The following is a 125124-nucleotide window of genomic DNA, read 5'->3' on the forward strand; positions in this document are numbered from 1 at the left end:
TCAGTTGATGCCGGCCATCCAAGCGGTCCCCCTCTTTGTCGTCCATTCCCTCCTTGGGGCTGCCAGTTCTGTTGTCTGGATGAGAGAGGGACATACCTGTTCTTCCCAGCCGCCGCACCTTGGGCCTTTTGTTGTTGGGAGGGGCCTGGAAACTCACCCCCCCTGCGGCTGTCATCATTCCCTCGCTGCTCCGCTCCCTGTTCAGGTAACAGGGCAGGTGACTTTTCTTGTTCACTGAGTCCTTGTTCTGCAGTACGAAACATGATTTCCAAAATTACATCACTCCTGATCACAGTCTGTTTCGCCAGCTCTTGTTCTAGCACCTCCCTCTCGCGTGTGACTTGGTCAACCGCCAGCTGCTTCTCCACCAGTTTTCTACGGACTGTCTCATGTCTTTCGGACGCTTCCGTGAATGCTCTTTGTCTTTCTGGAGAGAGGCACGTCATCCTCTCTACCTCCCCCCTGGCCCCCGCTGGCTGGCTCCTCGTCACCGGCCCACGCCTCTCATCCCGGCTTTGGTCTCGAGGGACGACTGGACATGGGAAACAGGTGGGCTGTAGAAACTGTTCATGTATAGTTCCATACCTGCTGTTGGTCTCTGTACCAGCCGTACGACCAGAATAGACTTCGTGGGACTGCTGTAACAATGCCGCTCTTCTCAGTCTCTTTCTCTGTCCCTTGGTTAAACTGCAGTCGCCTGCAATGGACACCCCAGTGTGGCTCGGTTCTGGTTGGAGTAAAACCGTTGTCTCTGGTTCTCTCTCCTGTAAGACCTCCTGTATTGGAATCAAAGTCATTATTTCCAGTCCCTCTGTCGTACTGGTCACCTGAGGAAATTCCATCACATCCCACTCAATCAGATTAACTTCAGATATCAATCTTTCTACGGGAGTGTCTGCAAAGGTTGTCAGCCTATTGCTATTGTCGGCATTACTTCTTTTCATCGCTTTTCGTGCTCTCCTTTTCTGTTTTTTATTTTTGTTTCTCAATCTATAACAGCCTCCTTTTTTATACTTAAATACAAGGTTTTGTAAAGGCCTGAATCTCTTTGGCCATGGCTTCTTCACTTCTATTGTGATATTTCCAGTCTTTGACATAGACAGAGTGTCTACTTTTGCTATTGTTATTGCTTCTAAACCTTCAGTTGTTCCTATCAATGTTCCACTAAGGTGAACTTCCTGTGTACCCGACATTCATTCCACTTTCAACACTCTCTTGTAATCACCGTTTGAAAAAACAAATTTCTCCGTCTTACACTATTTTCTACTTACTTGAGTTAAAACACTCACACTGTCAAAATTTTACTGTGCAGACAAGGATTGATAATTGGCTTATCATTCATACTTATACCAAGGCCTTTAAAACCGTTTTCCCTAGATGGTTGTGGAAGTCGTTAGAGCACCTGTCCGGCCGAGCACCTGTACAGAAAGAAAGCAGAAATCCAGACTTAATACAGTGGCATTTCCCTTATTATTTCCACTCTTCGTTACGCATTGGAAATGTCGGGCAACACTATACTAATATTTTAAAGAGACACAGTGTGATTTGCTTGAAAAAATAACGATACAGCTTATCTTGTTTTTTGTCCGTTCCTTCAACAGGAACACTGGAGTTTTCCAATCCCCTGTGTGCTCTCTCCTCCTAGTTTCCTGGGAAATATAATCATTAATCCCCTTCCTATCCATTTGTCTAATAATCCTTTGTAAACCTGGTCCTTCATCTGATTCTTATCTCTCTTTGCTTGATGAATCTGTTCATCCTAACCTTATTTCTTACTTTTTAAATGCCCGATTAGCGTATCGACTAAATGTATTATTCGCTTTTGCTTCACACACTCCTCACACCACATCTATTTCATTCATCCTTACACACAACCATACCCCCCACAACACTTAATAAAAATTAATCAGTGTTGCTACCGCTACCAACCACCTAATCAGGGAAAACAATAAACTTTTAGCAACTTAGATCACTAAAACCCTGACCGACACATAGTACAGCTGGCCACGTTAATAAATCCACGGACACCCGCACTATGCCACCGCAATATCCTCCCAGTTCTCTGAATACACAAAGAACCGTCAACTCACAGCCCAAAGCGTCCTCCCTCCAGTTTCGAACCTGAACGGAAACACCCCAAGCTTTACCACACCAAGAATATTACAAATTATCCTACCACCACCTGCACCTAGACAGTCCAACGCCCATCCGGTACCTACTTCACATACATAATACCAACGCAGTACAAATAAACCTACAACCAAATGCCCACAACACACGCCGCAATCCAGGGATGGCGAAATACAAGGATAGACAGAGGGGGGGCGAAGGGAAAAGAAAAAAGGAGGGAGGGATACAGGGATCCAGGGACTAAGGGGAGGAAAGGGGGGGGGGGGGGGGGGGCACACAATGCAACATTAACTACTACCAAATCCGTCTAAATCAACCTTAACTTTAATCAGACCAAAAAAATGATCATGAATATTCTATCTATCCTTATGTAATCCTATTTTAGCAAGTAACACTATATTAATATAACCAATACTCCACGCCCATGATGAATTGAAAATGGGGGACCCTGATGTAAACAAGACGAAAGTCTTTCTCTGGTCTGCATCCCCCCAACAATTGTGTGTATTGAGCTGTACCATAATGTACCCATTCTACAATCTGTTAATAAAATTCTTCAATCAATCAATCAATCAGGCAATCTATACTAAACAAAAACTCCCTTTGTGCACCTGTCCCCTCACAAAGTTAAGCCGGGAGACAGGGATGGAGCGGAGGGGGGCGGGGGTGGAGGGGGGGGGGGAGGGAGGGAGAGAGGGAGAGAGGGAGGGAGGGAGGGAGGGAGGGAGGGAGGGAGGGAGGGAGGGAGGGAGGGAGGGACAGGGAGGGGAGAGAGGGAGGGAGGGAGGGAGGGACAGGGAGGGGAGAGTGTGAACGAGGGAGGAAGAGACAGAGGAAAAAACGCAACCAAAGTCACAAACAAACTCACACATCTATCCCATACTATCCCACCAGCGCCATTACCCCTGGCCCATAACAAATACAGACCTATAATCAAACCAGTAAACACACCCACCATCAACAACAGAAAAAACCGATAAAAAGAACCCACAAATTCCCACAGATTGCTGCGCTTCAAAACCTATAATAATCACAACTGATCTCTATTGTTTACTGCACCCCGTTCCACCCTTAAAGGTGAAACCATAAAAGAGGCAACAGCGCCCTCCGCTGGAACGTCTTGTCCATCACCAACGCACTACAGCACTCACCACTTCCTGTAGGAGGCGCCCACGCCCTCCCCCGCAAGTGCGTCATTACGTAAACCACCCCAAGACGGGAACTCGACGTTCCACCTCAACCATAAAACTACAATTCCCAGAACCCTCTACACCGGAAGCCCCTGTCCTACGCCCCTCCAAGATCCCGCGCTAGCAAAGAGTAGCAACACGCGAGATTCCCCGAGAGTCCAACCATGCTACATAGTTAGCACAGGTAGCTTAGCATCTTAGCTTCGTTAGCTCAGCGCCGCCAGCTCCTATTAGCTTAGCTTAGCATCCAACACCACTCCTCCTAAACGGCCCAGTCCTGTTGACTCGAGCGGCACAACACATCGCAACTTTTACACAACCCCTGCTTTCCCCCATAACATAACTTTAATCCTATTAAGCCCCCGTTCACAGAACATATATTATTATCTTTATCTTAGTACGCTCGCCCGATTGGCCCCGCCTGACCCCGTATTTTAAATCTAACGCCCCCGATCTAGCCCCGTTACTCCAAATCTAACGCACCCCAAGCTCCGACGCTCCCTATGACGTCACCAGCTCTAAAATCCCCGTTTTCTTTGATCTTTACTACATTACTTTTAAACTTCTACAGCCCCGATTTGAAAAATTTCAACGCACATTCCACATCTCCTAGGTTCCATCTCACATGTCATTCATTCAATTCACTCGAAAACGCAACACCGCGTCCACACGCTAGTCCCGTCGCGCTCAGCTAATGCTGGCAGGACAGGGGTGTGGTTTCTCCGTTGCAGCCTTGGCCACCAGCTGGTTCATAATAATACAAAAAATACCTTGACATTTACTCAGAGCTCCTAACATTCATCCATTTAAACACATATACTTAGCAAAACAATGTCTCATTCACAAGCATACTATTCATTTGTACACAATCATTCCAAACGCATCCCCTTGCTTTTTCTCACACAATATCCTCCTATTCTCTAATCCCCCGTGCAGTATTTAATTCCAAAGTGCTTCATATATCTACTGAGTCCGACTTGCTATACCCCTGAGAAACCCACTCCATTCATGTATTGTAGCCCGTGAAAGTTTCAGCAGCGCCCTATGTTGGCTTGTATCGGAGTTTATGTGGCCAAATCGTGTGTTCGACCGGTACTCCCCGCCACCCGTAGAGCCCCTTGCATTCATCCACGCGGCTTGATGTTCTCCAGATATCGACCTTAGCCAATCTGAGCCTAAATGACGTCGGATTAGAAGTGGTAATTCGCTTATGGAACGTCTTCCAAAGTCTATTACTCCGTCGCACCGATTCTAAGTGTGGTTTCTACAGTATTCTAGCCCGAACCCTTAACCTCTTCTCATCTCCCTGTTCTCTGTCTCTCTTTTCTCTTCGTGGAACCAGGCTACCCCGTACTTCACCACGGTTTATCTCTTCGTGGAACCAGGCTGCCCTGTACTACCACGGTTTATCTCTTCGTGGAACCAGGCTGCCCTGTACTACCACGGTTTTCTCATTAAACTCTTTACCTTACCCTCTACTGAACCACTCCGTCACGCACAGTCCCACTTCCCGCTATCTGTGACTAATCTCCGTTCCACTGCTCCCACGCCGGTCCCCTCAAATATTTTTCCTAATCCCTAGCCTATCCCCTAAACTGATATAACTAAATACAGACATCTATTTCCTCTCCTCACTTGGCCTTGTACCCACTATAGGTATCTTATCTGAACATCCCTAAGTGCAGCGCCGGTGTGTGGCTGAGACCAGAGCCAGGTTGTGAAACCTGGACCCCGGTACCCCTCCAACACCAACATTATCCTGGTCCATTTACAACTCATTTCTACCTAATGCAATAGCAACCCCAAAATGCGAGACTGCTTCGACCATTTACCAATTTTAAACACATTAGTACTACTTACCTATTCCCACTGGCCTCGGTCGCAACGGTGACGATCCTCCGTCCTCAGTCGTAGAGAGCATCGATGAGGGGGAGAGAACCTCTCCGTGTCCTTGAGAAGTGGCTGCTGTCGTTTTTCAACCGGTACTGGCCAAATGCAGGACGGGTCATGGCACCAATTGAAGTGTCTTTTCTTCATTCATGTATCTCTGTCTAAGTTCATTGATCGTATAGTGTTCTATTTCACCCTTTCCTCTGCATGGTTTTAGGTATTTTCAGATGTTCGGTTTCAAGTAAGAGGAGACTGACGATATGGTCAAAATCAACGGGCGGCGGTTGTTTATTAATAAAACAGCTTTAGGAATTAAAACAGTACATCGTCTCTTTGGTTTGGCTGTTGTCGTCTCTCGGTGCTGTTCGCTGTCTCAGGTTGTCCATGGCCAACACCGAGTCCTCTCTTGTGGTTCGCTGGTCTGGTTGTCAAGACAACCTGGTCTCCTCGCCGATCAGGCCGGGAGTGCTTGATTTCGTATCGGCGGAGTCCGCTATGAACCTCGGCTCGGTCATCTGGTCTCAATGGCTCTCTGAGTCATCGGCTCTTCAGTAGCCTGAGTGGCGAGTCTCCCTGTGTCGGTGGAGGTTTTTCAGCGCTCCAGTTGCGATACGATCTCTGTCATCGTCTGTCCCCATGTCTCTGGGTCTTCAGGTCCGTTCTGGTGTGTCAGCGCTTCTCCTGATGCGAAGCGATTTCGTCTGTCATCGGGTCTCAGTCCCTCTGTGTCACTGCTTGGCTCTGCAGGGATCCTTCTCCGTCTCCTCTGAGTGTCACCGGGTGTGTGTCACCGGGTGTGTGTCTGTTTCTGTCCGTCGCCATTCGCCCTTTTTATCAGGGGGAGAGAGAGAGGGGGAGGGGGAGACAGAGAGCGAGAGGGAGGGGGGAGACCCTGCCTGCCTGTTCACGTCCACTTATTTTTGGTCACATTCCAGCAGAAACATGTCTGAGGGTGTCCTGTGACCACATGTTACACAATTTCTTCTGCTGACACAACCGTTTTCATAGTTTGAATCTGCTGACACTTTAATCATTACTTAATGAGAGGGTAGTTTTTCACTGAGTAATACAACATCATGCTTGTGACTAAAAGGTTTACATAGTCTAGATAAGAACCAGACTACTTTTTCAGACAGTGCCCAGATAACAAACCCTATATATCCGTTCTTTAATAGAACACTTTATTTTCCTGATGAACATTTGACCAATACGGTATAGTTTTACCTTCTAGCTTTAAGAGTTTCTTTTCTTTATTGTGACTAAGTTATTCTAATAGTTTCTAAGAGTTTATGCCTACATGTAACTTATGAAATTGCTAAATCTTTTAGTATATCATTGCTTTGCATTGTTTTCTCAACTAGTGGCAGTTCTCTGTGTAAGGAGAGATTTCCAAATAGCCTGTGTCACTTTTCTGACCTCTGGGTTAGTCAGCAGCTGCCGTGTTGTAACTTGAAAGTATTGTCGGTGCATTGGCTGAGTGCGGGGTGATCTCCCTCTCAAGCTTCACTATAGCCAATTTTATCTTTCTAATCATTACCTTGTACATTTTACTTGCATTTATTCATGTTTTCATTTAGAAATATACGACACGAACCTTCACATTCCAACATTAAAAGACCCAAGCGAGCAGAAGTAAACTTCCTACCCAACTATCCCCAAGGAGAGGATTCCTTGAGGCTTGAGCAGTTGAGGCAGACAATTGCTGAAGAAGTCAAGAAGACTGAGAAGAACCTGCCCCTCATTAGAAAGCTGATGCAGACCACATTTGCCCTGCGCCGACAGACCATAGTGAAGTCCAGCCCACCAGTGAAAGAGCTCATGGACCTCTGGCCTGCTCTCAAAATGGAGTCTGAGGTAATATAGATCAGCTCTCTCTTTCCTGTGTTAACATTTGGCACATTCTGTGTGTTTTAAAGTGAAACTTGTGATTCTTAAGCCTGGTTTATATACTCTAGCGGCGCATCTGCGTGTGTGTTCTGTGCGCCCCCGCGAGCTAGTCATCAGCGACCGATTCCGCAAAGCATGTAATGACATGGTTGACCAGAAATCCCGCCGTCATGCTCTGAAGCCCAAACCAAACAAAGTAAGAGATCCACCAAGTTGAAGTGACTAATTGATGTTGATATACTATATTGTCCTGCTGTTTTTAAATATAGGTGTATGCAGAGTTCCAGCTGATTACCAACCAGAACCTGCCCAACACATTCTACGCTGAGCTTGACCGCCATCTTCCTCGACTGATGACGTTATTCAGACAGAAGGCGTCCAAAACTGGGAACACAGCAGATGCTTTGGCTCACATTTTAAAAATCCACGATGAACAGGTGAATAGATTATTATACATGTCATAGGTCGAACCTCTGTAACATTGAACAGGTTCAATGATTCAAATGAGCTTTTGAATTTTACAATTAGTCCACCATTGTGTTTGCCATTTTTCTGATTGCATTAAAGATGTGAACATGTTATTTGTGGACATATCTGATTGGACTGTTTAAAATCCGCTTTGTTCAGTAAACATTTCCATATAATACAATTCTTTTTCTTCTTCTTAATCTTACATCTTAATAGGAAATCCATGATGTTCACACCAGGCGTACCACTGTTCTCCATGCCCTGCCTGTGTATCTGCATGAGGAAGTCGCTGGATTTTTCAAAACCTGCACAGTGAGTCAGAGTAAAAATAATTTACAGTACAACTGTATATTAAGTGAACAGTTAATCAAAATGCTAAGTATCAGTCTTCCTTCCTTCCAGGTCTCCCTTGTGAAAGAGATATTTGATCTCGACGGGACTAACCTGGTTAAATAAAAATAACCTTCTCACCAAAAAAATTGTTCTAACTAAAATATAAACAACTTACAAACACAACTCCATATACTTAGCTTTGTGCTGCACTTTGTAGAAACCATGGATTTATTTGTGATTATTATGTCTCTTTCATTCCTTCAGGACACGTCTGATGAGCCAGAGCTTCAGGGTGTTGCAGTGGCCCTCCTTACTGTCATCAGTGACGAGTCCGACCATGACACAAGTCCAGTTCACTACCAGCCTGTGACAATCTCTGTTGTCATTGAAAGTCACATCATGATCAGCCTCCCCAGATTTGGTGATTCCTTCCTGGTAATGTTTGGACTAATCTATGCACTACCCCAAAGCACTTACCAACACCTCAAAAGTGTGTCTATAGAAACTCATCTGAAATGTCTTGTCATGTCAAAATAATACCTTCAAAAGTTGCTGTACTACTTTGCAGATGTTCAGCCAATAGGTCCAAACTACTCAATGTACCTTGTTCTTTATTTTTTATGTAATATGTTTACATTTGAGAGTTTTACAGTTCGAATTTTCTTAACCGTCTATAGCTGGCATTATTGTAATTTCATCCAAGTAAGTTTTAGAGTTGAAAGAGTTTATCAGAATCTCAAAGGCAACATCCAAGTCCCAAACGTTTGTTTCTCGAGGAACAATAGGAGGCAATGGGCATAAATGCCACTCTGCTCTGACTGCTTCCATTGCTTGTAGGCAGTGGTAGAGTTAGTGTTCTCAGTACAGAGTACAAGGCGATATACCAGGAGCCATAAACGCAACACAGAAGCGTTATTATTAACATATACAGAATATGAACTTATACAGAATATGAACTGGTCAATTACACAACTAGAGTGAATAAAGACACAATAATTGATTAATAAAATAACTATTCACCATTAGCTGGACTCAGTTCCGTTTCACTTGAATGAATCGCTTGGGAGTCAGCAGCAGCAGACCATCGATCTTGTATGCTGAGAGTGGGACTGTATCCTTGAGACCTTGTAGGCAGTAGTATACTGCCCTGTCAAGGGCTAACCGCAGTAACTTGAAAAAAGTAAAAATTTAGTTATGAGTGAAATTGACCTTGTCAATAAATGTTTTATCTTGTGACCAAGTTTCAGATGTTAATGTCGCTCAGTTTTGGAGATATGGGGTTTTAAAAACTGCAGTAACTACAAAATCACACTCAAAACCCAGGCAGACCGCAGTAACTTCCAAACAGTGAAAAATGGCTTTAAAGTGTTTTGACTTGCCATCCAAAATGTGTTATAGGTAAATAGATGATAGTACCCAGATTTAACATGTATTAATGACGTAATCTTTAGGCATACAAAAATATGACATAATTATTTTAATTAACCCCAAAAAAGCAGATATTGCACTCTGCTGCACGATTTCCTTAAATAATTATACAGGTAATGTACAGGCAAAGTGCAGTAACTTCAAATACAATGTTGTTTTCCCTCCAGCTTTCATAACTTAACCTAGCCATTTTGAAAATGAAATTTAATACCTGAATATATTGGAATGATGATGATCCAAATAAAATGGCTAGGTGAAGTTATGAAAGCTGGAGGGAAAACAACATTGCATTTGAAGTTACTGCACTTTGCCTGTACATTACCTGTATAATTATTTAAGGAAATCGTGCAGCAGAGTGCAGTATCTGCTTTTTTGGGGTTAATTAAAATAACTACGTCATATTTTTGTATGCCTAAAGATTACTTCATTAATACATGTTAAATCTGGGTACTATCATCTATCTACCTATAACACATTTTGGATGGCAAGTCAAAAAACTTTAAAGCCATTTTTCTCAGTTTCACTGTTTGGAAGTTACTGCGGTCTACCTTGACAGGGCAGTATAGTTAGTGTACTGTATAGTGTTCTTAGTACAGAGTACTGTAGTGTTCTAGTTATCATTCTGCAAACATAGCCTGCTCTAAATGACGGATGGTGCCTCTGACATTCAGACTAACTCTTTCAATGAAAACACCATCTTGTTCCATGATACATCATGGAGAAAATACATGCAGCTGCATTTCCATATGTAGGTATGTGCACTATTAACAGTATTGCCAGCTGTATAGCATGTAATGTGGATTGGTATTTTGGTTCCACATTGGCAGGACCCAATATACAGCACAACGTTTGTGAATTTTACATGTGCCAAGCGGATTGACAATTTTCAGATAATCTATACATTTTATTCTGTACTGTACATAGATACACTGTGTTATCCCAACGGTCACAATAGTTGCCGTCAACATGTTTGCTCATTCTATGACCACACTATACAAATTTGAGTAATTCAGCCAGGATGTAAACGGCTCTGGTCATGTGCACTGCACATATTGAGACTGTTGTGAAGGGCCAGATTAAACCGAATATATATATTTATTTATATATATATATTTAATTGTATTTGTATATTCTCTAATATTCCCTGATATCCCTTGTATATTCCTTGTACAATATGCATTGAATATCCATTCTAGCCTACTGAACATCCCATAATAGTCTCCATTCTACTATTGGTCGAGACCTTGGTGCCAGGCTGCCATACCCCCCAGACCCAGTTCAAACGTACCGCTCAACATGTACGAACAAGTCCTAGTTCCGCGTAGGAATCTGGCTACCGCACCACTAATGGGACTATTTGTTCATAGTGCGTATATATACTGCGCTACTAAAGTAGGACTTCCTTTTCAGTCCAGTTTCTTACCCTCCAATAGAGTCACAGACGTAAAGCCTCCCCGCGACGCCACGTGTGGGAGTAAGGCCAAGTTCGCCTACCATCGGTATTGAGACATCGTGTATAGTAATATTTGAATAGTCATATTTGGCACTATATCGTCGAGTTGGACGTAGTCTATTAAGCTAATAATAGTCTGTTAATATATAGTGCTTCGTGCGGTGAGAATACTACCGTAGTCAGTACCCCATCGTTTCGGGCAGAGAACTGGCTGCTTATCCAGGGTGGTTGACCCCACGTGAAGCTGCACCCGAGGAGCCCCAGAGCCGACGAGCGAGTGGACCTGTATACCGGATTATTCTACCGACGACAGCCCGCCTTCCCCGGCACGGATTATGTGTTGGATCCGTTTCATCTACGTGACAGTGTTCATCATAATATATTTATGCCGAGTACTGGGTGGCCGAATATTAAGTACAAAGGTAGTGGTAGTAAGTATCATATCTAGTAATACAGTCAGGGAATTGTACCCCTCAGTTACAATTGGTCCTTCGAGCCGGATGGTAATTAGTGTAATATTAATATAGTGTTATTAATATTGAAATGGCCTATGATGAACACTCCACGAAACGATCCTCCTAACCAACGCCCGCAGCGCGAACGACGGCTCCCTCAGTACTTAGAGGCTTACGCTGTCAGTCAACAACCTAGTCTTCTGTCTAACCCCAACGCCCAGACTACCCCGACCATAGAGGCCCCTACGGGTTCTAATGTAACTGACCAAGTTCACGGTGGGGACCAGTGGGAACCAGACATGACTTCACACCCCGCCAGTACTGAAGAAGTAGTCCCCGATGAGTCCCGGGAGGAATACAACGCTACCGAGAGAGAACTCGGCACGGAAGAAGACGGGGAGAGCACCGTGGAGATAGAGCTCCAAGGCTCCGCAAGGAGTACCCCGAGGGAAGGCTCCCCTATACAACCGCCTTCTCCCAGCGAGGCAGAGAGGACCCTACAGCAGGCCTTCCTCATCAGCCTGAACGCCGCTGCTGAACGCGACCGACTGCAGATCCAGCAGCGGAGCGAAGAAGAGCATATACGTCTAGAAATAAGACGCATTCAGAGGGAAGAGAATGTGGCCCGAGACCGAGCAGACAGCCAGCGAGCAGCTGCTGGTGCTCTACGGGACGCAGAGCGCGACAGACAGCAAGCGCAACTAATAGAACAGCTGATCAGACGGACAACACCCTCTCCCTCCGCCAGAGGCTCCAGGAACTCGTCTAGACACACCTCCAGGGCGGCATCCCCTAGCCGAGTAAACAACCCTGAACTTGACCAACAGACGAGGTCTATACCCCCCACAGACCACCTCCCCCCACCGGTCCAAGCGAGACCTAGCAACCGGGAAGGAGCAGCATATCCTGTGGAGAGGCTAAACCAGAGACTACAAGCACTGGATGACCTAACTGAAGACGAAGAGGAAGAGGAGGAGAACCACGCCCGACGACAGCACAGTACTCTACCGGACCAGGAGGTCCGGTACAGCCCAGGCTATACTCCCGCGGAGCTGCGCTACAGACCCCCGACTCTATACACGGGTGAGCACGACGCACGACCCGCACCGAGGAACAGCACCTGGACAAGCGGGCCATGGTACACTGCCGGTACCAGCCCATACCAAGGAGCGGGAGGAGACTCGCCTAGGAGGCCTCTCCCGCAACGCTCGCCGATGTATCCACAGTCAGCGTCATACATTGGCACGCCTATGGTACCCGACTTCACCCAAGAGAACCGGGCCCAGTATACAGAACTCTGCATGTGTCTGGAGACCATGTTGGTGGATGTATTGGATGAACGCCATAAATACGCCATCCTACTGAAGCACTTAAAGGTACCCCGCGCACATAATATAGCGCTCGCCTACGCGACTTCCACCACCCCATACACAGCAGCGCTGGTAGCATTGGACCAGAGGTATGGGCGCATATGGGATTACGTGATCCAGGAGATCCGACACGTCGACCGCTTACCCCCAGCAATAGACAATCGAGCACTGGACGACCTGTCCATCAGAGTGCAGTCCCTGGTAGGGATGTTGGGAGCGCAGAGAGAGAAGGGGAGGCATGAACTTTACGCCAACTCAAATGTGGAAAGGATCTTGGAGAAGCTGCCGCCCGCTCGACAGGAGCGTTTTAGGCGGCAGAGAGACCACCGAGACCCGAATGGCCCCGAACCGAACCTCCTCGATCTAGCGGACTTCCTGGCGAGAGAAGTCAGCAGCCTACGGCTAGATACATTCGGACGGAGCACCCCTGGCTCCAGAGAAGGAACCAGACGACTAAATGATGGAAGAAGATCGGTGACTGTGATGCACCAATCGGAGTCAGTACCGAGCAGCAGGAGCCACAGTACCCCCTCCAGAACGGAGAAGTGGAAGATAGTGTGCCCCTACTGTGAGAAAGAACACTGGCTAGCGCAATGTGACTCCTTCCCCAAGCTGAACGCGGAGGAAGCAAGTCAATGGATAAAGTCCAACAAGCGCTGTTTTCGCTGTGCGCGCTCACACATGGCAGCCGAATGCCGCTTAAAGAAAAGGTGCACCAAGTGCGATGGAGCCCATCTGGACATACTTCACGACAGTAACAGACGGCGCCCTTCACCCGCACCATCCAGCAGCAAAGCGAGCGTCATGTACATCGATCCCGCCAGCAGCAGTGGAGCCCGAGTACTCCTAAAAGTAGTGCGTGTGACACTAAGCTACCAGAATAAAGTCCTAGACACTTACGCCGTCCTCGATGACGGGTCCGAGAAGACCCTTCTGCTCGCCTCCGCTGCGGCCCAGCTAGGGCTGCGGGGAAGCGAAACCCAAATGACAATTCGGACAATAAGACGAGATTTGAAGACGATAAAGGGCGAGAATGTCTCATTCTCTATCGCAGCAAGCGGCCAGCCTAAGCGACGGTACCAGATTACAGACGCTTTCACCAGCCAAGAAATAGGACTGTCGCGGCACACATACCCCGTCGCCAAGCTGATGGAGAAATATGTACATCTGCGCAAGCTACCGATCCCGCTCATAGACAATGCTATGCCGACCCTGTTGATAGGCTCCGACCATGCAGACCTCATTGTCCCGATAGACCGGGTTCATACCGGACCCCGAGGCTATCCTGCAGCAGTCGAGACCCGTTTGGGATGGACTCTCCAAGACCCGCTCGCCAAATCTCTCAACCGAAGTACAGCCACTAGATGTCTCCACTCCCGAGTCATAGAGGGAGAAACCGCACTCCTTAAACACGTAGAGCGGCTATGGACCTTGGAACAAATGCCCTTTAAGAACGGAAAGAAAGACATTCGCTCTAAAGATGACATTTACGCCATTCACCTCCTCGAGACAGGGACCAAGAGAGTCCCGGTCAACGGCGTGTTGAGATACGCCACGCCACTCCTGCGGCGAGAAGGAATGCCTACTTTCCACGCCAAGACAGACGCCACAGAACGGTACCTGCTGAACACGGAGCGGCGCTTAGCCAAGAACCCCGCCCAAGAGAGTGTATACCGCGCTGAGATTGAGAAGCTCATCACAGCGGGACACGTCACAAAGATGGACATAAAAGAGGCTGACCAGACCACTGAATCGTGGTACGTGCCTCACCACAAGGTCCATCACAACGGTAAAGACCGCATAGTATTTAACTGCAGCTACCAGATCGGATCCCAAAATCTGAATAAAGAGTTACTGCCCGGTCCCACACTCGGCCCCTCCCTACTCGGCGTTCTACTCCGCTTCCGCCAGGAAAAGGTGGCCATCAGCGGGGACATTAAAGGAATGTTCCTGCAGGTGAGATTAGTAGAGGAGGACAAGCCCCTGTTACGGTTCCTATGGAGAGAGAAGCCAGGAGATGAGCACCCAGCCATCTACCAATGGGAAGTCCTCCCCTTCGGAACGACGTGCAGCCCCTGCTGTGCTACATTTGCACTACAGAAACATGTAGCAGAGGACCCAGCAGCGGACGAAGAGGTCCGACACAGCGTAAAGAACAGCTTCTACGTAGACAACTGTCTACAAAGCCTTTCAACCCAGGAAGAAGCCGAGGCTCTCCTGATTAAACTCCGCGCCTCATTGATCAAAGGCGGCTTTGATCTCAGGCAGTGGGCCAGCAGCGATCCGCAAGTACTGCGCAGCCTCTCCTCCGAGGACAAGGCAGCCAGCAGCGAGACCTGGATGGCTACAATCCCGGGAGAAGCCCAGGAGATGACCCTGGGATTGGTGTGGCGATTCAAAACAGATTCGCTTCACTACAGACACAAGCCCCTGACTACGGAGCAGGGAAGGCCGGCGGCGGCGCCGACCACCAGACGGAGTGTGTACACAACACTCGCCCGACAATATGACCCGCTAGGATGTATTCTACCGTACACCACCAGGGCAAAAATGATTGTACGAGCATTGTGGGACAAGGACCAGGGCTGGGACGACCCCATTCCCGCACACCTTGCATCCACCTGGAGAGAGTGGGAGATGGAGCTCCACTCACTCCCAGGCGTTAATATGCGCCGAAGCTACTTCCCACCCACGGTGAGGCCAGAGACATGTAAAATGGACTTACACGTCTTCAGTGACGCCTCAGAGGTCGCATACGGATCAGTAGCCTACTTGCGGGCCCAAGAAAGGGGGGGAGAGATCTACACAGCATTTGTCCTCGCCCGCTCGAGAATAGCCCCACGCAAGCAACAATCTATCCCACGCCTAGAGCTCTGCGCAGCCCTAGCCGGAGCGCACCTAGCCACGCTCATCCAACGTGAGCTCACCATACCGGTGTCTAGAACAATCCTGTGGTCAGATTCCACGACAGTACTCGCCTGGATCAAATCGGACTCATGCAAGTACAAAGTCTTCGTGGGAGTCAGAGTCACCGAGATTCAAGACTTAACCGAAGAGTTAACCGGAGAAACAGAGTGGCGCTACGTTGATACAAAACAGAACCCAGCTGACGTCATCACCCGGGGGATGCCCCTGGATGACCTCACCCGTCGCAATGTCTACAGTGACGGCCCCGCATTCCTAAGACTCCCGGAAGGACAGTGGCCCAGGCCTATCCCGAGGGAAGCAAGTCCAGAGGAGGTGGAAAATAAGAAGTCTGTGTTCTGTGGATTGAGCACCGTAGCCTCCACCGACCCTAACATAGACGATTGCACGTCCATAGAGAGTGCACAACAAAGAACATTCCTGCGGTACCACCCGGAGTGCAAGTCCCCCGCTGATATGTCAGCAGCTAACTACGAGGAGGCAGAATTGCTTCTACTGCAGCGAGCCCAGAGAGACTCGTTCCCCGATGAATTGGCCTGTCTACAGGGAGGAAAGCCCGTCCCATCCGACAGCAGATTAATTCATCTGGCCCCCGAGAGCGACGCTCATACCCTCATCAGAGTGGGTGGTCGCCTACGCAGAGCCCCCAATCTACCGGATGACATTAAATACCCGATCGTATTGAACAGCCGACACAAGGTCACAGAGCTGATTATAAAGAAATACGATGAGGATGTACATCACGCAGGAGCAGAAAGAGTCTTCGCGGAAATCAGACGTCGTTACTGGATCCTACAAGGAAGAGAGGCGGTACGACGCTTCCAGCGAACATGTCTAGACTGCCGCAAGTGGCGCGCGCAGCCCAGCATACCAAGGATGGCTGACCTTCCTCCATGTCGCCTCCGAATCGGTGACAAGCCATTCCACTCAACGGGTATGGACTGCTTTGGCCCGCTGCACATAAAGAAAGGAAGAGGAACCGAGAAGCGGTGGGGTATTGTATTCAAATGCATGACCACCAGAGCGATACACATCGAGCTTCTCCCGACCATGAGCACAGACTCATTCCTTATGGCCTTCCGTAGATTCACATCACGGAAAGGAAGACCGTCTACCCTATTGTCCGATCATGGGACAAACTTCAAAGGCGGCGAAAGAGAGCTGAGAGAGAGCTTCCAAGCTATGGGCCCAGAACTTAAGACCCACCTCGCTCCAGCACAGGTTGATTTCCAATTCAACCCCCCAAACGCACCCCACTTCGGTGGTACTTGGGAACGGGAAGTGCGTTCCATAAAGACAGCCCTGTACGCCGTACTTGGGGCCCAGACTGTGGCGGAAGAAGTCCTAATGACAGTCCTCACGGAGATTGAGGGAGTATTGAACTCTAAGCCCCTCGGCTACGTCTCCAGCGATGTGGCGGATATCGACCCAGTTACCCCCAACACACTCCTGATGGGGCGGCTAGATCCCGCGTTACCCCAGACAATGTACCGGCCTGAAGAAGCGAACGGCCGACGAATGTGGAGGTACAGCCAAGTATTAGCCGACAAGTTTTGGAACAGTTTCCTACTGCACTACCTACCGTCTCTACAGACCCGCCAGAAGTGGGTAAAGGAGAGAGACAGTTTGACAGAAGGAACAGTCGTCATGATTATTGATCAATCACTGCCCAGAGCTATGTGGCCGGCCGGCCGCGTAAGCAAAGTGATCACCGGTGCCGACGGCAAGGTCCGAGCAGCTGAAGTGCTCGTCCAGGGTCGCACTTACACCCGTCCCGTGGCGAGGCTCATAGAACTGCCCCGACTCCCAGACACAATCGATGATGACCATGACCCTATAACCCTATGACTTTGTGAAGTTGACTGACCCCTACAGCAAACCCTTATGTGTAAATAGACAACGCGATTAATCTGTCTCTGTTTAACTGATTAGGTCTGGGACCAATCAGGGGGTGGCTGTTGTGAAGGGCCAGATTAAACCGAATATATATATTTATTTATATATATATATTTAATTGTATTTGTATATTCTCTAATATTCCCTGATATCCCTTGTATATTCCTTGTACAATATGCATTGAATATCCATTCTAGCCTACTGAACATCCCATAATAGTCTCCATTCTACTATTGGTCGAGACCTTGGTGCCAGGCTGCCATACCCCCCAGACCCAGTTCAAACGTACCGCTCAACATGTACGAACAAGTCCTAGTTCCGCGTAGGAATCTGGCTACCGCACCACTAATGGGACTATTTGTTCATAGTGCGTATATATACTGCGCTACTAAAGTAGGACTTCCTTTTCAGTCCAGTTTCTTACCCTCCAATAGAGTCACAGACGTAAAGCCTCCCCGCGACGCCACGTGTGGGAGTAAGGCCAAGTTCGCCTACCATCGGTATTGAGACATCGTGTATAGTAATATTTGAATAGTCATATTTGGCACTATATCGTCGAGTTGGACGTAGTCTATTAAGCTAATAATAGTCTGTTAATATATAGTGCTTCGTGCGGTGAGAATACTACCGTAGTCAGTACCCCATCGTTTCGGGCAGAGAACTGGCTGCTTATCCAGGGTGGTTGACCCCACGTGAAGCTGCACCCGAGGAGCCCCAGAGCCGACGAGCGAGTGGACCTGTATACCGGATTATTCTACCGACGACAGCCCGCCTTCCCCGGCACGGATTATGCTTTGTATACGTTGATTATTCCATGGATAAAGACCCCCGACACTGCCGTGTGTTGGAACCCCCCCCCCTGGAGAGGACGCAAGGTGAGGAGACGCTCTGCAAGACGAGGTCGCTTCACGTCTCTCCTCCGTGGACCGGAGGACGCCGGCCCACAAAGAGTCCATCTGCTTTCATCTGTGGTCCAAGGATCGCCGGCGCATTGAACGGCACTACAGTGGGTTCACCTGGGATACCCTTGGCCGGATGAGGCAGCCGGATTCTACCCCCCCCCCCTTCCTACTCCTGTCGGCTTACAAGCGACCGGATTAACCCCCCCCTAGTGTATCCAGACTATAATCATTAAAGTATCATTGCTGTTATTTCCTTAACTATTCCAGGTCGTATATGTACCACCTGCGCCTTCAGAGATTGGACATTCTCTATTGATATACCGACGAATACTCTTGCCATAAAAGTGCATACTAATTCCCATTCATAAATGTGATTGATTTGATTAAGTGCTTGCTCTACACACCATCGCTGTGTAGAAATAAAGACCTATTTCTAATTCGTACATTTGTGTTGGATCCGTTTCATCTACGTGACAGTGTTCATCATAATATATTTATGCCGAGTACTGGGTGGCCGAATATTAAGTACAAAGGTAGTGGTAGTAAGTATCATATCTAGTAATACAGTCAGGGAATTGTACCCCTCAGTTACAGAGACCCTTTATTATTTCAATATTTGCTGGAAATACATTGATACATCATTCAGTAAAATTTTCAGAGCCTTATAACAAACATTATTACACTATTGTGACCAGAGGGATTAAATGTGTAATATACATTACATTGTATGTACATGTTATAACATGCATGTATTTATTTTCTATATATATTTTCTATATATATATATTTTCAATTTTAACATTGCCATAATGTTGGAGAGGGCAACACAATGTTTTTGTAAGATAAATAGATGTATACTCTTTGAATAGAAATAAATATAAAGAGTTTGAAGTTGTAACACAATGTTTTTGTAAGATAAATAGTTTCGATGAAGAACAAAACCTCCTAAATGCATACAAAAAAAGGGGAAAACTTCATATCTGCACTTTGCAAGGCACTAATACCTGGTCGGTATTGTTAACATATATAGTCCAAAAACAGTGTACGGTGTTTACAGTGTTATTGTACATTGCTAACATACAGATTATATATGTATACTCTTTTATACTCTTTGAATAGAAAAAAATAAAAGAGTTGTTTGAAGTTGATATAATGTGCTTGTGTAGTTATTTTTCTGTTAACTTTTTCACATGGATTTTAAAACTGAACCTTAAGTTATAGTAACTGCAAATATTTGAGTTGATTAACTTAAAAATTTGAGTTGATTAACTTCAAAGAAATGAGGCATGGGATGGCCTCAATGTCTTTGAGTTCTGTTAACTTAATCACATGGATTTAAGGTTGAACCTTAAGTCACAGTAACTGAACATATTTGAGTTGCCTCCACTTGAGAACCTTAAGTCACAGTAACTGAACATATTTGAACTGCCTTAACTGAGAACTGTAAGTCACAGTAACTGAACATATTTGAGTTGACACCACTTGAGAACCTTAAGTCACAGTAACTGAACATATTTGAACTGCCTTAACTGAGAACTGTAAGTCACAGTAACTGAACATATTTGAGTTGACACCACTTGAGAACCTTAAGTCACAGTAACTGAATATATTTGCATTGCCTTAACTGAGAACTGTAAGTCACAGTAACTGAACATATTTGAGTTGACACCACTTGAGAACCTTAAGTCACAGTAACTGAACATATTTGAACTGCCTTAACTGAGAACTGTAAGTCACAGCAGGCACGTGCATACATAGGGGTGAAGGGGTGCCCGGGCACCTGCCTTTTTCATTTCTCATTCGAAAGTGCCCTTTTTATGCCACCCACTTTTTTTTTTTTTTACTGTTGCACATATATATATATATATATATATATATATATATATATATATATATATATATATATATACTGCCCTGCCCTTCCAAATGAAAGATGTCACGATAGAATCTAAATATTAGGTAAAGAAAGAGAGAGAAATGCCACCCCTCTTGTAAATAATAGGTCCTTCCAGCCTTACGCATATGCATAGCACGTGGGTGGGTGTTGATCAATGAGACATGTAAACCGCGCAGGGCCAGCAGTGCACTGAACAGGAAATTGATATCCAGCTGTTGTTGAGCTCACAGTGCCCTCACACTCGAGTCGAGACCTCTTTTTTTACAGTTACTATTTCAACTAAAACAAAGCAAGAGTACACATCAGGTAAGGTATTTGCCCAACAAAATAAAATGTCGGGTTTGCAGTGCACTGTATATTTTCGTGAAACACGTCGCCAGATCAGCCCTCCCCAGTCCCCAGCCCCTCCCTCCCTGCTGCTAGTGCAGGAAAACACGCAGCATACTCTCTCTCTCTCTCTCTCTCTCTCTCTCTCTCTCTCTCTCTCTCTCTCTCTCTCTCTCTCTCTCTCTCTCTCTCTCTCTCTCTCTCTCTCTCTCCCTCCCTCCCGTAGCTGTTGGTCTGGAGCGCATATTGTGTTATTAAAGGGACACTATGTAGTTTTGGTGACATCTATCGGTGAAACTGAATGTACCATGATAGACTTGTATTAACCCCAAAAATCGCGCTCGCGCGCTGCGCGCGCTCGCATTACATTTAATAATTAATGCCCTTTTATGATTACAGGCACCTGCCTTTCTAAAGTCCTGTGCACGTCCCTGAGTCACAGTAACTGAACATATTTGAGTTGACACCACTTGAGAACCTTAAGTCACAGTAACTGAATATATTTGAATTGCCTTAACTGAGAACTGTAAGTCACAGTAACTGAACATATTTGAGTTGACACCACTTGAGAACCTTAAGTCACAGTAACTGAATATATTTGAATTGCCTTAACTGAGAACTGTAAGTCACAGTAACTGAACATATTTGAGTTGACTCCACTTGAGAACTGTAAGTCAGAGTAACTGACCATATTTGATTTGACTTAACTGAGAACCTTAAGTCACAGTAACAGACCATATTTGAGTTGCCTTAACTGATAATTGTAAGTCTTAGCCAACTGAAAACATTTGAGTTTATCAACTTAAAAAAATTGAGGCATGGGATGGCCTCAATTTTTTTAAGTTCTGGAAACTTATTCGGGTTTACAGTGAATCTGTTAATAAAGTTTTCAATCAATTCCAGGCCGCGACCCTCTCTCCAACCGTATTGTACCCATTCTGCAATCTGTTAATAAAGTTTTCAATCAATCACTCTCTACAACCGCACGTCTCAATTCCAGGCCGCGACCTATGGGGGTAGATTTCTATCAAAAATAAACAAACGCAAAAGTAGAATCCACAATCGTAAAAACTGTTTATTTTTGATAGAAATCGCGTTTGTTTATTTTTGATAGAAATCTACCCCCATAGCGACCCTCTCTCCAACCGTATTGTACCCATTCTGCAATCTGTTAATAAAGTTTTCAATCAATCACTCTCTACAACCGCTAGGGTGACCAGGTGTCCCCCTTTTGGTTGTACTGTCCCACCATTTGACCAAATGCCCCGCGTCCCTCATATTGAGAGGATGTCCCTCTTTTCGAAGCCAAAAAAAAACATGCGTCTAAAAACCCCTTCCTACAGACAGTAAACGTAGCAACCCGCCTCTTGTCCACACACATTGCTCTGATTGGTTATAGTACTTTAGCGCGCTGCTTGCCTGCTTGTGACGTGACTGAGACTGAGTCGTGACGCTACCTCATATCGCAGATCTGATTGGTTATAGTAATTTAGCGCGCTGCTTGCCTGCTTGTGACGTGACTGAGACTGAGTCGTGACGCTACCTCATATCGCAGATCTGATTGGTTATAGTAATTTAGCGCACTGCTCTGCTCGTGAGAGTTGAACTTGTGACGCTACCTCATATCGCAAATCTGATTGGTCAAAAAAAACACAACAACATTACAAGCGAACTAGTTCAAGATGGAAAGCAGTAAAAAAGAAACGGACCTGCAGTTACAACCAAGACTGGCAAACGACACATGACTGGGTGAGGCAGATGGCAGGCAATCCGCAGCAGGCTTTCTGTGGTTTGTGTCATAGTTCGTTTTCAATTGCGCATGGAGGAGAATACGACTTGAAGCGCCACAGTGGACGTGAGTCTCACTTGAAAGTGTCTCACCAAAAAGAAACATCCAGATCTATGGATACGTTTCTTTTTAAACCAAACAATGATAGCCAGACGGACAAGGTCACTGCAGCTGAGATAACAAGTGTCTATCACACAGTACAACACTCCCATTCATACAGGTCAGCCGACTGTGGTATGAAACTAGCTCCTGTCATTTTGCCAGACTCAGATATTGCAAAAAGAATATTGTGTGGTCGTACAAAAGCTACATCCAAAAACATGCATAGATTATGGCTAGTTTGAATATAATGGTATGGAACACCGGTGGGATAAACAAACAACACAAACGCAAAAGCGTGCTCACACTGATGAAAAAAGAACATGTGGACGTGGCTCTATTAAGCGAAACGCACATTTTAGAGGAAGACATAAATACGTTAGCGGATAACATATACCATAATATTAGTCACTCTTCTTTTGGTACGAGAACTAGAGGTGTAGCCATAGTCGTCAGACGTAAATTAAATATCGAATTGAAAGGGGTATGGTCGGATGCTGAGGGGCGTATAACTATAGCTAGGATTGTACATAATAACAGGAAAATTGCGTTGGCAGCGGTATATGCCCCAAATTTGTACGAAGTAGGTTTCTTCACTTCACTAACCGGAGAAATGTTAAACCATCCCGAGTACTCATATATAATAGGTGCGGATTTTAATGCCATTTGGAATCCAAGGATGGACAAATCTTACCTTGCCTTTTCCAGCGAACAAAAAAATTCATCTAAAGCATTAAAAGATTGGTCAAAGTCTACAGGGGTAATTGATTTATGGCGTTCACTTAATCCCATGACCCGTAAGTACTCCTGTCGTTCGGCGAGACACAACACATTATCCAGAATTGATTACGTCTTTGCATCCCCGAGAATATTTGATAAATATGAAGTGGAAATGATACCCAATGCGCTATCAGATCACTGTTACTTAATCCTGAAAGCAACATTTGGTACACTATCTTCCCGGGCCCCAAGATGGCGTTTTAATACTATGCTGCTTAACAACAAGGAATTCATTACACAAATTAAAGAAGCTCTCACAGTATTCCTACGGGATAATGCAAACGCGGAGCAAGACCCCAGAATATTATGGATGTCGGTAAAGGGTATGATCAAGGATTTCACGGATAGATTTTCCTCCATATTGCGCAAAAATCAATGCACAAAACTGTCTGAAATGGAAACGCTTTACTCAACGCTTTTTAATTCTTTAAAATACAACAACTCTACTAGACTAGAAAACCAAGTTAACATTCTAAAGACAGAGATCAAAGCAATATACAGACAAAAATCGGAAATGCAAATACGCAGCACAAGACAACAGCAGTATTTCCAAGGTTCTAAACCTAGTCACCTATTAGCCATGCGATTAAGAATTAATGCAAAATTTGCAGATATAACTGCCATTAGAAAACAACAAGTACTTGTAACAGACCCCAAAATAATAAACGATACATTCAAAGAATTCTACTCCGACTTGTATAATTCAGAAACGACCTTTGATCAAAACAAATTAGACACATATCTTAATCAAATTACTCTCCCTAAACTTTCGGAGGACGACGCTAAACAGTTAGAAGCACCGATCACATTAGAAGAACTCAAGAAGGCCATATCCGGAATGAAAAACGGTAAGGCTCCGGGGAAAGACGGTATCCCATCAGAAATGTACCTTTCTTGCTGGGACATATTTGGACCCTTATTACTAAATATGATCTTATACTCAGTCAAGGAGGGGAGCTTCCATAAACACCACAATATCGCACTCATTTCAGTCTTTCTCAAAAAAGACAAAGACCCCACTGAGTGCGGTAGTTACCGACCTTTAAGCCTCCTCGGAACCGATGTCAAACTGTACTCTAAGATATTAGCCATCAGATTGCAAAAGCATATGACGTCTTTAGTTCATCCGGACCAAACTGGCTTCATAAGAGGTCGCCTGATCAATGATAACATAAGGCGAATACTGCACGTACTAGATGCAGACAAAGAGGACACCACACCTAAGGCGATGCTATCCCTGGATGCTATGAAAGCATTTGACAGGCTGGAATGGTCGTTTCTATGGGCAGTATTAGAAAGGATGGGGTTAGGAAAAGGTTTCATTGATATGATTAAAGTACTATACAAGGACCCATCGGCCATGATTACAACAGGCACATTCATCTCCGAAATCTTTCCGGTATCACGCTCAGCCAGACAGGGTTGCCCTCTTAGTCCCGGACTATTCGATCTATCATTAGAGCCTTTAGCACAATTTATAAGACAATCCCAACACATAGAACCAATCGTAATCAAGGGCACACAACATAAAATTAGTTTATATGCGGACGACGTAATATTGTTCATGCAAAACCCCAACACCACATTGCCGCATCTACTCAAGTTGATCGAGAACTTTGGTGATTTATCGGGATTTAAAATAAATTGGCCGAAGTCGGCTTTCCTTCCTCTTAACATCCGTGCAAAAAAAGACACAACCCTCCCAGGCGCGATACCCATGGTTAAACATTTTAGATGCTTGGGTGTGGAAATATATCCCACCATAAGACAAACGGTGAAGCACAATTACACAATAATACAGAACAAAATCAAAGACGACCTGGACAGGTGGGCAAAACTTAAAAACTCAGTACAGGCAAGGGTATCAATAGTTAAGATGGATGTATTACCAAGAATCAATTTCATCAGCTCAATGCTACCGTTACCTCCTCCAGAGGGCTACTGGAAAAGATTACAATCCTCCACATACAAATTTATTTGGAATAACAAACCACCTCGCATAAAAAGATCCACCGCACAGAGAAATAAAGCAGACGGTGGCATGGCAGTTCCAGATTTTTTACAATATTTTAAGGCTTTCACATTAAGACCATTGAAAATATGGTTTGATCCCCAGGCTTTGGTATGTTGGAGAGAATTGGAATAAAAGATAGTAGCCCCACAGAGACTGAAAGACATAGCACACACTAAACTTTCAATCAAGCATTGTGAGCGGGAATTTGGCCCCATAATTACCCATGCAATCAGAACATGGCGGGAAACACAAAAGAAATATCCTAACCCTCAAAAATGGCATAATCACACTCCCATATTCAATAACAATGCACTCTTAATGGGAAAAAAAGATTCCCTATATGGGAAGAGCAAGGCATACACTCATTAGGGGATATTTTTAATAACCAGGGCTTCTGTAGTTATGGCGAAATATGCACAAAGTTTAACCTCACCGAGTCCACATGGCTTTTTTACATACAGTTACGACTATGTCTGAGGTCTCACGGTGTTCCATTACTCATACCAATTGAACACCACAGATACCACAAATGTTTCTATGAAAGAGAAACATTGGGAGGTTTTGTATCAGGTTTTTATTATCAATTACTAACGTCCTCGTATGAAACCCTTCAACTAGACACTGTCTGGAGGAGGGATATACCAGACCTGGAAAATGACTTTGATTGGCAAGGAGCCTGGGCAAATGTCCGACTTACATCAAGGAACCCGGATCATCAACAAATCAATCTGAACTATATTCACAGGACATACTTGACTCCTATAAGACTGTGCAGAATGGGGCTTAAACAAGACTCCAAATGCTCCCAATGTACAAATGGGGACGAAGGAACATTTATGCACATGTATTGGGACTGCCCACCAGTTAAGGCATTCTGGAAAGATGTGTCCCAACAATTATCAAAACTCGTATCTTGGAATATACCTGTACACCCCTCGGTATTACTATTGAATGATGTTTTTGAGTTTGCAGTGAATCCACAGCTAAAGAGATTGGTTTTATCGGGTATCACAGTAGCTAAAAAGCTGATCGCATCACGCTGGTTTCAACCGGAAAAAATTTGCCGGAAAGTTTGGTTTCTTACATATCTCGATGTGATATATCAAGAAATATCTACAGCAAGAATTCTGGGTCTCAATGAATCCAAAATGTCAATGTGGGTAGAAGTGGTGGAGAGAATAAAAGCTAGCTTATAATGGTAGTGTCTGGTTAGGAGTGAGGGATAATGGAGGTACTATCCAAGGGGGGGGTCCGGGAGGGGGGGGTTCGAGCTGGAGCATATGTGTGTAGGGTTTTAGAAAATAGGTATTAGGGGTATATTCTATACTAACATTTATATAATTGTAATTTCGCTGGATATACACTGTATACGGTTAAAATGTTATTATAGACTATTTTTGTTTTATCTTGTTTCTGTACTTGCATGTAATTTTAACCACCTTGACTGAAAGTTTCATTATGCATTATGTGTTGAGTACTGACTTTTAATAATTTTTGTTTTGCAATAATAAAAAAAAAAAGAAAAAAAAGCTACATCCATAGTTATGGATGTACTGGCACCTTCCTCAGTGGAGAGTTGTTTGATTGAATTAAAAACCCCAATGGTCCCAGATGACCAAAACACACCATTCTTTTCGGTCGCTTCTGATGCTTCCAATCATGGCACCATAAAACTTTTCCCTCTGTCACTGAGATATTGGACACCCGAGCTAGGTTTGAAGAGCCAAATCCTTGATTTTTATGAGGATAGTGACGAATCGTCTGCTGCCATACACTGCCAGATTATGAAAAAACTGACAGAAAATGATCTCAATCCGGATAGGATTTCAGCGTACACTGCCGACAACGCAAGCGTAAATTACGGCAAACATAATTCTGTTTTTCAGAAGCTAAAGGCAGATAACAGTGGCATCATAAAGGCAAACTGTGTTGCTCACATAGTGCACAACTGTGCGAAACATGCTGGAGACAAGCTGGACATCGACATAGAATCCACAATCAACAAAATATTCAGCCACTTTTCATCATCAGCAAAACGCACAGAGGAATTGAAAGCAGTGTTTGCATTTGTGGAAGAGGACTATTATGACTGTGCTGAGGCACGTACCCACAAGATGGCTAAGCATATGGCCAGCTGTGAAAAGACTACATGACAGCTGGCCAGCTATCAAAAGCTACTTCTTGTCACTGGGAGAGGACCAATGCCCAAGTTACTGTGGCGGTTATTTGAAAAGGATCAGGACGGAGATGGACAACCCCTTGAGCTACAGGCCTATCTGTCCTTCCTCCAGAATGGGCTGAAGACATTCCATGATGTTGTGCTGCTATTGGAGGGAGATGGTGTGACTGTCTGTGAGCTATATGAGATCATGTCCACTCTCAGGACCAAGCTCCAGCAGCGACAGGTGGATGCATTCTTTGGAGTGGAGACCAGTGCCACTCTCCAAAGATTTCCGACCACAAAGGCAGCAGCAATCAAGCAGGATTTTTTAAAGTTCTACAAGTCTGCACTCACCTACCTCGAAAAGTGGTACGACTTATCTGACGACAACTACCAAAAGCATGTGGCAGGTATGGCACTGAAGAGGGAGGTCACATTCTCCCATCTGTGTGATGCTGCGGAGGCCCTCCAGATCAAACAAAAACTGGACATGGACGAACTCTTCGAAGAGTATTGTCTGACACTGCCATGACAGCGAGAAATTGTGGAGAGAAGAGACAGTGTTGGAGTGAAGTGGTCCACCATGCTTAAAGGCACAAAGACCCCAAATATGACTGCCCTTGCATCCTTTCTCCTCAGCATCCCCGTTACTAACGCGTTTGTTGAGAGGGTGTTTTCCCTGATGGTAATGGCGTGGACCGACCAACGAAACCGGTGCAGTGTGGCGCTAATTAAGGCTGAAATCCAAATCAAGACCCACTTCGGATACAGTTGTATTGAATTCTACAGATGCATACTGAAGAATAAGGCTCTACTGGAAGCTGCACGCTCAAACAAAAAATATAAATTGAAGAACAATTAAGGTAAGATCAAACTTTGTTTAGATTAGAACAACTAGATTGTATCATAATATATTGTATTACCAATGCAATGCCATGATGCTATAATAATGACTCTGCCGGTGTGTGTTTCAGCCAGGTGCTTTCCATGGTTCAAGCCGGCTGCCAGTACCAAGACTAATGTGGAGGGACCAGTTATTCTAATATAGAAACACAATTTATTTGTATTATTATTTTTGTATTATACTACACTGTTTTAACAGGGAATATCAAGCACAAGACATTCCTGTCAAGTGATGACGTTTGAATATTTAAAACAGATGTTAGGTGGTATTTAATTTGTATTTATTTTTATTTAACCTTTAACCTTTGATTTAAATCTATTCAGTGAAGACCATGGCAGTTATTCTAATAGAGAAACACAATTTATTTGTATTATTATTTTTGTATTATACTACACTGTTTTCCCTAGTTCTGTGTTAACAGGGAATATCAAACACAAGACATTCCTGTCAAGTGATGACATTTGAATATTTAAAACAGATGTTAGGTGGTATTTAATTTGTATTTATTTTGAATTAACCTTTAACCTTTGATTTAAATCTATTCAGTGAAGACCATGGCAGTTATTCTAATAAAAAAAATGACATTATCTATCTGTCCCACCAAAATCTTACTGTTGTCCCACTTTGTCCCACCAAAATCTTACTGTTGTCCCACTTTTGGACTTTTTGCATCTGGTCACCCTAACAACCGCACGTCTCAACCGCATAGATATATATAGAACACTAGATAGCTAGTTAAGGCGGAGTCACCAGCGTCACTGAACCGCCGCCATCTTGCTCGAGTCAGCCTTGAGTGAGAGTGAGTGAGCTGCACAGACAAAAATACTCATAACTCGCTGAAATATTGACGGATTTACAAACGATTTGGTTTATTACAAGCATTATTAACGTGGCTATGATTCAAGCGGTTTGTAAAAAAAACATCTTTATAAGTATGCAGTATCACAACTACATCTTTGATGTTTATAGGAATTGCCGTTTGTAAATCCGTCAATATTTCAGCGAGTTATGAGTATTTTTGTCTGTGCAGATCACTCACCCTCACTCAAGGCTGACTCGAGCAAGATGGCGGCCCTACGACCAGGGGTGCAGTGCTGGGCAAACGCGGTCAAACGGCGTTTGGCCTTCGTCACTGAGGCCGAAGTGCGCGCATCCTATTATTATGCAAAGTCTAGGTGATAAAATGACTCGCGTATAAATTGCGTATAAATTGAGGAAGCGAGCGAGTCCGCGGCAGCGCTGGATAGGGGGGCGGGTCACGTGGTGGTCGCGGCCAATCAGAGGAACCCGGAAACCGAATTCCGTTGTGGAAGGTATAAACGCGTCCTGGTCAACGGCACCAATGTAGCTGGAAAATATGTCACACAGTCAGGTCGAGGCCTACACAACTCTCAGACCATACTACTAGCCTAATCAACATGTGTCATACACAAAAGATCGTCACCACTGCTAAATAGCTTTACAAAAAGTGCACAACTGCTCATCTTTAACATAGCTACTATTATATACAAATGGTTCATTGCCCGAAACCTTATTTACAACATTTAAACCATCATAACGTTCTTTTAGACCAGAAATATATTTACAGATGATGAGTGACCATCTTACCTCTTCAAACACCCAGTATAGACTGGCGTGAAGAGAGACGTGCAAGAGGAAATACGTCACTTCGGGAGGAAGTGACAATTTCAAAATAAAAGACTTTGAGAATAAAATAATAATAATTGAATTAAAATAAAACGTGAGGGAGCGATTATTTGTGGAATACATAACAGTATATTATATATACCTGCTACATAAAGATACAACATATTCCAGTTAACGGTATATTTTTTTAATGATTCGTTACGGCGAAATCAATACTCCCATTTGTATAAATTGCGTTAAGCGGAGCTGAGTATTCCTGCCTGGCTGAAGGAGTAGCGTCCAGCTGCATCCCCGGAGAATCCGCTCACTGGCAACTTGGCAGCCACAGGACGTGCGCTGATTCGCGGAAAGTACGGAAATATCGAATAGCAGGCAATTCATCTTCAGGCCTGCATCCGAATCCAAAGCTATGGCTAATGTATGGCTTTTTGTTGCCATCAATGATCCATTACGTGCAGATGTGCAGCCTACAGGGTGACAGATGCAACATAAAACCTCCATCATCAGCATGAACTGGTCGATGAGCCCCGACAAGCCCTTCAGCCCAATAGCGTCCAGCTGCATCCCCGGAGAATCCGCTCACTGGCAACTTGGCAGCCACAGGACGTGCGCTGATTCGCGGAAAGTACGGAAGTATCTCGAAGTACGCCCCTCCCCCTTGAACAAGCACGGTTGAACATAGATATATATAGAACACTAGATAGCTTACCTGCGCTGCCGGCCAATGGAGAGCGACGGCGTCGTAGGCAGGGGTGCAGTCGTAATATGGGCGAAGGCCAAACGCCCGCGCAAACGCGCTCCCGCGGTGCACGCGCACGTGCATACATGTTCCCTCTGTTGCGCACAAAACAGATGATACACCTTGTCTCATCCTTCCAGTGAAGTCGGGAGATCAAGCAACCCCCCACCACACCTACAGGGCTTGTATTTGGTTGTCGGTATCCTATTATTTTTTTTTTTAAACTTTGACCAGTCAGCTGGTTCTTTTTAGCGTTTATCGCTTTTTCGTCGCATTCATACTTGGTCAAGTTCGACCGACAGAAGCAGGCTGAAAGGGTTCAGATGGGGGGAAAGACACTCTGGGAAAGGCACGGCTGCCGTCCGGGATTCGAACGCGCTCAGCCCCAGATCCGCGCGAGCGCGGTTGTCCACGGCGCTGAAATAGCACTCGCGGTACGTGGTGAGCTACTGGAGCTCCCCTTCGGTATCCTATTATTATGCAAAGTCTAGGTGATAAGTGGCGCGACGAGTCATTTTATCACCTAGACTTTGCATAATAATAGGATGCGCGCACTTCGGCCTCAGTGACGAAGGCCAAACGCTGTTTGACCGCGTTTGCCCAGCACTGCACCCCTGGTCGTAGGGCCGCCATCTTGCTCGAGTCAGCCTTGAGTGAGGGTGAGTGATCTGCACAGACAAAAATACTCATAACTCGCTGAAATATTGACGGATTTACAAACGGGTTGGTTTCATATAAACATCAAAGATGTAGTTATGATACTGCATACTTATAAAATGTATTCTTTTTTAAAGATGTTTTTTTTACAAACCGCTTGAATCATAGCCACGTTAATAATGCTTGTAATAAACCAAATCGTTTGTAAATCCGTCAATATTTCAGCGAGTTATGAGTATTTTTGTCTGTGCAGCTCACTCACTCTCACTCAAGGCTGACTCGAGCAAGATGGCGGCGGTTCAGTGACGCTGGTGACTCCGCCTTAACTAGCTATCTAGTGTTCTATATATATCTATGCGGTTGAGACGTGCGGTTGTAGAGAGTGATTGATTGAAAACTTTATTAACAGATTGCAGAATGGGTACAATACGGTTGGAGAGAGGGTCGCGGCCTGGAATTGATTGAAAACTGTATTAACAGATTGCAGAATGGGTATTTTTTAGCATGGTGTTATTCACCGTCAAAGATGACATAAAAAAAATAGAATTGATATTCTCCTGATGCCACAGATTACTTGTAAAATGCCACAACATAAGAATGACAATTTTTTTCTCTCTCTCTACCAAATCCATTCTGAGACTGAATGAATGAATGAATGAATGAAAACTTTATTTAACAGATTGCAGAATGGGTACAATACAGTACGGCTCAATACACAATTGTTAAGGGGATGCAGACCAGAGAAAGACGTTTGTCTTGTTTACATCAGGGTCCCCCATTTTCAATTCATATTGAATGACAACGGACTCAGTGCGTACTCTGCAAGTTGCGCGTAACATGAATCTCTCTCTCTCACTCTCTCTCAAGTAGCCAAATTACACTATAAAACGAACTGGATAGTTGATTTAACTTCATGCTGAAGAGCCATTCTAAAATCAGCTATAAACGTAAAGTGGCTGTGTGCGTGCGTGTGCGAGCGCACATCCCATCTCCGTTTTGCATTTATAGTCATGACTCAATGAGCAATCTGAGCATTACCGCTCTATACAGTACTCCTCTAAGCAATCTGGCTCTCAGTTAACCCAATCGCTAGATAGATTAACGAATTAACGTTAATAGATTAACGATGCAGCAGCTGATCTGATACTGTATCCCGCACACACACACACACACACACACACACACACACACACACGTCTGTTTAGCCTCAATACTGTATATATATATTGATGCAAAACAGAATTATGTGTGTTGTGTGTGCGTGCACGCTGCGGTGGCCAGGAGCGCGCAACAAGATGGTATACATTATGGATTATGAATAGTATATTCCACTATAGCAGTATTATATGGTGTGCTGTACATTTGAATCTAATCGAATGTGCATGCGGCCATCGCATTATAATGAGCTGGACAGGTGTGTATGTCTGTGTGGTGGTGACGTGAATGCGTATCTGCCATGCGAGACTAGACGAGCAGGCTGTAGTCAAATCTGAAGTGTCCGACATTCTGACTCCTCCCCCGGCTGCACTCGGCTACTCTCGTCTATTTTCGAGGCGAGCCGAAATCAATCTCAAACACGCCTACTTCCGTACTTTCCGCGAATCAGCGCGTGTCCTGTGGCTGGCAGGCGCGTCCTGTGGCTGGCGGAAGTTGCCAGTGAACGGATTCTCCGGGGATGCAGCTGGAGGCTACTCCTTCAGCCAGGCAGGAATACTCAGCTCCGCTTAACGCAATTTATACAAATGGGAGTATTGATTTCGCCGTAACGAATCATTAAAAAAATATACCGTTAACTGGAATATGTTGTATCTTTATGTAGCAGGTATATATAATATACTGTTATGTATTCCACAAATAATCGCTCCCTCACGTTTTATTTTAATTCAATTATTATTATTTTATTCTATTGGGCTGAAGGGCTTGTCGGGGCTCATGCGCATGCGCGCGCGCGGCCAATCAGAGCGCAAAACGGCAAAGCGGAAACGGAACAGCGTTGTAGAAGGCATACACGCGGTCTGCCGGGCTGCAGCTGGATACTATTGGTGCATACGCACGTGACGTCATTTAAACAGAGTACAGGCACTTCTGAAATTACGACTGCACGGTACACCCCTGATTATATATATCGCTCCGACCATGTCCCCTTGACTGTCTCCTTCACAATACTAGCGCAGGCATTCAGAGCAGAATCTTCGCCTGAGCCGGTGGCCGCTATTTGCAGTGCGGCAGAAAACAGGGACCTTGCAATGATCTCCCTGGACTTCAATTTCTACGTTTTGACAAGAGACCTGTCACTTTATCTGGAAAATCAAGTAAAAGTTGGGTTATTTGAATCTGGACTAGGACTGTCCCTGGTGCTGGGCTTCAGCGCAGCATATACCTGCTACTACTTGATATCTGTAGCGAAGGTAGGGTGGATGACCGGCTTCTTTGAAGAAGCACGTTTCATATCAATGATTCGATACAGTGTAGGCGGCTTTCGTGTTTTTCATAGAGTAGTTGTTATCTTCCCTCCTGTGACTGGGACAGAGCTGCGCTGTGCGCAGATTCGACCAGTTCATGCTGATGATGGAGGTTTTATGTTGCATCTGTCACCCTGTAGGCTGCACATCTGCACGTAATGGATCATTGATGGCAACAAAAAGCCATACATAGCCATAGCTTTGGATTCGGATGCAGGCCTGAAGATGAATTGCCTGCTATTCGATATTTGCATGCAGGCTGCATGATGCAGCTAGCCAGCAGTCTTTGTTGTGCCACAATGCTATATTTTATGCATGCAAGGGAGTAAGCTAGGCTACTACTAGTTCTAACACCGGAGACCGGACAGGTGTTATTATGCGATGCTACCATCATGTTGTGCTCACAGTGCTGTAATAATAACATTATTCCCAGTGAATACATAAAAACAGAATACATGTATAAAAAATTGAATGTGCAAAAAAGCTAAATAAAACGAGGAATAGATACTAGAATAGAAAACAATTAACGCTTCCACATAATTTGACTAATGTGAATAACATTTTTAATTGTTTATTTTTTATTTTTGGGTTACAGTTACTTAACATACTGTATTAATTCCAAACATGCTAATGACAGTGCAAGTCTACTGCCTAATCAATACATTTGATAAAGTTTCGTGCACAATTTCTTGTGTTTCTAACGTTATATCAGTCCCACAGCACAGTCAAATCATTCTCACCTGATCAACAATTAGTACCATTACCACTAACTGCCAATTTACATCATGCTTTAGAATATAGTATCATACACGTTTCTAAGAGTATTGTGCATAGCCTATCAGCAACAGAATTCCCAGTATAAATCAATGCAAGACTGCAAATATATTTGGACTCTGACCTGGTTGTACACTTTGTAAAGGTAGGTGTACACACTGTACAGTATTTCAGTGATTGTTCTCATGGTGGTATAAGGCAAATATAGGCCTACAGAGATTTAAGCTCAAAATTTGAGGTATTTAAACATGAACAAATAGACAATCTTTTGTTATTTTTACATGACATCTAATTCATACAAATAAATCCTTCACTTCACTCTATACCATATTTAAATTATTATTATTTTTTTTAATAATAAATGTAAACCCCTTTCTCATCAGTCTTTTGCAAGTGTCTTTCTAAAAAACAGTTCTGTTTTGCAGAAGCCTCAACTCATCTCTGGGGGTAAGAAGTTCTACCAGTTTCTGAGGGAACAATGTCCCGTTGTGTCAGAGACCTACTACCCGACCTTCTGGTGTTGGGAGAGCCGCATCCAGACCCTCCTCAGACCCTTTGTCACGGCTAAACCTGGGGTCAGCTACAGAAAGTAAGCAAGTTCAACACATACTACTTTATTATATGTGAATATGAATTATATGCACAAAAAACTCTTAGGAATGAGTCGAGAACTAAAACAAACAGTGTGACAATGTAACGAGGCAATGAACCTTGTTTGGATTCTTTTTGGACATTTAGTGGTATGGAATACTTGCCAAACTGTAGTGGATGCCAAGCTATTAGCATACTTACAGAGTCCCGTGGTCAGAATTCTGGCCGGGTTCCGAGCCAAGTGGAACTGGAAAGCAAATTAAACAAATTTTTTTTTTTGCATTTCGGATTCTACAATCACTTATAGCACTATTTTGTTTCTTGATTAAAAACAACAGTATACAGTACAGTGTATTACTACACTTCTTCTCTTCTTTTTACTATGTTATGTAACTTGTACTGTATGTTATTGTTTCTTTTTTGTGTATTTGTATTCGCTCTGGTGGCAAACTATGTTTCCCCTCGGGGATTAAGAATAAAAACCATACCATACCATACTACATGCTGGAGCCATATCAGCTGTTTCAAAATGCTGGAGGACAGTGGTCTTGTTTTGGAGGTGGTTAACCCTTTGTTTGCATGTGAATTGAATTGCTGATGAATTGCTGATGAATTGAAAATGGGGGACCCTGATGTAAACAAGACGAAAGTCTTTCTCTGGTCTGCATCCCCTTAACAATTGTGTGTATTAAGCTGTACTGTATTGTACCCATTCTGCAATCTGTTAATAAAGTTTTCAATCAATCAATCAATTCAAACCTTTGGTTTCATGATCCCTTTTCTGCCGTTTGCTGCCTGTCTAAAGCTTCCTGGTTCACCCTGAACCCGACCAGAACTCTGACCACAGGACTAGTTGGTAAACTAATAGCTTTGCATCCACTACTGGCAAGTATTTCATACAACCTAATGTCCAAAAATCCAAACTATCCCTTTGAGGCTTTGAGTTAACACATTGGTTTCCTGATTGTCTCTAAGACCTCATGGAGGGAAGAAAAACACTTACTGATTTGTGTGAAACCTATTGGATAATGTGCATGGTTGCCATAATCACAACTAACGGCTAATTCCTCCTAAATTAGCAGATATTACTTTGTTTTGTAAGGGAATTATGTTAAACTCTGAAAAAGCTCATTGCGTTTGTGGCCGTGTGAGACAAGCTTGAATCACATGGGTTTCAAAGTACACCCTTGATATTGTTAATAGGGTGTTTACATGATAGCTTTTCAATTGAAGATGTTATGAACTGTTGTGGAAAAAAAGATTCCTCACCCAATTTATCACTTCAAATATACAGATGATTACACCTTAAATTATTTTTACTATTTCATAGGCCCAAGTCTCAAGATATCGAATTACTTCAATAATGTGACATGAATTAGTTACTTTTTTCACATAATTATTTTCTCAAATGAAGCATTTTGAGAAGAAACTCAATTTACTCTTCAATTAAATACAAGGGAAGACATTAGCTTATTTCATTACCCAGGTCCACTGGTGGATGGTTTATTAGCAGGTTTAAGAAGGAGACTTGGTCGCCAAGGGTTCTGCAGTCGCCACTCTTTAATTCCTTTCACACAGGTTTCACAACTGGAAACAAATCTTGCTCTTAGCCAAAAGACTCAGAAGGCTGAGAGGTGAAAGGGATCTTTTGTGTCATGGTGCTGGCTTGGCCCTGCACGCCACTTATATATTGTACATTCTACTGGAGATTAATGGGCAGTGCATTCCATGCCCCCTGCAGTCATTAAGTAGATTGGAATGAATTAAAACAGTGGTGGGGATAGGTGTATACATCATCAGTATTGGTATTAGCTGGGAGCAGGTTTTGACCTGTTCAGTGAATTTGGGGGAGTACTCCATTTCACGTTGCTAAGTAATTCACTGCCTTTTGTACAATAAAGCACTTTTCTAAACGCCCTCATACGATGGTCTGAATAGTGGCCTGTAGGTTAGAAAAACCATCCCCACCTACTGCTCAGAACCTGCATATTATTTTTGGGTCTGACATTGGCAGATAATGGTCATGATTGCAGAGTTTTATGGGTTGTTTCTTCTGTAAAATCAATCTTCAGCAGAACAAGGTTTTGTTATGGGTTGGTTGTTAACATGGATTGCTTTTCCCATCATCTGCATCTCCCCCACCAAGGTCATCCATACGACCTCTATCTCGGACGGTGGGTTCTCTCTCCCCCCAATCAAGCAGATACATGCTCCCACAATGCACAGGGGCTGAGTCAAGTCCTGGCCACCTGTCTCTGATCAAAGCTTGCATAACGCTGGTGACATTTACAGACGTTATTATCACACATCCCCCGAGGGCAGGCAGGACCTCCACCCATAATCAGGTTACGCAAGGTTTATCCAAGGACAGAGACCCTGAGAGCTGTTAAATTAGTCTCAGACTGTCTGAGTGAAATTCCACTCACTCCTCATGTTGTCCGAGTCAAGGATTAGCATGTCTATAAGATACCTTTACTCCCACTTTCGTGGTTGCTTACTCTTGATTGGCCTTCCCTGTTTTCTGGTCTGGCCCTTAAGTGCATATTTTATGGTGGTTCTGTAATTTCATGCCGGTGACGCAACCACGCGCAGGCCAAGTTGGCTTAGTCCTTTGTGTGCACATTGCTAGTGTTAAAGTGACACTTAACAAATACACTTAACAATAACAAATAAATAAACAAGCAAAACAGAGAATAATGCTGTTTTATGATCTCACATAAAAGTATAAACAGTCTTGCACAAATTAATTTGGTTTTCAAGAAAAAAAGAGATAGCATAAGCCTAAAGAGTTATTGAGGAATACGCTACTTTTTGGTTTTCAGGTTAATAAGTTGTTCTATGTACTTTGGAAAACCAAATACACAGATGACATGGACTAAAATACTACAGAGGTCATCTTTGTATCATAGGTCACTGTAAAACAGATTATAACTGGACTGAATGACCTCAGCTGCCTGTCAGGTTTGTAGCAATTGATTAATCAATCTGCTGGTGCAGTGTCGTCCCCCCTCTTCTCCTAACTAGCTGTGTTTTGAAATGGCACACTGACACGATTGACAGGACTGATAGGACTGACAGGACGATCGCCGGGGAAATAATGCAGTTGTCATTGAGCTGTGTGCCGGTGCCATATCACGTTCCCTTTTTCACAACACTTAGCGCCTGGCGTACTGGAGTCATCATTTTACCTGGCTGGAATAGATTAGGAAATATAATTGTGCAAAGAAGAGCTGAGTCAGAAAGAAGAATATCAGTTTCTGCGGGGGGGAAAAGAAAAAAAAAATATTTTCCGTGTTTGATGTTGGTGTATAGATTTAGTTCATGGACAGTGTTGTGAGTGAGCTTGCTTGCGTGTGTGTGTCTGTGTGTGTCTAAGAGAGAGAATTAGAGAGGCAGAGAGATCCTTGTGGCTAAGTTGCGTGTCACGCTTGTCTCTGCAGTGAGCTCATTAGAGCAGCAGATGGTGGGCAGATCTCTCTGGATTGGTTCGACAACAATGACAGCCCCTCTCACCCTGACCCGGCCACCAGGCCCACCGTGCTCCTGCTACCGGGCCTCACCGGCACCAGCCGGGAGTCCTACATCCTGCACATGGTCCAACAGAGCCGGGATCTGGGCTATAGGTGGGTGGACCTCTTGGCCCAGAGACATACTGTGGCCATAGTCCAGCGCTGTGCAATACACACGCACACGCAGCACCCTGACTGACACATTTAACACACCCAGCACTTTATAGTACAGTGTAAGGTGAGACTAATGTGCTTTGTATTGTTGAGGCCATTGTCTGTTCTTTTTAGTTTTTTACCAAATGTATATACTTTAGATGTTTATTGAATAATGTTGAAGAATAAAATCTCTTGCATGGAAAAGTCACAATATCCTGATTGGCAGACAGTAGCCTACCAGTTATAATGCAAATCTTCTGAATTCCCAAGAGTCTCTCAGTTCAGATACTGCAAACCCAAGTCACTGGGAGGATTTAAATGATTGTTTAAGAAGGAGTGGCAATCAAGATGACGTTAACTTGTAAATTAAGATCATCTAAAACTGCCTGTGCAAATGACATCGACCAAACAGCATTGATCAAATAGGTTATCTAAATATAGGGAAAATATGTCTAAAGGTGGGGTTGGTAATTTTTTTTACGAACCATTTTGGTCATATTTGGTGAAAATATGCGACCAATAAATCAAATGCTCTGACAAAGAAATCCAGCCTCTGTGACTCTACCAGGCTCTGTAATCAAACATTCCAAAATCTCAGGGTGGCCCGAATCTTAAGAACCAATCAAGATTGCTTTGGCCTGCCAAGTGGTGTTCCCAAGGTAACAAGGGACAACTAACACCACCATCCCGCTCCCTGTTGAAAAGTACACAATATATGCAAAATCACCTGCCGATCCGAGGCAGGGGAATATTTTCTGTTATTTTTTTAAAGATCCAGGTTGAAGCCGCCTGTGCCTCTGGGGGTCTGTAGAAATCCTTTGTTGTGCGTGCTTAGCACACAGTGCTGGGCTTGAAAAGTGAGCTTTCTCTCATTTCAGCTGGATCTGTAAGCTTTCTCATTTCTATCCCACCTTTAAACTTATATCTGTAAAGTATTATAAGAAAAGTACTAATTAATCTTAGTTCAGCATGAGTGTGGTTATGAACGTAGATAACGGCTCATTATAGGCTGTATCAATAACGACAATGGAGTTTGCAGTTTCCACTTCATGAAGAGACATAAATATATAATAAGGCTGTGATAAGAGCTTCTAATAGATTGTACACTATTACAAAGCCATAATAACTGTGTACTTTAAGCATAGTGTTACATATCGCATTCAGGTAATATTGATACATCTTTATGTGGAGGGCAGGCTACACACAGATCATCTTTAGTTTTCTTGAATTATTTAGGTTACAAAATATGTCTGACTTTTCAACGCAACAGTGTCTTCTTCAGAGTAAATGAAACAGCAGGATTCAAATACCCTCCCCTTTGTTAAGAGCCTGTATGCCATAGGCTGGGAGTGAAGGGGAGAAGATTATCCAATGCACTCATGGTACTATTAACCATTGCAGTATACCACAAACAAAACCAATGATACAAGTTCAACATTATTAGATAAGAGAGAAACCATCAACCAATTCCAACCATCAACATTACCATAATATGTATTATATCAATAGCAAAATAAAATATATATTATGTATTTTGCTATTGATATATGGTTGGAAATGGTTGACCAATGGTTAGCATTAACACAGTGCCGAGCCATCGATCGCATAGTCCAGATTATTGTTGCGTATTGCTGCTTTGTGTTCTGCTATTCTGAACTCAAGAGGGCGTTTTGTTTGCCCCACATAAACCAGACCACATTTCAACATAGTGTGGGGTATAGCGGTTTATGAAAGAGTTTATACCGTAGGCTATTTTTTTGCCTGTGTGGGGGTGGACATTTCTTTTTTTGTCCTTGGTATTGGAACAATGTGCACACCGTTCACATCTGAAAAAAACGAAATGGTTTTATATAGTTATATGGAAAGAAACAACAGGTGCAGTGGACAGCCAATTAGGGTGCTTTAGGCTGTTGAGTCATGCTGTGAACTAGTCTCTCCTAGATCCAGTACAATGATGTTTTAATTCAGTCACAAATAGCTTATTGTGGAATGTTAATGTCATAAGTTTAATAATGTTTTTCAGCATCATTTGGTTAGAATTAATTTGATAGAGGTTAGATTATTCTGTAAAAAAATTATTGTGATGAAAAATTATGAATATTGTACTGTATGTTTAACGGAGCAAGATTTACTGAATGAAAACAGGTGGTTTGTCACAAATGGTCTCTTAAAACGGGATGCTGTTGTAAGACATTAGCGCAAAAGTGTAATTAGTGGGTCGTTTTCTTTCACCAATAAAGTACTTATTTCAGAGTACGTTCCCTTTTGATAGGCTGTCATTACATCCTTGTCTGCGTAACCTCTGAGGTGACAGCGTGTTCCTTCATTCTGCATCAGTATAACACTTTCTACGTTTATTGGCATGTTTTTATGTTAGATGTTTTGGTTGATTTACTATCGGCTTCGAGAAGATTATTGCGACTGAGAAGTTTATGACATATTGGTAGCGGATAAAAAAGTTGTTTATGTGTCCTTGTAAATGGTGAGTGAAAGAGAGATAATCACAGGTAGAGCTGACATATAAAACAAAGTTATTGAGATCTTCTACAGTTCTATTCCACAATGCTAGGACATCATTAGTGTATTGTCACCTGAGGGCTATTTTTTAGTGGAAGGCATTGTTTATTCCCCCCCCCCCCCCCCCCCCCAGCGTCTATATTATGAACCACAACAACGGCACTAGCAATGAATGATTCAGATGTTGACCCAACATTGTCCTTTGTATTCCTTGTTTAATTGTTATATAATGTCTCTGGGACTAGTGTTACATTGGGTGCGCAGGTGCAGAAGAACAACCTGACTCTGGTCTGTTACACGGGACCATCTGGGGAGTCGTCCTTTGAAACTGTTTGGAATAGGGCCGGCACTTTGCAGAGTATCTTAGCTCGTAGCCGGCAGTAGTTCCTCAAAAGGACGCTGATTGGTCTGAACCACTGTGGTTCGGGGCACAAGCACATGTCGCGGAAGCCTGACAAGATGGATTTCTCGCGTGACCTCGCGAAACCAGCTGCACATGAAGGTTAGCAGAAGAAGTGGGGACTGCCAAGCTCCCTGTGTCCAGGGCTGCCTTTGTAAACAGCTGAACGTTGCACAAACATCAAGACATGCAGAGGGAGGCATTTCTTTGAACTCCATCTACCTCCAAAAGGCCCCTTCTGTATTCGCTGCTCTCATTCTTTCAAACTGAGCAGGAATAAATGGCGGTGGGGGGGGGCAGGCAAAGTCAGCATCTCTTCCTCCATCCTCACAGGGGGTGGGTCTGTGTAGCTTAATGAATTACAGTTTATCCTGGTACAAGCTTTGCAGCTTAGCCCAATCCAGTTTCCTAGTCTATGCCGCTGCAGTGAGTAAGCACCCCCCCACACACACGCACGCACGCACGCACGCACGCACGCACGCACACACACACACACACACACACACACACACACACCCACTGTATCATCAAGCCCCACCCTACTGCTGAGTTACACCGATAGAAACAGCAGGTATGACTCTACCAGATAATAGATGACTGCTGAGTGAGACACAGGGGGGAAGAGGGATGCAGCTGCCTTTATTATTCCTCGGTACAACAAACTCAATGACTTTCACACAGCTGGGCCTTTTGTTTTTTTCAATATCTCACCATATTTCCAGTCCACTTGGTGTATAAAAGTGAAGAACATTTTGTCAAGAGAAATTTGTGAGACTGTGTTCTTTTGATCATATCCACCCATTCTCTGAACAGGGTGGAAAGGAATCCCAACCTTAGCATGTGACATAAGAGCAAATGGCTTTTGTGTGTGAATATGGTCAATTGAATATGTTGGGCACTTACAGTGACACACAGATGTGAGTTCACTAAGAGGAATGCACTGTTGCTATGTAAAGAGAAAAACATACCTTGATATTCAATACAACAGACTAAACTGTGAGCTTAGAATTATATATGACTGTCTGAGTTATGAATAGTTTTGTAGATATTTAGCTGTGTAGAGTTTTCACATTCCATATAGTAAAACTGATGTAAACGTTAATTTTAACCACATGTACAGTACATTAACTTTAAAGATCTATATTTTTTACCAGAATGTCTAAACCAAATAATTTATAATTCCAAGATCATGAAATTATGGATTTACTGATTTAAAAATGAAATATGTAAATGTATTTGTTTTTTGTCTCCCCCCCAGATGTGTGGTATTCAACAACAGAGGAGTGTCTGGTGAAATGCTACTGGTAAGAATCAAACACAATCCTTGTGAACTAAGTCTAAATCACACAAAAGTATACACAGTTTAATTCTTTCAAAACAGTATCTGCTGTTTCCAGAGGTATATCTGTGTGGCGTAGAAAGGACACGGGCTATAATGGGACATTGACAGAGCATTTTCCATTTGTTATCGCTACTGCAGTGTCCGTTCAAAACTTGCTTGCAGCGACACAGCTCGTTGTTCCCTGTGCCCATCCCTCCTAGGCAAAACAACCTTTTGCCAAAACGTAAAGTTTGTTGTTATAGCATCACCGTCTGGCCAAATGGCAACACATTTTGACACTGCACTCCTTTGGGTCCTCAGCAATACATCCGCCAAGTGGGAAGTTGATTGGATGAATGGTTCTTGAGAGATGGTGTAATGTTCATTGTTATAGTGCTACCATCTGGCCAAATGTCGTGCAAATGGGTGGTTTAAACTTTACATGGATATATTTGAAAATGTTGCTACTGAGAGTTACGGTTAAAAATACAGCAATACACCTGCCGAGGGTGAAGTGGGTCGGATGAACGGTGCTCGAGATATGCTCGCCACAGACATGCAGACACCGACACACGCAGACAGAGATTCCTTCCTTTATAGTTAAATGACAACCCCTTAGTAGCGATGTCCTTTTTAGTACTCTAACCTGGCTGCTGCACGTAAGTGTGTTGTCACTTGTCACATAGCAGGGATTACTTTGCAGGTGGATAGGTAGTGTATTTCCATACCGATTCCACAGCTTTATGACCTTGCTGGGGCACGTGTGGTTGTGAAACCTAGCTTCATCTGTGTACTCTCACTCCTAGATATATTTAGACAACAACATAACACGGGTGAAAGCCTCGTATCTCCAATTTTGGATGGCTCTCGCGTTCTTACTGGAATTAAACATTTGACTGAAACCCATTGAAAACCCAATAGATAACTTCAAAATGACATGGGTGTCCATTTGATCATGAGGCTTGTCTTTCCTTAATTCCTTAAGTTGACTCTTTTGGAGATATGTCGTTTTTTGCCTGACGTTAGCGATAAGCTCTCATAGTATCTCCACTGTAGAGTTATGCCTATGTTGAACAGAGCTCTTTCTGATCTGCAGCGTCACTAAGATAGAATCATTCCAAACATCTCATCTGGTGCACAAATAGCCATTTCTTACGGCCAAGTTTATGCCCACAAGCAAGCCAGTGTTCTACTAGAGATAGCCATCTGAATGAATGGTTGGTCTATATGCCTTGTCTTGTCATTCTTCTACCCCCTTGCTGAAAGAGACAGCCTCCAACATGGGTAAATGCAGTTCTTCGTGAAAATAATATTTAAAGTTTGATCGTCACTCTATTTGCTTAATTTGATTCAAAATCCTGTTGAAAGTTTATTTGATTTGATTTGATTTGATTTATTGATTAAAAACACACAACAAGGATCCAAAGGATAACATGAGAGAGAGTAAGACCCTTATTTCCGTCATGGTCCCAGGGCCACAACAAAAAACACGACAATGACACAAAACACATACATTTAAAATTAGAAGTCTAACCTATAGCTAACATTTTATATCACACAATAACTAAAAACTGATTCCCATTCAAAGTATAGGGGGCTATTCCTCTATTCTGTCCATGAGTTGTCAGGTTTCAACTCAACTGAATTGAAATGACAAAAAAAAAAAAAAATTGTCTAACTTTGGCATTATATGAAAATGTGGCAGTAAATGGGTAATTGTTCTCCTTCATTAGAGTGGGGGAATTGTGAATTCTATGCACTGCACATAATTTATGCTTATTGGGGATTTTATGCAAATTACGTCGCATTCATACGCAGTCTTTCTTGAGTGATTTTTTCTGTCCAGTTAGTGTGAATACATTCTATTGTTTAAATAGGCCAATGCATTAGAATGGCCTGCTGTGTGAGAGAGATACCCTCCCTCTCAAAAGTGCTACTGCCCTCAATCTGGACTTGTGTTCATGAATAGTAGTGACAATACTTTTTGCAATACAGTAACTATGGGTTTAGATGGTTCTGATGTGTATTTAGCCACATAGGGCCTAATTGCTGGTTCTCTCAAGCTCTAATATTATGAACATACAGTATATTATCTTAATCTTCCCTAAGCATCTTCTACTGCTTTCATTTACCCTTCAGTGGTTTTACCTTAGCTGTTACACTACCACTGTTTGTTATGCTTTATATGTCACTGGAACTTTCCTTGTAGTCATGTGAACCTGACTGGAGTGCAGACAAGAGGAATTCACTTTGCCTGAGCTTTCTGCTTGAATATTAATGAAGGACCTTCGCTTAAGAAAGTCAACAACATCCTGACAAATGGGACTCGTTAAACGGACTCCCGAGAGAGGATTTGTTGTCTACATTGTTTGCCTGAGCTGTTTGGGGGTCGAGAAGGATAGTGTGTTTATTCCAGTTCCCAACTTGCTTGTGTGTAGTGTTTGACCAGTCCTAGTCTTTAGCGGCTTTGTTGATGGTCACCATATCCATACATTTGTTTTACTTAATGCTCACATTCCATTGATTGTTCTCATGATGATGAACAAGACGGTGTACCGTTAGCTGAGGAAGGCTCTCCTGCTGCTTAATAAATGTGGCTTGGGTTTAGTCCCTAGGTCCACTATTTAATTCTCTTAATACCTCCTCCAGTACTTTGCTTTCACTGTAAATAGTCCTTCTCCTGATTCAGCCTTTTGTAATGTGAGGCTTCTCTTTTTCCCCTCTAATGACAACACAGCAGGCCTCTATGCACTTAACTATACAGTATGTACACAGTATGTATTGTATATCTATCCCAATATAACTTGTTGGCTAGTTTTATCTACGAAATAATTCTGTATAGTATATGTATCGTCTCCCACACCTGTGCTCCTCCAACAGAGGTCAGACAGACATATCTGCATGCAGGGATGTGTAACATGCCAACATTATGGAAGATGAGATACCAATTTCCTCTCTGTGCGTTCAGTAGAAAGCTGTCCAGCCGCAAGCTAGGCTAGCTTAGCACAAATGAATGGAAGCGGATACGGACCACTAGCCTAGCTTAAAATATCCTGGAGAGGTGTTTTTGGCCAACAGCTAGGTTAGCTGGTCTGTAGGATACGCTTCCATTCATTTGTACTAAGCTAGCTTGCAGCCGTATAGCTTTATACTGAATGCACAGAGAGGAAATTGTTATCTATCTTCTTGTCCGACTCTGGAGAAGACTGTAAACACATTTCCCATAATGCTGGCACGTTCCTTTTAACATTAAAAGCGAGCAGGGATGGGTGAGTTACTCTGTTGTCTTCCACGCTGTCCCACCCAGACTCCTAGGACCTACTGTGCTGCCAACACAGAGGACCTTGAGGCCGTCATCGAACACGTTCAAAGGACCAACGAATCTGCTCAAATAATGGCCGCCGGCGTCTCCATGGGAGGGTAATAGAGCCTGTCATTACTACCAACTGACTCGTGTCAATACTACTCACGTCACGTCACAGTAATGTACCACTATCTAAATAAGTAATGAGGTCCTCTTGGTTCTCAAGCTGTCTCTATAAATCCCAGATCGGAGCTTTGAATCAATGTTATGCATTCACCCTCCTATGAATAGAGTGGGTTAGTCGTAGTAGTTGTTGTATGTTGATTCTGGCATGAAACCCAGTGATTTAACCCTTTCACTACCACACTACCAAATGGTTAACCATTTCGCTGCGACGATACAGAAGGTTAACCCTTTCACTGCCACATGACAAATGGTTAACCCTTTCACAACCACACCACAGAAGGTTAACCCTGTCACTACCACACTACCGACGGTTAGTGGTAGTGAAAGGTTAACCTTCTGTAGTATAGTAGTGAAAGGGTTAATATGGTTCATGTAGTTGAGCCTCTCAGGTGTTGTACTACAGAGCACTAATCCCCAGGCAGGGAAAGATTGGTCAAATATGGCACATTACCCCCCCCCCCCCCCCCTCTGTATATCTACCCATCCCTTCCTCTCTGCCACTGTCCCTGTGCTGTGCTATATCCAGGATGATGCTGGCCAACTACCTGGGACGTAAGGGGCGTGAAACCTGTCTGAAGGGGGTGGTGGTCTTCTCAGCTGGCTGGGACGTGTTTGAGTGCACCGCCTCGCTGGAGAAACCCCTGGACCGCTTTCTCTTCAATTCCTACCTCACTGGCTGCCTGCAAGCTTCCGTGGACAGGTCTGTAGCGGCCAGAGGGGGATTAATACAGATTAGCTGCTGGTACCCGGAACTCAGCCTGGCCCAGAGGATGTGTGGCAGGGGCTGGAGGGTTACTGTAGGAGGCTGGGGGTTTGGATAACCAGTCTGGCCACGGGCCACAGATGCTCTCTGTCTTATCGCCTTTGGGGTTTGTTTTTCCCACTGTATATCACAGTGGGATATACAATGAAATGTTTGCAATATGATGGCCAGGGTTGGGCTGTACAATGCCAGGTACAAATTAATACAGTGCTGATGTGGTGTTTTTAGCGTCACCATGGAACCTCAGGATTTGTTTTACAAAGATCCTAATGGAGCTATGCAAAACAGTGCACCTGTCAACAAGGCTTGTGGGTGATGATAGTATTTTGTGCTCTCCCCTCCAGACACAGACCGGTGCTTGAGAAATGTTACGACATAGATCATGTAATGAAGGTATGATCCATAGATCCAGTTAAATTATTTAATCTATTACACGCTGATGAGGTCAAGTTGAACCGAGATTTAGCTTTACCCCGTTTCACATCATCCTTTCCCTGTAGGCAAAGACCATCCGAGAGTTTGATGAGAGGTTCACCTCCATCATGTTTGGATATCCTACCAATGATGACTACTACCACGATGCCAGTCCCATACACAGGCTGACATCTGTGCAGGTGCCAATGCTGTGTCTGAATGCTGCTGACGATGTCTTCTCACCCTCACATGGTGAGTTCTCTTCAAAAGACTGTAAGGAATGTCTGACCACTAAGTGTGTCTGACTCTTACCACCAAACCTGCACAGACTACAACGTATAACGTATGATGTATATCAAGGGTGGCCAACCAGTCAGAGACTAAGAGCCACAAAAATGACTGTGGTACCACAAAGAGCCACACCATATACCAGCGTTTCTCAACCTTTTTTTTCAGTCACGGCACCCTTCATGTGTTTATAGGTCTCACCCTCTGGCCTCTGAAGTTGCTAATGTCTTTTTTATTTGGGCCTCACAGGGTTAAAAGTACCCTGTGAGACCCACGGTTGCAAAATTACAAAATCACTTTTAGCCATTTAAAAAAATAATGTTTATTTAAAAAATGTTAAAGGGGAACTATTTTACTATTTCTTTCACTATTTGGGCACTTTTACACAATTCCTGTGAGTCTATGGAACACCTAGGTTTTTTTCAAAAAAAATGCATTGTTTTGTATTTCTAATCAAGTACTAAAAACCGCATTTTTCTACCTCAAGATCTTAAGCCGTTTTTGAGGCTGGGCGCCAACCACTGTGCGGCCTGGTGCCAACTGCCACATCAACTGCCACATTATTATGCAGCTGAGAAATCTCTGACATCACAGATATGCACATTTTCAGATGACTCAGTTCAGTGAGGGTGAATATTGTGAGAGGAGAATTGGAAGAATGCGCCAATATGAGAATTAGAGACATATATCCTATTAATATAAGTCCACATAGCTAAGAAACAATGGTAAACACTGAAAAAGGCCATTTATAAGATAGTTCCCCTTTAAGCACATGTATAGTCAATTGGTCCTGTTGTTCAGCCTCACAATGCTATTTTATAGTAAATGTGTTTATATGTCCCACCCTCTGGCCTCTGAAGTTGCTAATTTCTTTTTAATTTGGGCCTCACAGGGTTAACCTCTTAAGCCCGAGATATACAGTAAAAGTGTATATTTTCAGCATTACGTTTGTTTACCAATTATTTTAACTGTTATTAGTGAAATATAAGATTATAGAAATCTCAGGGCATTGAGTCAGAAACCGACGCATATTGACAGGAGGAAGTGGCACATCCAAAAGTGAGTGTAGTCTTTTGAAGGAAGAGACTCAGGGCTTTCAAATTTCGAAAAACTACCCTACCCAGCTCACACCAGCCCCTGTCAATCATCTGACTTCTGGATTTACTTTTTAATTTCTCTTATTTTTTCGGATTATCTCCCACAAACCTGAACGTTATTGCCATAAAACAGAACACAGTTAGTTTCTCTACCTTTCTGTGAACGTCTTGCAAAAAACTGTGTTGCAATATGATGAAAAATGGTGGAGAAATTTACATTATAAAAAAGATGGCAGAATTCAGTACTGTATCTACAAAACCTTCTGTTTAATCATCTTCCCTTTATTCATTTGCTTAGATTTTTCAGGTCTGGTGAATTTTAGCATGGTGTTATTCACAGTCAAAGATACATTTTTTTTTAAATAGAATTGATATTCTCCTTTGGTTCATTACAATTTTCTCAAGCCTAGTAACAGACACACTATTTCTGACACTGATCCATATATGTCCCTAGATTCAGATACCAAGAACATGCAAATGGACCATTAAAAAAAAAAAAAAAAAATGTTTATTCTACGTCCTTATGGAATGAGTGACATAAAAAAAAAAAGTAAAAAAAAAAGTAAAAAAAAAAGTAAAAAAATTTTATGGGTGGAAGAGCCGCACATTGACGGGCAAAGAGCCGCATGCGGCTCGCGAGCCGCAGGTTGGCCACCCCTGATGTATATCATGCCCAGTTAGAGTACCTTGTTGTGTATTAATACTGCACCTGTGTATATTGTTTACTTATATTCAGATTCTAATTCTTTATTGCTCATATTTATTGTAACATATAATATAACTGATAGGGCATACAGACCCTCTCCTGCACCTTTGATTACATTGTTTTCCCCCTCATATTCTTTATATTCAGATTGATAAAAAAAAAATCTATTGCCAATATTTATGTCTTACCTCCCCTCCCCCCTCACCATGCTGCTATGATTTCCCCAAGGGGATGAATAAAGGAATATCTTATCTTATCTTATCTTAGGATAATAAATACAAAATAAGTAGAATATTACATATTACATATTTCATTGGACCAGCAACAGTTGTGATTGGAGGATCAAGAAAAGAGGGACGGGTTTGACATAGGTCAATTGAGTACCTCAGACGGGAGCATGTCTATGTTCCTCGGGTGCTATGTTCCCCGGGTTCTATGTTCCCCGCCCGCGATAAAAAGGGTCCTATGTTCCCCGGGTTCTATATTCCCCACTCCCGCTACCCACTCCCGAAAAAGCGACGAGTTGTGTGAGGGTGTAGATAGATGGTGCAACACGTGTAATTGTGTATGTGTGTGTGTGTTCTGGATGTAACAGTACTGTATATCTACTCCAGTGCCGTCTGACAGATTCGGCCACCAGACGCTAATTGCGTGTAACAGAGATGTATATCTGTTATTTAGTTAGGCCTACTGGACATTTTCGTTGACATAAGTAGATTTTTCGTTTTTGTTTATTTATTAAGTTAATATAAAGCGTGTTTCGAACGTTTTTGAGGTTGTTAAATACATGCTTTTGATTTCTTTAAGTGGCGAGTGACGTATTTTTCGTGCTTATTTGAGAAGGGTCCAGCTGCACAGCCGGAGAGCAACGCTCTCAGGGCCGCGCTGTGATGGTTTCCTATGAAGGTAAAGTTGGCCAACATTCTCTGGGAAATGCAAATGGATTTACAGTAGAGACCATTTGAGAAATGAATCAAAACTAACCCTTCTGTGATGTCTGTGGCAGGTAATAGGTATATGATTCAGATGTTGTAGCATATTCAATTGACAAATGATCTCTCTCTCTCTCTCTTTCTCTCTCTCTCTCTCTGATTTAGGCAAGGTTTAGGTTTACACTTCATCCTACTCCTTTTCGAACATTACTGTTTTGCTTGTTTGTTTTTTAATCTGTTTATTACTTCATTGTTTTATTAAAAAAAAATTATTTCATTTGTTTTTAATTTATTTCAGCTTTTGGCATGCCTTTATTTCAGCGGGGAACATAGGACCCGGGGAACATAGGACCTTTATTTCAGCTTTTGGCAAGCCTTTATTTCAGCGGGGAACATAGGACCCGGGGAACATAGGACCTTTATTTCAGCGGGGAACATAGGACCCTTTTTTTTTTCGGGAGCAGGCGGGACCGGGGATATAGAACATAGAACCTTTATTTCGGGAGTGGGGAACATAGAACCCTTTTTTTTTGTTGAAAAAGCGGGGAACATAGAACCCGGGGAACATAGGACCCGGGGAACATAGGGATGACCCCCCTCAGACTAAGAACCATCATACGTAAGTCGTTTTAACGTTTTTTGGACAAACAATATTTTCAAACTTGGTATGTTATTGTTTTCTATTCTGGCCCCAGTAAATAAGGTAAAATGTGTCTAGTGACAGCTAGTGGTGAACACTAGAGAAGCTATTGGGAAATAGCAGATGCTCAATTTTGACCAGAGCCACAGCAGTGACCGGAGCCACAGTTACATCCACATTCATCGTTTGATTTTGCCATTGATACAGCACAATCTACTGTATGAGTATAGCTACAATTAGATAGTTCTTTGTTAATTGTATTGCTTATTTTGATAAATATTTGTATTATATGTCTTACTCCCCTCATATGGTTCATGCTAGCAATGTTAGCTAATGTCCAGTCAAAGCTAATTACATTTTGTAGTCACTTCTAATATATTTTTTAATACTTATATTACCATATATCTTATATGAATATTCTATTACATAATTTAGTCAACTAATGTAAATATTTATGTTAATGTATCATTGATTTGTGTAACTTCATTGACATACATTAATTTCTATCTTTCTTTATTTGTGTATCAGTAAAAGGAAAACAAAAATACTTGACACCTGTCTCAGGTGTTTTGATTGGAAGAATGTTTAGCCTGTCGTCTGAGCCATGTACTGTGTTCATTCACTGAGCGACAGTGGCTTAGGAGGTAGAGAAGTCGTCTGGTAATCCGGAGCAAGACACTTAACCCCTAACTGCTTCCGATGAGCAGGTTGACACTTTGCATGGTTGCCTCTGCCATCGGTGTGTGAATGGGTAAAATGTGAGGAACAAATTGTAAAGCGCTATATAAATGCACCATTTACCATTTATCCATTTATCCATAGTTAAAGACAAAAGAGGCTGGTTACTTTCTGGTGATACAGTATATCACATACAAACTCCCAAGTGATTTGGATTGATTTTAAAACTCCAAATACACAGGCTGTCCTAAAAAAGGGCATAAAGGAACTTATATGGTTCTTCGGTGCGAGGGCTGAATGGAATTGTGTAGGCCTACTTGCCCTGAAAATACATTTTGTAATCTTAAAAAATATATATATATCTTTAAAGAGGACAAGGCTTGAAGCTAAAATGTTTTTTCTCCCCCAGCCATTCCAGTGGAGGCTGTGAAGCAGAATCCTAACCTGGCCCTCCTCATCACCTGTCACGGCGGTCATATTGGCTTCCTGGAGGGTCTGTGGCCTCGGCATAGCACCTACATGGACCGTGTCTTCAAGCAGTTTGCCCAGGCTGTCATTGAGCAAGGCAGTCGACTCACAGACCTATCCTGCTAGAACAACCAATTCCTCTCTCTTCTTCCTTCCTTCATTCCTTCCTTCCTTTTTTCCTCCCTCCCTTAATTAATGAATGAATTATTTCATTCCTTGCTGCTCTCCCTCCCAAATTTCTTCCTACCACAAGCAAAAAAAGCATTCCTTCTCATTTGATGCATTTGTTTGTGCAACCTTCAACGTCCACTTATTTATTCGTCCATACGACATTCAATAACTCTGTGTGTAATCATGGAGTCGTTGATGCGCTTATTGAAAAAGCAAAAGCATAGCTGTACTTGTCGGTGTTGAAAAAATGAATACCGTGTCTTCATGTTGTTTAGACGCTAGCTAAAAGACGTGCAATGGCTTTTCTAAGTTGAAAGCAGCACCGTATACCATGGGTAATTTCAACCATCTCTCATCTATTTAAATGAAGTGTCCTTTTCAAGTCATATTATCATTAGGATTTTAGCCCTCAGGGATTTTATTTATCTACCCATAGTTCCTTCCTGTGGAGTTTTTAGTTTCGTCTGTCCTTCTCTTTCTGTTGGCGCTCGTTTTAATAATTTAACAGGACGTATTTCTTACCAGCTCACATTGTCTGTTCTCTTGAAGTCTTCTGCATGTACTTTTTAAGCTCACATTCTACCAAATAGCGCTAAATCTTATGTGTTATGGATAATAATTCATTGATGACAAGGAATGTGAAATTGCACTATTTTAGTTAATGATACCATGCCTCTAATTCCTTCAGGAAAAGCACTTGATCTCACTAGTTCATAGAAAATAACTGAATGGACCTTTATTCAAATTCCACAGGGTATGTCTGTCTTTGTCCGAATGTTGAGGCTCTATGCACGCTTTAACATGTCGGGTCACTTCTGTTCAGAGGTGTGGCCTCAGTCAAATTTGACGACTTCAGACTCGACTCGACAAAATCATGCAAGACTTGCAACTCGACTCCGACTTTAACGCCAATGACTCAGGACTTGAGCCTTATGACCTTATGACTTGAAAGACTTGATACTCTCCCCAAGCCCAAAATGTTAGGAAATTATGCCTTCGAGAATTGTAAAGCGAATCAACTTAATTTCCCTGATCATAGTTCCACTTTGAACCGATCCATCGGTGGTCAATGAAGTTGCACAAGCAGAGAAGGATGTTGTGTGTCAGTGCAGAATCATCAAAATACTACTAACTACTACTCTGTTGGCTTTAACATTTTGAAATGGCATTACATTTGTAAAGGACGCATGCAGGATTCAAAACCCAAAGCTTCAGACTTGTGACTGTTTTGCCTGTCTTGACTCGGGACTTGTGTGTAAAGACTTGAGACTTACTTGGGACGACCCGGTCCCACCTCTGCTTCTGTTCATGTGACGGTGCTAGATACCGCGATGTGAATGAAGTAATGCACATCAGCAGAGACGTGAGCGTGTACAAGCGGGGTGTTTGAATAGGGGATGTTGCTTTACAAGATGCATATAGTATCTGGAACCTGGCTTTTATTTAATCTTTATTTATTTTTCCCTCGGCCAATAATGATAAAGGAGCTGGCTACCATATATGAGTTGGCATTGATATAAAGCAGGAAAAAAAACAGATCTGGCAACTCGGTTTTCAGCGATGCACTGCATGAAGGATTATGATTTCTTGTCCCTGTGGAATTCCTGTGTTTAGTTTGTTCTGCCAAGTGTCCGTTGAGTAGCATGTATCTCATCGATGTCATCGCTGAACCTTACAGCTAACGTCACCTTGTAACCTGTGGCACAAAGCAGACTTGTTTGTTTGTTTTTACATAGTATAATATATTTCATTTCATTTTGTATATTACATCAAAAGGAAAACATTCTATTTATCATGTGCAGCAATAAGATTAAAAAAAATTGTCTATATAGTATAAGTATCGGTATATATGCACATATTATCAATATGAGTGTATTATGCTGTATTTAATAAATGATGAAATAGAGTCTAGTCCATTTGTCTGCTGTTTCTGTTCCCATTGGTACTGCATTCTGTCTACTGAATGACTTGGATCGCTGCCCTGATTGACCATCTTAGTTAGATTCATTGAGTCCAAGGCTCCATGGTCAGCAGTTCTCATCCTCTCTTGTACAGCTTTCTAGCTTTCTTTCTTTCTGACCACATACACTCTGGCAGAGACAATGAAATGTAGCCGCAGTGTGGCCTCCTCCTGTTTAGACTCTAAACACTTTAGTGTTTTGCTAAATACCAATGGTGTTCAGACTGCTTTTGGACTGCATCACTATTAGCTTGCCTTGAAGGGGACTTCACAATTTTTTTAATTTGTTTTGCACATAATCTCTCTCTCACACACACACACACACACACACCTCAAGGCTCTAAACTGTTTTGCACACATTCATTTAGTTTGACAGCTATTGAGAGTTAATGAGTTTGACAAGGATTGCAATAGGTATTGCTATTTCTTCATCTATATGATTTCATTGAGCTGTAATTAACGCAACACAAGGATTGTGTCCTCTGATGACATCACTGATTGATTGATTGATTGAAAAGTTTATTAACATATTGCAGAATGGGTACAGTACAGTACAGCTCAATACATACAATTGTTAAGGGGATGCAGACCAGAGAAAGACTTTCGTCTTGTTTACATCAGGGTCCCCCATTTTCAATTAATCATAACATACACACACGACATACAGATAGACAGTACTGCTACATCTATACATTTATGACATACCAGATTTGCAAATACAGTACTGTTTGTGATACAAAAAGTGTCCAGAAAAAGAGTGTATATACATTTGACGTAGAAACTGTACATTGGAGGAGGTTGGGTAGGTGGGGGGGGGGGGGCTGTACATTGGAGGTGGGGGGGGGGGGGTGGGGGACACTGTACATTGGAATACTGACAAAGCCATACTTGGTCATTTACTGTACAACTGGGTTAGGACATTTGTAGGGGCCAGTTTCGAATTACAGTCTCCCATATGTGTTCTTTGAGAGTGTTTTTGAAAGTTGGTAGTGATTCACATTCCTTTACAGCTTTGGGTAGGGCGTTCCACATTGATGTGGCATAATTGCGAAACGTGTTTAGTCCCTTGTTTGAGCCGAATCTGGGTTTAACATGATTTGTGGAGCTCCCTCTGGTGTTGTGATCGTGGTATTCACTGACCTTTGGGAAGTATTTTGACATGTACATGGGTACCTTGGTCGTGTAGTGTATCTTGTAGACCAGGCCCATTGCAAGTTGCTGTACTCTGTCGTCTACTCTAAGCCATCCTAGGTTGTCAAAGTGGGCAGGGGTGAGGTGGGTTCTAGGAGTCAGGTCAAGCAGTAGTCTGACTAGTTTGTTTTGAGATGTTTGTAATTAGGTTTTTAGTGCCTTTGAGGTGCTTTGGTACCATGAGGTGCAAGCATAGTCGTAGTACCCTTGAATGAGTGCTCCTGCCAGAGTCTTCAGGGTATTCTTGTTTACCAGAGAGGAGATCCGGTACAAGAATCGAGTTCGTTGGTTGACTTTTTTTTATTACATTGGATGCCATTTTGTCACAGGAAATATTAGCCTCTAGGATGGAACCCAGATAGGTAATTTCATCTTTCCTTGTGACAATATTGTCACCCACTGTAACTGAGAAGCCGTCGGTCTTGCTGAGTTTGTTATTTGAACCAAAGAGAATGGACTCTGTTTTGCCCATGTGTAATGATAGTTTGTTGTCGGCGAGCCATATGCAGATTTTGCCTAGTTCCGAGCTGAGGGTTTTTTCAACCTGTAACTTGTTCTTGTCAGAGACCAGTAGGGCTGAGTCATCCACAAACAGGAACAAGTTGCAGTCACAAGCTGACGACATTTGCATAAATTAGGAACAGTAGCGGTCCTAGTATGGGACTGGTGGCCATATTCAAACTCATTTCCTCTAAGCACTATACTCAGTGGTACTAATTTATATATTTTATACCCAGGTTAATCACCTGTACACTGTATATTACTATTGCACTTTACTGTTACATTTGCACTCTAGTTGGATGCCAAACTTATTTTCGTTGTACTGTAGCCTACTTGTGCTGTATAATGACAATACATTTGAATCTAATCTAAATAAATGTCAAACTAAACGACTGTTTGCAAAACAGTTTTGTGTGTGAGAGATTGTCGTGAATTTATCAAAATGAAACATGAAAATATCAACGGAACTGTACAAAATGATTAGACGGAAATGCTGATTTGACAGAAGGGCCACTTGAAAACCCCATGTTGGTGTTCTCTGTGGCCCCAGGCTTATAGAGGTTGACACAGTGACTCCCCCGACCAGGTGCCGGACCATTAAGGTCATAAACTGACCCCTCGGGACTATATTGAGATGGGCAGAAAGGAGTGGTATTTACTTTTAGCTAAAGAAGAACAAAAGCTTACTTTGGGTGACCCATTTCCCCCACGGGACCTATTTGGTAAGAGACTAAAGAGGAAGGAGATCATTATCTTTGAAGAACAGGAAACCAACTGAAAATCCAGTTGAGGTCAAAGGTTTATTTACACTAGCTAAGCAATTTCAGGTTACGACACGGCAGCTGCTCAGAAAACCTAAGGCCCAGAGGTCAGAAAGGAAAAACCAGACGGTTGGAATCTCCCCTTACACATCAGATTTGATTGACTTAAGACATACCACACAGGCTCCAGGATATTGGAATTTAAGTAGAATGCCACCAGTTACACATTAACTCTAATAGTTAGACTAGACGGTTTTTAGACCTTAAGGAAATAGATAAAACTAATGGCTTTGTCAGAGAGATTAGTTAGATGGCCTTAGAAAACATTGCAACACATATGTAAAGCAAGGACCATTATGTTAAAAGTGAGCTGTCATATCAAATCACCTTAGATAAATAGGTTTGGCAGGCATGAAAAGTTGACAATAAGTGAACCAAATACAAAGACATTGTTTGTAAATTAATGTTAATACTGAACAAAATACTTAGTGATCAAATAGAGCTACAAACTAGATTACAGATTACTTTAGAATAGGAAATACAAACAGTAGGATGTAACATTAAATAGTTCAATCAAATAAAGTAAAATGTGGACAGAACTGAAGAAAAGACTGTTAGTCACTGTTTAGACAATAAAGAATAAAATCTCTTAATGCTAAAAGATAAAACTATACAGTATTGGTCAATGGTTAATCAAGAAACCAGTATATTATTTCTGTTGAAAAGGACGTATGCAATTAATCTGTTCACGGAGAGAGGAGCTGAAAGGATCCCCTAATAAGGAAATGTAATAGAAATGGCTAACTGTTAACAGCCAGGCGGATTCTATTGTGTAACGGTGTGTCAGCAGACCAGGCTGACGTGTCATCGAGCGAGGAGATCCTTTGGCCAATGGAGAAGCCCGAGCCCTGGGACACACGTCTCCGGGGGCTTTTGGGGGAAGTTCTTTCTTCCCTTTTTAAGCAGGGCTGATGGAGATGGACGACAGACTGAGACACAGACCTGGAGCGAGACAGACCTGGACAGGAGGGGAGCGCTGGAGACTCACCAACCGGAGCTCGAGAGCCGAGCCGGAGACTCAGAGCCACTGACACCAGACGACAGAGGAGCGCCTCATAGCAGGAGATCCCGCCACGGAGAGAGACAAAATCAAGCGCTCCCGGCTTGAGCGCTGAGACTCACCGAAAACCAAGGTTGCCTTGGCGACCAGGAACCACTAAGAGAGGACGCGTGTTGTCATGGCCAACCCGAGAGACAACAACACCACCACCGGAGAAACGGCTCTGATCGGCCCCAGCTGATCAGATCATGGACAAAACTGCCACATCAAAGAGACGATTAGATTACAGTAAAGGTCTTGTACTTGTTTGATTCATAGCTGTGGTTTATTAAGAAATGGAAATAAACACACCAGTTTGTTTTATTCAGAGCACCTCGTCTGCGTTTTCCTTAATAGAACCGAACACCAGAAATACAAAACAATGCAGAGAGAAGAGTAGACTATACGATCACAGAACTTAGATATAAATGGAGTGAAAGATACTTCAGTTGGTCCGTGACCCGTGCTGTATTCGACCAAAGCCGGTTGAAGACGACGAAAAGCTACTTCTGGAAAATGGACCGAGAGATTCTCGCCCTCATCGACGCCTCTGTGACTGATTAACCCTTCGCCTCTTCAGCCGAGGACAGCGAGTTTGAAGGTAAGTAATAAAGATGCATTTAAAATTTGGTGGAGGTTGAGCGGTCTCAAATTGGGGTTGCTATGGGGAAAAGTGAAGGCTAATGGACCAGAAAAAAATGGGTTGATGTCGGAAGAACACCAGAAACCAGGATTCACGACCTACTGTCTCTGGTTTCGGCCGCACACCAACGCAGCACTTAAGGTTAGGGTATTGAGGGGTGTTCGGTTAGAATGCCTAAGATTGGTACAATGCCAGAGGTGGTAAGACTAGTCTGGGTAGAATCGATACTAATGTAATGAAGGAAAGGGGCGCAATCCGAGTGAACGGTACAGTAATGAGGCGAAAGATGAAGTGTTTATAAGCAACTATGGAGCTATAAATAAGGAATTGTTCAGGGAAACAATTGAAGGTCTGGGGATAAGTGACGTTTTTGGTTGATGAACGGGTTAAATGAGGCACTGTTTTCACTCGTCAGAACCGGGCCCGCTCTGGGAAACGGCTGACGGAGGAACAAGAGTACCATTGTGGATTTTCAAGCCCTTCATCGAACAGTATTGTGACTACCAGTAAAGAGAGGATATGGATGTCTGTATTTAGTTCAGATCGCGCACAGCCGAGGGTTAGGGATTCGTGCCAGTTTGCTTAGCGAGTTAGGAGCCCACTTAGAATCGGTACGCTGAACAATGGACTTTTGGAAGACGTTCCATAGGCGAATTGTCGAGACAAATCCGACGTCATTTAGGCTCAGATTGGCTATGGTCCAGATCTGAAGAACATCAAACTCGTGGAGGAATGAGGAAAGTAGGAAATATGGAAATTATGGTTAAACAAACGATTTGACCATCTAAACCTCCGATTCAAGCCGGCAAGAGGCGCTACAAAACTCTCCACGAGCTACTATACATGAATGGAGCGGGTTTCTCGGGGTATAGCAAGGCGGATTTACTAGAACTCGGTAGATGTATGAAGCACTTTGAAAGAAGGAACTGCGCTTGTGATTAGAACATAGGAAAGAATTGTGTGAAATGGGCGAGGTAGGAAATGCGCTTAGAATGAATGTGGCCAAATGAATAGTATGCTTATGAATAGGACATTGTTTTGCTAAGTATATATGTTGGGATGGATGTATGTTAGAAGCTATGAGTGAATGCCAATGTATTTTTTGTATTATTATGGGACACTGGTGACCAAGACGGCAGCGGAGAAACCGTAACATTGTCCCTGGGATGGGGCATTTATTTAGCTGGCTCCGTTAGCCGCGGGACGGCAGCAGTAACGTATGGACGCTGTGTTGCAATATCGAGTGAATTGAGTGAATGGCAAGAGTGATGGAACCAAAATGATGTGTGAAGTTCGTTGAAAATTTTTAAATCTGTGGTATAAAGGTCTAAATTTAATATAGTAGGGATCGAAATAAACGGAGTTCTGGGAGCTGATGACGTCACTAGGAACGCCTAGGCTTTTGGGAGCGTTGGATTTAAAATACTGTGTATTGGGGGGGCAGGTGGCGCACGGAGATTACGTTCGTCACCAACACCGGGAGACACTAGGATTCGTCTGTTCGAATCCAGCTCCCGGCGTTGCTATCAGCCTGGCTGGCCCCTCGCACTGATACAATTGGCTGTATCAGAGGGTGGGAAAGCTGAAGGGTGGGTCCTGGGCGTTGTGGACAGCGACCCCTACAGTTCGGTCGGGGCGCCTGCTCAGCGAGGGTTGGATCTGAGGAGAGATAGTGTGGCCTCCCACACGCTACACTCTCCCCGGTGAGAACCTGCGCGGCCAGGTTGGCCTGCCCCAGGCTGCACATGCGTCGGAGGAAAGCATGTGACAGTCTCCGGTCTCCCGGACCAACAGTAGGGGAAAGTACGCAACAACCAGGAAGGGTGGGATGGGAGAGAAATCGGGAAAAAGGAGGGGAAGAAAGATAAAAAAAAAAATTACTGTGTATTTCGGCCAGGCGGGGCCAAACGGGCGAGCGAACTAGAATAAAGATAATAATATATGTTCTGTAAACTGGGGCTAAATAGGATTAAAGTTATGATGCGGGGTATAACTGTGTTACGTAAATGTCGCGATGTGTTGTGCCGCTCGAATCAACAGGATAATGGGCCGTTTAGGAGAAGTTATGGTAGTGGCTAAACTAGGCTAACGAAGCTAGCAGTACTGAGCTAACGAAGCTAAAATGCTAAGCTACCTGTGCTAACAATGTAGCATGATTGAACTCTCGGGGAGTATCGCGTGTTGCTACTCTTGGTGGCTGGCACGGGACTTTAGGGAGGCGCGGACAGGAACTTCCGGTATAGAGGGATTCTGGGGATTGTGGTTTATAATTGAGGTGAGACGTCGAGTTGACGTCAGGTGGTGGTGTGCTGCGTGATGACGCACTTGTGGGGGAGGGTGAGGGTGCCTCCTGCAGGACGTTGTGAGTACTGTAGTACAATAGTGGTGATGTGCTAAACATTACAGCAGGGGGCGGTGTTGCCTCTTTGATTGTTACACCTCTCCTTCGCATGTAAACGGGGAGCCGTAGCGGACATTTTTGTAGTTTTTATAGGTTTTTTGGTTTTAGGGTGGCGACCATCTTTGGAAATTTGTAGTTCTTTATATCGGTTTTTCCAGTTTTTGATGACGAATGTATATACTTGTTTAGTTATCGATCAATATTTGTTGTGGGCCCAGTATGATGGCGCTAGTGGGGTAGAAATGTGGTGGATGAGTGGGTTTGTTTGTAACTTTACATAGGATGGTTTGTTCCAATAATAGGCAGCTGATGAGTGTCTGGTGGTTGGAACATGTAGACGGTATGTGTCGGTTTGCGCATGCACGCCACGGTCGGTCAGTACAAGGGGGATGGACTATGGGCTTTTGTTAGGGCAGTAGACAGTGAAGGGCTATAGGGGGCGATGTTGGACGAGACTAGTTGGAGTGAAAACAGCGACGTGGTGTGCTGTGACGAGACTTGCGTGAACCCCCCCCCCTTCTCCTCCGTGTCTCTTCCTCCCTCTCTCACTCTCCCCTCCCTCTCTCCCTCCCTCCCTCCCTGCCTTCCTCCCTCCCTCCCTCCTTCCCTGCCTCTCTCTATCTCTCTCTCGATCCCTCCCTCCCTCCCTCCCTCCTTCCCTGCCTCTCTCTATCTCTCTCTCTCTCTCGATCCCTCTCTCCCTTCATCCCTCTCTCCCTCCCTGCCTCCTTCCCTGCCTCTCTCACTCTCCCCTCCCTCTCACTCTCCCCTCCCTCCCTGCCTTCCTCCCTCCCTCCCTCCCTCCTTCCCTGCCTCTCTCTTCTCTATCCCTCTCTCCCAGCTTGACTTTGTGGAGATAACAGGTTCACAAAGGGAGATTTATTCAAGGTAGATTGACTTTATGGTAAGGCTTAGAGCATTGGTTATATTAATGTAGTGTTTACTTTCTAAATTAGGATTACATGGGAGGACCCCCCATTCCTTTTCCTTCTGTATGTCTCTCTCTCTCCCTTCTTCCCACTCTCTCTCCCCTGTGTCCCCCCCCTTCCTCCCTCCCGCTGTCTATTTCCTTCTGTCTGTATTTCCCTCTCCCTCTCTCTCCCTCTATCTCTCTCTCCCTCCCGGTATCTCCCCCTCCCTTATCTCTAGCTACCTGCTTGATACTGTTGGGCTGCCAGGGTTGCATAGGTGTTTTTATTCAGGTTGTAGTGCCCCGGCAGTAAGATTTAAGGTATAGTGTTAGATATTAGGAACTCCATGCAGACTCTTTTAGTCTGATTAAAGTAGGGTTTGATTTAAGTTAAGGTTGGCAGCAGATGATGAAGATAGTGTTTGAAGTCCTGTGGGTTAGCTGGACCAGGCAATACGGTAAAGTCTGCTAATTGATTCTAGAAAGATTTAGTTATAGTTGAGGTTGAATTGAGAGCCCCCCCCCCCTTCCTCCGTCTCTGTCTTCCCCCCTCAGTCCCTGTATCCCTCTCCCCCTCCCTCCCTTTTCTCTGCCCTCCGCCCCCCCTCTGTCTCTCCTTGTATTTCTCCCTGTGATTCTCCTTCTCTCCCTTCTTTTCTCCATGTGTGCCCCCCCCCCTCAATGGCTTGCCTGAGTATGGATTGTGGGTGTGCAGGCCATTGCTGGGTTGGGTAGTGGACCCGTGTTGGGGTCCTTGGAAGCAGGGTTAGCTTTGCGGCATGTTGTGTGTTATTGGGTGTTATTGGCGTGGATGTTTATTTGAACTGCGTTGTTATTATGTGTGTGGAGTGCGTACCGGAGGGGCGCTGGCCTGTCTAGGTGCGGGTGATGGTAGGAGGAGTTGTGATATTCTTTGAGAAAAGGAGCTTGGGGTGTTTCCATTCAGGTTCGAAACTGAGGGGAAAACGCTTTCGGCTGTGAGAAATCGGTTCTTTGTGAATTCAAGGATCTGGGAGGATATTGCAGTAAGGTATAGTGCTGGTGTCCATGAGTTTAATAACATGAACAACTGGGCTATATGACGGTCAGGGGTTTAGTGATCTAAGTTACTAAACATTTATTTTTTTCCCCTTGATGGTGGTTGGAAGCAGAAGACAACACCAAAAGGATTTTTTGGTGTTGTGGGGGGAAGTGTGTAAGAGTATAAGCGAAGTGTGTGGATGTATAAATGAAATTGATGTTGTATGAAAGGTGTGAGGCGAAGTTAATATTACATTTATATTTAGTCAATACGCTAAGCGGTCATTTAAAGTATGAAATAAGATCAGAATGGACGGATTCAACAAAGCAAAATGAAATTGGAACAGATGAAGGACCAGGTTTACAAAAATTGTTAGAATTGATAGGTTGTGTGGAAGTAATGTTTGTGATTCTCCAGATGATCATATGAAAGGAACACACAGAGGATTGGAAACCTCCAGTTTTCCTGTTGGAGGAACGGACAAAAACAAGCTAAGCTGTATCGTTATATTCAAACAGATCACACCAAATCTCTCTAAAAATATTAGTATAGTGTTGCCCGACATTTCCAATGCATAACAGATAGTGGGAATGACAAGGGAAATGCCACTGATGTTAAGTTTGGGTGTTTTTGCTTTCTTTCTGCACAGGTGCTCGGCAGGACAGATGGGGCTCTGACGATTTCGATAACCAACTGGGGAAACGGCTATATAAGCCTTGGTATAAGTATGAATGATAGGCCAGTTATCAATCCTTGTCTGCACAGTAAAAAGTTGACAGTGTGAGTGTTTTAACTCAAGTAGGTAGAAATAGTTTGAGAGACGGAGAAACTTGTTTTTTCAAACGGTTATTGCAGGAGTGTTTGAAAGTGGAGAGAATGACGGTTACACAGGAAGTTCACCTTAGTGGAACATTGATAGGAACAACTGAAGCGTTAGATGCAATAACAATAGAATAACAAAAACGAGAGTAAACAATCAGTCTGTTTCAATAACCCGTAGTATTAAAAAAAATATATATATATATATAGAAATGGCCCTCAGTAGTCAGGCCGTTGGTGGGAGAAAGCCGAGAACCTCTGCAGACATTTCCCAGATAGACTTTACCAGTGATGATATTCTGATTGATTGGAATAGGATGGACTTCTCTCATGTGACCAGTACGATAGAAGGACTTGAAATGATGACTTTGGTTCCAATACAGGGGGTCTCAGAGGAGAAAGAACCAGAGACAACGGTATTACTCCAACCAGAACCGATCCATGCTGGAGTGTCCATTGCAGGTGACTGCAGTTTAACCAAGGGACAGAGAAAGAGAGTGAGAAGAGCAGCGTTGTTACAGCGGTCCCACGAAGTCCACTCTGGCCGTACGGTTGGAACAGAGACCGACAGCAGGTATGGAACTATACACAAACAGTTTCTACAGCCCACCCGTTTCCCATGTCCAGTCGTCCCTCGAGACCAAAGCCGGGATGAGAGGCGTGGGCCGGTGACGAGGAGCCAGCCAGCGAGGGACAGGGTGGAGGAGGAGGAGAGGATGACGTGCCTCTCTCCAGAAAGACAGAGAGCGTTTGTAGAAGCGTTCGAACGACATGAGGCGGTTCATCGAGACTTGAGGAAGACAGAGCGGGCGTTTGGTCAAGCCGCACACGAGATGCAGAGACTGGAGCAAGAACTGGCTGAAAAGAATGTACTGTTGAGTGGTACAGTTCGTGATGTCATGCTTTGGGCGTCAGACCTAGGCCGCCGTGATCAAGGAGTGCCCTGTGCTCCGTTGCCCGGACAGGGAACTGGGCCGCGACAGGGTGAACAGAACCGCAGGAGGGGTGAGTTTCCAGGCCCCTCCCAACAAGAAAAGGCCAGAGAAACGGCAGCAGAAAAGGACAGGTATGCACCTCTCTCCTCCAGGCAACAGGACATACAACCAGAGGACAGGAGAGGGGTAGACCTGGCGGGAGCTGTGGGATGCCAGCCGAGAGACTGCTGGGGTCGTGGTAAACTGGGACCGCCTGGATGGCCGGCATCGGCTGAGTGCTGGAATTGTGGAGAGATCGGCCATCTCGCTCGATCATGTGGCAAAGGGTGGCGGGCTCGGCAAGGGTCCAATAGATGGCGAGAGTCCAACGGACAGCATGAGTTCATCAGAAAATAGACCTGCTGGACTTGCGGAATGTTGGGTCATTCTCAGAAGGAGTGAAAAGAGGTTGTGTCTGCAAAGGTCATAGGTTGAATAAGAGCGAAGCGGGAATGCACAAACAAAGCTGAAAGTGCTCGAGAAAATAGAGTTATTAATAAATAAAAATGGAAAAATGCAACTGATTAGAATAAAAATAGAAACGGAGATAAATAGATAGGGTAAAAGGGTTGATTAGGTGTGCAAGTTACTAAAACGGTTTGGTAGACTAACAAGGGTAAGTTGGGGCTGTAGAAGGATGAAGTAACTGGAAATTGCATGGGCTAATCGTACTAACAAAAATGATGGTTTTAAACAGGAACAATGGAACATTTAATATTAGACAGGGTTAATAACAAAGGACTATTTATAGTAGTGATTATACATACTTGATCCAAGGGTGGTCAAGGAAAAAAAAAAAAAAAAAAAAAAACATTAAATTTCTTTGTTTAATTTCTTTTTAGATTTTTAATTTTTCTTTCTTAGTTTTTACGGGGGTGATTTTGCCTCTAGAGGATAGTTAATTCTGTTGGATGGGTGTGTAGCATGAAGGCACTCACAATTTTTTGTTTGTTTGAAATTTTCTTTGTTTTTGTTTTAACACTCTGTTTTGTTTAGGAACTGGCTGGCTGGGAGGGATCTCTCGCCGGTCAGGGATAGCAGGTGGTGGTGACACAGCGGGACTGGTAGGAAAGTCTGAGATAATGAGCTGGAAACTGAGAGTGGACGGGAGCTGGTTCATGGTTTGTTTTCCGCTCATTGAGAGTCCAGATGTAGAATCTGGGGGGTTGTGTCACGGTTTGGGGTATGGTAAGTGTTGAGGAAATGTTTTTCTCTGTCTATAGGTAAGCTCTGTAGGTTTTGGTCGCCATTGGCCAAATAGTGTTCATGTAGGGTGCAGACATGTGAATTTGATAATTGACTTATGGGAGACTCTGCACCGGCTTGTTGAAGGCTGGCGGAGTGTGTGGGATGTGTGTTTAAAGGGACTGTGGTTTGTTGCCATGCACATAGGTTCTGTTGGTGATTGGCCTCGTCTAGAGCTGGCTGTCCAGACCAAGGAGGCTGTCTGGAAACAAGGTATTGATAGTGAAATATAATGGTTATTCCACTCTCAAAGGGTGGAAGTAGTATTGTGTTGAACTTGAGATATTTGATCTAGTAAAATAGTACAGCACAAAAACAAATGAGACAAAGGTGATTTGATTGAATGTTAACATAACTAATTTGGAGAAAAATGTATTGTCAAAATGCAGAACAGTAAAGATGTATCTGCGAAAATAAAAGTTTCCAATCTATTGTGTGTTTGTAAATAACAATCCAAAATGAAAAAAGGACAAAGGGAAAATCGTTTCCTTCTGTGGAAAATCGGAGCAGTACCAAGAACTGCCCACAACAAAGAAGAGGCTGTGGTTAGCACAAAATACAACAAGAAGGAAACGGTCAAAACGAGTTAGCAGTAAAGACCTCAGGAGGTTTAAACAGGGATAACTGACAAGGATGAAAGCGAAGAATAATTGAGGCCTCAGTGGTCTTTTCAAGGAGAAGAGATGATTTTTGTTTGCTTGTTTAAATCTCCCTCAATGTTTAGAGTGTTAATCTTTTATTGGTGTGATGTATTAATCTTTTCTTGCAGAGTCAATTACACAAAACAGACACATTGAAGCTAATTACATGGATAATGTATAGTCATAATTAGAAAAGCTGATAAAATGGTACGATGTTCTTTTTGTATAAAGAAACGGACCTAGACTGGATGTCGTATAAATAACTGATAATGTGTATAACTGTGCAAGAAGAAAAGGTAGGTGAAATGATGAATTTTGTAACTGTACAGATGGGAATGGGTTTGGTAGTTCGATTTGTGTAAATTTTGGATTTTTTTGAAATTTTTGAAAATATTAGCAAAAATGGTAATTATGGTTTTAACATGTTTAATTTAGAACATTGGTGCTATATAGTGGGTTATGAAACCCACTAAGGGTGGATTGTCGTGAATTTATCAAAATGAAACATGAAAATATCAACGGAACTGTACAAAATGATTAGACGGAAATGCTGATTTGACAGAAGGGCCACTTGAAAACCCCATGTTGGTGTTCTCTGTGGCCCCAGGCTTATAGAGGTTGACACAGTGACTCCCCCGACCAGGTGCCGGACCATTAAGGTCATAAACTGACCCCTCGGGACTATATTGAGATGGGCAGAAAGGAGTGGTATTTACTTTTAGCTAAAGAAGAACAAAAGCTTACTTTGGGTGACCCATTTCCCCCACGGGACCTATTTGGTAAGAGACTAAAGAGGAAGGAGATAATTATCTTTGAAGAACAGGAAACCAACTGAAAATACAGTTGAGGTCAAAGGTTTATTTACACTAGCTAAGCAATTTCAGGTTACGACACGGCAGCTGCTCAGAAAACCTAAGGCCCAGAGGTCAGAAAGGAAACACCAGACGGTTGGAATCTCCCCTTACACATCAGATTTGATTGACTTAAGACATACCACACAGGCTCCAGGATATTGGAATTTAAGTAGAATGCCACCAGTTACACATTAACTCTAATAGTAAGACTAGACGGTTTTTAGACCTTAAGGAAATAGATAAAACTAATGGCTTTGTCAGAGAGATTAGTTAGATGGCCTTAGAAAATATTGCAACACATATGTAAAGCAAGGACCATTATGTTAAAAGTGAGCTGTCATACCAAATCACCTTAGATAAATAGGTTTGGCAGGCATGAAAAGTTGACAATAAGTGAACCAAATACAAAGACATTGTTTGTAAATTAATGTTAATACTGAACAAAATACTTAGTGATCAAATAGAGCTACAAACTAGATTACAGATTACTTTAGAATAGGAAATACAAACAGTAGGATGTAACATTAAATAGTTCAATCAAATAAAGTAAAATGTGGACAGAACTGAAGAAAAGACTGTTAGTCACTGTTTAGACAATAAAGAATAAAATCTCTTAATGCTAAAAGATAAAACTATACAGTATTGGTCAATGGTTAATCAAGAAACCAGTATATTATTTCTGTTGAAAAGGACGTATGCAATTAATCTGTTCACGGAGAGAGGAGCTGAAAGGATCCCCTAATAAGGAAATGTAATAGAAATGGCTAACTGCTAACAGCCAGGCGGATTCTATTGTGTAACGGTGTGTCAGCAGACCAGGCTGACGTGTCATCGAGCGAGGAGATCCTTTGGCCAATGGAGAAGCCCGAGCCCTGGGACACACGTCTCCGGGGGCTTTTGGGGGAAGTTCTTTCTTCCCTTTTTAAGCAGGGCTGATGGAGATGGACGACAGACTGAGACACAGACCTGGAGCGAGACAGACCTGGACAGGAGGGGAGCGCTGAAGACTCACCAACCGGAGCTCGAGAGCCGAGCCGGAGACTCAGAGCCACTGACACCAGATGACAGAGGAGCGCCTCATAGCAGGAGATCCCGCCACGGAGAGAGACGAAATCAAGCGCTCCCGGCTTGAGCGCTGAGACTCACCGAAAACCAAGGTTGCCTTGGCGACCAGGAACCACTAAGAGAGGACGCGTGTTGTCATGGCCAACCCGAGAGACAACAACACCACCACCGGAGAAACGGCTCTGATCGGCCCCAGCTGATCAGATCATGGACAAAACTGCCACATCAAAGAGACGATTAGATTTCAGTAAAGGTCTTGTACTTGTTTGATTCATAGCTGTGGTTTATTAAGAAATGGAAATAAACACCCCATTTGTTTGATTTCAGACCACCTCGTCTGCGTTTTTCCTTAATAGAACCGAACACCAGAAATACAAAACAATGCAGAGAGAAGGGTAAAAGACTATACGATCATAGAAATAGATATAAATGAAGTGAAAGATACTTCAAGATTATGTACAAAATAAATCAACGTTGTTTTTCAGCGAAGTGCCCCTTTAAGCTTCAATCCGGCTGACCGTCGAATTTTTTTTTGGAATTCTAAGCTTCGGGGCCGAGATTCGATTTGAATTCGAAGCTTCGACATAATTTTTTTTTTAAATAAAAATCTTATTTTTTATTTTTTTTATGTTGCAGGACTTGTACAGCACTTTGTTCAACTTTTGTCACTGCTGTAAAGTTTAAACCTTTTTACATCTTGTAAGCCGTCATTTGAGGCTTTATAAAAGCAGCACAATGAACACAAATCTGTCAGTGCCGAGTCCGACCTCATCTTAAATAACAAACAGCATTGCTTGTTGTAGTTAACAAAGAGAGGCAGAGTTGATTTTGCACCCAAAAAAATTATCATATTTTTTTTTTATAATCCAATTTTATTTTCATATTCGAATCCCATGCCCATCGAACGAAGCTTCGAAGTATTTAAGACAGCCCGTTCACACCCACTTCACCCCTTTATATACACTCAGGCATCCCCTGAAGGTGGCATTTGACAGCTGGCCACTGAAGCTGGTTTATCACATGACACGGTCACATCTGCCTCCCTATTACCCTCCATGTGCTCATTACATGTTTTAACCCATTCACGACCACACTACAGAAGGTTAACTGTCTGTAGTGTGGTAGCGAAAGGGTTAACCTTCTGCAGTGCGGTAGCGAAATGGTTAACCTTCTGCAGTGTGGTAGTGAAAGGGCTAACCATTTGTCGTGTGGCAGTGAAAGGGTTAACATTCTGTATTGTTGCCGTGAAAGGGTTAACCATTTTGGTAGTGTGGTAGTGAGAGGGTTAAGTTATTGGAATGGGCTCCACGCTTCATTGGTGCGAAGCGCTTACAGGATGTGCTACAGTGGTGGTGGATGTGATCTGACCGTAGGCTGACTCTAATCCCTCACCCACCCACCCCTCCAAATAAACTTTCTACATGTGTTAGGATTAAATAACCAGTGTAATAAGATTCGGTTACTTGTGTTTCATAGCGTGATACAGCAGCAGATGTACTCACAGTGCTGCTGTGTTACAGTAAGTACCACATTGCCTGAGGATTTAATAAATGAGAAAATACATGTCAGAGAGAATTCTCAGGAGAAAGAATCACATGGGAAAATCAGGGCAAATAGACTATGTGCTCTGCAGAAATATTGAGTGGATCCATAAAGATGAGAGAGGGATGTGCTACACGTCTGGTTCTATGCCTTAGAGACAATTAACCCGTTGCCACTTTCTAAAACGTTGACTTCCCAGTTTGCCAAAAATGAATCTCTTTGCTGTATCCGAAAAAGTCCCCTTTGACTCTTGATCCAATATCTTACTACTTTTCCCAACAGAGCAATTATGAAGTGCAGGAATCAGCACACTGGCCCTCTCTTCCCTGCTCTTACCTATAGCCTCAATGCAGCCGACTCGAAATAGCCTGGTGTTACACCACAGAGGGGCCGGAGGTTGATGAAAACGCTGTTCTAATATTACCTCTCGCAATCTGAAATGGTACTGTCCATGGACCAACAATGCCCCTTGTGCCCTTAAGACACTGAAAATCCATCTATGCTCTTGATAATAAGAGTCTTCTGATGTTGAATCATTGCAGAGGTGGCCTAGCTGAAACTATAGATATGCTTTCTATGCTGAAGCAGCAGAGATGTGTTTTACACAATGGGTGTGAGATGAGAGAAATGAAAAGAGACACAGTCTCCGAAGCATGAGTGTAGGTGTTCTAGTTGAACTGGGATTAACTGTACCAACAAAATGGATACGGAGTGGAATGGACCAAATTCACACGGGAAGAGGGTGGAAAGGAATCCCAACCTGAGCACGATATAAGAGCAAAATTATCACTGTGAATATGGTCAATGGAAAGGCAATAGGATAAGAGAGAGATTTTCCTAATATACAAACAACGAGGGGCCCAAATCTTTTGTTAGGAACAGATGATTCCAGTGCGTGTGTGCGCGCAGAGGATTATCACTCAGAGCCCCGGAGGATCCTCCCTGCATTTCAACAGTGCAGTTAGGAGCTCTATCATCTATTTGCAGTATCATCTGTAATTGCATTGGTTCTGGGGAAAGAAAAAATAACATCTACATTTCTTCTTTTTATGTCACTTTATTACATTCATAAAATTCCAACAACAAAAGCATGGATCCAAATTCATATGTTCACACACAGCCCACACAACCACAATGGCAAACATGAGGTAGATCACCCAGATGCCAAGATTACCACTGGGCCACATCGCTATCAAAACGTACGAGAGTTGATGCTTCGGTGAGGATTGTGAGAAGCAAGTTACATATTATGTTATGCGTTCAATTCGTTATCAAACAAGACACATTCTATCAATGGAGCTGAATGACGAAACATAACAGGGCGGGGTCACCAGCGTCTGTCTTATTACGGAGCAATCGTATACGGGGAGCTTCATTTCATCGTTTCATTTATCAGGAATTATTTTTGCTGCTGGCAAGTTAGTATAGTGCAAGTTCACATTTCCTACCCCCCCCCTAACATTCAGTAGATGAAAGACTCATCCGCTTGGGTCCTGTGCGAAGCCCTTTGCGGATGGTTTTGAAGAGGACACACACTCCCTTGATTTAAGCGAGCTCAGCATGCAAATCAAATATTACACTTCAATATGATTATCAGTCCAAAATGCTTGTCAAAATAAATAAGAATCCCTCGTGATAGGACCTGATTTTCATTTTCAATAAAAATCCAACACAAGAACGCTGAGGGACACAAACACATGGTCGGAACACATCTAGGTAGATTCTTCTTCTTCTTGCCTTCGCAAAACAAAATGCAGAAAAGATGACCAAAATATAATGGTAAAAGGTACACAATACTAAAAAATATCAGTAACCCTCAAGTCATTATAGGGTTGGTGTAATATATTAATAATGTAAACAAAGCTTTAAACAACCAACAGTAGTCCTAAATCAAATGATTTAATTTTTTCCCTTGCCTCACTCAGACAATCAATACTTCTCCCCCTTGTAGCTAATTTGTGTTTCTTCATTCTCATTGGTCCGTAAAATGAGTGACTTGAACTACCAGTGACATGTGTAGGATCACATAAGGCATATTTGGACAACCCTGTGCAATAACATATACAAACAAAACAACAACACACATTCCTTCCCACTTTCAAGTATACATATGAATTGAACTGGTCATCTGCTGACAGTATACAACCCGTGATTATCTTTTGTGTTTTCTTTGGGGGGACAGGACGGGACGACAACTGAAAGTTATATGGCTAGTTTTAAGGTGTATGGGTGGTTCACATTGACTATCACAGACTACAGCCACAGTCAACAGCAGTGCAGATGGTGAGTATGGAGGCTGTTTGTTACTTCAGTCAACAACAGTACAGTTGGCAGTATAGAGGCTGTTTGTTACATCGCACATTGGATTTTGTGAGATTCACTATGATTATGCATACACTGCATGGTGTGAAATTCAGTACAAGTCTATGTGTCATAAATGTCAACCGTTGAGAACTGGTCATCTGATTGGTAAACTAGTCCTTTCATACTGCCCCCTTCGCTCCATCTGATTGGCTAATATATCCAAAAGGGCTGCCTCCACGGATACGTTCTGGAATTGATGCCATATAAATATCACAAAGGCACAAGAGAGAGAGAGTTTTCTTGCAGGTGGCTTGCCGTTTGTAATCGCAACCGAAGTATCCACTACTTGCTGTCGAATTTGATACTCTTCTAAGACCGTTAAGAGTGATGATAGGAAGCCGATACAATGGCAGTCGATGAAGACCTGGTAACTTCCATGAGCATTACATTTCTAATGATCAAAGAGCCTAATGGAGTATGCAGAGCACGGTGAATGCAGAGGAGAGCATGTAAGGTGAAAGGCAAGGTCCAGGTGAGGCTGTCTTTGGTGAGCATGGTACCATACCTTGGGTAACACAACAGAAAAATACATGAATACACAGAATAAGGAGAAAAGCAGGCGGGTTACCCCAGTAACTGTTTTTGTACCTCTCTTTAAAACCCTGAGATAAAAGAGTATGTCCAGGATGGGACACACTGCAGTCACAGTCCAAGTATACAATCTTCAAATAGTCACATTATCGACGAGAGAGCGAGAAACAGTCTTGTCTTTTTGCAGACAAAACAAAACAAAATGTTCCATCGTTTTCAGATGTGGCTTTTTCACAGCAGAGTTTCTTTCAGTTGCAAACAAGCTTGCTTGGTACAAAACAAGCCTGAGTTAAAACGGGAATGACACCCATTCTAAGAATTCACAGGTATCATTTCTGTGCCCACGACGGTCTGGTCCATATCGGTGAACGTGCACCTCTCTGTCCAAACCCTGGAAACACAATGTAAGCAGTGCGTTTTAGTTCCGTCAACAGTTCTGCAGGGGATGCTGCACCTGTTCCGTCGGGCGCAGTCTTTTTGAATGGAGGCGGTGGTCGTCCCGCTCCCTGCTGTCGTCTCTACCCTCTAGTTTGCAAGGTAACGTTTGTCGGTGCGTACCCGAGTGCCACCTCTGGGACGCTCCGTCTCAGGGGCGCGGGAATAAACAAACGTGAACTCTTGAAATCGGTGGCATTCCCCTTTAAGATATGCACTGATCAGTCCTCAGTGGCCGGTGTAGACCACTGTAGCGGTGCAGATTCCTGTAGTAATTTGATGGCCACGTGTCCATTCATACAGCACTTTGGGCCTGTTTTGCCCCCAGAATATCCCCCTCCAACTTTCCATAGGAATGATAGGAATCATGATTGCTCTGACGTTTGCCGATCTGGAAACAGTGTATATCTTCAGGTCTGATTGTGTTTCTGTGGGAGAGGAGGGGCCCTGGGCTGTTCTGGGGGTCAAACGTGGCGGCCGGTCAAAAAGTAGAGGGGCCGGTCCTCGCTGCAGTTAGCCGTCTGGAACTCGTCTCGCAGGCGGAACTGCCACTCGTCCTCCAGCTCCAGCCTGACGATGGTCTGACGCAGGGAGTTGCGGTCCTGGCAAATCACACACAGTGTGGCACCTGGGGATCAGGGCGAGGGTCAAAAGGTCAGATATCCGAGCCGGTAAGAAACACAGAATCACACGGTACAACAAATACACAGATTCTTAGAGTAATGGTACGAGGAAAAGTAATTTCCCGCAAGATTAAGCACTAACACGACTTCCATTTTCAGGATTATTCAATGAGACTGATCTTTCAGATAATTTCACGAGGAAAAGAACATTACTTGAAGTGGTCTATACAGCCAACAGCTGCTGCAGTAACTCCGGGCGACTTGTAACAAAAGGAGGGATGGGTTACTGTACCTTTAAGGAAGCGGAACCTTTTGAGGAGGCCAGAGACTACGAAGGAATCACACAGGTAGAGCAGCAGTCCGCTGAACACCAGGCCCTGATGGTCCAGGTTGGTGGAGTGGGGACGAGAGTTGATGTAGCACACAGACACCTGAGGAACAATATAGAGAAACATAAATATTATGATCTGGTGACAATATAATAATAATAATAATAATAATAATAATAATAATAATAATAATAATAATAATAATAATAATAATAATAATAATAATAATAATAATAATAATAATAATAATAATAATAATAATACACTTTATTTGTATAGCACCTTTCATACAAAAATTGCAGCTCAAAGTGCTTCACAGCAGAAAAAAGACAGGCATAAAATGAGCACATAAAGTGCAGTTTTCACATTAGGATCTAGCATCCCAATAGGTAACCTTGTTTATGGTTTGATTCAGTTTTAAAAGTAGACAATAATAAAAAGAGTAAAATAGAATAGACAGAGTAAAATAGTGCAATGCAATAAAATAGTAGAAAATAGTTACTGTTTTAAAAAAAATTTATATCCTCTTTTTCTCCGCCTGATTTTTCTGTGCTTTTCCTCCCATCCCAATTTAGTCGTTATCCCAATTCCCCCCTCCCCTACCTGGTTGTTGTGCGCATGTGCCCCCTACTGGTCGGTCTAGGGAGCCCTGAGGTCTACCACATGCTTCCTCCGACACATGCGGAGACAGCCAGCGGCTCTCTTTTCACCTGACAGCGCGGACTCTCATTGGTGAAGTGTAACGCGTGTCACGCTGCCTTCACCACTTCCTGTCTTTTGCTGTGCAGGCGCCCAGACCTGACCTGTAGGAGTCGCTGTCCACAACGCCAGATTACCACCCATCAACTTCCCTCCAGCTAACTCAGCCAAACGAGTTAGTATGACGGCTGGCCCAAGCCGGAGGCAATGCTGACACCTGGATTCGAGACCGGAGTCTCTTGCATTGGTGACGAGCGCAATATCCGCTGCACCACCCAGCCGCCCCAAAAATAGTTACTGTTTAACAGTTTAAGTTGTCTTTACCTTCCCTGTAATATATATATTGTTCTAACTTGACCTCCTCCAGCATCCGTATCTCAAGTTAAAAGGTGCTATTTGGAAGTTTTTTCCCCCCAACTGTTTGTAATAAGGACCATGTAGACTAAAATGTTGTGAAACAAGCATGCACTTTAATGTTTTAATGACAACCATTTAGACTCTTAAATGGTGCACTTATTTCACAAAATGTGCATGCGGTTGAGTCTACAGTACATGGTCCTCATTCCAAACCATTGGGGGAAAGTCGTACAAAAAAGACACTCCGCGGACGGCCGTCTCATTGGGCTCACAGAACCCCCGAGGCGGGTCTTACCTCTGGGCCGATGTTGAGGTAGCTGTCGATGGACAGCACAGGGTTGGTTCTGTTCCGGACGGCTTTGGGGAACAGCCTGTGGCAGCAGCTCTGCAGAAAGGTCTCCAGCAGGAACTGGGCCGGGGCGGCGAGGAGGGTCTGCTCGCTGTCTGGAGCACACACGTACTGGAACGGGCTGATGGGGGAGGGGTTCTCCATCACCTGTGGCCCGGGGAACATTTCAAGATTGAAATTATTTATTAGGAATAACCCCTTGAGATGTAGTATCTCGTTTTCGAGGGGCTCCTAGTCCTAGAATTTCAAGATTCCATACTTTTTTATATTTATATTGCCGTACCGACTTTCTTATTATATTCCTACCGACCCGATAGGAATTTGTGTTAGTGTGCATCAAGCATGCATTTCATAAAATGTATACAAAATACACCAGCCCCACATACTATATAGCCACATATATACAGTATGTACGGTTTTAAGTGGCAAAGTGCTTTGGAAGAAACTACAGTTATACTGCCTTGTCTCCTTTATATGGTATGGGGGGGAAGGGTTGTCACCGTGGTACAGAGTTCAGGGAGATAACAGCTGATGGATAGAAGCATAATAGTGGATAATAGGAGAAAAACGTTTTTCACATTTTTTTTTTATAAACCTGTAAACATCACAGAGGCAGCGTTGCATTAAAATGGCTTCGTCTCTTATTCTGCATTTGTGACATGCCTGGTGCGCCCAGCATGCAACGCTGCCTCTGTGATGTTTACACGTTTATAAAAATTATTTAAAATGTTTATTAGCAACGCCGAGCTTTCAAACCATCACGTATCTCTGTCCGAAACCCTCGTGCAACTGTGAGTACCTTTGAAATTTCTCTGTGATACTTGTATAACGAACGGTTCGGGCAGAACCAGTCCTTCATGGTAAACCTACGTTGGTTTTCTATGGACTAGGAAGTGACTGTGGATTCACTCTGTGCATCACAGTCACGAAAGGGGCTATGTACAGTGGTGAGTTACACAGTAACATCACATCACCGTAATCAAGTACAGACATAAAAATTGCTTAGACGCATCTTGGCATTAAAACAAAAACAACATTTGTTCCTAAAAATAAAAGCCAAGCGTTATCCTAAGCTTTCTGACCAAGTTGTCAATGTGTACTTTAAAATAGAGATTTTCATCTAACCAAATACCCAAGTACTTGAGGTATGAGGGCACCCTTTCAATAGATTTACCCTCAGATGTTAAAATGATGAGCTCATTAAACAGCTCACAGAACGAGATGCACATAAGATTTCAAGCAGAAATTGCTTTAACTGCAAATGTACTTGCGTTTCCAAGATTTGCCAGAATTGACAGTTTGGAGATGGGCCGGTAATTGTTCAGGTCTGAGGGGTTTCCATCTTTAAGTAGGGTGAGAATGTAGGCCACTTTCCAGATTTTAGGTATCAAGTTGGTTGTGAGACTCAAATAAAAAAAGATGAGCAATGGCAGGAGGAGATGAGTTGGCATTTGAATAGCTGAAAACAGACCCAGCACTAATACAGTGCTTGTTGAACTCAGTGACCATAGCAGCTTTATCCTTTAATTAATCTGAATGAACCCAATCTGTTCAGGGAGGCTTGCACCGGACAAGGATTGTATTTGTTTCCAGAATTTTTAGGGATTATTTAGGTTCTCTGTAGTAGATTTGAAATAAAACTCAGATTTAGATTTTCTCATCAACAATGTGCATTTGTTCCTCTAAAGGTAGTCCAGTCAGCAGAGGAGTCTGATGATCTAGCTTGGGCCCAGGATAAATTTATCTGTATAATTAGCTCTGACAGACTGTCCAAGAACTAAGGATAGTTCCGGCCACTGATCCTGATTTTTTTGATGGGGACATGCTTGTGACAGAGGGTCAAGAATGTTGATTGAACATTTAGTACATTACTTACAGCAGTTCTTACAGGTTCATGTTAAGCCCCTCTTTTCTTCATCCTCCAATGACAACTGTTGCTTCCCTCACGAGGGTGGGTTAATAATTTATTCATGACGGATAGGGCTTTTGTTGAGTTCATTTCAGCCCAACTAGAACAATTTATGGCTATTAACGACTATGGGGAACTATTAAATCAACACTTTGAGAGGCCCTTAAGGCTTATATCCATAGTGCAATGGTCCCCGGACCCCGCGTTGAGCATCGTTAAATCGTTCACAGGGTTCATTGTTCATACCATACCATGAAACCTACCATGTGTTTGGGTTTGACCACAAAGTCGTTGTGTCCTCCGAATGGAATGTGTTTCTTCATGAGGTTGAAGTAATTGAAGCGGCAGAGAAGCAGGCCACTGCTGTTTGCTCTCAAGTTAAAATCCACCTCTTCACAGCTATACCTGCACACACACACACACACACGCACACACACACACACACACACACACACACACACACACACACACACACACACACACACACACACACACACACAGACACAAGACGTTAGGAGCTAGTTTCACCTCTACAATCTTGACCAATGTTGTCTGGGAGACATTTTAACTAAATCCCTTTAGAGTTTTACTGTCCTTCATATGGTGAGGTGTACTCTCTTTTGTAAAGCATGGGGGAAAGATGGAACATCTTGTATGTGTGAACTGTACCAGTATTGATTGTTATGTTATACACCATGGCATTGATTGTTTGTGTATGTAGTGTCTTGCAAATGGGCTGTGCACCTTGGGTACATGAAACTAGAATACAAAATAATTAATCAGCCAATCATGTTGTCAAGGATGAACTGCACTAAAAAAAACAAGCTTCAGGCTTACTTATATATATATATTATATACATTTTTTATAATTTTGTATTATTATAAAAAAAAATCTTTACATGATAAAACCACACAAAAGGTTTCAAAACACAAGCCATCTTCCATGTGCACACTTTTGAAAACTAAGAAAGCCTTTTTTTTGTGCGTGTGGTGTGCTTTCACAACCAAAACACGGTTTACGCTTCAGCTAATCACACTAACACACACAGCACTTCGCTAATCCACCATCATCATCATCACCATCACCATCACCACCATCATCACCATCATCACCATCACCACCACGTACACTGAGTCCAAAATCACAGAATCACCAACTCATTCACTCATCCATCCTCTCTCTGCTGAGACGTACCGATTGAGGTCATACTGGACGTTCTGCGTCAGGTCGACGTTGAGCAGGACGAAGTCGTGGAGGTGGCAGCGGGAGAAGGGTTGTGAGGGCGGCTGGTGAACCAGGCTGCTGCTCCACTTCCGCGTTCCACACATGGCATACTGGGAGATCTTAGGGGTGGCCTCCATGTGCTGCAGAACGGTCTTCAGGGACACGTTGGTGAGGCTGGGGCCTCCTTCTGAAGTCTCACTAAGAGAGGGGGAAAGACAGAGAGAGAGAGAGAGAGAGAGAGAGAGAGAGAGAGAGAGAGAGAGAGAGAGAGAGCAAGAGAGAGAGAGAGAGAGAGAGAGAGAGAGAGAGAGAGAGAGAGAGAAAAAGAAAGAGAGAGAACTCTTCAGTTCCGCTTTAGCAATGAAAGGATGTTTGTGTTTGTATGCAGGCGCAGTAGGCAGCTCCCTATTGCTGAAGAGCAGAGAGGGTACTCGACCAGCCTACCATGGATAAATATATATAATATAAAAATACATCTCATACATGTGCGCATTTAATTGAACACACATACAGTATAAACCATATGCAACTGATACAAGCTCGTCTCAAAACATCATATTAAACAATTTTTTTTAATTTTCTTTAATTTTTAATTATGTTTTGGTAGATTTTTTATTTGTTTGTACTACCAGGCAGTCCGGTAGAGGGAGAGAGAGAGGAAGAATGGGAGACAGAGCGGGGGTAAGACATTCGGCAAAGGACGCCGGGTCCGGGAATCGAACCCGGGTCGGTTGCTTCGCGACGCAGCGCGTTACATTGGTCGCCACTTGGGTGCCCATATTAAACCATCTTTAACAATTACCTGGCGCTGTCTAGCGGCTGCTGGACGTTCCACAGCACACAGGAGTCATCCATCATGACGATGAAAGGCCAGACGTCCTGCCTCTTCACACCCTGCTCCTCCATGCGGTTCCTCTCCAGCTCTAGGTTGTGGTATGACAGCTCCTTGATCATGAACCGAGCCGCACCTTAAGACCAAGACACAACAGCATTGGTTTATGTTTGGGACAGACAGTGTGTAGATCCAAGCTTGTCTATGACTCTGGCCTACAAGAGAGTCCCTCAATCAACAGACAGAATGAAGTGCTACTGTATCTATGACTGTATGGCCGACAAGCACAGGTGGACAAAGTGGTGCTGAATCCTCTTTGGGTGAAAAGGTCATGGTTAAAAATAGGGTCATGGCTGGGGTCAAGGGTGACCATTCTGTGAATGTTTTGATGTTGGGCTGTTAAAAAAAATTCAAAACCTTTACGTATGTACTGTCACAAATAAATTGGGTGGCAGAGATCTAGAATATCACTGCTGTAGGGTGAAGGCCTTGTGTTTCTATGTTTTTACTTGAATTGAAAGTTTACATGGTTCTGTTGTGAGACTAGGTTTTGTGACCCTAAGGGGCATGAAATCCAATCAAAACTCAGTGACAAACTCAAAATGAGGTGCTTTTCTTAAATTTTGGTTTCCCCCCCAAAAGCAGCGCTATGTTAAACTGCAACTGAGAGAAAAGCGTGCAGATGTATTATGACCTCATTCATCCTTTTATCTGATAATCTTCCTTCTGTTTATCCTGCCGCTCTTTGACCTACTGCTCTGTCACTGTAAACAAGCACATACGTGTACTTGAACCCCATCGGTTCATTCAGAGACACAATGTGCCTGATTGGCTTATTCTCAAAATCAGACTACTAGCGCGTAGGCGGTTTCATTCATGATGGCTCCTTCCCATTGGTTACTGCAACAATAACCTTTTACCTGCTGTACACAAACATGACTGATTGTGATTATGATATGTCCTGCACGGTTCCCAGACTACCATAAATCAGTTACTATCTACTAAAAAGGTAAAGTTACTGCGGTAAAGCATACCATTATTCATACAGGACGAATCACAGCAGTCACTTTTATTAGCATCTAGTTTAGCATCTAGTTTAGTCTATTACTGAGCTTCCTCTGTCTGGCGCTGACGTTACAAATGACCACGGGCTGCTCACCGACTCCAGCGCTGTTGAACATGGCGGGCAGGACCAGCAGGATGTGGTTGGGCCAGTACTTCCTGTAGTGAGGCATCTCGTATTGCTTGACCACCAGGATGTGGAGGTGGGCAGCGCCCTCCATAGCGTGGAAGATGTTGAGCAGGCCGTGCTCCTGGCGCCCGGTGGTGGGGGTGAAGATAGGACTCTTCAACAGATCAGGGTCCTGCAGAGAGGGGGACAAAAAGACGAATAGCCCTTTATTCAAACCTCTGTGGGTAACCGCTTCATCATCTTTCCGCGCGAGGATGACATTGATGGAAGACGTTATTATAAGGTGTTTCATTAGCTGCACACACACACACACACACACACACACACACACACACACACACACACACACACACACACACACACACACACACACACACACACACACACACACACACACACACACACACACACACACACACACACACACACACACACACACACACACACACACACACACACACACACACACACCTTGGTGGAGACGAGGGGCAGGCGCATGCTCTCCAGGTGGCTGCCCTGCTGGCTGAAGACGAAGTGCTGCTCCTTGGCTTTGGGAATAATGAAGTGGAGTTGAACCTCCTCACCCAACATGGACGAGCAGAACGTGAAGGCATGGAAGGTGCACTCCGACAGCTAAAACGACACACACACACACACACACACACACACACACACACACACACACACACACACACACACACACAAAAACCATACATAATTAACATGCTGAGATCAAAACATAACAGCAGCACCAAAAAGTAAAAAATAATCTTGTATGACACGTCGAGAAACTTCCAAGGTATTTTGACGAGTTAGAAAACCACATTTATGCCGGTATATACATTTATAATAGAGTGAGAGCTCTTATTTTGAGCTCACTCTGCCCCAAAAAGGACAGACGAGGGCTTGAGACGTTTGCAGTGAACGGTGATGTAATGTAATCCACTCACATGTGTTGCAGGGCTGGCTTCACAGTAGTGGTGACACTGCTCACAGTGGTGAAAGGCATTGTGGGCAGCGAACATACTCAGGCGTATGGACACAGTCTCTCTTTTGGCCGCTGTTTGGCTCTCTTTCAGATTAGGATCTGCACGGACAAATATACCAATCATATCGATACTTGTAGTAATACTATGTGATAAAGATGTTTTAAGTTAGAATACACACATCGTACTTGGACTTTATTCTTTATTTGGATTCCCATTAGCAAACACCAATGGTGATAGCTGGTCTTCCCAGGGGACTGGTATATCCACATAAACATATGTACTACTGAAACAGCATCTACGTACACACATATTTATTCACATGGAGAACGGCAGTCTCAGCTGACCTTTCAAGCACTTTGGCATCTTGTCAGTGTAAACAGGGCTGGCCTTCCTGAACTTAGGTTCCCGAGGGAAGAGGTCAAAGGGCAGCATGCGTATTTCCTCGATGTCAGGCCACATGGTGCTGGTTGGGGTCGCAACCTCCGATGTGTCTAGAGATTTGAAAAGAGAGATGGTATGAGAACAAGAACTGAGAATATGACTCACCACCACGGAGAGTACTTAATCATATAACTCAACTACATTTGACAAAGAACCATATACGTCTCTTTTTTATTTATTCATTATTATTATTCAATTACATTATTATTATTATTATTATTATTATTATTATTATTATTATTATTATTATTATTATTATTATTATTATTATTATTATTATTTTATTATTATTATTATTATTATTATTATCATTATTATTATTATTATTATTATTATTATTATTATTATATTTTTAAACATGACCAACCAATGTACCAATGTATGATCATTCCAAATGGTCTGGATGGTGTGAATGTATGTGCACAGTCTCTACTGTCTTTAACCCTTTCAAGATGTGTACAATCTCATACGTGAGATAAACATTTTGAGAAGTGAACATTCTTAACAACGTCGTCACAATAGCTACTGGCCGCCAAAAACAACCGAAAAGGCTGACTATGAACGTGCACTCCGAATGAACAGTCCTTAGATAATGAGATTCGAACACATCGCTCACCTTCCTCCAGCTCTTCCTCATCGTACACGTCCACCTCCAGCAACCTGATGAGCATGCGGAACAAGATACGTAGGAACTGCAGGTAGGCTCCAGTTTTCCCCACCTAGCAAAGGAACCACAGAACAGAACACAGAACGCTCTGGTTACAGCACAGCGCCCCCTTACACACTTTATATTACATTCTTTATGAGGACAGATATACGCCAGATATCCCACGATTCTTTCGGCTATTGGGTTATTTACTACCTACGTCTATCTGTTTGTGAAGAGATTTATATTTCCTTAACACATTCCCTGCCACGGTTATATCCATCAATGTAGCCTCACTGCCACCACTCTAAGCCTATGGAGATGTTCACCTTCTTTGCAGGGCTATAACTTTTTAAATTGTATTGCTAAATTGACATTACTATGGCCCATCGATTATCTATCGTTCAGGATGTAGGAACGTTATACTTTTTCATTCATAGATTCATCCAAAAATACCTTCTAGAATATAAGTATGTTTTTATCGTTTTCTGCAGTAATTCATAGAACGTGAGTTATAGGCATAAACGCATATATAGATTATCAATTGCCGTTTATTCCCGATACACGCTATATTAAAAAATTCAACTGTATATGATCCTTGTCAAGATCAGTCATTGGCTGGTCGAAAACAGGTTATCCCTACACCTGGGTAAAACCGAAGCTATCCTTTTTGGCTCGGCCATACGACTTAAGAGGTCTCCTGGGTTCAAGGTAGTGGTAGGAGATATCGAGTTAACAGCAAAGGAGGAAGTCACATACTTAGGATGTATTTTGGACAACACCTTATCAGGGGTGAGCATGGCACAAAAGGTGGTCACAAAGATCAATCAGAGAATAAAATGTCTCGGTAGAGTGTCCACCTATATTAACAGGTCAGCAATGGAAGTCCTGGCAGGGGCACTGATCCAATGTCATTATGACTATGCATGCTCCTCCTGGTACACTGGCATCACAGTAGCACTGAAAGGTAGGCTACAGACAGCTCAGAACAAATTAGTTAGAATGATTTTAAAACTCCATCCCAGGACTCACCTTACACAGACACATTTTAACAGCCTCAAATGGCTCAGGGTTGAGGAGAGGGTCTCTCAAATAAAACTCAACATAACACATAGGATACTCGGGAATACTGTCCCTCAGTACCTCAGTGGATATTTTAACATGGTAAGGGATGTACACGGACACGCCACCAGGGGGAGCCCTACAGACATCGTCCCAGTGAGATGCAATAGGAAAATTGGCCAAAACGCATTCCTATATTCAGCAGCAGTACAATGGAATAGCCTACCAATGGAGTTGAAGACCATAAGCCCCTTCTCCACTTTTAAATTAGCTATAAAGAGGTGGATCATAAGTAGCAGAAGCTGGGAGTAGTGAACAAAGGGTTTTAATATGTGTTGTTCCTTTTTTATTCTTTTATTGTCTATAAAATGGAATATTATTGTATGTATTTTTTTGTTTTTATACCACACATCCTGACATACAGACACTACAAACACCCACGTCCACACACCAGTACATAAATCCACTGACACCAATGATGAAGGACCACAATGGAAACAAGCCTATGGCTTTATTGTGTTTTTATGAAATCCTATTGGTAAATGGAGAAAATGTATACCTGTTTTCATATTGTGATCCAATGTATATGTGTGATTTTCCATTCTAAAACCAATAAACTATTCAATCAATCAATCAATACGTTATGCATCATCATGCGCGGATGAAGGGGGAAGGGTCGTTTATAATTCCGTGATCGTCAGTAAATGCTTTATGTAGTATGGGTGATATATTGATCATATCGGTTTGCAGTGAAAAGAATAAACAATTGGGCTGAAAATAACATCAGCGTCCTCTTACCGTGCGTCAATGAGACTGGCGGTGAAAGATCCCAGGTATAGGACGTCGATCGCCTAGGTCCATTTCCGGTTTGTATGTCGCAATAAATGCCGAAATCATATCGATTATTATGTTTATAAATCGATCGATATGTACTATAGTGTCTGTCGGGAGCCTTGCGACAATATCTGATGGTCAGATGAATTTAATGGACGCACAGCAGCCATACCGGTTTACCAGTGTAACTTGCCCGATCATCCACCAGGCGGCGGTATTGAGCCGTCGTTTTTTTTAGCCGTAGGGTCCAGCTGCAGCGCCGGAGGTGTAAATTATGAATGCCATGGCGAAAAAATGAAATATTGATCTCAATATCGCTGTACAGCGTGGTTTGGCAGACAACGCATGGCCGGCAATAACGCTGTACAACAACAACAAAACTGATTTATTTTGCACATAATCTCACACACATCCAAAAACTCGAAAGACTTTTGCACACATTCATTTAGTTGGACAGTTATTGAGAGATATTCAAAATGAGTTTGAATATGGGCATCCAGTGATGTCATCGGGGACATTGAATCAAAGTCTTGTGTTAATTACAGCTCCATGAAATTATGCAGATGAAAATAGCAATGCCTTGTCTTATAGGGACTGCTACCTTAAGATTTCATTGAGCTGCAATTAACACAACACAAGGATTCAATGTCCCAGATGACATCACTGGTGGCCATATTCAAACTAATTTACTCTCAATAACTGTCAAACTAAATGAATGTGTGCAAAACTGTTTGGAGTTTTTGGATGTGTGTGAGATTATTATGCAAAATAAATCAGGGTTGTTTTTTGGTGAAGTCCCCCTTTAATGATTCATCTATACCAAGGTATGTGATTCATTGCATTATTTAATTATTATACCTTATTATATAACTTAATAATATTATTATACCTCATATTGTAACTTATTATGTGTGCTGTGTTACCTGAGGAGGTCCACTGAGCAGCAGGCGGCGTGGATGGGGCGGAGGCGGAGATTCATAATCCGCATGGTGCTGTCTGGCTATCGTCCACTTGCGGTAGAAAAGGCTCTGGTCTGCCCCCTGGAGGTGGTGGGTGACGAGGGGCCTGAGCGGGCTGCTCCAGGCCACGTCCGCGTGCGGCAGCAGGGCGAAGGAGCTCAGCTGGCTCCCCGACTCCCCGGCTAGCAGGTTATACGCCGCCCGCGACAGGATGACCGCGCGCGGCGACACTCTGGCGGGCCCCCGGCTGGACTGGGTGGACTGGCTGGGCTTCTGGGTGGAGGAGGAGGAGGCGGAGGAGGAGGAGGAGGAAGAAGAGGAGCTGGAGCAGAGAGAAGGAGGCGGCTTGGAGGTTTTGGAGGGGTTGGTGGGGAGCTGGCTGTTCTGCGAGTCGCACTCCTGTTTGATGGCTTGAGGCAGCGTGCCGGCCCCTCTGCTGACGACGCCCTCCATCGGGCAGGAGGAGGTGGACGGCCTCTGCGAGGAGTCAGCCACATCTGAGGAGCTGACGCCGTTCTCTGCCAAGGAGCCTGCAGGGAGGAGGTGAGGAGAGAAAGAAGTACTGTATGAGAAGAGGTGTTAAGAACCTTGTATTGAGGGCTTACAGCCAGCCAGAAGCATAGTGCAGACATATAAAAACACATTATTCATTGGTTACAGACATATAAAATGAGCATTAAAAAAGATAGCACAGTTTTAGGATTTAACATCCCAATAGGCCTCTTTGTTTACGGTTTGATTCAATCTTTTGGGCTAAAATGTGTTGTGCATGTCATATTATCACATGGTGTCCTGATGGGATCACAGTATATGATCAAAGGAACCTTGTTGAAATCTCCAGCAAAGTTTAATTTAGTAATAAAAAAAAAAAATACATTATACACATTCACTATATAAATCATGAAATAAATGCCATGAAAGATAGGGGTAAATGAACCCTAGCTGTTAAAAACGTACAGTAGCTGCTTCCTCCTGTGATACAGCAGTTCTAGGGATGACTCACCAGACACTCGAGTGGCAGCACTGCCATTGCTCTGCGGTCTCTCCAACTCGTCTCCATCGTTACAGATGTGGGTCTTCTCTCCCTCCGTTTCCCGGGGAGGCGTGACCTTCCTGGGCTCCTGCACCACCCGCGGGGACACGTATGTGCAGGCCGGGCCGACCTCCTGCTCCAGGGCTGTCCGCGTTAGGTAGCTGGAGTCGATCAGGCGCAGGTCGCTGTACTTCAGAGACCTGGAAGGGTCACAGTGGTGGAATATGAGTCAGGGGAGATCGTCCAAATCGTATAACTCACAACTATACAGCACGTATCTACTGCATCTATATGTATCCGTCTCTGACCTTGGGAAGGTCTCTCCGAGTGGGTCTTTCCCTGTGAGGATGACGATGCAGGGGAGTCCTTCCAGATCCTCGTAGGTGTGAGGGACCCAGTCTTCACTCTCACAGCCTCGCCAAGCCTGCAGCAACACACATCATGCACACAGGTCCTTTTACAGAGCGGTACTAGCTTTCTAGACGAGCAAACATCTATCCCAATACTGAAGAAAACAGCTACGCTGTTATGGCTTTTTACTCGCTCATCACATTCAGCATGAGAATATCCTGTGTACCTTTAATCTTTTAATTTCATTACACCGACACTTCTGAGAGACAACATTCTTTTTTAATAAATTGCACATCTAATCTAATAGAAATAATAATAGAAATAATAATATATTTGATTTGTAGTGCGCTTTATAGTTGTGGAGCAAATAAATAAGAAGGGCTAAAACTGCTAAAAGAACATAAAATGTGTGGAGCTAAAACTAGATAGAAATCAACAAAAGGCACTATTAAAAAGGTGAGTTTTGAGGCCCTTCTTAAAAGCATCCACAGTCTGTGGTCAGGGAGAGGTGGTCAGGGAGAGCATTCCACAGACTGGGAGCGGAAGAGCAAAAAGCCCGATCTCCCATAGTGCAGAGATTGGTCCTCGGGCGCTGGAGGAGGTTTGCCTGGCCGGAGCGGAGATGTCGTGAGGAGGAGTGAGGGGTGATGAGTTCTTTGAGGTAGAGGGGGGGGGGGGGGGGGGCGTTTCCACAATATTGCATTCTGTGTGCTCTGAGCTCACCCTGAGGCGGTTGGCAAAGTGTCTGGGCAGGCTGAGCTCGGTGGCAGGGCTGCCCAGCAGCACGGCGAAGCAGAACTGAAGCCCCAGCTTGTCCCGGACGTCCTCCAAGCGCTCGCGGGCCAGCATGGCCAGTTGGAGCGAGGGCACCCTGACCAGCAGCATGTGCCCCCGGCCCCGAGACCCCTCCCTGCACGGGGCACTGATGAGGTCCTCCACCATGGCCAGGGTCTCTGGGGTGATGTGGTCCCTCAGGGAAGGGGAGGAGGTCAGGGCCATCATGGCCTCTGTGTACTGCTGGATCAGTAGGTAGCTGCGGATCACCATGCTGTGCAGGTGCGGATGCCTGGTGCGGAAACAGGAGATCTCCTTAAGTCACTGTGTGGTTTCATAATATTATTTCTAAAACGCCCTACAATAAAAACTGAATTAATCCTTTGCAGTGTTGCAAGGCACATACATGTGTGTTTCAGTATAAGTATATTATATAATAAGTTATAACGTATTGCCTGAACAAATCCAGAGAATGTACTGTGTTACAGCTTTGACTTTAGATAACAACCTTTGCCTTAGTAAATGTCAATGACCCCCTCCATATACTGACCTCTCCAGTAGGGTGTTGACCATCTTCTCAAAGGCGTCGTCACAGCGGAGTATGGGGCTGGCCACACCCCACTTCAGGGAGCTGCTGTAGTCCCTCAGGCCAAAGTAGGCCAACTGATCTGGAGACTGCTCCCCCTGCTGGAAGACATGGGAATCAGACTCTAAATAGGCTGTCCTGCCTCAAAAATGGATTTGTATCATTCTTCTCCCAAGATGCACTGTTTCTATTTGATCAGCCCGTGGAATACACTGAAGTACTGAAGGTTAGCCAAGAACATCAAATCAATCATCTACAGCATTTAAATAAAAAAAATATTATCTCTTTTTCTCCCATCCATGTAATTACATATAAATTCCACTAGGTGGGGTAGCTATACCGTGAGGTGTCCACTGCAAGCTACGGAACCACACAGGGACTTTTAAGCAGCACTCACCAGGCTGTCATTGTAGGGTGGCCAGTGGATCTCGTTGTGGACACTGATGCGTGACTGGCGGGTCTGCAAGGTGAACGGGTAGCAGCTGACCTGGAGCACCAACAGGTTCATGGCTTCCAGGACCTCCTGGCAGTTCACCACCCTGTCAGCCAGACCCTGCAGCTCCCCGTGACACACTGAGCCCGACAGGGCACTGGAGAGGGAACAAGCGTTCAGATGTAATACTACTGCATTCATACACAAGGCCCGGTACAGGTACGAATGAAGTGGTTGTGTGATATCGTAACTCAACGCATCCTAAATCTACAAACAAGGAAGGGTATATATATCATGGCTGAACGTACGGAGTAGAGCTTTGGTCGCTCTGTCCTTTCTCTCACGGCTTCTATAAAGATTTAAGGCATTCTTTCTTTTCAGTAGATGAGTGGTAAATGGTAAATGGTGCATTTATATAGCGCTTTTATCCAAAGCGCTTTACAATTTTGTTCCTCACATTCACTCACACATTCACACACCGACGGCGGAGGCAACCATGCAAGGTGCCAACCTGCTCATCTGGAGCAATTAGGGGTTAAGTCTTGCTCAAGGACACTTCGACGCGAAGTGAGGAGCAGGAATCGAACCGGGAACCTTCTGATTAACAGACGACCGCTCTACCTCTATATGTATATGTATATGTTGTGTCTGTCCACTATGTTTGTTAATTTGTCATCTCTCCCCCCCCCCCTATGTAAAGCAACCTTGGGTCTTATGAAAGGCGCTATATAAAACGAAGTTATTATTATTATTATTATTACCTCCTGAGCCACTGTCGCCCCCAGTATACAGGGGAGAGACACGACCAGATGGAAAAGAGAGAGAGAGAGATCGGATACCCAACGCAAGAACGGGCACGAGTTGGACAAGTGTGTGGGGTGCCACAGGGACATCCCGGTGAGTCTTACCTGGTGAGGTCGACGTGTGAGTTGTCGTGGATGAGAACAAACAGAGTGTACGGGTTCTGTTTGACCTTTCTCATGAAGGCCTCCATCTTGGCGTGTACGTCAGCGTCCAGACGCACCACATACTTGTCTGATTTCTGGTGGGCCGACGCGGCGTCCTCTACCCCCAGGTCCACAAGCACTCCTGGGGGAGAGACATGGGAGTGAATCTCCTTGATAATCAATCTAGGGTCCTCATGAATTGGAAGTGTAAGGGTGATAATTAAGACATGCAACAACTCAAAATCAACTCGACTCAATTTCCCCCAATAGTCCTTATTATCATTAAGGGGGATTAATAAAGGATCATCTTATCTTATCTTATTACAAATGACCTTCTAGGGCATCTCCTAACTGCCTGAACTGGTCTCCGATTGGACACGTACCTGATTGTCGGATGCGCTGTGCAGTCTGGTGCACCAGTACGTGGGATGGTGGGACTAAAACCAGGAAGTCCACTTTGCAGAAGCGCCCCAGGTCCAGGCTCTGGCTCCCTGAGTCGGCGATGGAGCAGACCTGTGAGAGGAGGCTCCTTGCTACACTTAGTTGTGGGGGGTAGATCTGGAATGCCTCACTTAACAGCTCTGTCCGTGGAGAGAAAAAGGAGAGGAGAAACACAAGCATGGAACATCAATGTACAAGTCAATATATCGACTGGCATATTGAACCCTTGTATGGTTGTTGATATATCTATTCCCACGCACACTCCTGGCTTCCATGGAGTGATTCACAGGTGACACCTCTAATACGATAGCCGACTGTGGTATGGAGAATGATGCTTCCAATACAAAATTATATTTGTTCACATTTTATTAGACCTTTAAGGATTCTCCAAAGAAAATATGCAAATCTGGTGTCCTGTGATCCAATAAGCTTAGAATTACAGCATTTCTTCATTTACAGACCTTTTCATAAAAATGATAAATGGGCCCAGTTTTATTTAACTATAATAATATAGTAGCGGACAGGAAACACACTTCTGGGGCCATTTATAATTTATAAATTATTTAAAATAATTGATAAATAATCGGTTTCCCTAGCAATGGAACTCTTCTGAAAAGGTCTATAGCAGACAGAGGTGACTCTGATGACAGAGGCCCAGAGCAGGGGGCTCGTCTGACCTGTCTCTGAAGGCAGCGTCATGCTAGCGGCCTCCTGGGAGTGGATGGGGTCGGTGACCTGGCCCTTGCGTCGCCTCTGGTAACGCGTCAGCTGCTTGTCCAGGTTGTCCCCTAGAAATAAACATACAGTCAAGACACATAATACAAAATACACAAATGCGTGAGAGCAGTACACCCCACCCTCCAGAACCACACAAATACAACGTGCACTCGCTCACACACATTCATTATTAAACAATCGCACGTACAAAACAGCTATTATTAAAGACTCAAGAGCAAGACAACCGATAACGGTGGTGTCTTGTACTGAGGTGAGGATGTTTTGTGGACCCAGTACTCACCGAGCGAGGTGGTTTTGAAGTGAGATGCCAGGACACTGACTTTCCCCGTGATGAGCTCATAGCTGATCTCCTTCAGGAACTCGTTGGTGGTGAGCATGCCCTCGGCTAGCGCCCGCGCCTGGTACTTTCCTGCGATAGACACACAAAATGGAGATTATTACAGGGCCCTTTACGCGATTGTGTTAATATACTGGCTTTGTTGTGTGTGTGTGTGTGTGTGTGTGTGTGTGTGTGTGTGTGTGTGTGTGTGTGTGTGTGTGTGTGTGTGTGTCTGTGTGTGTGTGTGTGGCTAATATGGCTAATATTTACACACGTCTGTTGTGTGCGTTTATGCTGTAAATGGTTCTAACTGCAATATTACTCACCTAGCACCAGCACACAGAACTCATTGCCGCATATTTTGGAGGCACAGATAATGACCACGTAGGTAGGCAGGCACTGCTGGTGGGGAGGTCCGTCACTGAGGGAGCGCAGCGACTCCGAGATGCCCTCTCCTAGGGAATTATGGGTAACCAGGACCTGGACACTGCCCCCCGAGACGCTGGCTTCCAGCCGAGCCAGCCAGGGCAACTGGGACGGGGAGATGGAGGGACCGCCGGGGCAGCAGAGCATGGCCTTCAGCACGATCTGCTCAAACTCCTCCCTGAGAGGAATCTGCTCTGAGCCTGCAGGAGTAAAGACCTATGATTAGCACAATTTAAAACGCAGCAAAAAAATACACATTAGAGAAATACAGAAATGAGTAATGAGGATAAACAAAGTTATGTTATATTGTGTTATGTAGTGCTGTACTGTATTCACTGCTGTCAAGTGAATCAAGTTCCTTTTGTTTATAATTCCTTTTTATTTGTTTTTTTTTAATGTTTTTAAATTTTTTGTTATGATTGTTTGGTTTGACGGAACAAGATACCGTGATTTGTTTGGAGAAATATGGAGAAGTACATGTTCAAAAATAGACTTTTCATTCATTCATTCATTGATTAGCGCAGTGTACCCTGGGCCAGGGATCACACTCCAGACGTAAGGTTGTTTGTTTGTATGGACAACAACACATAGACAAGATGACTCTTATTCAAGGTCATGCACTTCACTGAGCTCCCTGTTTGCTATTTAGAGCTGCTAACATGCAACTGACCTCTAGAACTAGGGGAGGAGAGTTTTGCTGTATAATGCCTCTTTTCCATTGCATAGTACCTACTCGACTCTACCCTACTCTACTCGCTTTAGGTACCTGGTACTTCGTTCCTTTTCCACTGCAGGTAGTACTCCGTTTGATCAAAACTGGCCACCGTAAATGTCCAAACCCCCCCCACCCCCTCCTAATAGACAGTCTCCTCCCCTCCGTATGTATATATTCTCTCCCCACCGTATGTATATTTCTCTCCCACCCACCCACCCCCTCCTAATGTACAGTCCCCTCGCCACCGCATGTATATATTCTCTCCCCACCGTATGTATATTTCTCTCCCACCCACCCACCCCCTCCTAATGTACAGTCTCCTCCCCACCGCATGTATATATTCTCTCCCCACCGTATGTATATTTCTCTCCCACCCACCCCCTCCTAATGTACAGTCCCCTCCCCACCGTATGTATATTCTCTCCCCACCGGATGTATATTTCTCTCCCACCCACCCACCCCCTCCTAATGTACAGTCTCCTCCCCACCGTATGTATATATTCTCTCCCCACCGTATGTATATTTCTCTGTCAGGATCTATAGGTAACAGTACTGTATATTTGCATATCGTATATGTCACAAATGTAACAGTACTATATACCTGTATGTCATGTATGTCCCTATGCCATAAATGTCATGATGTCATATATGTTGTGTATGTCATAAATGTCACTATGAATTGAAAATGGGGGACCCTGATGTAAACAAGACAAACGCCTTTCTCTGATCTGCATCCCCTTAACAATTGTGTGTATTGAGCCGTACTGTATTGTACCCATTCTGCAATCTGTTAAATAAAGTTTTCATTCATTCATTCATTCATCTCCGTGTGGGGAGGCGGGGCCGCTAGCGTACAGCATGATAGCTCCGTGAGCATAGCTATGTCCGTGAGGGCTTGGTGCAAGCCAGAGTAAACACAGTTTTCAATCAATCAATCAATAACAACATTAACCAGACTCTAGGTGTGTCTATTCTGCTAACGTTAACTCTCGTGTCTATTCTGCTAACGTTAACATTACCTCTCGTTGTGTCTATTCTGCTAACATTAACGTTACCTCTCGTGTCTATATGCTAACGTTAGCATTAGGTAATAACCGGTTTAAAATGGATGATGATTACCTCACGTTGTGTCTATTCTACTAACATTAACGTTACTAGTACAAACAATCAATAGCGAGTTATATTGATCACACTATGTACGCTAGCCATGGTCAAACGCAATCACATTAGCACATAGCTAACAACAAGCTTAACAAATCAGTTATCTTTTTGTGAGACTAAACTCTCCGCTCTTGGTGGTAAATTGTGTTGATGTTGGTTTTATTTCATCAATAAATGAGGCAGAATACACAGTGAATGTATCCTTTTTTGTTTATTGCACTTGTTCCTGCTGCAAACAAATAAGAAATCCTTCGCAAGGCTATATAAAGATGGCGGTGTTGTGTTTTTGTGCAGACGCTCCAAGTTCCAACGTGTGACGCTTCTCTCTTCTGACCAATCAGTGGTCTGCAGTGTTTCACGTCACTTTTCTGGTACCAGTTCTACTCGCTTGGAACCTCGACAGAGCAGGGACTAAAAAAGTACCCAAAAAAGTACCTGGTACCCAGTGAAGCGGGAAGGGGGGGTGCTTTGGGTGCTGCAGCACCCCCTGTTGGCGGGGAGTTGTAACTGCAAGCAATGCCAAAAGATTTACTAAAATCCAATAATTTTCTTTTTTTATTATCTTTTCCCCCCTCCTTTTTCCGATTTTTCTCCCATCCCACTGTTAGTCATTATGCCAATTCCCAACCCCCTTCCTGGTTGTTGCGCACCCCCCCCTACTGTTGGTCCGGGAGGCCGGAGACTGTCACATGTTTTCCTCCGACACATGTGCAGCCAGCCGGCAGCCAGCCTGGCAGCGCAGATTCTCACCGGGAGAGTGTAACGTGTGGAAGGTCGCACTACCTCCCTCCAGATCCTACCCTCGCTGTGCAGGCGCCCGGACTGAACTGTAGGGGTCGCTGTCCACAACGCCCAGGACCCACCCACGGCTTCCCTCCCCCTAACTCAGCCAAACAAGTTAGTATAGCGATCAGCCCAAGCCAAGGCAATGCTGACTCTCCGGGAGTCGAGACCGCAGCATCTTGCATTGGTGACGAGCACAATCTCCGCTACGCCACCTGACCGCCAAACTTTCATTTTTTGAGTTAGCATTTTAGTGTAAGCAGTCTAAAACATGTAAATTTTTTTTTAAATGTTTGAAATCCACTATTTAATGATATTTTCTGTGTATCTGACCTGACGCACAATTGCAGCGTACAGACAGTCACACACACATCGCCTACTACGTGGTTAATGTTTCAGCACCACGGACAGCGATTGTTGTTGTGACACACTCACTCACTCACACACACACACACACACACACACACACACACACACACACACACACACACACACACACACACACACACACACACACACACACACACACACACACACACACACACACACACACACACACACACACACACACACACACACACACACACACACACACACACACACACACACACACACACACACACCCACCCACCCACCCACCCACACACACACACATACAATGCGGGACACGTAGGAGAGGGGGAAAAGTGTATACAGTCTCTCGACAAAAGAGTCGGTGACCGGGATGCTTAATGCGAAGGATACCAATGTTTGGCGTAATTGCATGCTTGAGCAGCGCTGTCCACTTTATTGTGACATGATCTCTCGCTGCGACTTCTCTCACCCGTGGCAACAGAACACAGAACTCATCGTAAAACACTGGTCCATGTCCAGTTTGCTGCTCGTATTAAGAGCTTCAGCTGCTTCGCGAAGTACTTGGAAGCTGAATTCTCTCTTGAGAGCATGAAATCTGTTGAGTCTGGTCTACGGAGGAGACTGGGGCTGATGCATGCAGATTGGGAAATCCCTCGTGTCACGACACACACATATGGACCAAGAGGGGCTCAAAATGTCTGTTAGTGTCATCTGAATCAGACGGATAAAGCAATGGTTTTATCCAGATTATTTGATTATTGCCACTTCCACTAAATGTGGGACATTGTTCTGTTGATGAGGGATGCGGGACAAACATTAACTTTTTCGGGACTGTCCCGCAAAATGCGGGAAGGGTGGTCACCCTAACAGCTATGATTATTCATGTATATTCAGTTTTAATCTATCTATACTCTGCATCTGGTTATACGATCCTGTGCGCAGTGTGCGAAACGAAAGTCCAAACGCTAGTTGTTGCTACCCGCCGGTTGCATCTAAATCGACAATAAATCGTCTTCCGATTAGAGAAAAAACTGCTGCATTTCGTGTGTGAACTGTCCACATGTTGGTGTTCAAGTTTGTCTGTTGTAGTGTAAAATATTGATCTTTCAAATTAATGGAAAATCACGAATGATGCGCTTCGCACATGCATTTAATGTGACGTTATTATATTATTTATCTCCGACTCCGACAGCACCCCCAACTCTGACTGACTTCCCGCGTCCCTGCTGGTACCAAGTATTTTGGCAATGGAAAACCGAAAAGGCAGAGTAGAGTAGAGTAGAGTTGAGTAGGTACCATGCAGTGGAAAAGGGGCATAAGAGCGCTCACTCGACCATAAACTTTAACCCTCACAGCTAGACGCACAGGTCTTGGCCAAAAAAGTATCACTCATTACCAGAAATATATTTGACTCAGGCCGTATTAAAAGGAATCTGATCATTTGGAATTATTTGACAAAGCAAAGGCAAAAGGTGAGTATCCTTTTCTTTTCTTTGTGCCAATGTGTTCAGGCCGTTACCTAGGCGTGCGAGGTACTGTAGCGTGAGCAGAACCATGGTCTCCACGCTGAGGAGCTGGCTGCTGCCGAGACCCAGGTACTCCAAGGTCTTCTCCGTCAACTGGCTGCTCTTATAGCAGCTGACCAGCAGGGGACTCACCACGATGTCCCCCACATTCCCGTAGAAGTAGGGTAAAGTGCCGTGCCCTGCAAAAAAAGAGAAAAAACAGAGACACGGTATAACTGTGGTTCTTAGACCTCTTCATGTCAAGGACCTCAAAAAGACATACGACAGGCCATAGTGTAAATAAATACTTTTATTGTGATACTTTTAATACTATATCTGTTCAGCTAAAGGTACATTACACTGTTCTCATCTCCAGGACAGGCTGGTAGATTTCTACTTACAGAAAGCGGTTAGACAGCGTAGAAATCGGCATGACCCAGACGCCTATTCTGGAACTAGTCTAGCTGCAGGGGGGCCTCACGCCTTGACAAACAACAGTCACCCCCACTATCTATTATCGAACTCTCGATTCTATGAAAGTCCAAACCATTGTTAGGGGCGTGCCCAGCCCACTGTATAATTGTACCTTGCTCCTTCATTCTAGAGCCCACTCAGACTTGATCTCGTGTGAACTTGTCTTTCTGGGCCCAGCACTGCCTGTACTTTACCTTATTAAAGCTTAATAAAACTACTCTACTAAGAATTATACTTTCCTCTCTGTTATTTCTCTAAGCTGATCAACAAAACAATCGGGTCTTTCAATAGTCTCCCATTTGATTAGATGTTTGTCCCAGGGACGCCTACAGCAGGCGGGGAGATAGGTGAAACCTACGGTTAGAATAGTCATTCTTGTGCATTTCCTCTTTGGGCTAACTACATTTTTTCTGGGGATCCCCTGGAACCCTGTAAAGGCATATTTCTGAACCCCACTTTGAGAATAACCATGAGCCCTATTGATACACAAAATCCATATACCTCCAGTGTCTACACATCTATACACTGGAAGAATGCCTATGGATTGGGTCAAATTGGCTGGTTTTACACAATGGACAATGTTTTATCAACACGATCATTTGTGTTGATGAAGCCCATTCTCATCAAGTGGAGGAAGAAATGTACACAGACTGAACTATATCCAGTGCTCATTAGCAATAAGGGACACAAGCATAAAAAGGAACCAATTTGTACCGATGAGAATGACGGGACGGACTCCGGAGGTGTTGAGTAGGTTGTCGGGAACGATGACCGTCTCTCCTGCGGTGACGGGTTGGGGCTGAACCAGCCCTGCTACGGGTGGCTGAGGAGCAGGCATCGCCATAACCAAGCCTTGTGGGGAATAAAAGAGACACATGTCGTCAATACTAGGGTCCAAAGTGGAACCAAACACACACCATGGGGAATATTCACAAAGCAGGATTAGCACTTGTATGTTTATTTTGCAGCAATTCTTTGTCGTTGCCGCCATCTTTAGTGTTACAGCCCCTCACACTCCAGTTCTCAGGCTGCAGCTGGTTTGAAAGCGAAAGTAAACAGGCTTCTCTGCTTGCTGTGGCTCCAGGGGAGTTGAATAGTTCTGGCTCTGCTAGTTTCTTTTCTATCTTTTGGCACTTTTTTGGTGGACAAACCACCGCACATGTGCACCGTGACTCGTGACTGGAGTCTAGCTCTGCTAGCACACATAGCCTACTGTGTACAGACGGTTTCAAACTGTATTTTAAATTAGAAAGCAAACAAAATAAATGGACAAGAGAAAAATAAATCTCAATTTGGTCAGTATTGTCATTTGGACAAGCAAAGTCATTACTTTACGTTGCAGGCAAGAAAGACAAGTCTGTCCACTGTCTCTGGTTTTAAAACTGCCCTGTTGCAGGTCACAAAAAAATATATTGATATATCAATCGATATCGATTATTAAAATATATCGCCCAGCCCTAACTTGAATATTAGGTTTAGGGAATGTCATTCAGTCATATTGAGTACAACAAGTCAGCAAGAGGGGTACACCTCTGGCGGCTAAGGGTAAGTGTTATTGTTCGTCTAGCAGTGCCGAGCTTGAGTGCTACACTCTGAATGCATAATAGTATAGACATATTAAAATAGTAGATAGTAGTATAGACATAGTAGTATAGTATAGCATAGTAGTATAGCATGTTGTTTTGGTCTGATGTGTGGGTTGGAGTTTAGTCATTTCTTAGTGTGCGTGCGTTTCTCTAGACCTCTCTTGGCAGAGCCTGAGGTGTGGCCGAGAGTATCAACCTAACAGTAGCAACCTATACCAACTAATCCACACAAAGTGAGGTACCAAGAGGGAATATTTTGCCTAGAGGTCACTGCTTGACGGCATTACAAATTCTACCTTTAGTTATGGAACAAATATCAGAAGTTACTACAAGGAAGGTGCAGTTAGTAATTACCTAAAATAAAACGACAGCCATTTGAACTGGGGCATGAAGTAAATGATCTGCCTGGCACAAAGCTTCTCCCTTCAAGTAATTTTTTTCCTGATATCCGCAAACAATCTCTGAGACGGCCATGACGTACTACTAACCCTGTCTCCCTCTCACCCTAGTCTCTCCTCTTGTGTTTCTACCCAGGTCCTGCAGATGTCTCCCATGTGCGTTCCTGTCTCCCAGTCCTTCACCAGCCGCTTGTCATCTGTCATCACCCCCAGCTGTTGTCTATTAGTCATTAACCCCCCTGTGTATTTATGTTCCATTCCCCCAGTCAGTCAGTGCTCGTACATCTTTGTAGTTTGTTCTTCATTAAATACACCACTATTGGTTTTGCCCATCATCTGCCTCCTGTGTCTCCTGTATGCACCTGGGTCCACATCTCCATGACGGACCCGGCAGACTTGACCCAGCAACTCCACGCTCAAGGTACCGCCATTAGCCGGCATCAACAGCTCATCCTGGATGTCATGACGGAACTCCAGCACATAACAACCCATCTCTGACAGTCTCCCTGTGATGCCCTGGCTTCATCCTCTCCACCTACCGCCCAGCCACCTCATAGCTCATCTACTCCCCAAGAGGGGTACCATGGCGATCCAGGTAGCTGTTGAGCCTTTCTCTCTCAATGCTCCCTGGAGAGCTGCAACCCTCCTCGTTCCCCACTGACCGCTCCTGTAACTCATCACCCTGTTATCCTGACCGCTCCTGTAACTCATCACCCTGTTATCTGGTAAGACCCTAGCCTGGGAGACGACGGTGTGAGAGAAACAGGCTGCTGTCTTTTCCAGATTCTATTTGTTTGTTGATGAAATGGAAAAAGGTTCAAGGCTCTTCAATCTATGTCGTCAGCGTAGTGTGGTGTTCCGTAGCATGGCGGCCGAGAGAGGCTGGAATCAAAAGTCCCTATTCTTTGTTTTTCCAGCATGGTCTGTCAAAGGTAATTAAAGACAAACTGGTCTCCAGAGAATTGCCTGACAACCTAAGGGGTTTGCTCGGCACTGTCGCTGGACCTTGAGGAAAGCATCCTCCACCCTGCTTTGGCCAGAGGGTTTGGCTATCCGCCCACAAACTGCTGCTTCCAGTGGAGTCACACAAGCTGGCCCCCCAAGTTCATCAGCCCCTTCCCTATATCAAGGGGATCATCACCTGCCCAGCAGTCTACAACCATGGGGCACAGATATGAGAATGTCAGCCTGGGGAGGAGGTGCTGGTCCTGGTCGCTACCACAGAATGTACGTTTCTGCCCAAGCGGCACGGGCTGCTATGAAATCATAGAGCGGATGAGTGTAGTTGACGAGTCAATTCAATTCAATTATCTTTAATGACCACCCAGCCAGGCTGCTTAATCATTTTAGGTAACCAACTTGCGTCTAGCCACGCCCCCGCGGCAGCGGCAGAGCGGAGCGGCAGAGCGGAGCGTTGGTGACAAGTTCGAATCCCTTCAATTTTTTTTTTTTTAACTCGCCGGTTAAGTTTAGGCATTGTTTCGGAGTTGGTTAAGGTTAGGGTTAAGTTTAGGCATTGTTTTGGAGTTGGTTAAGGTTAGAAGGGTTAAGTTTAGGCATTGTTTCGGAGTTGGTTATGGTTAGAGTTTGTCTTAGAGCATGGCAATATTCTTTCGGAGTTGGTTAAGGTTATGGTTAAGTTTAGGCATTGTTTCGGAGTTGGTTAAGGTTAGGGTTAAGTTTAGGCATTGTTTCGGAGTTGGTTAAGGTTAGGGTTAAGTTTAGGCATTGTTTCGGAGTTGGTTAAGGTTAGAGTTTGTCGCAGAGCATGGCAATAGAATGCAGCCTATTTCCGCACTGCCGCTCTCTCGCGCTGCCGCGGTCACATGGGCGTCGTGGCCAATCAGAGAAACGCTGAACACAAGTTGGTTACCTAAAATGTTGACGCAGCCAGGCTGGTGGAATTTGATTTCAGTGCAGCATGTTACAGCATTGTTCCAACATAGAACATAGAACATATAACATCACTTACAATACGTACATACTACATGCAGTTAAATACATAAATACATAATTACAAGACCACAATATCAAAGTTCAGAGTTTATGTCCATGTCCATAGCAACAGAGGTAAGGGGGGTTGCGGGGGGGGGGGGGGGGGTGCTACAGGGAGTTCAGTGTCCGTATGGCAGTATGGCAGTGGGGAAGAAGCTGTTTTTAAAGCGGGATGTTTTGGTGGTCAGGGATCTGTAGCGCCTCCTGGAGGGCAGCAGCCGGAAGATGTGGTGTGCTGGGTGAGTGGGGTCAGAGATAATTTAGAGAAAATAGAGTCAACTACAAAGTAAGACAACTTGGTCAGAGGCCGCAGTGTTTTCCCACGTTAGGAAGGGAGAAGAACACCCCATTACTTACTGGGAAAACTGAAATATTATCTGCGATTATCTGACCATGCCCCCCCTGAAATGGATGAGCAGAGCAAAAGATAACAATGCAAGAGTAACCCAGTGGTTCTTGGACCTGCAGGATTTTAACGTTGACCTCCCTCTCCCGCCGAGATGAGTGCCTCTGGTCAGTGACTCCTAGTAACAGCCTGGAGCTGGTGGAGGGAATATATGGCAACAACTGGGCTCACCGCACACAGCAGAGTGCAGCGAGTGAGCCACGCTCCTTCCAGCTAGGAGAGGTAATTAACCACTGCTACTTCCCTGTTCACTCTCTGCAGCCAATTGGCATGCGAGCGTGGACACACCTGACACCTGGGGCCCATTCACTAATCAAGGTCAGAACTGTATTTCAGCCCTGACAACCGGAGGAGAAGGGAGAGAGGACCTCAGACACTCATAAAGGGAGCAGACCTTTTTTTAAGAATCCCCCCGGCTGGAAAAGACCCATTGTTTTTGTCCCAACTCCTCCTTTCCAATTGTTATCAATAAACATATTTTTGTTCAAACGCTGAGCCTCGTCTGTGGTGTTGTATTTCAGTGCAGAACCTGCCTGCTCTTTCCCCCGGGTTCATACACACACAAATACAAGCACACATAAACATTCACATTCACATGCACAAGCACTGACACACACACACACACAGGTGCGTACACACACACACACACACACACACACACACACACACACACACACACACACACACACACACACACACACACACACACACACACACACACACACACAGTTGAAAACACATGATAAGAGGTTCTCAGAGACTCAAGCAGAGCATATTATAATGTATAGTGCTATCCTGATAAATAGGAGCATAAGGGAGCTCCCTGGTTTAGCCTGGGTTCATGAACTGACCTGGAGAACAGACTATAGGCCGGATGGCGGGCACAGGGACGGCTGTGGGCGGGACGGGCACCAGGGTGCTGGGGTGCCAACTGCGGTGACGCTTCTTTGGAGGACCAGAGTTCATGGCAGAGGAAGCTAAATACCAAAAGAGTCAACATTGAACACACTCAAACTACGTAAAGGCAATATAGAACACACACAAACTACGTAAAGGCAATATAGAACACACACAAACTACGTAAAGGCAATATAGAACACACACAAACTACGTAAAGGCAACATACAACACACTCAAACTATGTAAGGCAACATACAACACACTCAAACTACGTAAAGGCAATATAGAACACACTCAAACTACGTAAAGGCAACATACAACACACTCAAACTACATGAGGACAATATGGAGAGGATGCCCAAACTACAAACAACACTGCAAATATAGATATATCAGATTTTACATATCATGCAGTTATAAAAGTAGCTGTTTGGCAGATGAAGAGCCAGGCTTACCTGGACTGTCTCCCAGGTCTGTGTTTCGGTACGCATGGCCTTGAGGTACCAGGGATCTAGGATGTAGGATCAGTAGGGGAGGATGCCCCTCAACACCCAGGCCGTTAGCTGGCCCGGTCACCCTCAGAGCAGTGGGTACTGGAAACAGAAACACATGCACACACATGGTAAGATGGTCTAGAAAGCTTTCGGATCAGATGAAGCCCTATATAGATAGGTAATGTGTTTCACAACAATTACTGTAGCTTGAGCAATTTATAAAGATGAGTCAGGCCTAACACTGAATTATTGATTTCCTATAGATGAGTGGCTATTGCCAATGACCTGCAGGGGCATTTCCCAATCTCATATTCACTGTGTATGCATTACACTAAAACATTGATTGGTATGTGTAGCCCTTGCTTGTCAATATCACAACCTTGTAAAAAGCTAATGGATAGCAAGGCCTTAAAAAGTCATTATAGGACTCCTCCCTTCACTATTGATGTGTGTATGTGTGTGGGTGGGTGTGTGTGTGTGTGTGTGTGTGTGTGTGTGACTGTGTGTGTGACTGTGTGTGTGTGTGCGTGTACATGTGTTCCGTGTGTTTGCATGTGCATGCATGCATTCATGTGTGCGTTTGTATTTGTGTCTCGGCAGCGAGTAGCAGAGGCTAATCTTGGCTCTGGTCGCATTATGATAGGCCACATACACAAACCAGTAGCTAGGCAACATGTTTTAGCATACAAGCAAGGGCAATTGGAAGTGAATGCGCTGATGAATATGGCTCATCAGTGTCTAAATCCTGGACACGGCCGGGAATGCGTGAGCGTTACTCATGTTACTTCTTATGAAGTGATCTCTTGTTTTTTCTGTCTAGGAGGATACACTGTATGAATAAAGAACATTATTTATAGAACATCCAAATAAAGCACTGTGGGGCAATGATTGATAAACCCTACAGCCAAACTGTATTGAGAAAGAGCTTAACCTATTGGCAGAGTCTTAGTCACTGGTGTGGAAGCCAGAGGCTTGAGGAAACTGCAGTCTCTGCCTTGGTCCTGTCCCCCAAAGAACACTGCTGATGGAGAATCTAGAGAGAGAGAGAGAGAGAGAGAGAGAGAGAGAGAGAGAGAGAGACGAGAGAGAGAGAGAGAGAGAGAGAGAGAGAGATATTAGAGGTGTGGACTCTTCATATCAGTTGGACTCGAGTCAGACTTTGATTACTTCAGACTCGACAAAATCAAAGAAGACTTGCAACTCGACTTTGACTCTAAACAAAGTTTCAGACTTGTGTAACTTGACTTGAGACTTGAGTGTCAAGACTTTTTTTTTTTTTATCTACTTTTTCTCCCATTTTCTATTTTTCTCCCACCCCAATTTCGTATCGTCCAATTCTACCCTCCCCTGTCTCGAACGTTGTTAGGCCATGCCTCCCACAAGCCGGCTGCAATGTGGACTAAGCCTTACATCACGTGTCCCCTCCGGTACTCGAGGAAGCAGCAGTCGCATCTTTTCACCTGCACAGCGCGATCTCTCAGCGTCGGGGTCTGCGTTTGGAGGGCACGCCGCCTCCCCTTCGCTTCCTGATTCTGCTGTGCAGGCGCACCAACCGACCTGTAGGAGTCGCTGTCCACAGCGTCCGATCCCCACCCATCAGCTTCCCACCCCCTAATACTGCCAATTGTATTAGTATGAACGACCAGCCAAGCTGATAGCAATGGGGAGAGCTGGGCTCGAACCCAGCGTATCCTGCATTGGTGGTGAGCGCCTTGCCCACTGCACCACCTAGCCGCCCCCTTGAGTGTCAAGACTTGAGACTTACTCGTGACTTGCAAAACCATGACTTGGTCCCACCTCTGGATAATAGAGGAGGACACTATCGAATACACATAAACCCAACCCTATCATAAGACAAATCTCTACTCCTTTTTACTGGTGTAGGAAATATATTTTCCAACTGTAGGACTGTGATTAGAACAAAAAACAAACTATAGCCTAAATCCCTTGGGTCAAAATTACACCCATAACCCCTCTGATTGGTGATTGGTTGGTTCTTCACAATGTCATCAGACAAATTAACCACCAATGACTGAATTCCATGTCATTACGCAACAACAAACGGACTATGGCTGGACAAATAAAGATTATCTAGCTAGAAATCATTGGTTTTAGAGGCTTGGGGGTGGGGTGGGGAATGTTGTCATGGCCAATCCCTCCACCTTCCTGAATGAGTGCAAATGACCCCTTAGAAGCAGGATGTACCTCAAGGTCGCTGTCAGGAGATGGAGGGCAGGAGTCATGAGAGAACCCAGCAGCAGCAGCACGGCTGACTAACACAGCGACTAACTCACCATTTCAGTCAATAGAATAAAGACTATTCTGATCAGACGTTTAGCTTTTTCCACCGTTATCTTCTCAACCGCAGCATGGGATTATATTATGGAATAATCATATCTTCCCAGATGGTTAGAATTATGAGGTTCGGGATTTTGGGGTTCCAACGTCCATCAAATTGGAGGAGCGGGAAACGTATATCTCTGCTGACCGGCTCTGAAAGCTTCCAGGTTCACACAACAGATCAATACCACAAGCCCCAGAGCCTTATTCAATCAAACTCTGTCCTTCTTGTTTGTGTGAGGTCACCGCAGGACAACATTCTCCTTGAGGAGCAAGATCACCCGTTTAATATTCATTCCAAGAGTCGAGGGTGCGTCGCCAAGAGCACCGGCTTAACAATCCCATCAGTGTTTAAACCCACCCGTTTTTAATAGGTCGGTTACATTTGACAGCAGCGGTCTGGTACTACATGCGATGTGTGTGTAGAGCGCGGCGTGTGCCTGGTGTGAACCTCACCTGACAGGGAGAAAGGGGAGGAGCTGTGTCCGTTAGTGCCTGCCTTCTCCTTGCTGCTGAGAGAGGACGCGGAGCTGGGCTTGGAGGTGGATGCGTTACTGGATAATTGGCGGGTTTTACAGTCTGAGGAGCAACAGGAGAGAAGAAGAGTTATAGTCCATGGATCCATTATTGATATTCCCACTTCTGGATAGGACACCAAATAACCGTTTGGTAATATGACGTGTAAATGATGGCACAAAGCGCACTGCGATCAATCAAAGTGTGTTCTGAGACACTTACCTTTCCAGCAGATGAGGGGGCCTTTGCACAGAGCACCCTGAGAGGTCTTCACCAGGTAGTGTTTTAAGTGCTTCTGCTTCTTAGGCTGCGTGGACAGCTTCAGGTTGATGTGGTTGGAGAACTCTGTGAAGTACCGGAACCCCTTCTCCCCGCAGCCCACGCAGTTTCCTGAAAACCCTGCACGTGACGACAACGACAACGACATGATAAACAGTCAGGATTACACGAAGAAAATGTATCTCTTATGGTACAATTATTTGTACACATGTGTATACCCCGTCCACCCCCCTTTATAAAACAAGAGTGTAGTGGCTCGGGATGTCTGGTGAGAAGGTTCCCGGCTCCTCCCAGCAGTGTCTCGAAGTGCCCTTGAGCAAGACACAACTAACTACCCCTAACTGCTGCCGATGAGCAGGGTGGCAACTTGCATTGGTCGCCCCTGCTGTTGGTGTGTGAATGTGTGGGTGAATGTGAGGCCTGAGTTGTAAAGCACTTTGGATAAAAGCGCTATATAAATGCAGTCCATTTTATGTGTAATTACTAACACAGCCAAATTAGCAGGAGGAAAGTACATCATGTAAAACACGAATGAGATACAGGCAGCTGCAATTGGACAGATTATTTTCCTCCGGTGACTCATCACAATGCCCTTGCCACCTTGTGGGCGGAACATGGATATCAATTTCAGCAGGATCCTCGAGCGCTAGATGAAGGCTCTCTGTCATCTCTTTTCATCTCAGACCACGGCTATAGACTGACCTAAAAGTGCATTTTTCCCGTTCTCGTCAGGCAGAAAGCGCCGGTCCACCGCACACACCAGGATGTGCTCAGGAACACTGGGGGATTTGGCACCGACCAGCTCAAAGCCGGCTGGGACTTCGATGGAATCCGTTGCTATGGAGACCAGCCGGAGGTCCTTGCCTGCCTGACAGAACCCTATGGAAGGAGTTTGAGTCAGGGGGAGGAAGCAAGACATGACACTTAACATGACACAGGATAATTACATAATACAGGATGTTAATTAGCTTAATGACGCCAACATGCATGGAAGTGATCTACACATAGGACTGGGAAATAATACAAGTGATCATTATCATGACATTTATTATCTCTCAATGGGATCACATTGTACGTAATGCAATCATACATAGTAATACACACATTTATGTGTACTTATGACATTGTAACATCACGGTACACAGTTCTGTTGTCAAAATGATTGCCAACAAGCACGTACTTCTCACAAAATAAGATTTATAATCTGTGAGGGAATATAATTTGAAAACGACAGTGTTTTGTTTTTATATCACAATTTACATTACCATGCAGTTCAATGTGATGAACTAGGTTGGCTTACTTATAACTTGTGGTTTTGCGTAGATTATGAAATATCGTGATGTATATGTTACAGCCACAGCCAGGGCTTTCCTCATCCCCTGTCTGGCAGCAGGTCTCCACGCCCTTATATGGGCTGCTTCCTGTTTCCTCATCACCACTCTGTCTACCTGGGCCGGTCTACACACCTGTACCTGCCTTGTTCTAATCCTGCTCTTATGTGTAGGATTACACACCTCCGGCCTACGCCTCACCCGTGGACGTGACCAGTCTGGACGTTGCCTGGGATCACATGGAGTGACCTTACTCACCTGTATACATTTACTACCTACCTTGTCATATGCCGGATGTCATATTAAATACCCTAAACTGCCTCATTCTCCTGTGCCTTGTGTTCTGAATCTCGGGTTCCAAAATGGACACCACCCTAACAGTATATGTTACACGTGGGGAAATGGTGAATGTGTAGATTAAAGAATTAATGTGTACGCTCCCCATCTGGTGTAATGTGAGAAGAAAACATGCCACAGCCAGCGTGCACACACCCATGACGGGAAACACTTTAGTCTAAGTACATTCTCAATATCTTAAATCTCAAAAAGAAAAAACACACAAAGGAGTGTGGTGTGTTGTGGTGTGTTGTGGTGTGAGTGGTGTGTTGTGTTGTGGTGTGAGTGGTGTGGTGTGGTGTGTTGTGTTGTGTTGTGGTGTGAGTAGGGGTGGGAATCACCAGTTTCATCATGATACGATACGATATCGATTCTTTGGACAACGATACGATATTTGCCGATATCACAAAGTCTCTCACGATACAATACGATACGATTAGATTCAGGTGCCTGCGATCGATATGAGATGATATCATATGCCCATTTAACACAATCAGTTATGAGACTCGCCACAGGATTTTCAAAATAAGAGTATCGATATGAATCGATCTTATTACATCGCATCGATCCGATTCGATTGTTGATAATTACATCGATGTATCGATCTGGATCGATGTATCGTCCCACCCCTAGGTGTGAGTGGTGTGTTGTGTTGTGGTGTGAGTGGTGTGGTGTGTTGTGTTGTGGTGTGAGTGGTGTGTTGTGTTGTGGTGTGAGTGGTGTGGTGTGTTGTGTTGTGGTGTGAGTGGTGTGTTGTGGTGTGGTGTGAGTGGTGTGGTGTGTTGTGTTGTGGTGTGAGTGGTGTGAGTGGTGTGGTGTGTTGTGTTGTGGTGTGAGTGGTGTGGTGTGTTGTGTTGTGAGTGGTGTGGTGTGTTGTGTTGTGAGTGGTGTGGTGTGAGTGGTGTGTTGTGGTGTGAGTTGTGTGGTGTGTTGTGTTGTGAGTGGTGTGGTGTGAGTGGTGTGTTGTGGTGTGAGTGGTGTGGTGTGTTGTGTTGTGAGTGGTGTGGTGTGAGTGGTGTGTTGTGGTGTGAGTTGTGTGGTGTGTTGTGTTGTGAGTGGTGTGGTGTGAGTGGTGTGGTGTGGTGTGGTGTGAGTGGTGTGGTGTGAGTGGTGTGGTGTGTTGTGTTGTGAGTGGTGTGTTGTGGTGTGTTGTGGTGTGAGTGGTGTGGTGTGTTGTGGTGTGAGTGGTGTGAGTGGTGTGGTGTGTTGTGTTGTGAGTGGTGTGGTGTGTTGTGAGTGGTGTGGTGTGTTGTGGTGTGAGTGGTGTGGTGTGTTGTGAGTGGTGTGGTGTGTTGTGTTGTGTTGTGGTGTGGTGTGAGTGGTGTGGTGTGTTGTGTTGTGGTGTGAGTGGTGTGAGTGGTGTGGTGTGTTGTGTTGTGGTGTGAGTGGTGTGGTGTGTTGTGTTGTGAGTGGTGTGGTGTGTTGTGTTGTGAGTGGTGTGGTGTGAGTGGTGTGTTGTGGTGTGAGTTGTGTGGTGTGTTGTGTTGTGAGTGGTGTGGTGTGAGTGGTGTGTTGTGGTGTGAGTGGTGTGGTGTGTTGTGTTGTGAGTGGTGTGGTGTGAGTGGTGTGTTGTGGTGTGAGTTGTGTGGTGTGTTGTGTTGTGAGTGGTGTGGTGTGAGTGGTGTGGTGTGGTGTGGTGTGAGTGGTGTGGTGTGAGTGGTGTGGTGTGTTGTGTTGTGAGTGGTGTGTTGTGGTGTGTTGTGGTGTGAGTGGTGTGGTGTGTTGTGGTGTGAGTGGTGTGAGTGGTGTGGTGTGTTGTGTTGTGAGTGGTGTGGTGTGTTGTGAGTGGTGTGGTGTGTTGTGGTGTGAGTGGTGTGGTGTGTTGTGAGTGGTGTGGTGTGTTGTGTTGTGAGTGGTGTGTTGTGTTGTGAGTGGTGTGGTGTGTTGTGGTGTGAGTGGTGTGTTGTGTTGTGAGTGGTGTGGTGTGTTGTCTTGTGTTGTGGTGTGAGTGGTGTGGTGTGTTGTGGTGTGAGTGGTGTGGTGTGTTGTGGTGTGAGTGGTGTGTTGTGTTGTGAGTGGTGTGTTGTGGTGTGTTGTGGTGTGAGTGGTGTGTTGTGTTGTGAGTGGTGTGGTGTGTTGTGTTGTGGTGTGAGTGGTGTGGTGTGTTGTGGTGTGTTGTGGTGTGAGTGGTGTGTTGTGGTGTGTTGTGGTGTGGTGTGAGTGGTGTGTTGTGGTGTGAGTGTTGTGGTGTGTTGTGGTGTGTTGTGGTGTGGTGTGAGTGGTGTGTTGTGTTGTGAGTGGTGTGGTGTGTTGTGGTGTGTTGTGGTGTGTTGTGGTGTGTTGTGGTGTGGTGTGTTGTGGTGTGTTGTGGTGTGTTGTGGTGTGAGTGTTGTGGTGTGTTGTGGTGTGGTGTGAGTGGTGTGGTGTGAGTGGTGTGGTGTGAGTGGTGTGTTGTGGTGTGTTGTGGTGTGTTGTGGTGTGAGTGTTGTGGTGTGTTGTGGTGTGGTGTGAGTGGTGTGGTGTGAGTGGTGTGGTGTGAGTGGTGTGGTGTGTTGTGGTGTGTTGTGGTGTGGAGTGGTGTGGAGTGGTGTGGTGTGTTGTGGTGTGAGTGGTGTGGTGTGTTGTGGTGTGTTGTGTTGTGAGTGGTGTGTTGTGTTGTGTTGTGGTGTGAGTGGTGTGTTGTGTTGTGGTGTGAGTGGTGTGGTGTGTTGTGGTGTGTTGTGGTGTGAGTGGTGTGTTGTGTTGTGTTGTGGTGTGAGTGGTGTGTTGTGTTGTGGTGTGAGTGGTGTGGTGTGTTGTGGTGTGTTGTGTTGTGGTGTGAGTGGTGTGGTGTGTTGTGTTGTGTTGTGTTGTGGTGTGAGTGGTGTGGTGTGTTGTGGTGTGTTGTGGTGTGAGTGGTGTGTTGTGGTGTGTTGTGGTGTGTTGTGGTGTGTTGTGTTGTGGTGTGGTGTGGTGTGTTGTGTTGTGGTGTGAGTGGTGTGGTGTGGTGTGTTGTGGTGTGAGTGGTGTGGTGTGTTGTGGTGTGTTGTGGTGTGAGTGGTGTGAGTGGTGTGAGTGGTGTGGTGTGTTGTGGTGTGTTGTGGTGTGAGTGGTGTGTTGTGGTGTGTTGTGGTGTGTTGTGGTGTGTTGTGGTGTGAGTGGTGTGTTGTGGTGTGTTGTGGTGTGAGTGGTGTGTTGTGGTGTGAGTGGTGTGTTGTGTTGTGGTGTGAGTGGTGTGTTGTGGTGTGAGTGGTGTGTTGTGGTGTGAGTGGTGTGGTGTGTTGTGGTGTGGTGTGTTGTGGTGTGAGTGGTGTGAGTGGTGTGTTGTGGTGTGAGTGGTGTGTTGTGGTGTGTTGTGGTGTGTTGTGTTGTGGTGTGAGTGGTGTGTTGTGGTGTGTTGTGGTGTGTTGTGGTGTGAGTGGTGTGTTGTGGTGTGTTGTGGTGTGTTGTGGTGTGAGTGGTGTGTTGTGTTGTGGTGTGAGTGGTGTGGTGTGTTGTGGTGTGGTGTGTTGTGGTGTGTTGTGGTGTGAGTGGTGTGTTGTGTTGTGGTGTGTTGTGTGTTGTGGTGTGGTGTGTTGTGAGTGGTGTGGTGTGTTGTGTTGTGGTGTGAGTGGTGTGGTGTGATGTGTTGTGGTGTGAGTGGTGTGGTGTGATGTGTTGTGGTGTGAGTGGTGTGATGTGTTGTGGTGTGAGTGGTGTGTTGTGGTGTGTTGTGGTGTGTTGTGGTGTGAGTGGTGTGAGTGGTGTGATTGGTGTGTTGTGGTGTGAGTGGTGTGGTGTGTTGTGGTGTGAGTGGTGTGGTGTGTTGTGAGTGGTGTGGTGTGTTGTGGTGTGAGTGGTGTGAGTGGTGTGATTGGTGTGTTGTGGTGTGAGTGGTGTGGTGTGTTGTGGTGTGAGTGGTGTGGTGTGTTGTGGTGTGAGTGGTGTGGTGTGTTGTGGTGTGAGTGGTGTGTTGTGTTGTGAGTGTTGTGGTGTGTTGTGTTGTGGTGTGAGTGGTGTGTTGTGTTGTGGTGTGAGTGGTGTGTTGTGTTGTGGTGTGTTGTGTTGTGGGGTGGACGGTGTGGACGGTGTGTTGTGGACGGTGTGTTGTGGTGTGTTGTGTTGTGGTGTGGTGTGATGTGTTGTGGTGTGAGTGGTGTGGTGTGTTGTGTTGTGGTGTGTTGTGTTGTGGTGTGATGTGTTGTGGTGTGTTGTGTTGTGAGTGGTGTGTTGTGTTGTGGTGTGATGTGGTGTGGTGTGTTGTGGTGTGGTGTGTTGTGGTGTGATGTGGTGTGTTGTGGTGTGATGTGGTGTGGTGTGTTGTGGTGTGGTGTGATGTGGTGTGTTGTATTGTGATGTGGTGTGGTGTGTTGTGTTGTGGTGTGGTGTGGTGTGTTGTGGTGTGATGTGGTGTGGTGTGTTGTGGTGTGGTGGTATGTTGTGTTGTGAGTGGTGTGTTGTGTTGTGGTGTGGTGTGTTGTGGTGTGATGTGGTGTGGTGTGTTGTGGTGTGGTATGTTGTGTTGTGAGTGGTGTGTTGTGTTGTGTTGTGGTGTGTTGTGGTGTGGTGTGGTGTGATGTGGTGTGGTGTGTTGTGGTGTGGTGTGTTGTGGTGTGATGTGGTGGGCCTTACCTTCCATGGTGCAGGAACCATCTGGGGCAGGAGCCTGCAGGTAGGGCAGAGGAGGACTGCTGTTGTCGGAGTCCTCCTCCTCCTCTTGCTCCTCCTGGTCGTTGGAGGAGTGGCCGTTGAGCAGCTCGTGGCCTGGAGGCTCTCCGACGTGGAGCAGCTCCACTTTGGGTTTTACGTCTGAGGACACATCGTCACATCGTTTCAACATAGAAATGTCTCAGTATGAGGGCACGCTCTTCTGGAGTGGCACTCTCCCGTGTGCTGGCGCTATTTGGTTGCTTAAAAGTAGATTACGTAATTTTACATTTACATTTAGTCATTTAGCTGACGCTTTTATCCAAAGCGACTTACAAGTTCTGTACGACAAGCCATCAGGAAGGGCACAACTCTATCAGCTGAGCAACAATGTTCATCAAAGTGTTGAGTGCTACAGTGTAGGTTAGTTTATTAGGACAAGTGCATGATAGTACGGTTAGTTAGGGTTCGATTTTTTTATTTTTTTATTCAGATAATGGTTGAAGAAGTGCGTCTTTAGTCGACGGCGAAAGATTGGACGTGTCCTAACTGGGGTGGGTAGTTCATTCCACCATTGTGGGGCAAGGACTGAGAATAGGCGACTTCTCTTTGATGACCCTCCCGGAGCTTGGATAGGAATAGGTCTGAGGCGGCCAGAAGATGCAGAGCGTAGGGGTCTTGAGGGTGTGTAGTTAGAGACCATTGACCGGAGGTAGGCGGGAGCGGTTCCCTTTGCCGCACGGTATGCCAGGTCGAGGGCCTTGAAGCGGATTCATGCTGCAATGGGGAGCCAGTGCAGGTCCCTAAGAAGTGGGGTGACATGGGCCGACTTCGGTAGGTTTGAATGGTAATGCCCTCAAACAGCAGCCTCTAAGCAAAAGAGCCCCACTTGGTGCCGCACTTTGTCGCAGCATTGGACGCCATACCCGAATAAAGTCGGGTTTTCATCGTTATTTCTTTTATTCGATATTTCCATTCATTATCCATCCAGGGAGCCTGGTGTTATCATAGGGAATGAGTCTGAGATCGCAAAAGTGCAATACCGGCCGCATCCTACCAGGCGGCGGTATCGAGCACCCATTGAAACATTGTGTCTTGGGCTGTGCGTCGATCTAAAGTGTCCGGTCTGATTTTTCCATGTCGGGCAAGGGGAGCGGTTGTCCCGATCAGCTTGAGGAGCGTCAAATGCTCTAGATGGATGATGTGTGGTGGCTTATGTTGGTGACACGATCGACACCAATACTGGGACTCGCGAATATTCTTTTTGGGGCACATCCTAGTCAAGGTAAGGGCTATATGATATCAATCTTGCGTTGATCAAAGCATGCCTTCATTGCGATCCGAGCGTATGTGTGTAACGCTAGTCCATAACGTATTCCGTTGGTGACGATCAAAGCATCAAAAAACGACCCCCCCCCGCCACCCTTTCATGCATTCATGATGGAACATAATACCTATCATATGCATTTGATTTTTTTTATTGTAGCGTGTGTAGGGACGGAACACCAATGCATTTAGTATAATACACGTTGGGGGCTATTACCAGCCTCCCATGAATGACCCTAGACCGCTCTAAAACCATACTTATATTCACCACGGTATAAAACGGTAATGTATGGATGAAGAAATAATTTCTTTTTCACATATTGAACGATAGATACTCGATGTCAAATGGGCGATACTTTTGTATCCATAGCTATAATATATAATATAGTTATAGCCCTGCAAACACCGCCACGTATTCCTATACTTTAGAACGCTGGCCTTTTAACCACACATTAGACATATCCCTCTGGCGCTGATCGAGTTAAATTACTGTATATCAACTGCAGCAGACAAAGAGGCCATGTTTTGTCATCTCCTCTCCAGAAAAAGAAACCTTGGTTATGAGGCGGCGTGGCCAGACGTACCTTCCATGTTGCCTGGATACTGCTCTGGCTCCAGATAAAGCTGAGTGAATATAGGCTGAGGATCTCCACTGGTAGAGCGCAGTGATGCCTCTATGGAGTTGTGGAGGGCCTCCTCGAAGCGAGCGGACTTCAGCTGTCCGGCATATGAGTTCCCCATTATCTGTGTAGTAAAGAGGAGAGGAGGAGAGCAGCGTTAACAAAGGAAGCAGCTTGCCAATTTCCAGCTACATTTTGCTTGCTTCGTATCACAGCCGGGCAAATTAACATAGACTTTTGATGACCCAGGGCATGTCATGTACGTTTATTTTACTTAAGCATTTTACGCTTACTTTGAGTTCTGTCTGTTTACTGGGCACTGCTATGATTAATCGAATGCGACTTGGAGTGAAAATAACACATTTTACATTATAATCAAGATGTCAGCCCCCAGTAAATGAAGCAAGCAAAGCATAGAGCACATATACAGCCGGGAACCAACAAAAGAATGGCAAGCTCTACACAACAAAGAAATTTTGATAGACATATCACATACATACGCACACATACATACACATGCAGGCAAGCACAAGCACAAGCACACACACACACACACAGTCGATGCTGATTTGTTTTCTATGCGTGTCGTAATCATATTGTTGAGGATGTGCAGAAAGCAGACGCAGGATATAGATGAAGGTGCAAGACCCTACTAGGGATATTTATTGAGCAACAGGCAGGCAGGTACATGAAAACAGGTAGGGGTTAGCTTACCTAGGAAACTAGGAAAACAGACAGAAAATACTATACTACTATTACTCTAATAACTACTACTGTTAACTACTACCGACCAGGAAGACGGCCATGTACAGTAAGTCAGATTAGTGCTGGGTCCAAGATGTCCAGGAACCCAACACCGTTCCTCTGGACCATAACCCTCCCAGTTGACCAGGTATTGGAGGTCCTCGTCATGACGGTGAATGTCCAGCAGCCTCCTGACAGTGTAGGTGTCAGTGCCCTGTCAGTGCAGAACAAACTCTTGGGCCGAGGGTACACTGACCTATTTATCCAGGTCAGGGAAGAGTGGGGGTTGGTCACCGTAGGCGCACTGGAAGGGGGACAGGCCAGTAGCAGAAGAGGGGAGTGTGTTGTGGGCATGCTCCACCCAGACCAACTTCCCACTCCAGGTTGTAAGGTTGGACAAGACAAGGAAGCACAGGGTGGTCTCCAGGTCCTGGTTGGCCCGCTCTGACTGGCCGATGGTCTGGGGGTGGAATCCCGATGAGAGACTGAATGTGGAACCGAGAAGAGAACAGGAGGCCCTCCAGAACTGGCAGGACAACCGAGGGCCCCGATCCGAGACAATGTCCGTTGGCAGACCATGGAGATGGAACACATGCTGGACCATGAGCTGTTTTTTTAGCTGATGGGAGTTAGACACATGGAACTCATGTCTCTGCTTTCACAAACAGCTGGTTTTCCTGGGGGATACTGCTGGTACATTGGTGAGACCAACTGGCATGACCAGGTACTCATAGTGGCCACTGGGGGAAAAGGTGACCTTCCGCCCACTCATTTTCATCCCATTGGCGCAGGTCTTACTCCGTCATCTTCCTTATTGACCACTCAGGATAAGAAAGCCATCCAGAGGGTCATGAGGACGGCAGAAAAGATCATCGGGTGTTCACTGCCGTCCATCGAGGCGATCCATGAGTCCAGGTGTCGGAAGAAAGCCATCTCCATCATCCAGGACCACAACCACCCGGGACACCAGCTGTTCCTCCCCCCTGCGATCCGGTCGCCGGTACCGCAGCATACGAACAAACACAAACCGGTATAAGAACAGTTTCTACCCACAGGCAGTACGCCTGACAGTTAATCCGCTCATTACTGGACTCAAATACTGCTACAATGCTCAGCCACTTTACTGCACCCTTGTGCATAAATATAATGTGCAATTATCTTTAGCTTGTCTAATGTGTACTTATTTTGATTTATTATTTGTACTTATGTTATTGCACATATCGCAGACAGTTTATTGTATATGAATATCTGCTTTTCTATTCTGTTGATTGTTGCTTTTTATTCCTTTATGCTGTGGAGCAAACATATGCAACAGTACTTGTTGCATATGGCAAATAAAACTACTGTATCTGAATCAGAATTTAGAGCATCTTCGGTATCGCTTCAATTGTCTAATGACTACATGAAATACAGATAACCTGAGAAACCTTGCAAACGGAGCAACAAAGGAAAAAGCTAAACCCAAAAGTCTGCGAGTATTTCACCAGCAAATCAATCAAAATAGTACAATGCATGTGGCCTTTCCCAGCAGCACTGTCGTTATGGATGTGCATCTGAAATGCATTTTTCTTTCTTTTTCTTTCTTTGCTTTTGGAGCATATTGATTCAATGGTAAGCCCTCTCTCCCACAAAAGGACTTCTGCAGATATTTGTTTAGTTTATTGGCATTAGCACAATGTCCACACAGACTGATGAAATAGTTACCCTGTAGTAATCTAAAGTAATCTAAGAAAATAGATTTGATTAAGCAGAAATCCAAAGCTTTTGGGATTATTATATATAAAAAAAAATTACTAATCAAAAAACCAAACAAATCTATTTCTCTATTTTCCAGGGCACTCTGCCTGCCCTGCCCCCGGTTGCCCCCCTTCCCCCATCAACACCAATGTCCACTCTGGACATCTGCTGGGGTCGTCTGTGTGGACCTAGGGTTGGGTCGCTCTCCGGTGGCAGCTGGACAGCTGGACATGCATGTGGCCTGGTGGCCATCAGAGTCAAGCAGAGAGAGAGAGAGAGAGAGAGAGAGAGAGAGAGAGAGAGAGAGAGAGAGAGAGAGAGAGAGAGAGAGAGAGAGAGAGAGAGAGAGAGAGAGAGAGAGAGAGAGAGAGAGAGAGAGAGAGAGAGAGAGAGAGAGAGAGAGAGAGAGAGAGAGAGAGAGAGAGAGAGAGAGAGAGAGAGACCAGGATCACCATGAAAACCCCCTTTCCCTCCCCTTTCTCTGCCTGGCATGTTACACTGTTTATCCTGCAAATCAAAAATAAAGTTGGAAAGTTGGTGGTAAATTACTTTTTACTCAAATACTATATGATCCTCTTCCATTTTTCAAAGGAAATATCCTCCACCATATTTATTACCTCTGCAGTTTCCGCTACTTACTGTAAATAAAATAAGAACGTACTTATAAATAAGACAAAGGCTTTGCATACAGACCATTCCATAAGATGATGAAAATTTATCAAATTGATTAAGCCTGCCGTCTCCAAGAGGAAGAACTCACAGTCTGCATAAGTGAACCAGCAACCACTTTATCAAATATCAGTGTATCAAGTATTATCAGTCAGTGTATCGAGTATTATCAGTCAGTGTATTGAGTATTATCAGTCAGTGAGTGTATAGAGTATTATCAGTCAGTGTATCGAGTATTATCAGTCAGTGTATTGAGTATTATCAGTCAGTGAGTGTATAGAGTATTATCAGTCAGTGTATAGACTAGAGTATTATCAGTCAGTGTATCAAGTAGTGAACGTTCCAGAGCACTGACATACAAGAAGGTGAAGGTCACAAAGAATGTGTATTTTAACTTTTGAAGTTTAAGTACATTCAACAACGTCCGATCCTTGTTTCACCAGACTATTCCATCAGGGTGTTTCTACTTTTTTTTTTACTAAACGATTTGTGTCCTTAAGAAAAGCCAGCATCTATTCTGACACATGTTCTCGGCCTGGAAGGCCTCCTGCATTTGTCCTTGAGCTGCATTTGACTGGTGGCAGCGAGTGTTGTGTTGCATAAACGTTGAAAGCAGCCAAGTGGAGGCCGAGGTTGAAGGCTTCAGCTGTCTGGGGAGGAGGGCCCAGACTCCCCACCGTCGGCCACCTCCGCAAGCTTTTATATGACATTTGGTAGACTATCTTTATCTTGTGTTTTGACTGCGCTGAGTTATGACTTTTACTTAAAAACTCTACCGGTCACAAATTTACAACTGACTGTTCTGAGAGGTCCCACAGTAATGAATGAACTAACTTCAGACCGGCCTACACCGGCAGCAAAGCAGCAAGCAAAATTATCCGTGTACATGTGGACAAGGCCTTTGTCTTCTTATCAATAAAATCAATAAATCAACAATACAAATACAGCTAAAGATGAACCAATGATACAGGATGAACCAAAACTTTTATATCTAAAATGTAAATTACTTGTTTTTGTGTATTTGTAATTATGACAAGGTCAACATTTTTTTTTAACAAATCAACAAAAATATAAATTGTATTCCTCCTTTTTTCTCTCTCCATATAATGAACTCATCAGCACTATGTCTCGTCTGTCAATGAACCAACATGTGGAAACCTCAAAACTAGGTCACCCTGGTCACTAGTCTCTAGAAACCCTGAACCTGTTTTATTTTGTCAATAACAGCCAGGCTACTGGGAATCAAGTTGGAGTGGCATTTCCCCTCCCAGGTCCCATTCCTCCCAAGCCTGGACAGGCTCCAAGCCCAATGCTTACCCAAGAACTCTCCCAGAGCACCAAGGGAGTGGGGGTGGGGGTGGGGGGCTGGAGGAATCTGACCAACCCAGACAAAGGACAAGATTACAAGAGTGCCTGATTGTGCCTTTGCAGAGATAAGCAGCTTAGAGAGAAGCTACAGTATTTCTCGCTTACCTGATGGCAGAAGAGGCAGGGGAAGAGAGAGATAGAAAAGAGAACCGTGCCTGAGGGTGTTTCAGGTTGCTTGTTCGACTGTGAAGGTAAAGAAGGCTCCGGAGACTTCTCTGGATAAGCCCCCCCCCCCCCCCCCCCAAGCCTCAGTGGGCAGATTTGTCATTAACCTCGCACAAGCCAGAGGTTGAATGCACAGAACGACCTTTCGTCACCTGCACCTCTCACAACAAAGCGTGGCCATGGTAGAGGTCACTTAACGGATGTTTCTAGGGGGTGTGACTGAGGTGGTCGCTAAGGTCAATTGTAGAGGCAGGGGGGTATTTCAGGTGAGCCAGTGGCTATGAGATCGTACTTGATGGATGGGCGAACATAATGACTGGACAATGCTCCAGGGAGAGGTTTAGTGTTTAAAGAATAACAGCTAAAAAAAAGAAATTTGCCGAAAACGGGACCTTCGTGTAGCTGAGTAATGACTCTGAATTTGTCATCCAGTCAGTCAGTCAGCAAGATAGTCAGCCATTCAGTCAGTCAGTCAAGTCCACATCTCAGCTCATGGGTGGCATGAACAGATTGTATGAATTTGACCCCAGGTCAACACCAGCTAGTAAGATCTTCTGTCCAGGCCACAGGGACATGTACGTAGAGACGCCCAACTCTCTTAGTTTGGAGCCGAATGTAAAAAGATTAATAAAGTGATGAATAAAGTAAACTAATTTGTCTGGATCATAAAGATACGTTTGTATGTATGTCTTATCCCCATGGTAGGAATTAAATGGAGCTGGAGAATGTCACCCTGAGCCTCAGGCATTAACTGAGTGCAACAGAAAAGATGCAACTACATGCATTTCATTGTTACTGCAAAATTCAGGTGAGGGATTTCTCTTAACTCAGCACCATACCCGACATTTCTCGGGTTATCTCGCCAGCGGTTGAGCGCCATACCCGAGATTTCTCGAGTTTTGATCATTTGATCTTTTTCCTCTGATCCCTGTTCTAAACCATCATCCGGATCATTCTATGCGTCCCTGGCTCGTTTGCATACGTTGGAATTGCAATGCCGATCGAATCTCACCAGGTGGCAGTAGCGCCTACCTTTTGAACTCAGAAAGAAATGGATCAGGAGAGGCAATGAATGAACCGGACTATTGAGACTCGCTCTGAGGGGGACGAGCTCTTCCAAAGCAATCGCTAGCAGATCTGCTCGCCTCAAAACCTATAGTGTCCCTAAACATGTGTAATAATTACATATAAACGAGTAATCGCGATCGCCGATGGGATCATTTTAATTATTCTTTTTGGATTACCTTCTGGCTAAGGTAAAATAAACACCCCCTATGTTTATTTTACCAAACCTGAAACATGTTTCTGTAACGATCACAGTTTTGTGTTTTACCGGACGTAAAACATGCTCGACAAACACAATCACGGTTTTGAGTTAAAACGACCCCCCCCCCCTTGATGATTTTGTGAATGCACATATGTACATTGTATATACCTTTGATTTGGGAGTCTTTGGGGTTTCAGGGGATCAACCAAAATGGTTTGGGATTATTGCATATAACGCGTTTTATCTCGCGACCTATGGAAAAAGACTGGATTATTTTAGAAATGGACGATGTTTAGCGTGTAATAAACTACAAACTACAGTGTGTAGAAACAAACAATTTTTTACATGTTGGACTGGAAATAGTCTCTGTCAAATGAGCCATAGCCTACTATTGTCTCCATAGCTATAATATTATAGAATATACAATAGTGTCTGCAAATATCGTGAAATATCGCGAAAATGGTCATGAAAAGCTGGCGCTAGACAGTGAAGGATGGGGGAAGCTTATGGCGCTCAATGTGTTAACCTTGGTGTAAAAAGAAATATATATATATAACGGACCAATCTCAGTCACTCTTATTGTCTGGAACCAAATTCGGTCACGCCCCATTCCCAGTAAAAAGTGGGAATCTCTAGAATGTGTTTTGGGCGACGGTGTTTACGGAAGTGCGGGGGTAGCCTCTCAAGTTGACGATACACAACACTTTCTGTTGTCAGTAGATGGCAGCATTGGTTTAAAATTAAAAGGTGAAAATGTTGAAAACTACAACATGAATACAATTCCCAAGACCTTTAGCACAGGTCACTGGGACGCGTCTATTCTTTGAAGCGATCTGAACAGCGTTAAACTATTAACGGGACCTGAGTACAGTGATCGAGAATGGTCACCCAATTATCTTAACAAAAGTGCATCATTAGCATTATGTTTGTTGTCTAAACGGGAACATAATGGTACAATTTAAGATTTGAATGTTATCCACATATAAAGGACAAATAAAACATCCTTAATTTGTAAGAAACCTCAATGAAAACAGCGCAGGGTAAGTTATATTCGCTATTGTTATGAAAATGTGATAGAATCCTATAAAAATGTGGACGCATTTGGTCACTGTGACATTATATATAAAAAATCTAAGATTGTTCAGTCTCGGACAAAACATAAGCAACATAATAGTTGTGGTTGGTGTCTCACTAGTTGAGTATGACGGTGAGGAAACATGCACTCAGAGAACTGGATGCCTCGTGAGCGTCGTGCCCACGCTGTGGTGTTAACGGCGCGGCGCGTCTCACCGTGTGTGATTGGTCCAAGGCGTGAAGGGACTTGTTCACCTCTCTGCTACATGCTGGTCCCACTCAGAGGAAACTCCAGCCAAAGACATCCCTCTCAGCGGCAGCGCCGGACACCTGAGGAACAGAAGCCGATTACTGAACAGTGAAGTCAAAAGATCAAATCAACCGCCAGCCGGACACCAAGGGTCCATTATAATAACCGGCTGGGAGATTATAATGTGACACATCGGGAAAGGGCGATAGTTCCATTGACCATATTCACACGGTGGCCATTTTATGTCATGCTCAAGGATGGGATTCCTTTCCACCCTGTTGGGAACATTAGATTTAGGTTTTCATGCCCAGGAGCCCCCCCCCCCCCCCCCCAAAGAGTTACAGAGGGGAGCATTTTGTCTCCAATGTCCTGTGAAGTTTAAACTCATTTGGTGGTTATTCAATGATTAGTGTGGGGGGGGGGGGGGCACTAAATATCCATAACAGTACACTCTCCCAGTTGTGCTAACTTTAAACCATTTAAATCAAGCCACAGAAAAAATAACACTATTCTTAATTTCCTGACAACCCCCCCCCCCCCCCCCCCTTAAAATGGAAGAGAAAGAGAGAGAAAACCCATGTTGCAAACTATGACCCGTGGCTGTGTGTTAAAACAATGTCTTTATTCTCTTTCTGTGCACTGAGAAACAACTCGCAGTAGCCGGTTTTTTAAAACTCCTAAAAGGTCACCACAGTCCACAAAACATGATCTCTCACAAAATTAATGGTTGCACTTAAAAGCTGTAAGGGGCAGCCACTCGAATGTTAAGAGGGGGTTGTAACAGATTGCATCAAACCCGGGACATACAGTATGTAGTCTGCATCCACAGGTTCAAAAGGGGATATTTGATACCATGGACCCCGGGGCTATTTTCATAAAACACACTTGAGTGTTTGGCGTTATGGCTGCACTCACCACACACACACACGTTCACACTACTCTGAATGGGTGAGTCAGTTACTTTGACCTTTAGTATTTGTTTGGTCACTCAAAGATATAACTAAAGCAAAGTTCCCTTCAAAACATTGACTTTCACGAGCAAACCTACTCTGTCATCATTTCTGACAGTGCAGTGTTGTTCTATGGGCTAGTGGCCTTTCTGGGGTCCAAGTCCTCCAAATGTACACAAGCTGGTCCAACCTGCATTTACTGACCATATTGAAGCTCATATGGTGAATGATTAGCCAACCCGATAGGCCTAATCAAAGCAAACAGTTAACCGGGCAACAAAATGAGGTCACAAAAAAACACTTATTTTTTTTAATGAAAAGTAAGGAATTCCTCAAATAACACGCATTCTTCAATGTGCATCAATCTGTGCATGTCTTTAATACAGTTATAATACTGTATCACACACACCACGTACTTCATGTGCAGAGCATTTTAATCGTACCCACGGATATATTTTGCCTCTAGTGATTACACAGGGAACAGGGTGTTGTTAACAGATATTTGGATCCTTATCTGGCAGTGATGGATGGAGGACCCAGAAGGAGACCCACAGATGGCAGTGGAGATGTGGCTGAGGGAGCCGTAAATCTAGACACCAACACAGGCGCTGCCCCTAGGTGCTTAATAAGGTCCCGTTCTTCTGGTAATGACATTTAAGGGGCCATTAAGGTTGACATGCTGGCCTGGTATAGAACTTTGCCGAGAGCCAGAAAGGGGAATTCAAGGTGGCAGCTAAAGATGTGTAGACTATTCACATAACACACATCTCTCAGCACACACTCACTGACGTACGCTTATCATTCACTCCGATCCACTGTGTTAATAGCTTACTGTGGATAACTATTCCTGTGAATTTAAACAAAAACTAAATATTTTTCCTAAAGAACACATATACACACAACATATAAATTAAGTTAGCTGAAGCAAACACACATATCCTCTCTGGTGCTCTCAGGTTAGAACTTTTAGAATACATTTCATATCAAGTGGCCTAATCTGGGAACATAGATTGTAAGCGATTGCCTGAAATTTGACCAATTTCAGAGAAAACACCTTCAATCATTTTCGTCGTTGGAAAATAACTTTGGTACAAAAATTCTTAATTTTCTTTAGTGAGCACACCTCTATAATGTGCTAATGCACGTTCAACCATCAATACCACATTCTGCAAGTATCTGTGGTGAGTGGTGACAAATCTGATAAAACTCTAGTCTGAAAATAATAGAGATACTGCTAATACATTAACTAATGAACATACTGTTAACATTTGACTATGGTGACACAATTAGGCGATACATTTAGATTTTCTCTTGTAGATTACAAGAAAAAATATCCATATCCATGCAGATGATGTTGTGATATAGGCTAGATCAATATAAAGCAAATTCTATCTTTTTTTAAAAGGTTCTGCCCAGGCCTTGATACAACCCTGATATTATTTTTTTCCATGCTGGTGCTTACACCATGCTTACTGGTATTCCTGACTCAGCAACCAATTTTTTTTTCCGACATTCCGGATAGGTCTTTGAGGTTAGCTAATGTCAGACACAGACACACTGGCTGCCATTAAAGAACATAGATAATATAAAAATGTTCTACCAAAGATAAATATCACTTTAAATATGTGCCTGCATGACACCGGTAAAACAGGTTGTCTTTCAGTGAAGAGACTCAATGGCTGAAGTGAATAAAAACAATACATTTATAAAAAAGAAAAGAAAAAGTGAAACTACATGAATTGAGTTGTTCTCTGCCCTGAGGAAGGCCTGCAGGCCCAAACATGGCTGTGGCTGTCCCTATTGTTCAAACCTTCAATACTTGTTTTGTTTCTTTCAAGCAGAGTTGCCTTGGTCCTTGACATCATGGATTTAGTGTTCATGTTTGTCAATTTCCATATAAAAAAAATAAAAGATGTTTGACAAAAAGGGACATGGTTGGTATCGCTGGTAGATAACACGCCTGATAAACAACGAGGTGTAAATGGTGATCCTTAACATTTTAACTCCCAAGTCCAGGGAGCTGACTCTTGCACTAGCCCCTCCTCTCTCTCCCTCCCCCTGTCTGTCTCTCTGTCTGTGTCTGTCTCTCTCTGCCTCTCTCTCTCTCTCTCTCTCTCTCTCTCTCTCTCTCTCTCATCTGCATAATTACATTGCAGTGCTGACAATAGGGCAGGATTAAACCTACTTCCCCTCCCGGATCAGGCACTTTCTGACTAGCACAGGGTAGCAGCCCCTTTTCACTCAAGCACACGGCGACATCCTAAGAAATGTTGAAGACAATCCTGTGGCTGTTTTCATACAGTCAGAGAGCAACAGGAAGGAAAGACAGAGTGTGAACTGTAGGCTCCATGTGGTAAAAGTGTGTTTGTCAAGTAACTCATGTGGAAATGTTGTTCATCTGGGATTCAGCTCAATTAGCCTGGTAATTTCACAACATAAAAACAACAACAATTGAAGCAACATGTGCTGATATTCAGGTTTCTGCCCAAATCACTGCAATAATCAAAATAATCTATCAAACGATTTACACAATCAGCTGTTGATAACAGTACACTATAACTTCTCGCATCTCATCCGTTAAAAAAACATTAAAGTTTCAAACCAACAGCAGGAATGTGGGAAGGAGCCATGCTTTTTAACATAAGAACAGCAGTGTTGGGTCATCAG

General features: G+C 44.2%; 2 protein-coding genes across 2 annotated transcripts; one reads left to right on the forward strand and one right to left on the reverse strand.

Annotated features, from left to right (window-relative positions):
- Positions 1 to 33562: 33562 nt before the first annotated feature.
- Positions 33563 to 52673, forward strand: abhd3 (abhydrolase domain containing 3, phospholipase; the record flags this gene model as incomplete). Its single annotated transcript, XM_084327658.1, has 9 exons — positions 33563 to 33749; positions 35003 to 35166; positions 38609 to 38791; positions 43009 to 43054; positions 46379 to 46491; positions 47088 to 47261; positions 47669 to 47717; positions 47825 to 47990; positions 52489 to 52673. Exons 1-9 carry the CDS (start codon positions 33588 to 33590, stop codon positions 52671 to 52673), a joined length of 1242 nt encoding a protein of 413 aa, XP_084183784.1. The 5' UTR covers positions 33563 to 33587.
- An 18740-nt stretch (positions 52674 to 71413) lies between these two features.
- greb1l (GREB1 like retinoic acid receptor coactivator) lies at positions 71414 to 121565 on the reverse strand. Its single transcript, XM_084327818.1, has 33 exons — positions 121474 to 121565; positions 114198 to 114357; positions 112273 to 112449; positions 106778 to 106954; positions 106019 to 106195; positions 105737 to 105859; positions 103872 to 103973; positions 102902 to 103039; positions 102398 to 102523; positions 97876 to 98013; positions 96702 to 96887; positions 92070 to 92369; positions 91705 to 91833; positions 91364 to 91474; positions 90629 to 90826; positions 90207 to 90387; positions 89263 to 89455; positions 88830 to 88966; positions 88229 to 88571; positions 87463 to 87578; positions 87125 to 87354; positions 86086 to 86651; positions 83237 to 83339; positions 82524 to 82670; positions 82141 to 82277; positions 81662 to 81823; positions 81158 to 81362; positions 79969 to 80134; positions 79137 to 79364; positions 78205 to 78346; positions 75979 to 76179; positions 74591 to 74729; positions 71414 to 74303 (listed from the first exon to the last, which is right to left on the reverse strand). The coding sequence occupies exons 2-33, from the start codon at positions 114352 to 114354 to the stop codon at positions 74140 to 74142; spliced, it is 5799 nt and encodes a 1932-aa protein (XP_084183944.1). The 5' UTR covers positions 114355 to 114357; positions 121474 to 121565; the 3' UTR covers positions 71414 to 74139.
- Between the last annotated feature and the right edge of the window lie 3559 nt (positions 121566 to 125124).

The sequence above is a fragment of the Notolepis coatsorum genome (genome assembly GCF_963971535.1).
Source record: "Notolepis coatsorum genome assembly, chromosome: 13".
Classification (NCBI taxonomy): Eukaryota; Metazoa; Chordata; class Actinopteri; order Aulopiformes; family Paralepididae; genus Notolepis; species Notolepis coatsorum.

Coding starts and splice junctions, on each gene's coding strand:
- greb1l (XM_084327818.1), bottom strand. CDS start 114,354: ATGGGGAACTCATATGCCGGACAGCTGAAGTCCGCTCGCTTCGAGGAG. Junction 103,040..103,871: donor GACTAAGACTCTGCCAATAG/GTTAAGCTCTTT, acceptor TTCTGTTTCCAG/TACCCACTGCTCTGAGGGTG. Junction 74,304..74,590: donor AAGGTTCCGCTTCCTTAAAG/GTACAGTAACCC, acceptor CCTGATCCCCAG/GTGCCACACTGTGTGTGATT.